The 139,632-nt window shown below is 46.1% G+C and overlaps 4 protein-coding genes and 1 long non-coding RNA gene across 13 annotated transcripts; 3 read left to right on the top strand and 2 right to left on the bottom strand.

Moving 5' to 3' along the window:
• Window positions 1-11,141: 11,141 nt before the first annotated feature.
• Window positions 11,142-19,741, bottom strand: LOC122945133. 6 transcript variants are annotated; one of them, XM_044304028.1, is made up of 5 exons: window positions 19,470-19,741; window positions 17,305-17,797; window positions 17,033-17,214; window positions 14,014-14,121; window positions 11,142-11,864 (listed from the first exon to the last, which is right to left on the bottom strand). In XM_044304028.1, the coding sequence occupies exons 2-5, from the start codon at window positions 17,753-17,755 to the stop codon at window positions 11,553-11,555; spliced, it is 1,053 nt and encodes a 350-aa protein (XP_044159963.1). In that variant the 5' UTR covers window positions 17,756-17,797; window positions 19,470-19,741; the 3' UTR covers window positions 11,142-11,552. The 6 variants fall into 6 exon arrangements, with proteins under 6 accessions (XP_044159963.1, XP_044159961.1, XP_044159960.1 ...); XM_044304026.1 differs by having other exon boundaries at window positions 19,508-19,741; XM_044304025.1 differs by having other exon boundaries at window positions 19,546-19,741.
• A 32-nt stretch (window positions 19,742-19,773) lies between these two features.
• On the top strand, window positions 19,774-31,556 carry RNPS1 (RNA binding protein with serine rich domain 1). Its single transcript, XM_044304031.1, has 7 exons — window positions 19,774-19,907; window positions 26,341-26,496; window positions 26,584-26,778; window positions 26,939-27,041; window positions 27,555-27,708; window positions 28,880-29,024; window positions 29,841-31,556. The coding sequence occupies exons 1-7, from the start codon at window positions 19,831-19,833 to the stop codon at window positions 29,938-29,940; spliced, it is 930 nt and encodes a 309-aa protein (XP_044159966.1). The 5' UTR covers window positions 19,774-19,830; the 3' UTR covers window positions 29,941-31,556.
• An 11,503-nt stretch (window positions 31,557-43,059) lies between these two features.
• On the top strand, window positions 43,060-58,835 carry LOC122944753. Its single transcript, XR_006391052.1, has 3 exons — window positions 43,060-43,207; window positions 47,391-47,528; window positions 58,402-58,835. It is a non-coding gene; the product is annotated as an uncharacterized LOC122944753 (long non-coding RNA).
• Window positions 46,800-135,194, bottom strand: IFT140 (intraflagellar transport 140). Of its 4 annotated transcripts, none has more exons than XM_044303341.1 (31): window positions 135,091-135,194; window positions 133,320-133,487; window positions 131,561-131,782; window positions 129,180-129,301; window positions 127,736-127,857; window positions 124,953-125,128; window positions 123,599-123,690; window positions 120,000-120,106; window positions 118,511-118,656; window positions 116,261-116,464; window positions 114,403-114,475; window positions 109,536-109,627; window positions 106,972-107,099; window positions 106,582-106,699; window positions 101,657-101,775; window positions 101,105-101,267; window positions 100,275-100,406; window positions 96,670-96,705; window positions 90,043-90,248; window positions 60,244-60,421; window positions 59,206-59,396; window positions 58,378-58,473; window positions 57,027-57,159; window positions 56,766-56,909; window positions 56,552-56,680; window positions 55,569-55,751; window positions 52,198-52,404; window positions 51,821-52,033; window positions 51,581-51,747; window positions 47,968-48,109; window positions 46,800-47,402 (listed from the first exon to the last, which is right to left on the bottom strand). In XM_044303341.1, the coding sequence occupies exons 2-31, from the start codon at window positions 133,464-133,466 to the stop codon at window positions 47,202-47,204; spliced, it is 4,389 nt and encodes a 1,462-aa protein (XP_044159276.1). In that variant the 5' UTR covers window positions 133,467-133,487; window positions 135,091-135,194; the 3' UTR covers window positions 46,800-47,201. The 4 variants fall into 4 exon arrangements, with proteins under 4 accessions (XP_044159276.1, XP_044159278.1, XP_044159279.1 ...); XM_044303343.1 differs by having other exon boundaries at window positions 90,043-90,245; XM_044303344.1 differs by lacking the exon at window positions 96,670-96,705.
• Window positions 68,569-83,261, top strand: TMEM204 (transmembrane protein 204). Its single transcript, XM_044303346.1, has 3 exons — window positions 68,569-69,766; window positions 76,859-77,014; window positions 82,424-83,261. The coding sequence occupies exons 1-3, from the start codon at window positions 69,505-69,507 to the stop codon at window positions 82,666-82,668; spliced, it is 663 nt and encodes a 220-aa protein (XP_044159281.1). The 5' UTR covers window positions 68,569-69,504; the 3' UTR covers window positions 82,669-83,261.
• Window positions 135,195-139,632: the final 4,438 nt, after the last annotated feature.

Below are 139,632 nucleotides of genomic sequence, written 5' to 3'. Positions count from 1 at the left end.
GGTTCTAACCAGCAACAGCCCCAACTGTGGCCGAACAACAATACTGGGTGGGGGGTGCTGTGTCCCCCAATGAAGAGCAAGAAAGAGATTTTACTGGTAAGTTATACAAAAATCTCCTTTTCTCGCCCATATTCATTGGGGGACACAGAGACCATGGGACGTCCGAGAGCAGTCCACAGGGAGGGAAAAACCACAGATCCATGGAGCAAACGCCCGTGCAGGCAACTAAGAACTGTCGCCTGCAAGACCACGCGGCCCACGCAGCGACCATCGATGCATAAGTATGCACCTGGTAACTTCTTACGAACATGTGTAAGGAGGACCGGAGCCACCTTACACAACTGTGCAGCCGAAGCACGATTCCTCCTAGCCCAAGAAGCGCCCACCGCTTTGGGGGAGTGAGCCGTGACACCTAAGGGTGGAACCTCGCTCCGAGCACGGTAAGCTGCAGCATTTGCAGACCGAATCCAACGTGCAATCACCCTTTGGAGGCCGCCAATCCCCAGCGAGGACCCTAATAATGAGTAGAGCACTGACAACGTCCATAATGTAACTCCCTTCCGTAGGGTGCGAAGGAAGGGACCGTGAAGGAAGGACAATTGCTTCATTGATATAAAAGTCAGAGACCCTCTTCGGGAGAAGAAGGGATGGGCCGGAGACCCACCTTAGCCTTGGAAGAACCAGGTAGGGGATCTTGCAAGAGAGCCTCCCCAACGTAGACACCCACCTGAGGGATGTGATAGCCACAAGAAAAAGCTACCCCTACGACAGGAGCCGGAGTAAGAACTCCTGAAAGGGCTCCAGGGGAGAGGACTGGAACACTGAGAAAACTATATTCAGATCCCAAGGCTGTAAGGACGGTACAGAGGAACCGTATGTGCCGCTCCTTGAAGGAAGATTCCCATGGGCACCAGAGGACGCTGGAAAGCTGCCCCAAGACAGAAGCGCCAACACCTGACCCATCAAGGAAACGAGGGCTAAACAAAAAGGTCCAACCCTGAAAGTAGAAAGGAGAGAAAAAAAACCAAAGTGAGGGGATGTCTCGGTTTTTAAAGAAGCCCCGGAAGTTCTGGAAGCATGCGCCATAATAGATCCTGGGTGATGCAGGCTTCCTGCATTGAAAAGGTCATGTAAGACCGAACCCCTTGAAAGAAGGACGTCTGAGTGGCAGTGACCAAGGGACGTCTTCAGGAAAACGAGGTCGGCATACCACGCGCGACGAGTCAGTTCGGAGCGACTAGGATATGTCTGAACATCCTCCATCTGGCTCTTCCATAGAACCTTGCTGAGAAGGAGGGGAAGAAACGGGGGGGGGGGGGGGGGGCGACTCCCGCCAAGGAGAATCAGGGCCTCCATGGCGCATGCTTCCAGAACTCTGGCTCTGGAGAGAAGGTAGGAAGCTTTTGTGTAGATACCGTTAGCACACCCGGACCAATAGAAGAGCCCCAGTAGGAGGAAGAATGTGGAGGGCGTCACAGCCCACCAGTTGGGACCGGATCGTGTCTGGAATGGAAAGCCACCAAACGAATACCCCGTGCAACGCAGGTGAGGGAAGGTAGCAACGTAGGAACTACCAAGGTATACGGGGTGACAATGAACCATGAGCCAGAGGAGGAAAAGACAGGAGAAGAATAAGCTAGGTCTAAGCCCATACCCTGTAAGAGACTGACGCTATACAGAAGTAGCCAAGGATCAGGTGGCCGTGCAAAAAACCCTGCCTGAGAAGGAAGCCAGGCAAGGGAAGTCACACTGCAATGCTAGCCCCATATCCCAGCAGAGGAGGGAACCCCCGTAGAAGCCACCGATCCGGTGCTAAAGAGTCCACCGCCTAGTGAAGGGCTGTGCAGTAAGAACCCAAGCATGTAGTGGAAACGTAATACCGCTACCACAGTGGTAGCCAGCCCTTCCCCCGGCAGCGCAAAACTGAGGGGGAGGCCCGATACTATCCGTAGAAGCCACGTGCCACACTGCGCCAGTTACGTGGAGCTAACCTTAAAAATTCTACCAGGAAGGGCGCTGAACAGGCGCAACTGGAGCAACGGAGGACCATGGAGATGGGGGGGGGGTCTGTAGGGCACACAAGTGATGCTAGGAACCCCCTGGGAAGACAGAGGATGTTATAATTCATGCGCGAAACCAGCACCAAAAGAAGGATGCAACGATGAATAGCCACAGTGTCCACTGGTGGCACCCAATAAACACTAGGGTAAGAGTGTCGAGAACCAACTGTAGCCACGTCCTCTTGGAAATAAGCGAAGGCACCTAGAGCCGTGGTGCCGCAGAAGATGTTTAGTTATTCCTTGCTAGTGGATCACTAGCGGAAGGGGGAAATGCGACAGAAGCACGGTGATGTGCAACACTCCGCCTATGGAAGGATAGCGCGACAGTCGGAACCGTATTCAATGGTAGTGTAATTAGCTACCTAAGGAAGGTGTAAGCATACAGCAAGTACTGGTCAGCGGTAGGGAGAACACCCCACCTATGAAGGGGGGCGAATGCCCACAGCGAGAACTAGCGCATATGGCGAGTCCTGTACCCCGCGGAGTGCAATAGTCACCTAAGTAAGGGGGGTAATGCATACAGCACATAATGTAACTAGTGATAATGTCCTTGCGCCGCCGATGGATCTGCATATGGCAGGTCCCGTACCCCAAGTCATTGTACTTAGTCCACCTATGGCAGGGGACAATGTATAAGGCAGGTACTGTATCCTGAAGTAGTGCAGTTACTCCACCAAAGGAAGGGGGTAATGCATACCACAGTACTGCTGGCCACCTAGACGCAATCTCTGGAAGATTGCTTCAGACTCATGTCAGGATCCAAATCAGAGATTCTCCCCCCTTCCTGGACGGACCCGCCCCAGTGAGGGAGGGTGTGTCTGAGCATGATTTAGGGAGGAAGAGTGGGGGAGCGGAAATATTCGAGGAGAAAAATATCCTGCTGCGGTTCGCTTGCGCATAGAGCTACCCTTCAGAATCTCGCCCCTGGCAGTTGTGGACTGCGCAGGCGGGGACTTATCAACCAAACCACCCGAGGGTGGAACGGAGACTCCCGGAGGTCTCTCCACCGGATTGCGAAGGCGGTGCCTTATCAACCAAAGAAACCGCAGAGGGTGGATGGGAGGTTCCAGCGGACCCCACTGGGTTGCGCAGGTGGATAATTATCAACCAACAACCAGGAGGGTGGATTGGGAATCCCAGAGGTTCTCCACTGTATGGCGCAGGTGGAGAATTTATCAACCAAACGGCCCTAGAGGATGGATTGGGATCCTGCAGTGGTCCTTCACTGGATTGCGCAGGTGGAGAATTTATCAACCAAACGGCCCCGGAGGACGGATTGGGATCCGGCAGTGGTCCTTCACTGGATTGCGCAGGTGGAGAATCATCAACCAAAACGGCCCCAGAGGACGGATTGGAAACTATGCAAGGTCCCCCTTACCCGAGATAGGACACGGCCCAGTGTGGGACCACACAGACCTGGTGGCCCTGTGGCTGAGGAGGGGGACCCGTATGGACGCACATGTCCTTTATTATTATTATTATTTTTTAAACTAGGAAGCCGGCCTCAATGATAAGAGGCAGGAAGGGGTTAAAACCTCCACTCATGCACAGTGTACTTAGGGGAAGGGCCATAGATAATCAGCGCCAGCCTAAGAATGGTGGGTGGCCATGAAGGGTTAAGGCAGTGGCTCAGCAGGCGACTGGGGGAGGGGGAGAAGGGCGGGAAGAATTCGAATGCTGCACCGGCTGGACTGACTGGGGGCGTTCACCCCGCTGGCCGGGCCGTTGATAGCGCGGGTCGGGCAGAGAAGGCGCGGGACGGAGCACCGATGCGGTGCACAGCCGATCGCGCTGCAGTTAACCCCTTCCGGAGCGGCGCGAAGGCGTCCGCTCCAAGGGGTGAAAATGTGTAGGGGAGCGGAGTCTCCTCCACACGTGTGACCATCTGCCCTGCTGGCCGCCATATTTTTTGAGCGGCCGGAGCACCGAAGCGGTGCCGAACGAACGCAGGACGGTTAACCCCCACCAGGAGCGACGCACCCAGCGTCCGCTCCCGAAGGGGTGGAGAATGGTAGATGCCGCCTTGTCGGGGGGCGGGACCTGCGCTTCGCTCTCTGCATGTTGATACGGAATATAGCACAGCACTAGGAAGTTGCACTTAGTCCACCTAATTCGTGCCAGTAATGCACACAGCACACTATTAACCCCCTATGTCCTCCACTCAATCAACCAAATGGCCTGTGCCGGAGGGGAATGCTTCAGGGGGTGCTGGAATGGCTGCAGGTGCTGGGCTATGCTGAAGCCCTGTCTGGTCGCAGACTATTGCCACCACGAGGGAGGGGGAGACCAACCCAGAGGGATAAATACTCACCTAGTCCCGTGTACTCACCTCTTCTCTTTCCTGCCGCCATCTTCATCCCTCCTCTGGTCCAGCAGGGTCACCCCTTCAGCTACTGGCACCGTAGTGGCAGGACGCTGGAAAAGGGGGGCTTGGATGGGTGACCCCTTGGCTGGCGGGATGCAGGGGAGCGAGGCTGCCCTGGTCCACCTTGTCTTCTGTGGGGGAGGCAGCACTGCGGGTGACCGGCACTGGCGCAACTCGACCCCGGGAGAACAGGGAGGCGAGGCGTCCACTGTTTTCCCATCTGAAAAAGAAGTAAGAAAAAAATAAACTAAAATAAAAAATCTTCAGGAGATCCCTGCAGAGCAGGAAGGTCTTGCCTCCTATTGACAATAGAAAAAAACTGAAGCTCTCTCTCCAGGCTGGAGGAGGTATAGCTCCGGGGGAGGAGCTGACGGCTGTTACTAGTGTCAGCGCCTCCTAGAGGACATGGCTATACCACGGTCTGTGTGTCCCCCAATGAATATGGGCGAGAATTTTCTAGACATTTTCTCCTCCGTTCACATCCAAAGCTAAAGTCTGCATTCTGCTGCTTTTCTATTTCCATATCACAGCGTATTGTGGGTCTGTTCATGTTTTTGGGCTACACCAGAGGTATACGTCCGGAGGTTCCCAGATGTATATACCACTGTATAGGTGTATGTCGGCCATGGGTTACTATTGTAGACAAGCATCTGCCCCAATCACACTTTTATGCCGTAAGCTGGGTGCATGGGGGGGGGGGGGGGGGGGATGATCGACATGTTTAATATGCATGATGGATGCATCCCAGATGTGCATGCCTGATGTGTGCAAAAAACAAATGTGAACTGAGCCTCAAAGGCTGTGACAACTCCCATCATACCGGAGCTGCTGCCCAGCACCCCCCAGGCAAACAACTTATCATGTAAGGTGTAAAGCCCTATTGCATCACTCTTCATTGGCTGAAAGGGCATGTGTGTATCCCCATAACGAGTATATAGAGAGGGACTGCCTGATTGTAAAAGATTAAAGGGTTATCAAACGCTTTGCAACTGATGACCTATCCTCTGGACAGGTCACTGGCATCTGATCAGTGGGGGTCCGACATTCAGGACCCCCGCCGATCAACAGTTTGAGAAGGTCCCAGTGCTCCTCTTGAGTGCTGCTAGGCCAGTGACGTCACATCCATCGGTGGTGTGTACTAAGCACTCCTCACCCCATTAACTTGAATGGGGCCGAGCTGCGCCTAGCCTATGATACCGATAGTCATGATGTCACTGCCCTAGTGTAAGCAGCGAGACGGCCAAGGAGCTTACAGGCGCTCCGGGGCCTTCTCAAACAGCTGATTGGGACCAGACACCTCCAACCATCACAGTTATCCAGAGGATAAGTCATCAGTTACAAAGAGTCAGATAACCCCTTTAAATACGGATGACCCATCCTCAGGCTAGGTCATCAAAATTCCATTAGTGAGAGTCCGACTCTCTGCACCCTTGCTGATCAGCTGTTTGAAGGGGGGAGCGTTGCTGCCTCTTCCTTGGCTCGTGGCGTTACGTCCATGGCAGTGTCTGATCTGTACTGATGATCTTTCTTGAGGATAGGCCATCAATTTTTAAGTCTTGGAATACCCCTTTAAGCATTTGCCGCGACTAGATCTTAAAGCCATATGTCCCGCTGCACAGCCTCTAGGTGGAGAGATACAGGAACTTTTCTTCAAGTCATCACCCCTTTCCTACTCAGGAGCTATAAGTGCCCTACTTAAGACCTCAAGAGTGAGAATATAAGTCCCCTAACCCGGGCAAGTGTTTACCAGCGTCTGGATCATGACGAGTTTGAGTCTCTTCAATTCTGGTGAATAGGGGAAGACACCTGGATGTAGACTCGTACATGGCATGTACATACTGTGGGTGCCGCAAAAAGTCCAAACGGATCCAGCGAGTAAAATCCATGATTCTTTATTTCTTCATTTAAAAGAATGTATAAACAAGTAATCTTCCTGCATAAAATCAACGCGTTTCAACCATAAGACGGGTCTTCTTCATGGATTCAGATACAGGCATGTAACTGCTTTTTAAGCAAAAAGGGGGGAATGAAATCAACTGAAAATATGAAGGAACGCCGCAGTGCAGGTGTAGGGTAAAATGTAGATAATATTAACTCTTGATGTCCACGCCTGTGGCTGAAGTCTGACTTGCACTAAAAAAAAAGAGTAAATAATATAATGACACGATGTACAATAATGCAGGAAACAATCATATATTAATAATGTAATAAATATCTGTATAATTCATCCCATAAGGCTGAGCTGTGTTTAATAAAAATCCAGAAAGCTTCTCTCTCCAATAATAATTTTTTTAAGCTGCCCCCTTGCTTGTATCATTTTACTTTTTCTATACCAATAAGGCCTCATGCACACGACCGTTGTTGTGTTCCGTTCCGCAAAATGGGGTTCCGTTGTTACGTTTGTCTTCCTTTATTTTTGGAGGATCACCAGACATGAAGGAAAGTAAAAAAAAATCTAAGACGGGTTTGCCATGCAAATGATAGGAAAAAAACGGACGCGGATGACAATCTTGTGTGCCTCTGTGTTTTTTAGCGGTCCCATTGACTTGAATGGGTCCGCAAACCGTTTTCCGCAAATATAATAGGACAGGTTATATTTTTTTGACAGACTGGACCCACGGATCACGGACGCGGATGCATCAGCCATTGAAAGTCACGAAAAACGGCACAACGGACACGGAATAAAACAACGGTCGTGTGCGTGAGGCCTTAAACTGAGGGACGCAACCTTATTATTGTGTCATTCCAAAAAGTGTTTAGATGCGCCAGAGATGTTATGATTTTTATTTTTGTTGGTGAAATCATTCAGACGCACCGTCAGTTTTCCGGTTGTACTGCTAAATCGCATAGTGTAGCTTTTCATTTTGTATTTTATTTCTTTTTTGGTTTGTGGGAATTCTTTGGTTGAGTGAACGTAAGAGCGGGTTTTGCAGGGATGATTCCCACAGGGATAAAATCCTAAGGCCTCATGCACACGACCGTTGTGTGCATCCGTGGCCGTTGTGCCGTTTTCCGTTTTTTTCGCAAACCCATTGACTTTCAATGGGCCCGTGGAAAAATCGGAAAATGCACCGTTTGGCAGTCGCATCCGTGATCCGTGTTTCCTGGCCGTGAAAAAAATAGGACCTGTCCTATTTTTTTCATGGCCAACGGTTCACGGACCCATTCAAGTCAATGGGTCAGTGAAAAATCACGGATGCACACAAGATTATCATCCGCGTCCGTGATCAGTGTCCGTTTTTCCCTATCATTTCAATGGCAAACTTGACTTAGATTTTTTTTTCATTTTTCATGTCCGTGGATCCTCCAAAAATCAAGGAAGACCCACGGACGAAAAAATGGTCACGGATCACGGACCTACGGACCCCGTTTTTGTGGACCTTAAAAAAAAAAACGGTCGTGTGCATGAGGCCTAAATTGGATAGCCGTGTGAGAGATTTGGAATAAATTGTTTTTAAATCGCTAGGGATGATTTTTTTTTGCCTATTGTTTGAGCTTTCCTGTAAGACCCTAAATCCTTCTGATAACATGTGGTGTCATTTTTCATCTTCATAAAGTATTGGTAAATATTTGTAAATTAAAGAGCGTACTTGATAAAAAAAAGAGGGGATTATATTGTAAAGTGTTGGTGTGAACTTGCTTTTATTTTTGTTCCTGTTTTCATTATGTTCTTTTGTTAGAAGCTCATGTCGGGTTACAACGGGCAGTGCCTTGTTTTAGCATCCAATCAGGGTAACCCCCGGCTGACAATCTATTGTGTATAGCTTTCTGTTCACATTGGTAGTTTTTTTTCTGTGCTGTAATTACGTTTGGCTCTGATTAATTTACCAGTGGGAATAGCTTTCAAAGTTTATTTTGGATGGAATGTACCTGCATGAAGAATTGACCTTGACTCTAAGGCCCCTTTCACACGGACGAGTATTCCACGCGGATGCGATGCGCGAGTTGAACGCATTGCACCCGCACTGAATCCGGACCTATTCATTTCTATGGGGCTGTTTACATGAGCGGTGATTTTCACGCATCACTTATGCGTTGTGTGAAAATCGCAGCATGCTCTATTTTGTGCGTTTTTCACGTAACGCAGGCCCCATAGAAATGAATGGGGTTGCGTGAAAATCGCAAGCATCCGCAAGCAAGTGCGGATGCGGTGCGATTTTCACGCACGGTTGCTAGGAGTCGATCGGGATGGAGACCCGATCATTATTATTTTCCCTTATACCATGGTTATAAGGGAAAATAATAGCATTCTGAATACAGAATGCATAGTACAATAGGGCTGGAGGGGTTAAAAAAAAAAATATAATAATTTAACTTACCTTAATCTACTTGCTCGCACAGCCCGGCATCTCTTCTGTCTGTCTTCTGTGCAGGAAAAGGACCTGTGGTGACATCACTCCGGTCATCACATGATCTTTTACCATGGTGATGGATCATGTGATGACCAGAGTGACGTCACCACAGGTCCTGTTCCTGCACACAGCAAAAAAGAAGACAAGAAGAGAAGCCGGGCTGCGCGATCAAGTGGATTAAGGTGAGTTTAATTTTCATTTTAACCCCTCCAGCGCTATTGTACTATGCATTCTGTATTCAGAATGCTATTATTTTCCCTTATAACCGTGTTATAAGGGAAAATAATACAATCTACAGAACACCGAATCCAAACCCGAACTTCTGTGAAGAAGTTTGGGTACCAAACATGCGTGATTTTTCTCACGCGAGTGCAAAAAGCATGACAATGTTTTGCACTCGCGCGGAAAATCGTGCATGTTCCCGCAACGCACCCGCACCTTTTCCTGCAACGCCCGTCTGAAAGAGGCCTAAGTATGACTAGAAAATCGCATGGGCAGGGGATAAAAGAAAGTTTTCAGAGCTTTTGCTGCATCTGCCTCCAGGAAGAAAATTAATCGCCAGAAACACACTGCTGGCTACTCTCAGGTACTGCTGGCTACTCTCAGGTACTGCTGGCTACTCTCAGGTACTGCTGGCGGCTTGCGATGGTTTTTGGAAGGGACAGGTTCCCTTTAACAAAAAAACACAATGAAAACAGGAACAAAAATAAAAGCAAGTTCACACCAACACTTACTTTACAATATAATCCCCTCTTTTTTATCAAGTACGCTCTTTAATTTACAAATATATACCAATACTTACCAAATGACACCACATATTAGGGTACATTCACAAGACTGTGTGTAATCCTTTCCGTTTTGCAGTCCGCAAATAACGTTACCGCGTGTCCGCATTTTGCAGACAAATGGCTTCTGTTTGTGTCCCGTATGTCTTCCGTTTTTTTACGGTCAGCAAAAAATGGAAGGAAAAAAAAGATTATTATTATTATTAAGGCCTTCAAAAATACGGAAACAAATCTGCAAAAAACAGATGACATTCCGTATGTCATCCGCAATTTGCAGATCCATTGACTTGAATGGGGCTGCGGATCGGTCTGTGCGGACAATAGTAGGACAAGCTTCATATTTTTGTGGACTAGAAATGCGGAAACACGGATGCGGACAACATACTGAACGTTGTCCGCACATTTTATTCACCCATAGAAATGAATGGATCCGCATCTATTCCGCAAGATGCGGATCGGATGCGGATAAAATAATATGGTCGTGTGAAATGTACCCTTATCAGAAGGATTTAGAGGGTCTTACAGGAAAGCTCAAAACAATGGGCCAAAAAATAAATAAATAAATAAAAATTGCACCTAGCGATTTAAAAACATATGAAACACACGGCTATCCAACTTAGGATTTTATCCCTGTGGGAATCATCCCTGCAAAACCTTCTCTTCCGTTCACTCAACCAAAGAATTCCCACACACCCAAAAAGACATAAAATACAAAATAAAAAGCTACACAAATTGCAACACAGAAGGCGTCACACATATGATCATGGGCACACTAGCTTACATAGGCAGTACAACCAGAAAACTGAAGGTGCGTTTTCTTGAGCATCTGAATGATGTCACCAACAAAAATAAAAATCGGAACATCTCTGGCGCATCTAAACACTTTTTGGAACAACATGAAATAGTAAGGTTTTAATTGGCATAGAAAAAGTAAAATGATACAAGCGAGGGGGCAGCTTCAAAAAATTATTATTGGAGAGAGAAGCTTTCTGGGTTTTTACCTTAAACACAGCTCAGCCTTATGGAATGAATTATCACAGATATTTTATTACATTATTAATATATGATTGTTTCCTGCATTATTGTACATCGTGTCATTATATTATTTACTCTTTTTCTTTTTATGCAAGTCAGACTTCAGCCACAGGCGTGGACATCAAGAGTTAATATTATCTACATTTTACCCTACACCTGCACTGCGGCGTTCCTTCATATTTTCAATTGATTTCATTCCCCCTTTTTGCTTAAAAAGCAGTTACATGCCTGTATCCGAATCCATGAAGAAGACCCGTCTTATGGTTGAAACGCGTTGATTTTATGCGGGAGGATTTCTTGTTTATACATTTTTCTTAAATAAAGAATCATGGATTTTACTCGCTGGATCCGTTTGGACTTTTTGCTGCATTGACGTTGGGTGTGAACACAGCCCGGATCCGAGCAGGTCAGAGCACCTTTACCACGTGAGAGCTGGACTTTGTTCTATCTACAACGTACCGCGGGTATCCTGCTCTAGTACTGCCGGTAGGATTACTGTATTTAAGGTTCTCCTTAGGTCCGACATTTAGCCACGAACATGAAAATATATATATTTTTTTTACTTTGATGCAAAAATTGCATGAAGATGCCCATTATAAAAGGCTGGGTTGCATTTTTAGAAGGTATATGGGTATGACATGGTTTGATAGATTCACCAAGAAGCCAGTACTGATGACCCTCCCCCGCTGAGTGTGACAAATGAGCTATCCCCAAAGGATATGAAGGGGCCTACAAGCATCATCCGCTCCCCTCCCCTCTGTATCCACTGGGGGTACCAGAGGGGAGCGAGACCATACAATGCCAAGGTGCGCGTAGTCTTCTCCAGTGTATCTCTATCTACTGACAATACCTATACAGAGGAATGTACGGCAAGACAGTCACAGCCTCAACTGAACATGGAGCCCTGAGGTCTGGAGATCTCCTGTCCTCTTCCACCATTTTTGCGGATGTTCCTTCACAAAAGCTCCATCTTGAAAGGTCCAAAATCGGGCAAGTGAGCCTCAGTCTCTTGGCCAGCACTGAAGGGCGCGCAGGTTTGAAAAAGTTTTGCCCCCAGCTGTTGGATCTGTGACAGCACCTCCTGGTGGTTGCACTGCCGCTGCCTCATCTGTTCTTGTTCCCACCGATTCTGCCTCTCCATGAGGGTCTGCATGACTTGCGTCAGTCTGTGCAGCTCCCCTCTTATCGAGTCCAATTGCTCCCCGCTTGCTTCCGGCCTCGTTGGAGGAAAGGAGGAAAGTGCCGTCTGTGTGCTCGCGTCTTTTATCTGGTGGGAAAAGACGGAGAGAAGCGTGAATATTTAGGCGAGTAACAGCCTGCAGAGGGCAGTATATATCAACACGCTCGACCAAGGTGGTATTATTATCCCTGCTAGGCCCCCAAGATGGCTGCATTAGACCATGAGGTAACGCAAAATGGCATAGCTGACCTTGATCAGGAGATCAAAACAACACTGCCAACCTTGTGGGCATCAGGGGTGGTACTTCTAAACCCACTAGACACCAATGGTGGTATAGGGATATGCTCACATCATATTAAAATCTGACCTGTATCTCAAAGACAGAAATCGGAGGCTGGATTTCCGCCGTGGATTTGCTGGAGATGTCCACCAGATCTGTATGAGGATGAGGACTACCTCTGCCTGTCATTCACTGGGGCTGATCATTAGCATTCATATCCGAAATAAGGGTCATGTCACTTACTTCTGTGGCAGATGTTGGTGAGCGTTCCTGTCAGGCTGCTCAGCCATGATGACAAATCACAGGCGGGATCAGTGGCGTGCCTAGGGTGTTTGGCACCTGGGGCGGGTCCTTTCTCTGGCACCCCTCCCAATACTTAGAAAAAATTGTAGCCCCCTCACAGTAGTATTGCCCTCTCTGTACAACCTTCACAGTAGTTTTGTACAGATGTGTGCCCGCTCACATTAGTTATGCCCTCTCTGTGCCCCTTTTTTGTAATGCCCTCTTTGTGCCCCCTTCACAGTAATAATGACCATTGTGCCCCCTTAATAGTAGTAATGCCCTCTGTGCCCCCTCTATAGTAGAAATACCCATTGTGCCCCTTCACAGAAATAATGCCCATTGTGCCCCCTTAATAGTAGTAATGCCCTCTGTGCCCCCTCCATAGTAGAAATCCCTATTGTGCCCCATTCACAGTAATAATGCCCACTGTGCCCCCTTCACAGTAATAGTGCCCTCTGTGCCCCCTTCATTGTAGTAATGCCCTCTAGCGCTGTGTCCCCTCCATAGTCAAAATGCCCATTGTGCCCCCTTCACATTAGTAATGCCCTCTGTGCCCCCTCCATAGTAGTAATGCCTTCTGTGCCCCTCCATAGTAATAAAGTCCTCTGTGCCCCCTCCATAGTAATAAAGTCCTCTGTGCCCCCTCTATAGTAATAAAGTCCTCTGTGCCCCCTCTGTATTAAAAAAAAACAAATTTAGTAATGCCCTCTGTGCCCCCTCCATAGTAGTAATGCCCTCTGTGCCCCCTCCATAGTAGTAATGCCCTCTGTGCCCCCTCCATAGTAATAAAGTCCTCTGTGCCCCCTCTGTATTAAAAAAAACAAATTTAGTAATGCCCTCTGTGCCCCCTCCATAGTAGTAATGCCCTCTGTGCCCCCTCCATAGTAGTAATGCCCTCTGTGCCCCCTCCATAGTAATAAAGTCCTCTGTGCCCCCTCTGTATTAAAAAAACAAATTTAGTAATGCCCTCTGTGCCCCCTCCATAGTAGTAATGCCCTCTGTGCCCCCTCCATAGTAATAAAGTCCTCTGTGCCCCCTCTGTATTAAAAAAAACAAATTTAGTAATGCCAAAACACAATAACTACTCACCTTGTCCCGTTCCTGAAGCTCACAGTCCTCTCTTTCCTACAGGCACAGATCGCTCTGCAGCACTGTGTGGGCGGAGCTTATGCAGATTTCCAGGCTGCAAGCTCCGCCCACACCGGCTAGCAGCGCGATCTGTGTCTGCAGGCTGAATGGTGGAGCGGGGAGAAGTCTTCCTGCTTTACTATTCTGTGCGCCGCCGCCGGAAGGAGGGGAGGAGCGCGGGGAGCTGAGCGGTGAGTGACAGGACCAAAGCTCCCAGCGCTCCAGCAATGAGCGCTTCCATCTGTATTGATGGAAGTGCTTATTGCTTCTGGCATCCCCCTGAGAGACGGCACCTGGGGCGGACTGCCCCCCCTTAGTACGCCATCGGTCGGGATCCCACCATTACTATCTATTGTAGGCAGCTCTGCAAGTGGTGGCAACCAGTCCTGTTCACATTCTAGCACAGGCTGCTGGGGACATTTCCCCCCCCCCCCCCCAGAGACCCCCTTTAACTAAGGCCTTCTCACTGCACCTCGGAGTCCCCAGGCATCACCCACCGGCTGCGATACCCTCAGTGTAGTGATGTTTACCTCTCGTTCCTCATACCTGAGCGCTTGCTTTGGCAGCTGGTCTTGCAGTCTGCTGCTGGCTTGTTGCGGGAAGTGGGTAGGCTCCTCCTGGATTCAAGGTCTGACCTCCATTTTGGAATATGACCTAAAACCAAACCAGGATGAAGCATATCAAAAAGGGGTCAAAACAGAGCCTGGAAACTATAGTCCGGTAAGTCGTGGGTAAACTGAAGATTTTTTTAGGAGATGCTATTCTAGAATATCTCGATGAAAATAAGCAAATAACGCCATATCAGCATGGCTTCGTGAGGGATCGGTCATGTCAGACTAATTCAATCAGTTTCTATGAGGAGGTAAGTTCTAGACTTGACAGCGGCGAATCAATGGATGTCGTATATATCTGGACTTCTCCAAAGCATCTGACACTGTACCGCAAGAAAGGTTAGTATATAAAATGAGAATGCTCGGACTGGGAGAAAATGTCTGTAAGTGGGTAAGTAACTGGCTGAGGGATAGAAAACAGAGGGTGGTTATTAACGGTACACACTCAGATTGGGTCACTGTCACTAGTGGGGTACCTCAGGGGTCAGTACTGGAGAGGTCACTGTCACTAGTGGGGTACCTCAGGGGTCAGTACTGGAGAGGTCACTGTCACTAGTGGGGTACCTCAGGGGTCAGTATTGGGCCCTATCATCTTCAATATATTTATTAATGATCTTGTAGAAGGCTTGCATAGTAAAGTGTAAATGTGTGCAGATGAAACCGTATACTGTATATATATACTACAGAGGACAGTATACTGTGTATATATATATATATATATATATATACTACAGAGGACAGTATACTGTATATATATACTACAGAGGACAGTATACTGTATATATATACTACAGAGGACAGTATACTGTGTATATATATATATATATATATATATACTACAGAGGACAGTATACTGTATATATATACTACAGAGGACAGTATACTGTATATATATATATATATATATATATATATATATACACACACACACTACAGAGGACAGTATACTGTATATATATACTACAGAGGACAGTATACTGTATATATATATATACTACAGAGGACAGTATACTGTATATATATATACACACTACAGAGGACAGTATACTGTATATATATATATATACTACAGAGGACAGTATACTGTATATATATATATATACACACACACACACTACAGAGGACAGTATACTGTATATATATATATATATATATATATATATACACACACACACACTACAGAGGACAGTATACTGTATATATATACTACAGAGGACAGTATACTGTATATATATATATATATATATATATATATACTACAGAGGACAGTATACTACTACAGAGGGATCTGGATAGATTAGAGGCTTGGGCAGAGAAGTGGCAGATGAGGTTTAACACTGACAAATGTAAGGTTATGCACATGGGAAGGAATAATGCAAGTCACCCGTACATACTAAATGGTAAAACACTGGGTAACACTGACAGGGAGAAGGACCTAGGAATTTTAATAAAACTAAGCTGCAAAAACCAGTGTCAGGCAGCTGCTGCCAAGGCCAATAAGATAATGGGTTGCATCAAAAGGGGCATAGATTCCCGTGATAAGAACATAGTCCTACCTCTCCTCCTCCTAATACACAGACATCAGGACACGGACCTCTCCTCCTCCTAATACACAGACATCAGGACACGGACCTCTGCTCCTCCTAATACACAGACATCAGGACACGGACCTCTGCTCCTCCTAATACACAGACATCAGGACACGGACCTCTCCTCCTCCTAATACACAGACATCAGGACACGGACCTCTGCTCCTCCTAATACACAGACATCAGGACACGGACCTCTCCTCCTCCTAATACACAGACATCAGGACGCGGACCTCTCCTCCTCCTAATACACAGACATCAGGACACGGACCTCTGCTCCTCCTAATACACAGACATCAGGACACGGACCTCTGCTCCTCCTAATACACAGACATCAGGACGCGGACCTCTCCCCCTCCTAATACACAGACATCAGGGCACGGACCTCTCCTCCTCCTAATACACAGACATCAGGACACGGACCTCTGCTCCTCCTAATACACAGACATCAGGACACGGACCTCTCCCCCCTCCTAATACACAGACATCAGGACATGGACCTCTCCTCCTCCTAATACACAGACATCAGGACGCGGACCTCTCCTCCTCCTAATAGGACCTAGGAATTTTAATAAAACTAAGCTGCAAAAACCAGTGTCAGGCAGCTGCTGCCAAGGCCAATAAGATAATGGGTTGCATCAAAAGGGGCATAGATTCCCGTGATAAGAACATAGTCCTACCACTTTACACATCACTAGTCAGACCACACATGGAGTACTGTGTACAGTTCTGGGCTCCTGTGAACAAGGCAGACATAGCAGAGCTGGAGAGGGTCCAGAGGAGGGCAACTAAAGTAATAACTGGAATGGGGGGGACTACAGTACCCAGAAAGATTATCAGCATTTAGGGTTATTCACTTTAGAAAAAAGACGACTGATGGGAGATCTAATAACCATGTATAAATATATCAGGGGTCAGTACAGAGATCACTCCCATCATCTACTTATCCCCAGGACTGTGACGAGGGGACATCCTCTGCGTCAGGAGGAAAGAAGGTTTGTACACAAACACAGAAGAGGATTCTTTACGGTAAGAGCAGTGAGACTATGGAGCTCTCTGCCTGAGGAGGTGGTGATGGGGAGTACAATAAAGGAATTCAGGAGGGGCCTGGATGTATTTCTGGAGCGTAATAATATTACAGGCTATAGCTACTAGAGAGGGGTCGTTGATCCAGGGAGTTATTCTGATTGCCTGATTGGAGTCGGGAAGGAATTTCCCCCTAAAATTAGAAAAATTGGCTTCTACCTCACAGGTTTGGTTTTGCCTTTGTCTGGATCAAGTTGCAGGGTAACAGGCTGAACTGGATGGACAGATGTCTTATTTCAGCCTTACAGACCTGGCTGTCATCAGGATCCTTCACGTTACCTTCTTCTGTAGGATGATGGCTTTGTCCACTAACTTCTTTGTAACGAGCAGTGCGGGGTTCCTGGGGGCGGGCAGCGGCGTCCTCGCTCTCCCGTTGACGTGATTATGAGATGCCTGATACGCAGGGCAGGGACGAGCGATGCTCAGGGTGGGGTGGTGCGTAGGGCGGACAGTATCGGATCCTTACAAATAAAAGTGTTGGTTAGTATATAAGGGTGTAATTCTTCCACACAGCCCCAAAATCGAGGGTCACACGACTTCAGAGTACTTACGTGTGTCCTGCACTCTCTGTCCTTCTGGGACAGCCTGAGGCACAGTTCTTGGAGCGTTGGTTGGTGGCTCCAGGGATGGATTTCCTTGAGAAAGGGACATCACACTCACAATTTTGATGTTATCTTTTTGACCATCCTGTGGTTTGACATCACTGGTGGTCTGCTGGGCATTAGGTACCTGCGAAACCCTCTCCTTTTTCTGGCCACCATTGTCCTGCAGAAGGCTCCAGAGCTGGGCCTGTTCCCAGGGTTGTCCTTTTGTAGGTAGGTTCTGGGTGGCACCAACAGACTTCTCAGGTTCAATGTTCTTACGTTTTAAGAAGAGGTAGATGGCTTGTGGTGTCACCTTTATGTTGTCCAGCTCAAGGACCTTTTTGATTTTCCGAAAACTGAGACCGGCTTTTCTCAACACCACAATCCTGTGTTTTGCCTGATCGTCCAGGCGACCCATAACTTCAGGTGTCTAGGATTCCACAAGATGTCTGGAAGAGTCCTGAAGACCAAAAAATACACCTATGATCAAAACAGTACGAAGAGCTCTCCGCCTCCTAATACACAGGCATCAGGACGCGGACCTCTCCTCCTCCTAATACACAGACATCAGGACACGGACCTCTCCTCCTCCTAATACACAGACATCAGGACACGGCCCTCTCCTCCTCCTAATACACAGACATCAGGACACGGACCTCTCCTCCTCCTAATACACAGACATCAGGACGCGGACCTCTCCTCCTCCTAATACACAGACATCAGGACACGGACCTCTCCTCCTCCTAATACACAGACATCAGGACACGGACCTCTGCTCCTCCTAATACACAGACATCAGGACACGGACCTCTGCTCCTCCTAATACACAGACATCAGGACACGGACCTCTCCTCCTCCTAATACACAGACATCAGGACACGGACCTCTCTCCTCCTAATACACAGACATCAGGACACGGACCTCTCCTCCTCCTAATACACAGACATCAGGACACGGACCTCTCCTCCTCCTAATACACAGACATCAGGACGCGGACCTCTCCTCCTCCTAATACACAGACATCAGGACACGGACCTCTGCTCCTCCTAATACACAGACATCAGGACACGGACCTCTGCTCCTCCTAATACACAGACATCAGGACGCGGACCTCTCCCCCTCCTAATACACAGACATCAGGACACGGACCTCTCCTCCTCCTAATACACAGACATCAGGACACGGACCTCTGCTCCTCCTAATACACAGACATCAGGACACGGACCTCTCCCCCCTCCTAATACACAGACATCAGGACATGGACCTCTCCTCCTCCTAATACACAGACATCAGGACGCGGACCTCTCCTCCTCCTAATACACAGACATCAGGACACGGACCTCTCCTCCTCCTAATACACAGACATCAGGACGCGGACCTCTCCTCCTCCCAATACACAGACATCAGGACACGGACCTCTCCTCCTCCTAATACACAGACATCAGGACACGGACCTCTCCTCCTCCTAATACACAGACATCAGGCACGGACCTCTCCTCCTCCTAATACACAGACATCAGGACACGGACCTCTCCTCCTCCTAATACACAGACATCAGGACACGGACCTCTCCTCCTCCTAATACACAGACATCAGGACACGGACCTCTCCTCCTCCTAATACACAGACATCAGGACACGGACCTCTCCTCCTCCTAATACACAGACATCAGGACACGGACCCTCTCCTCCTCCTAATACACAGACATCAGGGCACGGACCTCTCCTCCTCCTAATACACAGACATCAGGACACGGACCTCTCCTCCTCCTAATACACAGACATCAGGACACGGACCTCTCCTCCTCCCAATACACAGACATCAGGACACGGACCTCTCCTCCTCCTAATACACAGACATCAGGGCACGGACCTCTCCTCCTCCTAATACACAGACATCAGGACACGGACCTCTCCTCCTCCCAATACACAGACATCAGGACACGGACCTCTCCTCCTCCTAATACACAGACATCAGGGCACGGACCTCTCCTCCTCCTAATACACAGACATCAGGACACGGACCTCTCCTCCTCCTAATACACAGACATCAGGACACGGACCTCTCCTCCTCCTAATACACAGACATCAGGACACGGACCTCTCCTAATACACAGACATCAGGACACGGACCTCTCCTCCTCCTAATACACAGACATCAGGACACGGACCTCTCCTCCTCCCAATACACAGACATCAGGGCACGGACCTCTCCTCCTCCTAATACACAGACATCAGGGCTCTCTCCTCGGCTGCAGACATCTCACAGGCTTTGTTTGTTTACACAAGGAGAAAGATTCAGCGAAGGTTTCTGGGAGTGGGCGGAAACTTGAGGTGAACTTAACCCTTTAGTTACGAACGTTGTTAAACTCTTCCCTGGAAACAACTCCCGAGGCTGCCTTCCCCTTTAACGCCTCCCTCCCTGCAGCCACACCCACTTTTCCTAACAGCGTGACGTCATCTGTAGAGCGACCGGAGGTTTCTAGGCTGTAGGATGGCGGCGCCGCGTCATAACGAGCGCGACGGCTTGTCTGATCTCAGGAGGGAGAAGCAGAGAAAGTCCGGGAAAATGTAAGTGTCTCCTGCACAATCCGCCTCCATCCCGCGGCTCAGTGACCGCGGTCACCCCGGGGAGGGCGGATTTTCGGTCCGCGGACCGTAGACGTCTCTTATGTCTCCGTATTGACCCCGGATGATGGATTGTTTGTATGAATAGTTCCTGTGGCGGCGCTAGGCCTCAGCCTGCTGTATAGTAGCGGTTCCTGGTGGTAAGATGGCGGCTCCCAGTGTCCCCCTTCATCCCCTCCACCCTATAGGGGGATTTATGCTCCGTGTTTAATCCGTTTGTCTAGGGTTTCCCAACATTTTGACTCCAGTCTTTCGCCTGCACTGCTACATTGTGACAAAACCTCAGCTGTTTGCTACTGTGAGATCCTGAACAGCTTGAGCCCTTCCCGATCTTCTTCCATTCACTGACGGCAAGCAGAGACCATTAGAACTTAGAAACCTTCATTATAGGAGGATTTAAAGGGGAGGTGCAGACTGTTTGACTTGGAGCCTGTTCACATGTGGCGCACACCATGCAGATTTTCTTTCCGCATTTGCAGGCGTAAAATCCGTAGCGACAAAGTGGACAGGGTTTTAACAAATTGACCAATAGCGTGTAAGCCGCGCCAATTCTGCAGCAAATCCGTGACCGTTGTGACTTCCAGTGTAGGTCCTGTGTGCACATGGTCCGAGGAGGAGGCCTCAGGCTGCGGAAAGTCTGCAGCATTTTAACCATTTGTTGCCTATTCACTATGTATGCCCTGGTGGTCGGCCATTGGAAGGGGGGGTTTTAAGGATAGGTCATCGCCGGTATCTGTTCGGTGGGGGTCCGACTCCCGCCATCAGCTGCTTGCAGACACTGCAGCGTTCTTCCCATGGTGTCCTTGCAACTTAGCAAGCACAGCGCCTCCTACTGTATGGTGGCTGTGCTCGGTATCACACTCAGCCCCATTCACTTCAATGGTGCTGAGCAGAGCCTAGGTCATGTGACCAATGAACGTGACAGACCTAGGAAGAGATCGGAGCGCGGGGGTGCTGGGAGTCTTACCCCCCCCCCATCGGATATTGATGATCAAAATAATGGACACACAAGCAAGTTGAATGCGATAAACTCGCGTGTGTCAATGAGGGGTCCCGTTCTGACTTGAACACACAATACTGAGCGTCATTCACACCTCAGTGTTCGGTCAGTGATTGTGAGCAAAAACCAGGAGCGGAGCCTCCACAGACATAAGGTATATAGATCTGCACCTGGTTTTGGCTGGAAATCACTGTGTGAACAAGGCATTACACTGACTTATAAGGCTGTGTAACCCCGAGCTTCCTGGAATCTACTAAATTTGCACTGGCATAATGCTGTCGGTGTAATTTAATAGATTCCAGGACCCTCGCTGCACACAGCATTTGTGTCACACGACCGTATGTGTTTTGTGGTCCGCAAAAAATACGGATGACATCCATGTGCATTCCGCATTTTACGGAGCGGAACAGCTTGGCCGTAATAGAACCGTCCTATCCGTGTCCGTTATGCAGACAATAATAGGACATACATACGTAAAATTAAGTTTGCGTGCATGAGCCTTAATTCAGTAGATTTCAGAACGCTCAGGTCACGCAGCATTATGTCAACATAAGGCTACTTTCAGATCTGCCTTTTTTCCGGATCTGCAGGGGACGGGCAAAAACGCTACCGTCATGATAATCCAATCGGCTGCATCCGTTATGAACGGGTCTGGTCTAGCCATGACTTACAATGGTTTTAGTGCCGGATCCGTTTTCTTTTGTGCCCGAGAAAACGGATCTGGCACCATTGACTTACATTGCGCCTCCCATAACGCACTCAAAAATGACGCTTGCAGTGTTTTTCTGCCCGGCATAGGAAGGCAGCGAAGCCGGACGGGATGCGTTCTGGAGCGCTCTATTCCCTTCAGGTCAGTTTTGTCCCCATTGACAATAAATGGGGACAAGACTGAAGCGTTTTCCTCCGGTTATGGGATTCTATGACGGATCTCAATAGCGGAAAGGAAAAACACAGATGCGAAAGTAGCCTAGTTCAGTAGATTCCAGGACCCTCAGGGTTAGGCCTCATTCACGGACGTGTGCTGTACGCGTTCTCCACGGACAGCACACGTCCCCATTCAATTATTATGTGTGCGTTCAGACATCAGTGTTTTAGCACGGTCCGTGGGTCCGCTTTTTTTAGCACGGATGCATGCTCTATTTTGTCCGTCACGTCCATTATAGTCTATGGGTCCGTGAAAACCACAGATGTCGTCCGCGTTTCACGGATCATTAAGAAGAGATGCTTTGAAAATGTTTTGTTCAGTGTCAGTGAAACACAGATGCAACACGGACAGCAAAAAACGGATCCTTCACGGATGCATCACTGACCACCTGCTCACGGATTTGGACGCGGACGTGTGAATGGGGCTTTACACAGCTTTATAAATCAGTATAAGGGCTCATTCAGACGGCCGTATGTTTTGTTCCGCATTTTTTCTGCTGCGCGCGGCTGCCATTTCTTTATATTTTATCTACTTTGCAGGTAATCTAATATGCCGCGGATTTACCACACGCCAGTCCACGTGGACGTACCCTAAAGATGATTATTGGGGGTTAGTTTGCGGGGTATGGGTACCCATTTGTTACTGCCTAGAGCAGGGGTCGGCAACCTTCAGCCCTCTTGCTGTTGTAAAACTCTCAGCATGTACGTGTTTTGGGCCCGTTTTCTAAACCCCCATAGAAGTGAGTGGAACATGCTGGGAGTTGTAGTTTCACAACCTCTGGAGGTTGGTGGCCTATAGATGTATCACTGGGGGCTACTTTCTGTGCAGAGGTCCATTTATAGCAGGCATGATCAACCTGCGGCCCTCCAGCTGTTTTAAAATACAGCTCCCACAATGCCCTGCTGTAGGCTGTTCGGGCATGCTGGGAGTTGTAGTTTTGCAACAGCTGGAGGGCCGCAGGTTGAGCATGCCCGATTTTATAGCAATGCTGAGACTATTGCGGGAGATATGCAGGTGGAGAAATCTCTGTGCGGTGCCCAAGGGGGTCCGATCTCACTGCAGAGCCCGTTCATTCTGGAAATCAGCGGTGGTCCGGGATCAGAGGCTTCCGCCAGCGTGTCCATGACCTGGACTCCCCAGCTTGTGGTGAGGGATTTAGGATTGGGGTGTGATTTAACCAGAAGGATTTGCCTTTTAGGTGTCAGGGGCAGTTGGGTGCCCCCCGTTCTAGGTCTGTCGGGCTTTCTGTGGCGCCCCCCAACAATATGGGACACCCCCAGGAGGATTCTGGGTATCTTGATATTGCTCATGTTCCCCTGTTGTGTATTGGATGCAGACTTTTAGATGAGACATTGTATTTGGAGGGGGTAGGTGTCTCCCGTGCTGGGGTGGGTGGCCTGGCAGTGCTGGGACTTGCAGTACTTGTGTGCCCCGGGATTGCCTTGTCTGCTTCTGTATAGAATCGCACTGGAGTCTACAGAACTGTAAAGTATTATTAATATAGTACGTATATTGGTGGGATCGGCCCTCTGTCCTCGCCGTCTCCGAACACATGCATTCTCGGTTGAGTGTGCGTGTATGGGGGGGATCAGGGAGATACCTGTCGGCTGACGGGTATCACGTGTATGGCGGGCTGTCGCCAATCCTGAGCATACAGTGGGAGAAGTGATTTGCTTAGTCTTTTATAGGGACCCCCAGATCTTTTTTTTAGACCTGGTAAGGCCTTGTTCACACATCAGTTATTTGATCATTTCCAAATAACTGAAGTGTGAACTCAGCCTAAGGCTACATGCACACGACCGTATGTGTTTTTTGCGGTCCGCAAATTGCGGATCCGCAAAAAAAAAGCAGATGACGTTCCGTATGGCATCCGTTTTTTTTTTGGGCGGATACAGTGTAATAATGCCTATCCTTGTCCGCAAACTAGAAAAAAATAGGACATGCACTATTTTTTTTGCAGAGCAACAGAACGGACATACTGATGCGGACAGCACACGGTGTGCTTTCCGCATTTTTTGCGGACCCATTGAAATGAATGGGTCCGCATCATATCCGCAAATAAAACGGATCGGACGCGGAAACAAAATACGGTCGTGTGCATGAGGCCTAAGTTGCATCGTGATGGCCGTACTAAAGGATTCCAAGACTAGAGCCTGACCCGGCCATATGAATAAGATGGCTGACAGCGGCACAGTCCCCTCTGTCCCACTGTAGTACAGGTAATAAGTGTCTCCCAGAAATCTTTGTGACCCTTATTTTGTGTGATATCTCCCATTAAGTCATGTGAGTAAGGCTCCGTTCAGTGGTGGCACGGGTGCCAGAGGCGGCACTCAGAGCCCTCTCTGTGGGCACCTGCACCCTGGAAAAAGTCTATGGTGTACAGATATGCCTTAGGCCTCTTTCACACTTGTGTTGTCCGGATCCGGCGTGTACTCCATTTGCCGTAATTACACGCCGGATCCGGAAAAACGCAAGTGAACTGAAAGCATTTGAAGACGGATCCGTCTTAAAAATGCGTTCAGTGTTACTATGGCAGCCAGGACGCTATTAAAGTCCTGGTTGCCATAGTAGTAGTGGGGAGCGGGGGGGGGCAGTATACTTAGTCCGTGCGGCTCCCGGGGCGCTCCAGAATGACGTCAGAGCGCCCCATGCGCATAGATGACGTGATCCACACGCATGGATGATGTGATCGCATGGGGCGCTCTGATGTCACTCTGGAGCGCCCCGGGAGCCGCACGGACGGTAAGTATGCTGCTCCCCACTACACTTTACCATGGCAAACAGGACTTTAGCGTCCCGGCAGCCATGGTAACCATTCAGAAAAAGCTAAACGTCGGATCCGGTAATGCGCCGAAACGACATTTAGCTTAAGGCCGGATCCGGATTAATGCCTTTCAATGGGCATTAATTCCGGATCCGGCCTTGCGGCAAGTGTTCAGGATTTTTGGCCGGAGCAAAAAGCGCAGCATGCTACGGTATTTTCTCCGGCCAAAAAACTTTCCGGTCCTGAACTGAAGACATCCTGATGCATCCTGAACGGATTTCTCTCCATTCAGAATGCATTAGGATAAAACTGATCAGGATTCTTCCGGCATAGAGCCCCGACGACGGAACTCTATGCCGGAAGAAAAGAACGCAAGTGTGAAAGAGCCCTTAGACTGTTCCTGCCATTCATCAGCGCAGGCGCACTATGAACGGCACAGGCAGCGCACTGAATGTCGGCAGGCTATTGTAGCTAAGTGATAAAGTACATGGAAGATATACTATACTGGACTGTAGTATTCAGGGTGAATTGCCACTTTGCAACGAATAATTGGGTTTTGGGCTGCAGTTTGGGCACTTGGTCTCTAAAAGGTTCACCATCACTGGTCTAGTTGCTATGAGTATTCTGCCTACTACAGCCTTAAAGAGGTTCGCCCTTCGGATATGCCACCATTGTGTGATAGGTCTGGGACCCGCACCTATCTCTGGAATGGAGCCTGCAAAGTGAAGAAGAAAGGACTGCGCATGCGCGGTCTCACTCCATTAATTTCTGTGGGAGTGCAGGAAATAGCCGAGGCTGTTTTCTGGCATCCCATAGAAATGAATAGGAAGCGCACTGCACACGTGCAGCCTCCAGTCCATTCACTTCTATGGGAAATGAATAGGACGCGCGTGTGCGGTCCGCGCTCATTCACTTTGCAGGCTCCGTTCTAGAGATGGGTACGGGTCCCAGAGGTGGATCCCACACTGGTCAGACACTGGTGGCAAATCCTAGAGATATGCCCCCTATGTATGAGATGGGACAACCACTTAAATTTTTGGTTGTCAGGCAGCGGGTCCATAGTAACCAGCCTGTCTTGCATTAGTCCAGACCAAGTGGCTACTGTTCTGGTGACAGGAGCTCGGCTCAGGAGGAGTGTATCTGTATAGCGCCACCTGCTGTTTGTTCTTTCTCTTGTTTCTTTGTCCTGCTCACTGAGATGATCGAACGTGCTCAGTTTAATTCAACTGCCTCCTGAGCTGTGATTGGGAGAGCATGGACACGCCCCCCGGAGCTGTAATAGGTGGAGCATCGACACGCCCCCTTAGCTGCCGCAGAAAAGACACTCCCCTTGAGCTGTCAGCTTGATATAAATCTAGCAGAGCAATGAATGGGGAGATCTCTGGACCCATGTGAGGTACAGGGCTGGTTCTAGCTTTGTTAGAAAGAGATTGTCTTGTACTATATGATGTCTGATTTTTTTTTTTTACATCAATCCTGGGAGAACCCCTTTAAGGGTGGTTCGTTCTCAGCAGTGTCCTCCTGTCGTACTACTGATAACATGCAGTGATTAAAGTAACTCGCCTCAAACAGCTCCTCAGATTCTTCTGTGATTTCAGGAGGATTGAGTGTTAATTGTAGTCCGGTCCGAGTTTTGTTTCCCGGCGTTGCCCTTAGTATGTGACGTGTAATGGCATTTTCTTTGCAGGGCTCCCTCTCCTAGCAAGCGTAAAGAGCGCTCTGAGGACCGGGCCAAGGAGCGAACCAAGGAGAAGGCCCCCAACAAAGAGGCAGGAGAGAAAGATCGCGGGCGGGATAAGACCAGGAAGAGGCGCAGCGCCTCTAGTGGCAGCAGTAGCAGCAGGTAAGTCTAATGGCTGTGTGAGTGACGCACTGGTTGTTGCATGCCGCAGTCACTGACCGATGGGCGTTCTCCTCTCCTCCCCTGTAGTCGCTCGCGGTCGAGCTCATCATCCAGTTCTTCCTCGGGCTCCAGCTCTGGATCAAGCTCAGGATCAAGTTCTTCATCTGCTTCAAGCCGGTCAGGCAGCTCCAGCTCATCCCGAAGCTCCAGCTCCAGCAGTTCCTCCGGGTCCCCAAGTCCTTCCCGCCGTCGCCATGACAATCGAAGGCGCTCCCGCTCAAAGTAGGTATTTGTACGGGGTCCGCTCAGCTCAAACCACTTCTCTGCTCTTAGTTTTGAACCCCCCCCATCAAAGGAAGCTCCTTTGCCTCCATGACAGCACTGTACGCCCTGCTGTTAGTCGGACAACCTGCAAATGTGACTTTTTTTTTTCTGTTAACAGATCAAAACAGCCAAAACGTGATGAAAAAGAGAGGAAGAGGAGGAGTCCAAGTCCGAAGCCCACCAAAGTGCACATTGGGCGGCTGACGAGGAACGTGACTAAGGTTAGCTCGGGGTGTAGTGTCTCTCGCCCTCCGATCTGATATCTCTGCCCTAGGGCAAAAAATATATATATTTTTTTCTCTCGATTACATTGGCTCCAGGTGATACATGCTGTCCAGCAGGAAATTCTAAAACACCCTAAAGTACACTCCTTTCTCCTTTTTTGTAATTGCATCTTAAGACAGTCTCCTTGCTTTTTTTATTTTTTTGCTACCTTTTCGTGTCCTTTTTTAAATTGTGGCCCTTATGACTTTGTCTCATAGACTTCAGTGTAGCAAAAGGCAAGAAAAACGGCACACCAAAAAATGCCTGGTAAAAACCATGTGGCATTGGCCTCTGAGACCTGTCTACTAGTCATCTTTGTAGATTGTGAGCCGTGAATAGCTTCATGCTTATTGTACATGTTTTATGTCATGTATGTGAACCCCTTCTTAGATGTCCAGCACCATGGAATTAATAGGCAGGACAGCACACTAGTGGTTAAACGTCTACTCTTCTCTATGGTCTTCTCCTAGGACCACATACTGGAGATCTTTTCTACCTATGGGAAGATTAAGATGATTGACATGCCCGTAGACCGCCTGCACCCACATCTCAACAAGGGCTACGCCTACGTGGAGTTTGAGGCTTCCGATGAAGCTGACAAAGCCCTGAAACACATGGACGGAGGTAATGAGGGGAAATGAAAACGTCTGAATGTTTGAAAAAAGTCATGTCCTATATAAGTGTAGGTCAAGGGTATAGTATATCTCTGTGCCAGACCCTTAACGTAACCAAGAGCATATGCAGCTCCTGAGGCCGGTCAAATGCCTTGGACTGCGGCCTGCTTCATGGTTGCGCTATGATCAAAGAGTAGGACGGGGCCAGCAAGTCTCTGCACTCCAAACTACAATTCCCAGCATGCACACATCCTTGGCCGTTCTTGTAATTCACGTAGAGGGCGTTGTAGTTTCAGTTTTTTAGGACCTATCCTAAGGAGTGTGGATTGTTCGCCGTAGCCACATGTAGGGAAATGAAAACCGTGAAGAAGTTTTTAGAGTAGGTCCGCGGGGAATGTAAATTGCACTGCAAAGGGTGAAATCCACAGCATGAATTGACATGCTGCAGACTTAAAATCCACACAGCAGACTTCCACTTATTGTGTGAGGAGACTGCTTGGGGACACATCACTACCGAGGCGCACGTGACCCCATCCATGTGGAAGTCCAGCAGAACCAGAACAGGGGAGCAGGTAAGGCTACTTTCACACTTGTGGCAGAGGAATCCGGCAGGCAGTTCCGTCTCTGGAACTGGCTGCCGGATCCGGCAAAATGTTGATACGGACAAACGGATCCGTATCCAATTTTTTAAAATTTTCACATTTTTACCGGTCTGCGCATGCGCAGACCGGAAGGACAAATCCGGCATTCCGGTATTTTGAATGCCGAATCCAGCACTCATACATTCCTATGGGAAAAAAATGCTGCATGCGGCATACAGGCAAGTCTTCAGTTTTTTGGGCCAGAGATAAAACCGTAGCATGCTGCGGTTTTATCTTTTGCCTGATCAGTCAAAATGACTGAACTGTAGACATCCTGATGCATCCTGAACGGATTGCTCTCCATTCAGAATGCATGGGGATATACCTGATCAGTTCTTTTCCTGTATTGAGCCCCTGTGACGGAACCCAGCGCCGGAAAAGAAAAATGCAATTGTGAAAGTACCCTAAGTATGGATGTTATCACAAGTAGCTTGGGTTGGGGTGGGAATACATTTTTATTTTTTTATAAAATCCTGGACAACCCTTTAAATGTATATTTTATGCCAGGGATTGATGGAACATGTTTTGTGTCATTTCCAGGACAGATTGATGGCCAGGAGATCACCGCTTCAGCAGTGCTTACTCCTCGACCCTTGAGGGTGGTGCCTCGAAGGTTCAGCCCTCCCCGTCGGATGTTACCCCCTCCCCCTATGTGGCGTCGTTCTCCCCCACGCATGAGGAGGAGGTAGGACATATTTTGTTTTCTGCAAGCCATGGACACAATCAGGCCCAGCACTAGTCTTAACACCGTATCCCTTTCACATGTAGTACCTCTTTAATGAAAGTGCCCATTCTTTCACATAGCAGAAGTTATGAGGAGTTGACTGCAGATTTTTGCTGACGTCGTCAAACCTCCCTTTAAACACGTAATGGTTGTCTCTGGTATTGCAGTTTTAATGTAATTGTGGTGGAGGTGTAATACTCGGCACAGCCACTGGATGATGGTGGTGCCATTTCTGGGGGCATGTACGTCCCTTTACAGTCCCATGCTACCCCTTTAAAGGGATTCTGTCGCTAGCGGCGTCCCTGTGCAGATGTTTGCGTAGAGACATAGCTGTGGTTCTTCTGTTGACCCGATTTGGCTCCGTTTCCATGTTATGATACTCTTTTAATGTGCAGACGAGGAAGTCACCATTACTCTTATTGCATCCAAGCTCTGCTCATTTCTGTAGCTAGTCCCTCCGCCTCTGCCTGGCCCTGTCAATCAAAGCATCCAGGGAGGGGCTGGCCACAGAAGGGAATATAGCTTGGGTGCAACAAGAGCAATGGTGACGCCCTCGTTGCATCCAAGGCCTATTTTGCATACTAAGGAAAACTCGGGACAGAGCCTCGGGTGAACAAACGAAAAATGGAGTTTTAATCGAGTGAACCACAGCTATGCGTCTATGCAAACAGTTGGACAGGGAGGTCGCCCGTGACTTATTCACTTTAAGTATTGTCCACTTAAAAATAAAAACAATTAATATACTGTGTAGCTGGTAACGCTCTGTTCCCTCCACAGGTCCCGTTCTCCACGTCGACGCTCCCCTGTCCGCCGCCGCTCTCGGTCCCCTGCACGCCGTCGCCACCGCAGCCGTTCCAGCTCCAATTCATCACGGTGAAACTTCATCTTCCCTCTGTCTCGACACCCTTATCCAGCAGGCCACCCCCCCACACAAAGACCATTTTTATTGACAGTGCAGCCATAACAAGGACTGTTATACCGGACAACACGGCTGTAGCCTGACCCTCGAGGCAATCCAGTAACACATGGTGATGGAGGACTTGACGTTGCCGAAGTGTCACCATTTTGTAAAAATAACCAGAATCAAGTTTTTCAATGTTTTAGCGAGTTCAAATTTTTATTTTTCCCCACATTTGACCTCGCAATAGTTACCATACATAATTGCATTTCCAATAGTTGGAAAAATGCTCTTTTACTTATTATTTAAACTGAGATCTGCTCTCTAGACCGAGACCTGGGGTCGGCATCCTCTGGCTGTTGGAAAACAACAAATCCTAGCATCCTCTATATGTTTCTATAGGAATTCAAAGTCCAGATGAGCAAGTGTGCATGCTGGGAGTTGTAGTTTCACCACAGCTGGAGTGCTGGAGGTTGCTGATCCCTGCTCTAGACTGTCAGTAACTAACCCAAATGGTGTATCGCTCTGCACCCACAGTAACACTGCATTTATTAACGGGTGCTATTCTGTACTGGAAATGTGAGGGGTTACAACTCTAGCCAGGTAGTCTTCATGCTCCACAGCTCTTCCCATGGACATGGCTATTTGCATCTTTCTTGCCCGTGGTGGGAGCAGGAGCTTGCAGTAAAGCTGTTGTGAAACTACAATTCCCAGCATGCTCCATCCATTTCTATGGGAGTTCTGAAAAGAGCAGAGCAAGTATGCATGCTGGGAGTTTGTAGTTTCATGGCAGCTGGTGTGCCAGAGGTTGCTGTAAGGCATAATGGATCTATAAATGCAGCTGTATGTCTTTTAAAGGGATTTTCCCACATAGAACACTTATCCCGCTAGTCACACGAGAGAGGGTCTGATTCGGCAGGGTCCCACTGGAATGCATCATCATTTGCACGTCTCCCACTGTCGATCTGTTCAAACTCTGGGAGTGCTGTACTTGGCAATCGGTCCCATAGAGTTTGAATGGAGTGGCTGTGGGCATGCGTGACTGCTGCTCCATTCAGACGTGGGACCCCTCTGTTGTGGTGGTGGGGGGGGGGGGGGACCCACAGCTATCACTTTTTACCCTATTGTGTGGATGGAAGATAAGTGTTCTTCACTGGAAGACCTCGTTAACGAAGCAGCATTATGTTAATTGTGATAATTATATTTGCAAACTGCCTTTCAGTGTCCAGGGGTTATAATGGAACAGCTAAGGGTGATGGACGCCCAACCTCACCCGGCCGCCATGTTTCTTCTTTTCTTCGTCATTTATCACTTTATCAAAATGATTTTTAGACAAATGCAGAACTGCGATTTGCAGGGATCCCCTAATGTTCCCAGAGCCTTTAGGGTGCAATGTTCTGTTAAATATTCCCAGTTGCTTTGTGTGTCCCGACCTTCATATAGAAGAATATATTTGAAGACAGAACCTGTACAGTTGACCTTCTTTACATTTGATGTTGCATTCTTTATTTTGTAGTGTTTCAATTATTTTTTTTTAAATGTCTGTTCCATATCTGTAAACTGAAAACTGTGGATTAAACGGACAATTTATGGTGCAGAGGTTTCCTTCATTGTCATATTAATACTGTCCAATCAGGGTGGTGAATGGTGCCATCTGCTGGAGAGTGAGTGAACTGTAGGCGCCCATACGTGTGACTGCTGAGCCGTGACTTTGCTTCAAGTACAAGCGCAACACATAAAAACATGCGCTTCACCCATACTTGCAGTGAAACCACGGCAATTTACAGTAATCCATATTCTGTTAACTTGTACAGGCACCTTAATTTTATTTATTTTTTAATTAGAGAGGCAACAGGACCTCTTTAACCAATCTGTTTTAGTAAAGGTGTGATTTCCAGAAAAAAAGAAATCTGACATATGCAAATCTGTGCAAAGGGCCATTTCAATCCGTTAAGGTATGCTCAAACCATTCACATTTATTATAATTAATGGGGTGAGAACATATCCCTTATCCAGAGGATCGCTGGAGGTCCCCACCAATCACAAGAAGGGGCTGCTGGACTTCCCAGAGTGCGTGTAGCAGTGGTGGTCATCTATGAGTACTGTACGCTGCTTTTCTTCTGTAGTCCCATAGAGTTAAATGGAGCGGCAGTGTGCATGCGTGACCACTGCTCCGTCACCCTAATTCTTGTGATCGGTGGGGGTCCCAAGTTCTTATGGTGGCACAACCCTATTTTAAAGAATTTTCCATGACTTCAGTACTGATGAGCTATCCTCGGGATAGATCCCCACCAATCGGATACGGATGACCTAACACCTGGGATGCCCACCAATCAGCTGTTTTGAGAAGGCCACGGGGCTTAGAGTAGCACCACGTCCTTCTCGCAGCTTTCCCTAGGCCGTGTGACGTCACGTTCATCGGTCCCATGGCCTAGGCACAGCTCGCCCCCATTGAAGTGAATGAGGCTGAACTGCGATACCAAGCACAGCCACTATACAATGTCCAGGGCTGCGCTTGGTGAGCAGGGAGAAGGCGGTGAGCACTAATGCAGCTGATCGACGAGGGTATCAAGACCCCCCACGATCAGTATAAAAGCCTTTTATAACCCCTAGCACAAAACCGGAGCCAATGGTGAACTGATAAAAGGAAGTCCGGCTGTTATCCTTGGGTCGAGCCTAATAAAGTATGTGAATTAAAGGGAGATCTCTAAACCGGACCATAGGGATCACTAAACCGGACAGACCATTTTATTTTTTTTAAACAAAAAACCCAACAACTTAGTTTATGCTAAATAATTATCGTGACTATTCAAAAGTAAGGCCTTGGAGTTAGATGAGATCTTGCTGGAGGCACAAGATCAGGGCATTATCAGTCTGGAAATGATGGAGGGATTGATGGTGGAATTTCCCATTAAGCCAACACTATACCTACTCCAGAAGGTCCGCAAAAATCAGCCACATCGTGTCGGGGATAGGGGGCCTATGTGCTAATGTAAATTAACTAATTATTCACAGTAGTGTTTACGTACTAACTCAATGTGTATCTTTTTACTGCCTAAATAAGTACGCTAAAATTATATTTATTAAATTGAATATTAAAATTGTCTGCAACAAATTAGGCTTGGTAGGGTGAGAGGGGATATCTCAGACTAATGATGCTGATCCCTACAATCATCCCTACCACTAGAACTCCAAGATATAAGGAGTCAATAGTATGTGGCGTGTACCACTATCAGTTTGGGGCATCCATACATAGGTACCTGATTGAAACAGTGAGTAATGTGACAGGTCTCCTTGAAAAGAGACACTGCACACCACACAGTGTCAGGCAACACTACTAGGATAGTCCAATCCCCAGCCGATAATTAAACATAGGAACAAGCCACTAGGCTCCTCCAGTCAGCAAGTCAGTCTGTAGCTGTTTCAACAGAAATAGTTTGCTCGACGCGTTTCTCTTGTCCAACTTATTTGTTGGTTCATCAGGAGCAGGTAACTAAAACTACTGTTGTCACTCCCTCACACCGGGTGCATCACAGAGCCACAGGAAGTTTTAGAAAGTATCTGACTAAATATAAGCTGCATGCAGTTGATATCATGCATGTAACCCTGTTTTGAACACCAAGCTCACTGTCACCGTTTAGATATTATCCCCTTACACTGAGGATGACGGTTGACATAGAGCTCAGGAGCATTTTACATTTTCACATGAGGTAAGCTGGACGCCACTGATGACGTGCGTGCAGCAAAGAGCCTTCGGCAATGTGGCCGTACCCCGCGCGTAGCGCGGACTTGTTTAAATGGAGGAAAACACCTCCCATCCATGAGGCCACCTCACCAGATGCCCAATCCGGAGCAGGACACGTCATCCGACTGCGCATCATTACTCCCGTCGCAGCCGGATGACGCGCGTTCCATCCTGTCATCACTAAGGGACTTGGAAAATTATCGCTCCACCCACCCATAAACGTCATCCATAGGGGAGGGGGAGAGATCGATGACGGATGCCTTCTCCCTTTACTGCATCTATTGTGGTAAGAGGGAGGAAATATGTCAGATTTGTAATGATTGCTAGAATTTCACATATTTATAGGACATTACTAATAACGAGATGCATAGCCAGTAAAATGAACATTTCCAGTATTATAGTTATAAAAGGAGGATAATTATGGATAATTACATCCCTCCCATACTAGGTTACAATGAAGTGACAATAATAATGGAAAAGAAATATACAGGAATGAGCACCAGAAATATCCAAATTAGTATATCCAGTATCTATATAGGATATAATGGATCCCAAGGAAGCCAGTATTGTATTACTCCACAAATGTCATATCATAGAGAAAAATGATTTCATGGCATAATGGAGAGTGATAGCAACTAGAGGTTATTCAATAAAACAGGCAAAAGAAATCGCGTCATTTAGGCCATTAGGTTTCACAGTGTTGAGAGTGAATGTCCACTGTGCCTCTTTTTTAAGGAGCAGCGTGTCGATGTCACCTCCCCTGGGTGGTGGCCTAACATGTTCTATACCTTGGAATTTAAAACTAATCCAAATTGCCAGGGTGGCAAGTGGCCACATGTTGTGCCACCGGGGTATCTCCAGAATTTTTAATTTTTAGGAGATGCTCACCAACACGCCTCCTAAATTCGCGTTTCGTTTTGCCTGTATATTGAATACCACAGATACAAGTGGCCAAGTACACCACTCCAACTGTTCTACAATTAATGAAGGACTTGATAAAATATTTGTGTCCTGTAGTGGAGCTCTTAAATGTAGTACTTTTCAAGATAGCTCTGCAAGCAACGCAGTTACCACACTGATAGGTACCATTGGGTCTGTTGGTTCCCAGCCACGTGGTATCCCTGGGGGTGACAAAAGCACTGTGAACCCGTTTGTCCCTGATATTACCCCCTCGTCTGTATGTGATCATAGGGCTACTGCCTACCAAATGACCAACATCCGGATCAGCTTTAAGAATGTCCCAATTTTCAGTGAGTAACCTGCGTATCTCGCTGCTTGCTGTATCGAAAGTGCCAATAATTCGTATCTGTGTCTCTTCAGATGTTCTGTTCCTAGGATGCAAAAGTTCTTCTCTATTGCATGCTGCTGCATGTTGATATGCTTCCTTAAGGATAGGTTTCGGATAACCTTTATCTGCAAACCGTTCTTTAAGGTCATCAGCCGAGGCCTTAAAGTCAGACCACTGGGAGCAATAACGCCTCATCCTGAGATATTGCCCCTTTGGAATGCCTCTCTTGAGCGGGTAAGGGTGTCCACTCTCCCATCTCAAGAGGGCATTCGTGGCCGTCGGTTTACGGAACACCTTCGGCTGATGACCTTAAAGAACGGTTTGCAGATAAAGGTTATCCGAAACCTATCCTTAAGGAAGCATATCAACATGCAGCAGCATGCAATAGAGAAGAACTTTTGCATCCTAGAGACACAGATACGAATTATTGGCACTTTCGATACAGCAAGCAGCGAGATACGCAGGTTACTCACTGAAAATTGGGACATTCTTAAAGCTGATCCGGATGTTGGTCATTTGGTAGGCAGTAGCCCTATGATCACATACAGACGAGGGGGTAATATCAGGGACAAACGGGTTCACAGTGCTTTTGTCACCCCCAGGGATACCACGTGGCTGGGAACCAACAGACCCAATGGTACCTATCAGTGTGGTAACTGCGTTGCTTGCAGAGCTATCTTGAAAAGTACTACATTTAAGAGCTCCACTACAGGACACAAATATTTTATCAAGTCCTTCATTAATTGTAGAACAGTTGGAGTGGTGTACTTGGCCACTTGTATCTGTGGTATTCAATATACAGGCAAAACGAAACGCGAATTTAGGAGGCGTGTTGGTGAGCATCTCCTAAAAATTAAAAATTCTGGAGATACCCCGGTGGCACAACATGTGGCCACTTGCCACCCTGGCAATTTGGATTATTTTAAATTCCAAGGTATAGAACATGTTAGGCCACCACCCAGGGGAGGTGACATCGACACGCTGCTCCTTAAAAAAGAGGCACAGTGGACATTCACTCTCAACACTGTGAAACCTAATGGCCTAAATGACGCGATTTCTTTTGCCTGTTTTATTGAATAACCTCTAGTTGCTATCACTCTCCATTATGCCATGAAATCATTTTTCTCTATGATATGACATTTGTGGAGTAATACAATACTGGCTTCCTTGGGATCCATTATATCCTATATAGATACGGGATCTACTAATTTGGATATTTCTGGTGCTCATTCCTGTATATTTCTTTTCCATTATTATTGTCACTTCATTGTAACCTAGTATGGGAGGGATGTAATTATCCATAATTATCCTCCTTTTATAACTATAATACTGGAAATGTTCATTTTACTGGCTATGCATCTCGTTATTAGTAATGTCCTATAAATATGTGAAATTCTAGCAATCATTACAAATCTGACATATTTCCTCCCTCTTACCACAATAGATGCAGTAAAGGGAGAAGGCATCCGTCATCGATCTCTCCCCCTCCCCTATGGATGACGTTTATGGGTGGGTGGAGCGATAATTTTCCAAGTCCCTTAGTGATGACAGGATGGAACGCGCGTCATCCGGCTGCGACGGGAGTAATGATGCGCAGTCGGATGACGTGTCCTGCTCCGGATTGGGCATCTGGTGAGGTGGCCTCATGGATGGGAGGTGTTTTCCTCCATTTAAACAAGTCCGCGCTACGCGCGGGGTACGGCCACATTGCCGAAGGCTCTTTGCTGCACGCACGTCATCAGTGGCGTCCAGCTTACCTTATGTGAAAATGTAAAATGCTCCTGAGCTCTATGTCAACCGTCATCCTCAGTGTAAGGGGATAATATCTAAACGGTGACAGTGAGCTTGGTGTTCAAAACAGGGTTACATGCATGATATCAACTGCATGCAGCTTATATTTAGTCAGATACTTTCTAAAACTTCCTGTGGCTCTGTGATGCACCCGGTGTGAGGGGGTGACATACAGTGACAACAGTAGTTTTAGTAACCTGCTCCTGATGAACCAACAAATAAGTTGGACAAGAGAAACGCGTCAAGCAAACTATTTCTGTTGAAACAGCTACAGACTGACTTGCTGACTGGAGGAGCCTAGTGGCTTGTTCCTATGTTTAATTATCGGCTGGGGATTGGACTATCCTAGTAGTGTTGCCTGACACTGTGTGGTGTGCAGTGTCTCTTTTCAAGGAGACCTGTCACATTACTCACTGTTTCAATCAGGTACCTATGTATGGATGCCCCAAACTGATAGTGGTACACGCCACATACTATTGACTCCTTATATCTTGGAGTTCTAGTGGTAGGGATGATTGTAGGGATCAGCATCATTAGTCTGAGATATCCCCTCTCACCCTACCAAGCCTAATTTGTTGCAGACAATTTTAATATTCAATTTAATAAATATAATTTTAGCGTACTTATTTAGGCAGTAAAAAGATACACTATGTGCTAATGTAGGCAAATTTATTGATTTCTTTCTAAAAAAAAAAAATGTAGCGATCCTTCCATCATTTGTGAAGGACACCGCTGAGATGATTAAATGGCATTCATGTGGGGGAGGATGTGATGTCAGTATACACGTCTATATACCATGACCAGGGAGTGCGAGCATCTAGGTTCTTTTTTTCTATGTCCGACTATGACAATGATCTGGTCGAATTTATTTTGGCCCTGTTAGAATTTGTTAACTGATAATTATTTTCTTTTTAAGGACGGCCTCTTCCTACAGCTCCAGGGACCAGCAATGGGGGCGTCATGTGCCCCTCATATGCTAATTTGTTCCGGGGGCTGTGGGAGAGAGAGATTGTCCAGGCTCTGATGCCGCACTCCTATGGTCTAGGTATATAGACGATGTATTTTTCATGTGGCAGGACTCTGAGCCTGCATTAGAGAACTTCCTGGCTAGTTTGAATGTCAATGATCGTAATATCAAGTTGACCTGGAAATATAGCCAGACCAAGGTGGAATTTTTGGATATTATGATTATGAAAGGACCTGATGGAACCATATCCACCAATCTTTTTAGGAAAACTACGGCTATCAATTCCCTCCTCCACGCTTCATCTTCGCACCATCTGAAAACTATACAGGCGATACCAACGGGGCAATTTTTGAGAACACGTAGGATCTGCTCCAACTGATGAACACTTTGAACAACAGGTGTCCCTCCTGACACGACGATTCTTGGAGAGAGGTTACCAACCAAACACGATTCGGCAGGGTTATGAAAGAGCAAAAAAGACCACGAGACATTCCTTGTTGGTAAGCAAAGTTAGGCGAAAGGATGGTAGAGACTCGGGGTGAGATTCATTACTCCTTTTAATAACAAATGGCGATTTATCCATGAAGATCTTATGTAAACACTGGCCGGTTCTCCAAACTGATGGAGATCTGGCAGCTTGCTTGACCCCCTATCCCCAGATTACATGGAGGAGATCACGGAATTTACGTGACCTCCTTACCAGGAGCCACTATGTAGAACAGGTAACATTTTTGGCAGTAGAGGTCCTAGATGGGGATCATTTTCGTGTGGATCATGTGTTGCGTGTAAATATATGGTTTGTTGCAGTGCTTTCTGTGATTCTGCAGGGAGAAAAAACATCAAAATTGTCCGTAATATTACATGCAACACAGAGGCAGTGATATACCTGATCACGTGCCCGTGTAACCTTATTTATATTGGGATGACCACCAGGGCCCCTAAGGTCCGGGTGTTAAAACACCTAAGTAAGATCCGTGCAGCCTCTGAAGTACCTGAAAAAGATCTTGACGTATTGCAAGCAGGCCCCACGGCATTTCCGAAGGTATCATGCATCGGACCCACGGGGTTTGAAAGTTAGAGGTATAGATGAAATTAATTTGGGGTCCAGGGGCGGGAATATTAAACAAGCCCTGTTCCGTAGAGAAACCAGATGGGTAACGTAGCCCCGTATGGTCCTTAATGAGTCCAACAGCTTCTCCTCCTTCCTATAAGAATAGCGCAAATTTTAATTGCAGGGTATAGTATTTTTAAGTTGTATTATTTTTATTTTCTACTAGTAACTTTGTCTTTCCTCCTTTCTTTTGAGATTATTAGCCGACTTCCTTATGTAGGATAAGGTGGAAATGGATCTAAGTGGCCATGGGAAGACTATTTTTGAACAAATTAAGAAGATCTGGACTCGATAAGAACAAATATATATGTGTATATACTGTGTGTGTGTGTGTATATATATATATATATATATATATATATATATATATATATATTTTTTTTTTTTTGTCAGATAATTTTTATTACTTTTTTTTGAAAATCACAAAAATACAGAGAAGGAAAATAGTCTGCACAGTAACAGTCGATGACAATACCAAGGCATTACGATATCAGACAAAAAAATTACTATCACGAGTATACATGGATATACTATATTAATGATGCTTAGATGGGACCCTTTTTTTCTTTGGGGGATTGTAGTTTTACTCTCGGATATAGAATTATGCAGGGGAAGATCTATCGGTCATATACATATAAATGATGATTTTTGGGTTAACTATGACCTTTATAGGGGGGCGGGTCATGAGTGCCACAGTTGACTGCATGATATCTGGTTGAGTTTTGTCCTCAAAACTTTGTCCTCAAAGTTTTGTGATGGGACCGGCCATCACCTCAACTGTTCCAAGAGGGGTGGGACATGGCACTCGTGTTCCACCCCTGACACTATATGCACTTTATATTACTATGTACTGAGCCTACTTTTGGCACTGATACTTTATTATTGACACTATATGCACTGTGATCACTTGTCAGGGTTTATGAGACCCAATATATTATGAAATGTGTGATGCCTTCTAACTGGGATTACGCTATTAATCACATACTGAATGTATAATTGTCATCACTATTTTTCTTACTATTAATTTTTTTAATTTATTTAAATTTTTTATCTATAGGGTTTTTTATGTGACACCAATACTATTTTAAGCATAACCTAATCATGTCATATAAATGTAGAATTCCAATCATGTGTAGCATTCAAATTGATTATTAATCGATTCTTGAAATATTAGTGATGCCTTGATTGGATATAGCAATCATGATGATATGTGTATTGTCATCTTTAGATAATGTTTTGGATGGACAGACTATATAATATATGTGGTCACGGTTTATTCCTTTATATATTGATAAATATGATGATTCTGATATGTTCTGGCTAGTTGGTCATACTTAATAATGTAAAACATGTGCCTAATGGATTACTGTTATGGAGTTTGCAGCATTATCTATTATTGAGATCTATCCACAGCCGTTACATTAATAGGAGCCGACCGACCAATGGCCAAGTGTTTGCGGGTCACATGCGTTCCACTGGGTCGCGGCTCCATCTCGACGTGCTGCGCATGTGCAGTGAGTTGGCGTGGACGTGCTGAGAGATGGCACCGTACATCATAGGTTGGAGCACAGGTGTCCGCAATTCAGGTACCTTACCCACTAATGTTACTAGTATATATACCCTGCTATTTCATTCTTTCATACCTCCTGATGAAGCCGCTGAGGTGAAACGCGCGTCGAGGTCCTGCGCTTAGGGCTATTATATCCATCTGGGCTTGGTCATGTCTTCAGGTACGTCCCAGGACAAATGTGTCTATTGAGACATCATTATAGACACTGCCATATACAGCATCCATATTAGGCCTATGTTATTGATCAGGTCATATATATATATTATCATGTGCTGTGCTTAGATTAGGCTGTGGATATTTTGGTACCAGGCACCATATACATATGTTGCTTACGGCTACCAAGGACGTAGGCTGTGGGTCGCACTAACATCCATGAAATATTCTTTGATATAATTGTATTATATTATGCAATTTTCCATTGGGGGGTGTATTATAGATCACCTCCGTGGCATACATTGGATGCCTCTGAGACACCGCATGGACCTGGTACCCGGTAAGTGCTTATTAGCCTTGTGGGGATACATGGCAGTCTAGTGGAATATATGCCCTTTGCTTTTCTGTATACTTTTTCCATCTTGCCCTTTCTCTCTATATTTTATACATAATAAAGTGATATGAATTTGGATATATTATCTCCACTGGCTTTTTTGTTACTTTCACACCTGCGTTAGGTGCGGATCCGTCCTGACTTATACTTTTTTTTTTTTTTTTTACTGAATAATGCAAATGGATCCTTTCTAAACGGATACCAGCGTTTCCGTTTAGAATGGATCTGTTTGCATTATTCCTACCTTGTGCTTATCACCTGGTATGTATTGTGATTGTCCATATTGCCTCTTTGCTGGCTTGAATCATTCTTCCATCACATTATACACTGCTCGTTTCCAGATGTTATGACCACCCTACAATCCAGCAACAGTGGTCGTGCTTGCACACTATAGGAAAAAGCTTTGGCCTAGGCATGCTAATGTCTTTTCCTATAGTGTGCAAGCACGACCACTGCTGGATTGTAGGGTGGTTGTAACCCCTGAAAATGAGGACTGTATAATGTGATGGAAAAATGAATCCAGCCAGCAAAGGAGGCAATATGGACAATCAGAATACATTAGTAAGCGTCTTGTATTAACTTTTTCTACATGATAAATGCTATTTCCTGCAGTGAGTTAACCCCTTTAATACACTGAGTTATCGGTGCTATATGTTTCATCTTTCCCAATCCCACATGCATGCTCGGCTTATGTGCAATGAATGAGGGAAGGGAGATAATCCCCACAGCTCTCTATCTCCCTGAGAACTAAAGGGTTGGGCAGTCAGATTTCTTCTGCCGTCAGGAGAGATTCTGGAGGTCCCGCACCCATTAGCTAGGTGGCAGGTCTCGCTAAATCTGTGGTTTTGGCCAACATTTATCTAATAAATGGCCAGGTTTACTGAATGCTGCCTCTGTTATAACCACCTCTCCTGCACCACTAGGTGGCGCTCATTCATTATGTCTATGGAAGCTTCGTATAATTCCATACTGGACTCAAGGATTGAATATTCCACCCACTTACAAGAAATGGAAAGCAACAGGCATCTAATAAGTGTCTTGTTCTAGAATCTAGGCATAGTAGGGACTAAAGGGACACTCTAGGCAAAATAGACACAGGGGTGGGGGGATTTACCAAGCAAAATGTGCCAGAATTGTGGCTCAAAAAGGATTCACATCGTAGCATGAAATTTGGACGCTTTTCATGCCTTACTATACAATTCTGAATATGGTGTACGAAAGTAGGCACAGCCAAGTGGATCCCTAAAATATAACATAGGGGGTTGTCCCACTTAAGCAAATGGCATTTATCATGTAGAAAAAGTTAATATAAGGCACTTACTAATGTATTGTGATTGTCCATATTGTCTCCTTTGCTGGCTGGATTCATTTTTCCATCACATTATACCTCTCTCGTTTCTAGGGGGTTACGACCACGCCACAATCCATCAGCGGTGGTCGTGCTTGCACACTATAGAAAAAATAAATATGGTGGCCTCTCTGGTCAGCTTGGCCCCAGCCACCTAGTGTCTGTGCTGTGGCCGTAACCCCAACTAAGTGCCTTGTATTAACTTTCTCTACATGATAAATGCCATTTGCTGAAGTCAGACTACCCCCAGAGCTCCAAAACCCCTGCTTCCCAACGGGCATAGAGAAAAGTGAGAAATAAAATAAAAAAATGCTTACTGCTACCACCAGGGGGAGCTATTTGCATAGAAGAGTTATAAAGCTCTCATTGAATTCAATTCCTCCTTCGCTAAGCTCCCCCTAGTGGTGACTGTTCAATGCGATTTACTGTAGTAATTCAGTTCAATATAAGTCGCTCCCTCTCCAGATTCTAACATCTAAAAGCAAAGTTTTGTATTTCCCTCATGTGTCTGTAGCTTTTCCCTCTTTATGTTGTGTGCACGTTACTGTCAACTTTTGAAATGACACCAAGTTGTTCCCCCCCCCCACACACAGAAGCAGCGATGAGCGCGGCAGCCATGTTTGCTGTCGGTAGGAAACCAAACTTCCTTTTTCATGTTGTTTGACTGGATTCTATATCCTGAACAAAGAGTCCTGGGGAAGGAGAGAGGAACTGGCAGATGAAGAGTCACACAGAGGACGCACTATATTAAGCCGGGCTGATCCCATGCGCAAAAAAAAAAGAAAGCTAAAAATACCCGTTGGGATCATCTTCTCACGACTGCACACAGGGCGGCTCCTCCTGGCATACACGCTAATTGGGAGTCACCTTAACTGGAAGGTAAACTACTGGGGCTGACGGCACGCGGCGGCGTGATGAAGTATTGTGTTTAATCAGATGGATTTTCTCCGGTTGTCTCTGCAATCGCTGAGGTTCAGAGGCACAATCAGCGATGATATCCAACTCGCCACTCTCCAGCCGCTGCAAATACCGTCAACTGCAGGCTAAAGAGTTGTCGTTTTGCCACAGGAGACGCCACGGGTTGGCGATCTCTGATGTAGAGACTTTTTCAAGTGGATACGTGATCAGTGTCTCATTGGACGTGGTCCTGACTGAAGGGATGACAGTGCTAGGGCTGAGGACTTGTAAAGAGTTAAGGCTACTTTCAAATCTGTGCTCTTGCGGGATCCGTCAGGGAATCGGCAAAAAATGCATCCGGCCAATAATACAACCGCCTGCATCCGATCAGAACGGATCCGGTTGTATTATCTCCCCAATGAACAAGGCGGATCCGTCACTAAATCCATTGCAAGTCAATGGGCACTGGGTCTGTTTTGTTAGTGTCCGGCGCCATTGACTTACATTGCGTTTCATGCTGGATCCGTCTTGATCAGTATCCCATGACATAGTGCTTGCAGCGCTTTTTTGTGCATTCTGGTGCGCTCCGCTCCGTTCTGTCCCTATTGACAATGAATGGGGACAAAACTGAAGCGTTTTCTTCCGGCTTTGAGATCCTATGATGGATCTCAATATCGGAAAGGAAAACACAGATGTTAAAGTAGCCTAAGGCTTATTGCACACGAATGTGTGCGCTCCGTGGCCATATTGCGGACTGCAATACACGGGCACCGTTCCAGTGTGCATTCCGCATCACTGGATGCGGACCCATTCACTTCAATGGGTCGGCAAATCCGGAGATGCGGAACGGAAGCACGAACGGAACCACTACAGAGTGCTTCATCTGGGTTTCATCCCATACTTCCGTTCCGCAAAAAGATAGAACATGTCCTATCTTTTTGCGGAACGGCCGGATTGTGAACCCATTAAAGTGAATGGGTCCGCGATCTGCTGCCCAGCAGTGGGTGTTCGTGCATTGAGGCCCTGCAGCACGGCCACGGGGCGCACACGTTCTTGTGCAAGAGGCCTAACCCATTCTAGGGATAGTCAGGTATGAAGCTGAGGTGAACTTTCTGTGTAGTGCAGGGGTCAGCAAAATACCTCCCTCCAGCTGCTGTGAAACTACAACGCCCAGTATGCACACTTGCTTGGCTTGTTTCTATAACTCCCATAGAAGTAAAGAGAGGATTCTGGGAATTGTAGTTGCAGAACAGCTGGCGTGCCGGAGGTTGCTGACCCCTGATCTAGTGTGTTATTTTCCATGCAGAATGTCCACTCTAGCTGTTTTAGGCAGAGGCCAGTGCTGGAAACAACAGTTGGTTGGGGTGCTGGGTGTAGAACCCCCACCATTCAGCTATTGATGTCCTTTACTGAGGGTAGACGATAAATATAAGAACAGCACCAATGTCCCTCACCAGAACGTCTCACCGCTGGATCCGCATCCGACATATCCATAATCTTCAAAAATGCTAATCATCAGCATCTCCATCAGTGGTATCTTTATTTATTCAGTTCAGTACAGAAAATGCAACGTTTCGGATACAGTTGCCTAGTAATGCTTGAAAAAAAGCTAAGATATTGCCGAAACGTTGCATTCTCTGTACTGAACTGAATAAATAAAGATACCACTGATGGAGATGCTGACATCTTTAATAAGGGTAGGTGATCATCATTCTAGACCAGAGATCAGCAACCTCCTGGCACTCCAGCTATTCTGAAACTACATTTCCCAGAATGCTTCATTCGCTTCTATGGGAGGTACAAGAACAGCTGAGCAAGCGTGCATGCTGGGAGTTGTTTCACAGTGCGGAAGGTTGCTGATCCCTGATCTAGACCAGTGTGCCTCCAGCTGTTGCAAAACTACAACTCCCAGCATGCCCGCACAGCCGAAGGCTGTCCAGGCATGCTGGGAGTTGTAGTTTTGCAACAGCTGGAGGCCCACTGGTTGGGAAACACTGATCTAGACAATGGAAAACCATTTAAAGGGGCAGTCCATTTGAACATAAATGTGCAGCAGAGAAAGCTGGTATCCATTGGATCCAACATGGCATTGGTCAGGTGACCGCTTCCTGCATTTTGGCACAGGTGCTGAATGTGGTCCAGTGCAGATACCGGAGAGTCTGCTGCCTGTATCCGCGCATGCCCTGTATGTGCCCAGTTACCGTTTCAGAATTAGTCAAGGGCGCCTGGACACACAGTGGCTTTTGCCATGCAGCCAAGGCAGGTTTGGATAGAGGAAACACAGTTTTTTATTCAATGTGCTTCACTGAACTGCGGCAATTCACCGTAATAGCCGACACATGTACTGGAACCTTATTGACATTGTAATTCCACCCTCCACCCTGCGCCTTTGTCTACGCTAGTGCCCATGGGGTGCACATACACAGTTACGCTGCCTCAGTGAAAAGAATACAGAGCAACAGATAATAAAATCCTTTTATATACACTTATATAGAAACAGACAATAAAAAATAATTTAATCATGTAGAAAAAACACATTTCTTACTTTCTCCTTATGGTGAATATTATATAAAAAGTAAGACCTGGGCGTTGGGTTCAATCCCGGGGGGCATGCTAGCGTCTGTGACTATTGATATCGTAAAATTAATCTGACAGAGAAGAACGTTTTCAGATTTTGGCTACTGGGAAACCACTGATTATAGAGGTTTGTGTAAGGGCTCATGCACACGACCGTATGTATCTTGCGGTCCGCAAAAAATACGGACGACTTCCGTGTAAATTCCGCATTTTGCGGAACGGAACAGCTGACCCCTAATAGAACAGTACTATCCATGTCCGTAATGCGGACAATAATAGGACATGTTCTATTTTTTGGCGGAATGGAAATACGGACATACAGAAACGGAATGCACATGGAGTACCTTCAGTTTTTTTTGCGGACCCATTGAAATGAATGGTTCCGTATACGGCCCGTAAAACCCCCCCCAAAAAAACGGAATGGACACAGAAAGAAAATACGTTCGTGTGCATGAGCCCTAAAGCTGTGGCATAACTAGTTATGGAATGACGTTCCCTACCCTGCTCCCTATCGCCGGGTACGGTATTTACAGTTTGGTAACCATATTTTTATTACTCCAATGTATGTATTATAAAAAAATCTCCTACCATTCTGCGTATACAGCTCCGTTGCAGAGCTCTGTCTCTCCATGGTAACAGACTACAAAGTCTGTGTGTTCTAACCCTGCAGACATCTGTAACCCTGGGTTCACACCTGAGCGTTTTACAGCGCGTTCAAACGCGCTGTAAAACGCTTAAGACATGAAAACCAATGCTTCCCTATGGGAAGGGTTCACACCTGGGCGTTTTACAGCGCGTACGAACGCGCTGTAAAACGCCCGACGCTCAAACAAGTACTTGAGCTTCTTTGGGGCGTTTTGACGCGCGTTTGTGGCCATAGGACACTGCAGTCAATGACACAAACGCGCGTCAAACGCGCGTTTACTATTACAAAAAACGCGCATAAAAACGCGCGACAAAAACGCGCGTAAAACGCGCGTTTGAGGAACGCTTAGGTGTGAACCCAGGGTTACTCTCTTCCATCTACCCCCTCGTCTACTGTCTGCAGGTTAGCAAGAAGATAAAGGACTAACATACAATTGCAGGACCAGACTACGTGCACAGGTTGCTGGTAGGATGTTATGGAGACACACGGGTCCGCATAGGATCGGTATTCGCTAAAAAGTGCTTCATTAAAAAAAAAAAAAAAATTATTGTAGAAATAAAAAAATGATTGCAGAAGTACATACCCCTAACAGTATAACTGCATGCCACGACCCCAGTGCTTGATAGGACAATACACCATTAGTCATATTTCAGGCAGCACTACTGGGAGATTTGCTGCAAAGGCCGCCAAAGTTTTTAAGGATACATGTCAAATGTGCAATAAAAAAAAAAAAAAAGTGTGACCTGAAAAGGGTTAACCATCATAATCTATGTCGGGCGCTTCCTCCACCTCCTCACTGTCTTCTACGCTGTTGTGGCGCACGTGCTCAGTAGACTGGTGCGCGAGTGGGATGGAGAGGGCGCGATACACGGCCTCCACTGTGCTCTGCGACACGTAGTAGCTGAGATTGGCTGAAGGTGTCTTGGATCTCATTTCTTCTAGGCACCGGTACGCCTGGAGAGAATATTAAGGATCAGTGTTATTCTATCAGAGGGCAGCATGACGATGGACACTACAAGAAACACAGAGAACCTCCTGCCAAGGGTAATGTGCAGCAACATACCAGGTGATCAGCACAAGGTAGGAATGCTGGGGCCGGGCCTTAAAGGGGTCCTCTCACTTCAGCAAATGGCGTTCATCATGTAGAGAAAGTTAATACAAGGCACTTACTCATGTATTCTGATTGTCCATATTGCCTCCTTTGCTGGCTGGATTCATTTTTCCATCACATTATACACATCTAGTCTCCATGGTTACGACCAGCGCTGCAGAGCACCTATGCATGGTCCCGGCCTCCAGGGAGGCCAGTGCTTAATGTGCAGGGTGGTCATAACCCCTGGAAACGAGCAGTGTATAACGTGATGGAAAAATGAATCCAGCCAGCAAAGGAGGCAATATGGACAATCACAATACATTAGTAAGTGCCTTGTATTACCTTCATCTTACCTGATAGATGCCACTTGCTGAAGTGAGAGAACCCCTTTAAGGGACAGCGAAGAAACTCTGAACGCTGCTGTACCTTCTGAAAGTCTCCTTGCTGTGTGTAATGTTCTACCAGAAACCCGTACACATCGCCGATGCGGACGGCACTCTCCAAATCCGGCTCTTCCAGCAGCAGCTCGCACTGTCTGATGGCTTCTTGCTTGTCTGCGGAGTATGCTCTGTGACGGCGACAAATAACATGGTGTCAGAATGAACCCGCAGCGGCACAGAACAAGGGGGCTGTGTGGCACTGCAACTGGACTACAATACCGGTGATTCCATCACTATCTGATCGTTGGTGGTCTTACTCCTGGCACCCCTGCTAATCAGCTGACTGCTCCAGTGCCATGTTTTAAACTGCAAAGGGTGAAATCTGTGGCAGAAATCCACAGTAGAAACGGACACGTGGCAGATTTAGGGTGGCTGCACACGGTGTGGATGATGCAAAGTTTTTCTGTGTGGATTTTGTGCAGAAAAACATAGTGTAAGGCTACATGCACACGACCATATGTGTTTTGCGGTCCGCAACAAAAAAAAATGGATGACATCCGTATGCCATCGTTTTTTTTTTTTTTGCGGATCCATTGTAACAATGCCTAAAACGGGCAAGAATAGGACATGTTCTATTTTTTTTGGGCGGGGCCACGGAACGGACATACTGATGCGGACATCACACGGTGTGCTGTCTGCATTTTTTGCAAACCCATTGAAATGAATGGGTCCGCATCCTATCCGCAAAAACAATCGGAACGGATACGGATACATTGTTGCAACAGTGATGGCAACTAATTGTCTGTTTGTGTGAATTCCAATATCAACACATTTGCCGCACAAAGTTTCCAACCACGCAATTGTCATTTGTTTTTAGCAAGTTAACTTATCTGTTTTATTCTATTTTGGGGGAATTTATGATATTTTATTATATGTCGCTTTACTGCATGTATTAAAGTAGGTATTACTCTGAACAACTCTTTCTCCGTTTGGTGCCAGATGAAGAGTGCCCGTCTTTACACTAGTTAATACAAATATTGCACATTTTGTCATTATTGCTATATCGATTTTTATAAAATACCAAAACACATAATACATACTTTAGAAATTCCCTCCCAAACTTCCCTGCGGAGAGACGGCTACATCACGGTGCATGGCAGGTACAATGTGACACTATCTGCACAATTGATTGCATAGTCCAGAATGTCTGTCACAGGTCGGAGCCGTAACAGGAGTCCCCGAGGCTCATATCATTTGCCCTAGTACGGATAGTTGACCCCGTAAAACAGTCTCTTGCTAAAGCCCACAACCCTAATCCAGGGGCTTCAAACCATCCCCTGCCAAATACCCAGGTAAGTGTATGGCTATCTTCTTTTAAAATATATTCCTCCTTCACGTCTCAGAATATTGTTAAGTCGGTTTACGTGTTCCCGTTTAGTGGGTGGGTTCTGTTCTATCCAGTGTCTGGCTATCAATATTCTAGCTTGGAAGAGCATTCTTTGAATACTTAGAGACACTCTGCTATCACCTCCGACAAGTCTACGAGACTCTGGGATCTCTCGGCAACTTTATCCGAGTCGTCTGGGCAACTATCCGCAAAACTTCCTTCCAGTAGACCCTAACGCAGAACATTCCCAAAACATATGCATCAGGGAAGCCTCCTCCGCTCCACACCGGGGGCAGCATGAGTTCGTCCGAAGACCTTGTAAGAATACAGGGGTTTTATACACTATGTACTAGGTATAGCTGGGATAATCGCTGAGCCTCACTAAGTGTTAGGCTAGGAGTTAAAGCCAGGACAGCGTCCCATTGCTCCTGCGTTACACCAACGTCCCGTTCCCACTTATCTTTGATCGGTAAACAGCCCGATGAGGTAGATTTATCAAACAGATGACTATAGAGCATAGAAATGAATCCCTTAGGGTCCATTCACACGATCACAATTTCGTTCCGCATTTTGCGGAACGGAATTGCGGACCCATTCATTTCGGGTCCGAACTTCTGGGTCCACATTTCAGTTCCTGAAAAAAATAGAACATGTCCTATTCTTGTCCGCAAATGTGGACAAGAACAGACATATTCTATTAGTGCCGGCGATGTGCGGAATGCAAAATGCGGAACGCACATTGTCGCTGTGCGTGTTTTGCGGATCCACAAAACACGTTACGGACGTGTGAATGGAGCCTTAGAGCTGCCGCCACACATGACCTGTTGGACTATCGGAGGGGAGGCTGACATTTGCATGCCTTCCTTAAACTGCGCCTGTTGTGCATGTCTCAGCTGCAGGAATTGGTAGAGTACAGTATGAGGGAGACCAAACTGTAGTTGTAATTGTGCAAACGGTTTCATAACGCCTCCTGCCTGAATATGATGGAGAAAAAGAATACCCTTTTCTTCCCATGGGGAAAAACCTTCTAGACTAAATAGTTCAGGTAATCGCGGGTTGCGCCACAAAGGTGTATTGTCATATAATCCTTGGAGACCAATCAATTCCTTAAACCTAGACCAGATTTTCGCTCCCCGACGTCAGAAAGCTAGAGCGCCGTAATCTGGTGATACGCGAGCTAGCACATGCGCACTTCGTTCCCTGAGGCTGATGCCAGCACAGGGAAGGAACACTATGACAACACTGCGCATGTGCTAGCTCGCACATCGCGAGATTACGGCGCTCTAGCTTTCTGACGTCGGGGAGCAAGGAGGAGATTCTGAGGATGCGGGGCGGTGCTGGGCTCCTTCACGCTGGACTCATCTCGGGGACAGGACTTATTTCAGGTTAATTTGCATATGTATCAAATCGTTTTTTTTTACACAATCAAAGCACACAGAGCTATGGGGACTGGGTATTGTGGATGTGCTAGCGGCAATCTAGCAACCCATGTCCTCAGCTCTATACACAAAATCCCGGTGACGGGTTTCCTTTAAGTTGCCAAAGAAATGGTCCCCTGTGCTCCCTACCTCTCACAAGTTGCATCTGATGGGGGAGGGGTCTGACAGACTACGTGGTAGGTATTCTATAGAGGAAATATATGACGAAAACCTCCAGGGACCCAATAGGCAAGACTATTCTGGAAAGAGTTATAGGATGTTGAGAAACAAGAATATTTGCGTACGTCAGGATATCGGAGTCTCCACAGATCATGAAGATCCAACTCGCGCAATAGCCTTGCCAATGAGGTTTCCGGGGTACCTGCCGGATTGGGGCCCTGATGGAATTTATCTAGAGAAGGGTCTAAGTACTTATTAAAGTCTCCCAAAATGAGTATCGGCACCGGAGGGCCCCGAAACCAGCTGTCATTGCCTGCCTTATCACATCGCAGGAATATGGTGGCGGAATATACATAGCAATTAGAAAAAAATTGCACTTTATATAAAGAACAGTGCACGCAAACATATCTGCCGTCAGGATCAATTTCCGAAGAATAACATTCAAAGGGTAGAGCCCTATGAACTAGGACAGTGTTTCCCAATCAGTGTGCCTCCAGCTGTTGCAAAACTACAACTCCCATCATGCCCAGACAACATTTGGCTGTGCGGGGATGCTGGGAGTTGTAGTTTTGTAACAGCTGGAGGCACACTGGTTGGGAAACACTGAACCCTCACACGTGGCTGTATCTGGTAAACTATTTGCACTAGTTCATCTACATCTCCGGCAACATTACCTCCGAACCTGGAGGAACCTCTTGACCAGAGTAACCTTGTTCTGCATATCAGACAAGCGTCGTTCCTGCTCCTCTGGGCTTCGCATTTTGGCTTTGGACAAACACTTGTACGCCTCAGTCAGTGCCCCCATGGCCTTCTCATAATTCTGATATTCGTCAATCTCCACCTAAGACAGAAGATGAGGTCAAGAAAAGACCAGGAGCATCTGCCACTCACGGAGAACTGTACTGATCACTCACCTGAGCGCAAGCATCATAGAAACCAGCCAGAAGGTCAAGGGCTCTTCCCTTGGTATAGAAGTTAATGATGTTATTGACAATATGGGGATCTTGCCGCCAATCCAGAGACTGCAGATAATTGGCGGCCATTATGTAGATCTCTTTCTGTCGGGAGACTCCGGCAAAGAACACAATCTTCTCAGTGTCACCTGACTTCAATAAGGACCTCATGGCCTGGTAAAACGGAGAACATAAGATGTCACAATGGTATAGCGAGACCTACTGCTCCTTCATCTCTGTGCACTGAGGAATCCCCACATACCTTCTATACTATACTGGTATTGTGTCCCAGGTGCAGGAATTGGGATGGGGTGTGTATTTTCATCTAAATCTCTTACCTTCATCTTGTTCCCAGCCTGAGTGTATTTCTTGGTTGCAAGATGATAATTCCCTTGTCGCATGCAACAGTCAGCAATGCGTTCGAGAAGTTCCCGTCTTGCTTCCTCGCTAAGCTCCTTGGAGTTTTTGGATACGGTCATCTTTTCTGCCATATCCTCTGTGATAATGAGATTCTGCTCCAGGCACAGCTGCAGGGCATCGTAGTACTACAAGAGAGGAGATCCAACACACATGGAACCACAGGTGGCCTCATTTTATGATGGCTTTAAATTTCCTTCAGGTTTTCCGAATGTGTTTAAAACGTCCATGTCTCCAACGACTACTTAAAGGGGATGTCCTGGGTTCAGAGCTGAAACCCTGACATACCCATATTTTCACCCAGGCAGCCCCCCTGATGTTAGCATCGGAGCATCTCATGCTCCCCTGCCCTGCGCTAAATCGCGCAGGGCACAGGCTTTTTTGTTTACAATAACACGCTGCCGGGCGGTAACTTCCGCCCGGCAGTGTGTTCGGTGACGTCACCAGCTCTGATGGGCGTGCTTTAGCGCTGCCCTAGCTGTTTTACTGGCTAGGACAGAGCTAAAGCCTGCCCATCTGTGCCGGTAACGTCACCGGGCTTCCTGGCAGCCCCATGGAGACCTGGGTCGTCAGCGGAACTCCTGAAAATGCCTTTGCCCCCCGCGATTTAGCGCAGGGCAAAGGAGAGCATCGGAGCATGAACTGCTCCAAAGCTCAAGTCAGGGGGGCTGCCGGGGTGAAAATGGAGGGATGTCCGGGTTCAGCTTTGAACCCGGACAACCCCTTTAATTGAAGTAATCCCAAGTGGATCCTGTTCTGGAGGACTTGGCCACCAATTTATAAATGGGAAACTGTATGGTCACCTGTATCAACCCTTGGCTGCTTTTTGAAAATTAGTTGTCCAGATGGGAAAAGCCCTGTAAGGTCACAATAAATAAAGAGGTTGTCCTACGCAGTGTTGGACTGGCCATCCTGACCACCAGAGGATCCTCTGGGCCCAAGCTCTGACAAAAATAGGACTCCCAGTAAAACAGGGGCCTTAAAGGGTTTCTGTCACCTGAAAAATGGTATTAAGCTAGCTGATATTAGCGATGTGCAGGCAGCGCTGCTCTCTTCCCGCCAGCAGTGTAAATCTCACGCCGTTCAGTATTCGGCGCAGGCGCAGTGAGGGAAGTACGCTTGGTAGCTGCTGGCTTCCTCACTGCGCCTGTGCCGAATACTGAACAGCGTGAGATTTACACTGCAGACACGGCCGGCGGGAGGAGATCAGCGCTGCCTGGCCCTGTCAATCAAGAGAAGAAGGGCGTGAAAAGAGGGGGGCAATCCGAGCCTCTAGGAGCAGGTGCAACGCCTCCCCCCCCCTGCTCCGAGAGGCTAATTAGCATATTATAAAAGTTCATTTTTCTCAATAAAGGCTTTAGGCAGTGAGATGGCGCTAATATAGTTATGTTCAGATGACATTAGCACATCGCTCATGTCAGCCAGCTTAATACCCATTTTTCAGGTGACAGAAACCCTTTTAAGATTTCATATACTCAGAGGGTGTGCCCACAGAATCATTTTCTCTGGTGGGCCCAAGGGAGTTCAGTTCGATGCTGTTCCCACAAAAAATATTCTACCGTTTTCAAACCAGCACCTGGATCTGAATACTTTTGTAATTGCATGTAATTAAACATTTTGCACAGCCACTGAGTTTTTCAATAAAATGTGTCTGTATAGCGCCACCTGCCGTTTTTTATTTTTCTTATTTCTTTGTCCGGCTCACTGCGATGGTCGCACATGCTCAGTTTTATCCTCCAACTGCCTCCTGAGCTGTGATAGGACAGAGCATGGACACGCCCCCTTATCTGCTGCAGAATAGACACTCCCCTTGAGCTGTCAGCTTAATATAAATCTAGCAGAGCAATGAATGGGGAGATCTCTGGACCCATGTGAGGTACAGGGCTGGTTCTAGCTTTGTTAGAAAGAGACTGTCACGTCCTGTATGATGTCTGATTTTCATTTTTTACATTGACCCTTTAAAAGGGTTTTCCAGGCCTTTACTATTGATGGTCTATACTCAGGATAGGCCATCAATATCTGACTGGAGGGGGGTCAGACTCCTGCACCTCTACTAATCAGCTGTTTGGAAGTAGCTCCAAAAGTACAAAGCTCTATCCATTGTCTAGTAGACAGAACCGTGTAGTTCAGGAGCCAAAGCTACCCTGAATCAGCTGATCATGAAGGTGCAGGGTGTCGGACCCCCACCGATCAGATATTGATGGTCTATCTTGAGGATAGTCCATCAACAGTAAAACCCTGAACAACCCCTTTAAGGGTTGAATCAGACACCATTTTTTGTGGCAGTTTTTGAGCCAAAGCCAGAAATGGATCCAGCAGGAAGCAGAAGCAGAAGTCCTTCCTTTATATTTTCCATTTCCTCCCAACTTAAAGAGGGTTTTCCCACAAAACGTTTATGGGATATGAATTGATGTGTCTTTGGCACTGATCCCACCACTGAGGGGGCCTGGTCCCCATTCCTGCTAGAAAGACTGTTTATATATGCAAGGTTTTAATTTTATTTTTTGGAGGGAGGACAACTCGATTAATAATAATTTCAAAGGGCATGTTCCTTATATAGCAATTATTTGAGTGTAATGTTCATAACTTGCTACTCCTATGTCTATAACATAAAGGGGCTGTGTCATCTCAAGCAATGGTGGCATATCTCTAGGATATGCCATCAATGTCTGATAGCTGCGGGTCCCACCTCGGCAATCCCACAGAAATGAATCAAGGGTGGCTGGGCATGCGTTGTCTTCTCTCGTTCTCCTTGTGGGCTCCGTTCTAGAGATCGGTGTGGTTCCCGGAGGTGGGACCTGCACTTACCAGACATTGGTGGCATATCCTAGTGACATAACATCAATGTCTGAGATGAGACAACCCCTTTAAGAAAGTATCTTAGTCTGGGTTTCCACGTGAAGGTTTTTTGAAGTCAAAGCAATCAACGGGTCATTAACGGAACATATAAAAAGGTCGTTGCCTCTTTTTGAATCCACTCCTGGCTTTACGTGGAAAAGTTAAGGGTAGAGACATACCTAAATAGTAGACATGGGCATGATATGGATGAAAAAAAAACATACTTTGGCCTGTAAAACCATGTAAAAGTCATCAATTAGAAAATGGTGCTTAATCGGGGCTAAACCCACGTGTCCGAGAAGTTTCTAGTCAAACCAAGCTCGCACCTTGGCTGGATGAGCTATCTGCGTATCTGCTCTTACATTGGAAGCACAGAGCCAGTGATCAATGGTTGAGCACACTGATCTGCAGTCACGTCATCAGGCAATGTGTTCACCATATAGAAATCATTTACCTTTTTAGCTGCCAGTAGTAATTCCACAGCCTTCTCAAACTGGTTGTGCTGGATGAAGAAATCAGAGCAGCGTGCAAGGAGGGCTGGGTCAGACTTCTCATCTAGGTCCTCAGCTATTAGCTGAAGAGCTCCAAACTGTTCAGTAGCAAACGCCAACTCCAATGCCTTGGACAGATGACCTGACTGAAATCGAGGGAAAACAGAAAAAAAGTTGTTAGAACTTAAAGGGGTTCTGCAGTTTTTTGTTTTTACTGATGATCTATCCTCTCTCGACACCGGGGACCCCCGCCGATCAGCTGTTTGAGAAGGCAGTGGTGCTAGCAGTAGCTCCGCGGCCTTTTCACTGTTTCCCGCAGTGGATAAACCCCATTCAAGTGAACAAGGCTTAGCCATGCCCAGGCCAGTGATACTAGTTGTGACATCACTGGGCCTGCGGAAAACTGCGAGAAGGCAGTGGTGCTACTGCCAGCGCCACTGCCTTCTCAAACAGCTGATCGGCGGGGGTCCTGGGTGTTGGACTCCTGCCGATCAAAGGATAGATCATCAGTAAAAAAAAAACTGCAGAACCCCTTTAAAATTAGGCAAAACTGGGTTTATTTTTGCAACTACCGCTTCCCTTCACACCGCCTTCAAGGTAAGTGAATATTGTCACCAATAGAGGGAGTGTAGTCCTAGTAAACAAAAATTATAAATCTGTCATTTGTAAGCTCCTAAGCTCCCCCTGGTGGCTGTGTTTATCAGAAAAAAATGGAGCTCAGACCTGTATGGAAATGTATACTAAAATTAACTGGCAGAGGATTTTGAACCTATTAAGATGAAAAAATAAATGAAAGGTACATTAATAAATTATACAATTACATTGTTCTAGTAATTGTATAATTACAATTTTCTGGTAAGTAATTTTCCCAGCAGTGTATTGACGGCATTGCAAAAATGTAATAGAACGAAAAGCTATTCCTAGTAGTAAGCAGTCTCAGTTTTACCTTGTGGTACAGCATGACAGCTCTGTCCATTTGCTCTGCCTTCTCTTCATAATACCGAGCTGCATCCATCATATCCTCTGGGGTGCTCAGCAATGCCAGGTTCATGAGTTGGTCATCCAGGTTATTTTCCTGTATGCGGAATTAAGTATTAAGGTCAGAAATGATACTGAGGTTCACTGGATGATCTGGTAATACCTGGAATGGATGCGACTACCTTGCACAGCCTGATGGCGTTATTATAAGCCTGGGCTCTGGTATAGAAATGCACTGCCTGTTTGAGATCCCCTTGGCTTTCGTACTGTCGTGCCAGGTGGTAGGAAGCCGCTAAGTTACCAGTCTCATTGGCGATTTCTGCAGCCTAGAAAGAAAGGAGCCTTTATTTCCCATGAGAGTAGGTGAAGATAGTCTGTATATAAAAAGCAATGTAATGTGAAAGGGTATATTATATACACTTCTACTGTAGTCTCTCTCATACCTTCTGAATGTTACGCAGGTAGCAATGCACTCGCACCAGAGACAGGTAGTCTTGTGCCAGCTCATAATATTTGAGAGCAGTATCCAGGTCCGACTGGCTCTCCAGGTACTGAGCCCACCATTTCCAGAGAATTCTGTATGTGGACAACCAGAAAAAGAAACTGTATAAGTAAAGTATCATCGTAATCTTGTCTCCTGTTTACTGCTACCCGGTGCCAATGCCTGGGAGAATCCAAGCAGGAACAGCAGAAATAGATGGTCAGGTATACAACAGTACATGAAACCCCGGGACAAGCTAATGCAAATTCTGAAGGAGATTAAAGGCTAAGTACACCTTTGGGGGTAATTTCTTTTATTATTGCTCTGTACTCATTTTGAGACAAAAAAAAAGTAAAAAAAAAATTGTGAACCTCTTTCTCTGTACAGCCTTGAGTTTCTCTAGAAGCAGGATCTGAATTTTCTCACTGTTCCGTCAGCCAGCAAAGCTGATGGCTCCTTATCTCTGATCTTATAAACACTCCTTATAGCTTAATTCTTATCTTACTGATAAGAATGTGGCTTAAAGGGGTTGTTGAACCCGGATATAACCTCTTCTTTACTCATTTACTATGTGTGAGTGAAGCCTTGGAGCATTTCCTTGCATCGCACAGGGCAAAGTCTTCTTGTTTACTACCGGTGACGTACCAGGCTTCACGTCACTATGCTAGGCAAAGGCAACGGGGAGCATCAGAGCAAGGAAATGCTCCGGTGCTCCACTCATACATAGTAAATGAGTAAAGAAGAGGTTATATTCGGGTTCAGCTCTCAACCCGGACAACCCTTTTAAATAAGTGTTCATGACCTTTTAGTAATTTATTAGATGACTGGCACAAAATCAAAGTAAAAAGTACAATTCACACAGCTAGAAAAACTGCAGAGACTGGCGGCTTTATTGGGTCTCCTGACCGGACATAGGAGCTGTCAATTAGGAGCAGTGGCGAGTGATTGGGGAGCATTCAGTCCTGGCTACTGTTAGGAGAACACCTTCTGGGAACTTGCAATCCTGGCACCAAAAGGATCATCATCATGCACATAGGTTTGTGTACCCAGCTCTCCCCATTGCCTTCATTGATCTGTCACGGAGGACTATCTGCAAGTGTCAATGACAGACCAAGAAAGCCCAACCAGAAAAATGCATCACCTCCAAACTAACAAATGTACCTGACCAAATTCCAAAACTGTATGTATAGTATTGTGGAATAATCCAGGGACCCTTTCCTGAATGAGATGTCCCTCTATAGAGTGCATCTACACCCCAAAACGTGTCCAGTTCATGCATTTTAGAACGTCCTCCACACAGTTCATTATCTTACTTGTCTTTCTTGTTATTGATGTAGGTCTCTAAGTTCTGTGGGTTTTCCAGTAGCATCCTTGGAACCTCAAAACGGTGGGTGTCTGACTTCTCATAACTAAGGAATACAGAAAGAATAGCTCAACGACCTGTTCTTCGGATCTACACTTCGACCTTATGAATGTTGTCAGCATCTAATAAAGTCTTCCCCTGAGTTTCAGTAAAGGGGTGCTCATCTAGAAAAACTCTAGGGGGGGGGGGTCATTTACCAAGATCAGCGTTTTATGGCGGTCTTAGATTCCCCCCTACACTGCCGTAAGATTTGGCTAATTTATGACAAGATGCATGCTTCATCGTAAATTAAGCGCATCTACGGAAATCCATGCCCCTGGCGTAAAAACTACTCCAGCTCCTGGATGGAGTTGTTTTTCGCCAATATTTACACCTGTTTCCAGGCGAAAATGTTAGCAAATATGCTGGGACTGACCCACCACCACTCCAGCTGACGAACATGGCATGTGTTTTTTCTTTTTACAAATAAACTAGTCGCTAGATAAATGACCCCTAGGTCTCTTGTATGGGTATATAAAGTATATCAGTGTGGTGGCCTTCTCACTGAGATCTCTGTTTTTGCCTCTCATGAAGCTTAGTACTGCTCAGGCTTTGTCTATATATCGCTGAAACCTCAGTACATGGATGGCCAACCTGCGGCTCTCCAGCTGTTGTAAAACTACAATTCCCACCATGCTCTGCTGTAGGTAGTCTTTGCATGCCGGGAGTTGTAGTTTTAGAACAGCAGGAGAGCCGCAGGTTGGCCATCCCTGCCCCAGTACATCATATGGCTACTTACTAGCTGAGTGATACACTGCGGTCTCCCATAGCTTCCAAGTGCTTTGCATAGTGATAATAGGTGGTTCTCAGGTGGACTCGGTCATGGTTCTCCGCAGTCTCGATAGCTTTCTGCCACTGACCCCAAGCCTGGTACAGTTTATTCAGCAGATCGTAACGGTTGCAGGTTTTGTATAGATGCTCTGCGTCGTCCTGCAAAGGAGAAGAGATACTGTACATGGAGAGCACAACCAGCCATTCATCCATGATCTAAGAGTAACCAATACAGCAATACAGACGACGTGGTCAACAGGGGCAGTGGGTGGAATAGGCTTCAGAAATCACCATAGAACCTTATATACTTTCCAGTAGGCCAAGATTCCTTCTGTACCAAAATGTTCTGCACATGTTCTGGTACAAGCCTGATTTGTCTTTACCAAGCATTAAAGGGATTACCCCATGAATCATTTCATACCACAAGACCTAATGTGATTAAAAAAAAAAAAATTATATATATAACTTCTGTTTATTTTTTTGCTTCTAGGCTTTCCTCTGGGTGATACTGGGGAAAAACTCTGAGAAAAATCAGTCTCCCTCCCCCTCTGGCAGCCCTTTCTTTACTTCTCCTGCAAAAGCGTCTTCTCAGCTACACTGCCATGCTACTGCAGAGTAGTGTTGAGCAAACTTGTGTTTTAAGTTCGGCGTCTAAAGTTCGGGTTATCGAAGAATCGCGTTATGGATTCCGCTACCACGGACCATAACGGAATAAAAAATCCATAATGCGATTCTTCGATAACCCAAACTTTAGACGCCGAACTTAAAACACAAGTTCGCTCAACACGACTGCCGAGTCTTCCTTACTGACATTTTTATTGGCTCTGCAGTGGACGGCAGATCACCATGTAGAGACCTTGATGTGGTGACAGTGACTGAGCATGCGTGTCCACCAGCACTCAGCTCATCTGGTGGACGTGCACATCGCCATAACACCCAAGTGGGGCCACACTGTGTGTGTAAATGTCATAACTGTCCATGGAATATGATAACCCCTTCAACCCACCATCATTCCAAGCTGTATCGCCAACATGGCCACTCTGGCTTCTATCTCCGGCTCTTGCTCTGCCTCCCGTAGCGCTTTGGCACCCCTGGCGTGGCCCATTTTTCCCAGGCATACTTTGGCGACATCCAGTCTTCTTGTCTTGACGCACATGCGTGCCATGTTTTCCCAGACGGTTTCACTAGACAAAAATAGGTATATAGTTCAGTGATCATTAGCAGACGGAAAAATGGAGGAGCCTGACAACCAAAATGGCTGCCACTAGAACGTCCTCCGGGGGTTGTCAGGCTCCTGAGTGGTTAATCGGTGTAGATGAGCCACATCCTTCCCCACCGTACACTATTTGTGCACCATATTGGTTGTCCTGTGGGTTTTCCCAGAAATGTCCAGTATCTCCATGGAAAGGGGGGAAATGATGGTGTCACCCCGATTCTTGGCATGGCGTTCTAAGTGTTCATGACATGGAGGAGAAAACACGAAAACACGTACACACAATCCCTTCCCATCAGTAAACTCCTTGCTATTCCCACTATGCTGTAGTAGGAGGATTTCCTGTCACTAAACCAAGAGGAGGGTGCCCCGGCCTGCGAGATACCATGGACATGAATGACAGGAGGAGGCGTGCGGGATCGCAGCGAGGTCAGAACACACAGCATCTGTGATAAACTCAGAAAAATGGGGGGAAAAAAAGTATTTTTTTTCTGGCATGATTAAAAATGATAAAATAAATGGCTGCCGTCTTTCAGGAACAGCGCCACTTCTGTCCATAGGCTGTCTGTAGTACTGCAGCTCGGTTATTTCCACTGTAATGAGGCTGAACTGCCATACTACACATACCTCGTGGAGAAGAATGGCAGCAGCCGTGTTTCTCTAGTCCCATCCGACCACTAGCTAGCGGGTGTCTGTAAAAATGGCACCACATGCAGCATTATTTTCCTGTCAAAATAATCAACGCCTTGGTGGACCCATATAAGCCCCATTTTTAGGCCCCCTGCACATGAATGGATCTGGGTTTTTCTGATCCGCAAATTGCGGATCCACAAAATATGGATGCAGTCAGAGTTGACTTTAATATGTCAGCGGTCTGCATTTTGCGGACAACTATAGGACACGTTCCATCTTTTTGCAGAATGGACATACGGATGGGGAAGGCACATGCGATTTCTGCATCCGTATGTCCCTTCCGCAAAATGCGACCACAGACTTATTGAAACATTGGGTCCACAAATAAAATATGGATGGCACACAGACCGCACCTGTATTTCGCAGATCCATGATTTGCAGACCGCAAAATGGATACGGTTGTGCGCATGAGGCCCAATTGCATCTGGCACAGCATGGTGGCTTCAGTGATAAGGAGAGAAGGGGGGCACCTGTGGCAAAACCTTTCTCCAGGCTTGTGATTGAAAGGAGGCCATTAAAGGGGTTGTACAGAGACTGACACTTTTGAGGGTCCAAATCGCTGGGACCACCATCGATCCTGGAAACGGGGATCTTGTTTCCAAAGGAATGGTGGTCGAGCATGCACACTACTGCTCCATAAGATCTGTACGAGACCACCATCGATCCCAGGAACGGGGATCCTGTTTTCAAAGGGACGGTGGTCGAGCATGCACACTACTGCTCCATTCAATCTGTATAGGACCACCACTGATCCTGGGAGCATGAATCCGGTTTTCAAAGGAACGGTGGTCGAGCATGCACACTACTGCTACATTCAATCTGTATAAGCCCACCACTGATCCTGGGAGCAGGGATCCGGTTTCCAAAGGAATGGTGGTCGAGCACGCAGACTACTGCTACATTCAATCTGTATGGGACCACCACTGATCCTGGGAACGGTGATCCAGTTTCTAAAGGAACAGTGGTCGAGGATGCACACTACCGTTATATTCAATCTGTATGGGACCACCATCGATCCTGGGAAAGGGGGGATCCGGTTTCCAAAGGAACAGTGGTTGAGCATGCACACTACCGTTCCATTCAATCTGTATGGGACCACCATAGATCCCAGGAACGGGGATCCTGTTTCCAAAGGAACGGTGGTCGAGCGTGCACATTACTGCTCCATTCAATCTGTATGGGACCACCATCGATCCCGGGAACGGTGATCCAGTTTCCAAAGGAACAGTGGTTGAGCATGCAGACTACTGCTCCATTCAATCTGTATGGGCCCACCACTGATCATGGAAGCAGGGATCCGGTTTCCAAAGGGACGGTGGTCGAGCATGCACACTACTGCTACATTCAATCTGTATGGGACCACCATCGATCCCGGGAACGGTGATCCAGTTTCCAAAGGAACAGTGGTTGAGCATGCAGACTACTGCTCCATTCAATCTGTATGGGACCACCACTGATCCTGGGAGCAGGGATCCGGTTTCCAAAGGAACGGTGGTCGAGCATGCACACTACTGCTAATTCAATCTGTATGAGACCACCACTGATCCTGGGAGCATGGATCCGGTTTCCAAAGGAACGGTGGTCGAGCATGCAGACTACTGCTACATTCAATCTGTATAAGCCCACCACTGATCCTGGGAGCATGGATCCGGTTTCCAAAGGAACGGTGGTCGAGCATGCAGACTACTGCTACATTCAATCTGTATGGGACCACCATCGATCCCGGGAACGGGCATTCGTTTTCCAAAGGAACGGTGGTCGAGGATGCACACTACTGATCTATTCAATCTAGAAGAGACCGCCAGAGATTGGTTGAGTACAGCGATTGGCTATTCTGGAGATCCTACAGAGATTAACGTGTGCATGCTCGATCAGCAACTCACATGATCTCAGTGGTCGGAGGGATAACTTGATAAAAATGGAGCACCCTTTTTAAATGCAGCATTTATAACTAGAAATCTGGGGGCTGCATTCGAGCAGCACGTCTTCTTCTCGGGACTTGCCAATCGCTGCTGCCTTATGCTTTCTAGACTAGAAGACGTGCAGATCTTTAACTCTGTGTGGCCCAGAGAGAGGATAAGGTGTGTACCCCGCTCTTCCTCTGGACACTCATCACATCAGTAGCTCATGATAACATTTTCCTGCTCTCCGAGTGACGCAGCTTAAAAGGTGGGGCCCATCCCTGTTGGTGAGGGGTACGTGACTGCTGGAGGTTTAAAAGTACACTCCTTAATTAGAGAGGATCCTTCTGCTTTCCTGACATGTCTATTTCAGTAAACACTTGCAGCGTTCATGAAGATCTGGAAAATCTTTTCCTAGAATTGTGCTGTTCCTCTTGTTATTCCTTCTGGAAATGTATCAATAAATAGAAAACTAGGCGTTACTAGTTGGGGGCGTGTTCCCACACACTATCCGACACTGTCCAATCAGTGCTGAGAGTGCCAGACTGTGTAGAGACACCCCCCCCCCACTGACAAGGGGAATGGTAACACCCAGTTGTTAAATTTACTCAAAAAATCCACGTGGCCATGCTGGAAATGATAGAACCTGTCCTATTGTCGTCCAAACAAGAATAGGCATTTCTACAATGGGGAGGGGGGAGCCGAGAAAAAAGTGCGGGATGCACTCGGACCTTATCCGTATTTTGCGGATAAGCAAAATGGATACAGTTGCGTGAATGTAGCCTTAGTCCATGGGGAATTTTGAAACATGGCACACGCTTTTTTTTTTTTTTTTTTAGTTCTGTTTTTTAGTTGTGATGTGTTTTTTTTATTTTATTTTTTTAACCATGCTTTGGCTATGGCATTTTTTTTTCAGGTATTTTCCCCGTACAGCTAAAAAAAATAGCGCCCAGCTCCAATGCCCCGTCTAGTGCACAGATCCCGCTCCAACCACAAGGTAATCTAATAGAAAGAAAAAGGATCCGGCGTCTGATAACAGCCGCTTGGCTGCGCCTTATTTCTTCACACTAAAAATGTCATCACCTCGATCTTTACGCGTTTCCAAAGTATAACACGTTCTTAGCCATAGCGTCAAGTGGGATTCACCCCGTAAACTTCTCAACAAGAATAAAAACAGCTGAAAAAACACACGTGTGAACAAAAAATAAAAAAACACCAAATCAATTTCTGTGTGAAGAAAAAAAAATAACGTAACATGAAAAGAAAGTATGTGCTCTTACCAGTGTATTTTTAACGGCAAAAAATAAAAATAAAAAATTTGCATGTGAAGGAAGCTTACACCCAAATTTTGTACTGATGTTTTTTGGGGGCAGTAAAAACACCAGAGCAAGTGCATCTGCTTTAGGCTACATGCACACGACCGTATGTGATTTGTAGTCCGCAAATTGCGGATCTGCAAAAGAAAACTGATGACGTTCCGTATGGCATCCGTTTGTTTGCGGATCAATTGTAATAATGCTTATCCTTGTCCACAAACTAGAAAAAAATAGGACATGCACTATTTTTTTAGCAGAGCAATGGAACGGACATACTGATGGTGTGCTGTCCGTGTTTTTTGCGGACCCATTGAAATGAATGGGTCTGCATCCTATCCGCAAAAAAAAAACCAAAAACGGAACGGAACGGAAACAAACAACGTTCGTGTGCATGTAGTCTTATATGGCAATCTGCATATTTATGACCCCCCAAACAGTAGCCCAGATTTACTAATGTGACTGCGCCAAAAATTTACCCCCCCCCCCCCCAACATGCTCAACAAGGGGTGAGGCTTTCTGGAAACGGGCAGGACAATACTGGTGGTAAAAATCTAAAAAGTAAGCTGACCAATAGCTGGTACAGAGCCATAGGGGAAAACCAATCAGATTCCACCTTTCATTTTACAGAGCTCCTTTAGAAAATAAAAAGGTGGAATCTGACTGGTTGCTTTGGGCAACTGAGGCTACTTTCACACTGGCGTTTTGGCTTTCCGTTTGTGAGATCCGTTCAGGGCTCTCACACGCGGTCCAAAACAGATCAGTTTTGCCCTAATGCATTCTGAATGGAAAAGGATCCGCTCAGAATGCATCAGTTTACCTCCGTTCAGTCACCATTCCGCTCTGGAGGCGGACACCAAAACGCTGGCCGACGCGTTTTTCTGTCCGCCATGTGGTTCGGAGCAAGACGGATCCGTCCTGACACACAATGTAAGTCAATGGGGACGGATCCGTTTTCTCTGACACAATAGAAAACAGATCCGTCCCCCATTGACTTTCAATGGTGTTCAAGACGTATCCGTCACGGATATAGAAGACACAATACCACTGGATCCGTTCATGACGGATGCATGCGGTTGTATTATTGTAACGGAAGCGCTTTTGCAGATCCGTGACGGATGTGAAAGTAGCCTAAGCCGGTTTTCCTTTGCACCAGGGGTCAGAGAAAAGGGTCTCTCCCTGCACCAGAATTATCATCCAGCCTGAGCCCCGAGATTAATCTGGTGCCGGTCTAGTACGCCATCTATAGGCTTAGTGTGTTCTTCATGCCATTTTTCCCTATAGAGAGCCAAAAAGACAAAAAAAAAACAAAAAACACACTGCCTACTGAACAGAAACACCGGGATCACTGTGTGTCCTGCATTTCATATATGGAGTCATTGGTTTTACCCCCCCAAAAAAAAAAAAAAATGCAAAAAAAACACCACTAAAAACAAAAAAGGCCAGAAAAATGCAAGCAATGTCCTACAAGTGAACCCACCCTCAGTCCCTATTCCAGCGTTTACGGAGCACCTATCACCTCTAACTACATTTATCAATTCCATTACGGTAATTCACCGAAAGCCTGGTTTAAATAAATTATTCAAGTGTTGGAATAGGAAATTCAAAACACAGACGTTCGCAACGGAGTCGCCCTGAATGCTGTGCACAGAAAAACTATAAAAATTACAAAAAAAATACTCTGACACAGAGGATGTTTTCTTCTTTTCCCGTATCCCCACTCTATCTGTCCTTGGATTAAACTCTTATGGAAATAATGACTTCTCATTAGCGCCCTCTTTTGGCTTTGTTCCTAACTGCTAAAAACATCTCAAACCTCTCTCTATTGCATCTTCTTCTAGGTTTGACCTAGAAAGCGAGATTCTTCCAAAACGTTTTTTTGCCAGGTTTTTCTTTAGCCAAAACCAGCAGCTACGGCGGGTGGACCCCCAGGCTGAGGACACAGATAGCCATAAAGGTCTGTCTTCAGATAACCCCTTTTACGATAAATGAGGACACCATCTAAACTTTTACCCTAAATGGCACAAACCGCCAACCAAAGTAACAAAGCCGATTCACCAATGAGTATAGACCAATTTTATGGCATAAATGAATTGAATTATATGGTGCAAACAAATCTGTGCTGGCATCAGAACTGCAATGAATGGAGATTGGGTCCGATCTACCAGTGTTTTAAAGGGCATCTGTCAGCAGATTTGTCCCTATGACACCGGCTGACCTGTTACATGTGCACTTGGCAGCTGAAGGCATCTGTGTTGGTCCCATGTTCATATGTGCCCGCATTACTGAGAAAAAAAGAGGTTTTATTATGCAAATGAGCCTCTAAGGAGCAACGGGGGCGTTGCCGTTACACCTGGAGGCTCAGCTCTCTCTGCAACTGCCGCTCCCTCTGCACTTTGATTGACAGGGCCAGGTGTGATGACGTTTACACTGCCTGGTCCTGTCAATAAAGTGCAGAGAGAGCTGAGCCTGTAGGTGTAACGGCAACGCCCCCGTTGCTCCTACGGGCTCGTTTGCACATGTGGACATGGAACCAACACAGATGCCTTCAGCTACCAAGTGCACATGTAACAGGTCAGCCAGTGTCCTAGGTACAAATCTGCTGACATAAGACTCACTAGGGCATAGATGGATCATGATGCAGTGATTTGCTCTGAGAGTACACCGGCATAAAGGTCCTCCAAATTATCAAGAGTGGCACATTGGGGGAGATTTATCAAAACTGGTGTAAAGGAAAACTGGTTTAGTTGCGCTTAGCACCCAATCAGATTCCACCTCTGAGCTCTGAGAAATGAAAGGTGGAATCCGATTGGTTGCTAAAGTTTTCCTTTACACCACTTTTGATAAATCTCCCCCATTGCTTCGTAAATTTGTTGCATTTTTAAACCAAGAAACGCTGCTCCGCTCTTCGTACGTCAACCCCCGCTTAGAGTTATTTTGCAATTTTTTTAAAAACGTTAAAGTGGAAAATCTGGTGTGAGACTAACATACCTACACCCACTTTCCCAAAGCGTTGGGGGTGGTGTAAATGGAAAAAAGTCACAAATTTTGGTGCAAAATGAGACCAATATTTGTGAGTTTTCTCCACCAGTTTGATACATTCCCCCCTCCCCATGTGTTCAGCCAGTAGTAATAAATCTGCCCTATTATGTGTACAGCACTAAATCAAGTAGGGTATATACCGGGTAAATTAGTTCAGTATATTTACATGATTTTTTTTGCCATTTCTTGCATTTTTCGCTTGCTAGGCAACAGGTATTCCTCCCAACCCAACCGTACAGATATATATGTGCATACTCAGCTCGGCCAAGCATGCCTGTGTCCTCAATGTGGAGAGGGGAATAAGCTCGCGCTAGACACCCCTCGTGGCAGTTCTTCTCCCAGAACAAAGGATCGGGCATGCTGAAATTCAACATCACTTATTGGTGGAGATTCAGGCGGTTGCACCAAAATCGGTAGCTTTGTTTGACTTTGCTCTTAAAGGGGTTGTCATATTACAAAAACCTACCCCTATCGACAGGACGAAGGATAAGTGTTTGATCTGCAGGGGTCAAATACTGTCGATCTAGTGAACGGAGGCCATGTTTCCCTGTGTGAATGGAGCGGCAGAACACGGAACATGTTCACACAGAGGTTTTCGACTGCTGAATTTGGAAACCAAAACCCCCAGGCAGCTGCACAAAGGTTCCTTCCCATTGTTTTCAATGGGAGCTTGCGCTGCCACTCATACCGACATGTCTTTTATTGGTGTGGTGCAGCCTCCCATTGAAAACAATGGAAGGTGGTTTCTGCCCGGTTACCTGGTGGTTTGTGGTGCAGAATCAGCGCCAAATAAATCTGATAAAAAAAAGTCACCTTAGATTTTCACCTTTCTTCTTCATCTTAAAAAAAAATTCTTTTTAGCTATGACTAGCTCCCACATGGATAATCACTCAGCTTTCCAAATTCCTGAATGGTAAATCTGCCTAGTTTTGCATTCTATTGCTGAACTTTCCTAGAAAGAGAAAAACAGATGAGGAAGGTTCCAGAAACTAGACTTTTACTGGTGGATGTTTTTTACATTATTCAAAGGGGAAATTCCTTAAATCCCGAGGTCAGTTTCGATTACGAATGAATTACCCCGAGGGAGGCGGTCACCGTACCAATCTCTTTAGACGGATGAATCGGACATTTGACAGTAATGCGTTCCTTATGACGAGGAAGGGGGGGGGACCGAGGCCCTTCTACCCTTCCAGCTGTGCTTCTTATAGGAGGATGAAGAATTAATACACCGAGTTGGAAGAGGGACGGGGTGAAATTGTGCTTTGGACGGAGAAATCTGCCTTCCAGGAAATGCATCCTGCTTTGAGGTTCTTTGCAGAATATCTATCTACACCCAAAGCTTGACCAAAACTCTGCAACGAGGAGGGGTGATGCCGAGAGGAAAGAGGGGGGTGGGAAACCCAGTGACAAAAAAAACAACCATTTCCTATGCTCCGAGAGAGACAGTTAGGAAACAAATTAACAAAATCCCATGCCAAAAATATATATATCCGTAAAACAAAAACTTCCTATCAGCTGCTGCCTCCCCATCCCCTGCCTCTGTGACTTGCATCGCTTGCCCACACGCTCTGAGCTCTCGCTGAGCCTCCATCAGCTGCCAGGAGAAGCTCCGCTGTCTGCTCCTCAAATCCACCTTCTCCCTTGAAATCGATGATGGTTTTTCTATTCCCCTGGACTATGGAGACTGTTGCTCCTTTGCTTCTTAAGTGACTTCTACTTGACGCCCACTTTAGTTGTGAGGGGGCCACATCTGGAACACATCTGTCTTCTTTGGAGCGTGGGAAGAACAGAGCCTGATCTCCACCATTCGTTGGGGGCTTCTTTGCTTGGTGGGGTACAGACGGGAATGCTGTTGCATCTCCGAGTGCAGGAGGTGGGGGTTGCCTTGCAGGAGTGCGGATAGAGAGGAGACACAGAAATTTTCTTGGGATTTTTGACTTCACGTCTCCCTTTCATGGGACTTCCAAGCCAGCCGGTCTGGCTGAGCCATTTCTGGGAGGCTTCCACCTCTCAAAATGAGCGGAGATGTCCTCTAGCTGCTCCTGACCCAGTGCGGCGCAGCAGGGATCGTCCCGTCTAAGTGGAGGTCTGGTGGCTAACGGGCGATGGGCATGCAAAAACTAGTGGTTGTAGCTGTGGCAGTAGCGTTAGTATCGCTCATTCTCAACAATGCAGCTGCCTTCACCCCAAACTGGGTCTACCAGACGATGGAGGAAGGACGCAAGCGCAGCGTTGGTCTCTGGAAGATGTGTCTGGCTGGAAGGGGATTAAGCACCAGGCCTGGACAAGGAGAAGAAAGGGTTTGCCAATCCATTGGCTGGGGGTCGGAGCCATCTGGCTTACAAGAATCCCGGAACACGGTCAAGTGTAAGTATGAGTGTCAATACTTTATCTGCATCTCACGTTCCACCACTGACCATGGGTCCTACTGGTCATTGTGCTTATGCTAAAGCCATGGACTTCAGACCAATACTAATTGGAAAGCACAAGAACATAAGTACAGGCTCCATAGCAATGTACTAGTATAGAAAATGCAAACTCCGAAACGGAAAACTTTTCTGCACAGCCCCTGATATGGTGACATCTACTAAGAGAAGGTGAAGGGATTGGAGAAGCTGTAGAAAGTAGGACCCTTCAATGTCTAGCATCTGGTGGCAGTTTTCTATGTTTGCAGTCAGTTTTCCCTTCAGCAACTGGGCCTCATGGGCTATGTCTACAAGTAATGTTTGAGCATAGGTAAAAGAGTACATCCCTCAAGAAGCTGGAGGCTGTGGTTTTGTGGTCCACCATTTAGACGTAGATATTCTGATGAAGTACAGTAGTGTATTATTCAAGGGAATATTCTTCAGGTCAAGGTAACATTTTATTCTACATGTTCCAAGATGGAACATTCCTGGACGGTTGTAAAATTGGAGCGTGTTGAGAACAATACTTGATGAGGTGCCTACAGGTTCATACGACATCTAGAGAAGTTTTGTTCCCCCACTGTGTGAGGATTTGGTCAGCAGGAGTATATACATTTTCAGGTGGTGATAGGTCCATAGACATTAGTGAAATTATTACCCTGTACCTACCGAGTCACTTTTAGTAACGACCACTATTTATCTGCCGCTTCAGTCCCCAGGAATATCTAAAGGGCGATAAGTGGATCACACTTCTTCTTTCCCAGGACTCCAGTGTTTAAGTCTCCAGCGGCACCAGCATAAGGGAAGGGTTACACAGAAATCAAGGTGCTGTCCGTGTAATGCATATGTGCGAGAGACACTCATCGTAGATCTCCACTCTGGTTTAAAGAGGAGAGTTCTGAGAGGCGCACCCCCATCTATTAACTCACAATTCCCTAGTAGTTTATTAGGAAATGAGTTTTCTAAACCAGGAATCCGTTTTAGAAAGGCATCCGTCAGCAGTTTTCTACCTATGACACTGGCTGACCTGTTACATGTGCACTTGGCAGCTGAAGGCATCTGTGTTGGTCTCATGTTCATATTTGCCCGCATTGCTGAGAAAAATGATGTTTTAATATATACAAATGAGCCTCTAGGAGCAACGAGGGCAGTTACACCTAGAGGCTCAGATCTCTCTGCAACCGTTCCGCTCTCTGGCCTTTGATTGACAGGACCAGGTGTGATGATGTTTTTACTGCCGGGTCCTATCAAAGTGCAGAGGGCGCAGCATTTGCAGAGAGAGCAGAGCCTCTAGGTGTAATGGCAACGCCCCCGTTGCTCCTAGAGGCTCATTTGCATATATTAAAACATCATTTTTCTCAGCAATGTGGGCACATATGAACATGGGACCAACACAGATGTCATCAGCTGCCATGCGCACATGTAACAGGTCAGCCGGTTTTATAGGTACAAAACTGCTGACAGATATGCAGCTCTAAACTATACATGTCAGACAGACAGCTCTTTCTCTCCCATCCCTCTGTACACATTAACACTCAATATGGCTGAGCATGCATGTGTGGTGAATGGTAGAAGGGAGAAAGATGCTGCCAGACACCTGGTGGCTTACTCCCCCAGAACAAAAGGGTGTTAAAATCCAACATGCCCGATCCTCCTCTCCCCTCAGGAGGCTGCCCATACCCATTAGATGTTTAGCTGAACCCGCAAACAGTGTCTCCCACTGTGGAGGACCACTGCAATTCATAGAGACCTACTGATATGAACGGGTGCCATACAACGCTTCACTTTGTGTAGGAAAAGTGGGCACTGGCTTGCTGGTTTCTCTAACCCTTAGAACAGGACATGCAGATTAGAAAACCCCTTTAATATTATGGGATGTTCAGGATACTCATCTCTACGCCACAGTGGAAAACAGTTACTCTCGCGCAGGAAGACCTGTCCCGACCTGCATTACATAGACAACCCATTGATTTGACCAGGCACTGTGCAATGCTTAATTTCCCCCTGTGGTGGCGCTACAGAGAGATTGAACCTTTCTACAAGGTTTTCCCACCGATGACAGCTGATCCCTGATGGTCCCAGCAGAAGAACACTCTGTTACCAACTCCTGGTCAAAGGGACTCTCCTAACAACTACTGGTTGTCCAAAGCGGAGAACCCCTGATCATCAGAGGAGCAACTCAGTGACGTGAATTATTATTGGCCTAAGTGACTGAGCTACAGGAGGAATAATAGCCGAATAGCTTTTTATGTACTAGTTAGGCCTCATGCACACGGCCGTTGTTCTGGTCCGCATCCGAGCCGCAGTCTTTGTGGCTCGTGTGCGGACCCATTCACTTCAATGGGGCCGCAAAAGATGCGGACAGCACTCCGCGTGCTGTCAGCATCCGTTGCTCCGTTACTTAGCCCCGCAAAAAAAATATAACATGTGATATTCTTGTCCGTTTTGCGGACAAGAATAGGCATTTCTACAATGGGCCACTTGTTCCGGTTCGGAAATTACGGAAGGCAAACAAACAGCTTCCGTGTTTTGCGGATCCGCAATTTGCGGACTCTAAAAAAACGGAACGGTCGTGTGCATAAGTCCTTACAGAGTCACCCAGGCTTCTCAGAAATGCATCTATCTATCAGTCCTGTCCCCTATTCCTCTACGTAACATGCTTTAGAATATTAACCTCTTCCGTCAGGGCAGTAATGCGATGCTGTTCTCGCCGGCGTGGAAGGGGTTACACAGAAAATGCACAGCATGCATTAGGTCACTAGTAATAAAACATTCATCATTCACTTTCCTTCCCCCATCTGCTGCTCCCCCAAAGGTCAAATACCACATGTAGAAAGCCGTGTGCTAGACAGTGTGCAGCTTTGTAAAGTGCATGTCACAGGATAGTGTGCAGCAGCCGCCAGCGCACACCGCCAATTCTAACAATGGACTGTGGTTTATAACCAGTCTGCTCGCTGGGATTATTAAATCTGTACGTGCGGACTACGTTAACTCTCTATAATCCCGTGAATAACTAATTCCGGCGTCCAAAGGATATACAGGAGTGTGCTAAGACCGTGGTGTATATAGAAGAGAAGGGACCAATTTTGCCACCCAGGACAGCGTCTACCCCTTTGCTTGCTAAGGGCTCATGCACACGACCGTATGCCCTCCGAGACATACGGTCCGTGAGCGGGCCATGTGTCCCGGAGCTGCATACATAATATCATATGAGTGCGGGACAATAGACCCGCGGGGCGGCCCGATGCGCACAGCATCATAGTAACCTATGATGCTGTGCGCTCCCGTGCGCACGATGTATGCCGCTCCGGGACATATGGTCCGCTCACGGACTGTATGTCCAGGAGGGCATACGGTCGTTTGCAAGGGCCCTAAAAATGCAGTTTCTCTGGACAGTCTTGCACAGATTTCCAATAACCTGGGTTGGGCCCTCTCTCTCTCTCCGGGGGCCACATAGCAGCCATGTGCTCTGCCTCTATGGTACAATACACTGTGGTGTTATCACCTGAATAACTTAGCAGCCCGAGGACTGAGCCTCTCTGCATAATACAGGCTGCTGAGAGTCCATAATGGGATGCATACTGTAGTAAAGCCTGTAGTCTGCTGACAGGGCTAACCTACAACAGCAGTATGTATTCTGCCTGCGGAGCAGTGGCGGACTGGGAACTTAAAGTGGCCCTGGAATAAATTCTAAAAGTTTTGTAGTTGGATCTAAATTGATGGAAGACAGAGCCAGCAATACCATACTGTGGCACATTATACCACCCAACAGAGCCAAATACCACAGTCCATCACAAAATACTGCCAGCAGAACAAAATACAGCCCCAAAAACTTCCACTGGTCAGCCCAGCTGTGAGGAGGGCCCAGGCGGCCCCTCTGGGCATCGGCCCACCGGGAAATTTCCCTGTATGGTCTATGGCAATGTTCCTCAACTCCAGTCCTCAGGGTCCACCTACCTACCGGTCATGTTTTTAGGATTTCCTTAGTATTGAGCAGGTGATATAATTAGTGTGCACTCTGGTGAACTACTCTGCAATACTACATAAGGGTCCATTCACATGTCCGTAGTGTATTGCGGATCCGCAATACACCCGGCCGGCAGCCCCATAGAAATGCCTATTCTTGTCCGCAATTGCGGACAAAAATAGAACATGTTCTATTTTTTTCGGGAGCCGCAGACCGGAAGATCGGGGCTGCGCTCCGGAAATGCGGATGCGGCCAGCACACTGTGTGCTGTCCGCATCTCCTCCGGCCCCATAGAGAATGAATGGGCCCGGATTCGTTCTGCAACGTTGCGGAACGGATCAGGACCCATTCTACGGACGTGTAAATGGACCCTTAGACTGAGAAAACAGCCCCCAGCAAACTGGATCTGCACCTTCCATTAAAAAACTGATTTAGATAATTATTTTAATAGTCCGGGACTCCTAGAACCAATGTGATAACAGTTGATTGGCAGGGGGATTTATTACCCACCTCAGAGGCAGTTCGCACCTAGGAACCTACTTTATTAAAAGGGGTTAGTCAAAGAAAATGTACAGCTTGCGTCTGTAGCAGAATAAGGAATGCAGCTCTGGAGTATAATACAGTCTAGAATCAGTACAGTTTAATGTAATGTATGTAGACATTGACTCCACCAGCAGAATAGTGAGTGCAGCTCTGGAGTATAATACAGGATGTAACTCAGGATGAGTACAGGATAAGTAATGTATGTAGACAGTGACTCCACCAGCAGATCAGCGAGTTCAGCTCTGGAGTATAATACAGGATGTAACTCAGGATCAGTACAGGATAAATAATGTAATCTGTGTACACAGTGACTCCACCAGCAGAATAGTGAGTGCAGCTCTGGAGTATAATACAGGATGTAACTCAGGATCAGTACAGGATAAGTAATGTATGTACACAGTGACTCCACCACCAGAATAGTGAGTGCAGCTCTGGAGTATAATACAGGATGTAACTCAGGATCAGTACAGGATAAGTAATGTATGGACAGCGACTCCACCAGCAGAATAGGGAGTGCAGCTCTGGAGTATAATACATTATGTAACTCAGGATCAGTACAGGATAAGTAATGTATGTACACAGCTAGTCCACCAGCAGAATAGCGAGTGCAGCTCTGGAGTATAATACAAGATGTAACTCAGGATCAGTACAGGATAAGTAATGTAATGTATGTACACAGTGACTGCACCAGCAGAATAGTGAGTGCAGCTCTGGAGTATAATACAGGATGTAACTCTGGATCAGTGCAGGATAAGTAATGTAATGTATGTAATCAGCGAGTCCACCAGCAGAATAGTGAGTGCAGCTCTGGAGTATAATCCAGGCTCTAGCTCACAATCAGTACAAGATAAGTAATGTTGGACAGGATATCCAGAACCACATTTGCAGGATACAGAACAGCATGTGCAATTCACTCCAAGACTATGTAGTGTAAAGTTTGGAGATCCTTATCAAGAGGCTTTTAATAGTAGTAGTTACCACAGCAGAATGCGAAAACAGCAGCAGTGAGGAGACATTACAATCCCTATTGTGCCACTCATCAGTATCCACCATGCCGTGGCTCCACCTGTGTGGACATTCCTCAACATTGATCAGGCACCATAAGGAAAATTCTGCTTTTAAAACAAAAATTCTGATTATTCCTCAGAAAATATATTCTCTATAAACTGTTGGTCCACATTGCAAAACCTTTGCAGAAATGATTTAAGTACATACGGTTTTCTTCTCTAATTACCGGAGAGCACAGATGGAGCTTAGGTCTGTCAGGTCACGTCTGACGTTGTATATGTCATGGCAATCTAAGGAATTTGAACATATGCACAAAAACAACAAAGCAAGGTATCTAGAGAGTATACAGCCAGGTAAATTAAGGAATTCTGGAAATCAGCAGCGTCCACTAGAGGGAGCCGACTGCCTACACATGTGTGCCCTGTCACACCAGGCACAGTGTCTTGTAGGGCTCGCTCAGCAGCATGCAATTAAACTTAGCGAACCGTAGCTTTATTGTGGAGAAAAAGTCCTTTCAATTTGTATGCAAATGAGCAGTTAAGTGCACTGAGGGCGGACACAAGCCGATCTGTGCACTCTGTGCTCCTCCTGCGCTCCCTTATCAACCCCTCCTACTCCTTCTTAATTGATAGGACCAGGCGACTGACCTGGCCCTGTCAATCAAGGAGGAGAGGGAGTGGCTAGCAGAGGAAGCAGGAGGAGCACAGAGTGGATTGGGCATTTGCATATTAATTTAAAGTACTTTATATATAATTTAAAGGGGTTGTGTCATCTCAGACATTGGTGGCATATCGCTAGTATAGCCACCAATGTCAGACAGGAACAGGTACCAGAGGTGAGACTCGCACCTATCTGCAGAATGGGTCCCCCAAAGGGAAGGAGAGCGCACTGCGCATGTGCAGCATCCTCCCCATTCACTTCTATGGGAGTTCCAAAAAAAACAAGCGCTCACTCTCGGCTCTTTTCAGAAGTCCTATAGACTACTTCTCCATTCACTGCACATGGGACTGCTGGAAATAGATGAGCCGGCACTTGGCTATTTTCAGAACTCCCATAGCGGTGAATGGGGGGTGGCTGCGCTTGAGCAGTGCGCTCACCTTCATCATATCCTACACTATGAATTACAATGTTATAATATATGTTTATACTTGTTGGAGCTCTGATTTTCCAATACATAACTTCATATCCTCTATATAGCCAGTGTATAGTGAAATATTTCTGGCTGTTTACAGCTACCACTAGAGGGAGCAGTCTGCATACTTACTCATCTGGTGGCATATCGCTAGGATATACCACCTCTGGGACCCGCTCCCATCTCCAGAACGGACCCCCCTGGGCTTAGAATATCCCTTTAAATATTAAAACGGTTACACCTTTCCATTTATAGTAGGAGCTACTGATACTATTTTAGTCTTTCTCTCCATGAAAAGCTTCTTTGTAGATTTTTTTTTTTTTTCGGGGTCTAAATTAAGAAAATTGTGTAAACATAAAATGGGTGTAGTGACATGCCGTTTCCTGTTCTGTCTCCCTTTCCAGTGCAGTTTGACATGATGAGGGCATGCAATCTGATTGCTACGGTTGCCCTGACCGCCGGGCAGCTCATTTTTCTCATGGGTCTAGTGGAGCTGCCCATTAACACCCAGGAGTCTCAGTGGTGGGAAGAAGCCATAGCTGCCGTCTTTCAGCTTGCAAGTAAGTATGGCTTAAAAAATAAAATAAAGTGTACGTTGATGGAAATGTGCAGAGGAAATCGGACATATGTAGATTACTGGTTAGATTTTTAATCATTACGAAGCAATTCCAAGTAAGCGGGACTATTTGCAAAAGAAGCCAGGGACTGCACTAAGAAAGGTTCCTAAGGCCGGAGCTGAACGCCAGCGGTTTGAGAAGTTGATCTCAGGAGATACCATTTCTCCTTGAGGAGATCCCAACTAGTGTAGAATCTCTCTGGGAAAAAGTATGCAAATTAGCTCTCCTCCGAGAGTAAGAAAATGGTCTTTCTAGTTCCCTATAAAGAGCATCTGTCAGCAGTTTTGTGCCTACGAGACTGGCTGACCTGTTGCATGTGTGCTTGCAAGCTGATGACATCTGTGTTGGTCCCATGTTCATATGTGCCCGCATTGCTGAGAAAAATTATGTTAATATAATATAGGCAAATGAGCCTCTAGGAGCAACGGGGGCGTTGCCTTTACACCTAGAGGCTCTGCTCTCTCTGCACCTGCCGCGTCCTCTGCACTTTAATTGACAGGGTCAGGCAGTGTCAATATGATCACACCTGGCCCTGTCATTCAGAGCAGAGAGGGAACAGCAGTTGCAGAGACAGCAGAGCCTCTAGGTGTAATGGTAACGCCCCCGTTGCTCCTAGAGACTCATTTGCATATATCAAAAAGTCATTTTTCTCAGTAATGCAGGCACATATGAACATGAGACCAACACGGATGCCTTCAGCTGCCAAGTGCACATGTAACAGGTCAATGTCCAACCTGTTTAAGATCCTCTGAACATGACTAGTGTTATCAGCCAAACCAGAGACATCCGTCAGGAAGCGTTCATTCACACTGGAATAAGTGAATGGTAAATGTTATGCAAGTCCAATTCGGTGAAAGCTGCAGGACATGATCAGAGGATAGCACAGTACCCACCTGAGTGTGGAATAAATGAAGATTTCAAAAACTTGGTTGCATCTGGGAGATTTGGAACCAATGCCTACCAGGACATTGGATTAAGACGCATCATTTTGGACCAGATGGTTTCGGATTAGTGCGTTTGCCTCCTTCCCCTACATGGTGACCGACTTCAATGGAGTATTCTGGTTGTGAGACGTTATCCCCTATCCCCGGCCGAGTAGTACTCGCCTATTTCCCAGTAACCCATCGATCTAATAGTTTCAGGATTAAGGATGACTTTTCACAACTGGAATATCCCTTCAATTTTGTCTGTACCTGAAAAGAGGTCTTCATTATTGATGCAGGAGGCCTAGATAACCGATTTGGTAATTACAGCCCGGGTATAGCTGTCCAGAACTCTGCTGCAACTGGAAACACAGACCCACATCACCAAATGGTAATGGATTTCTACCCAGATATATACCATAATCTCAACTAAGGGTCTGGGGAGGAACAAGAATGGTCTGAATGAGGGTCTTCTTGGTTCAGGAGTGCTGCTGTGCAAGGAAAAGTTTTAAAGGGGATAACTATTAGATCTGTGGAGATCCTACTGCTAGGACCACCACAGTCACGAGAATAGGGGCCCCATTACCCCTGCAGCCGCCCCCCGTGCCGGTTGGGCACGCATGCGGCCACTCTTTGCTTGGCTATCTCCGGAATTTCCAAAGAAATGAATGGAGTGGAAAAGCGCATGTGTGACTGGCCGGTCCGTTCATTTCAGGGGAGCTGTAGAGGGTACAGGGCCCCCGTACTTGTGATCGGCGGAGGTCCCAGCGGCAGGATCCCCACAGATCTAATAGTTATCTCCTATCTTAATCTAACCAGAATAAACTTTAAGGGGATGCAGATCTACACGAGCGCCGCATCACCTTCATTCTCAGGGTTGGTAGGTGTCATAAGTGGTTGGCAGATCCTAGTGACAGGCTATCACTTTATAAGATGGGAATACCCCCTTTAAATTGTGTGATCTTTGAATGAGATGTTCAACAATCCCATACAGATGTAATATTAATGTGACTACATATTTTTGCCTTCGGCTATATGCACATGACCATATCCGTTTTGGAAGGTCTTCAAACTGTGGATCCGCAAAATACAGAGACCTTTCCTCTGCAACCTGCATTTTTCTCGGTCCCATAGAAATGACTATTCCTGTCCGCAACATGGACAAGAATAGGACATGTTCTATAACTTGTGGGACGGACGTACGGATGCGGTCAGCACATGGATGACATCCACATGCCGTCCGTTTTTTTTTTTTTGTCTGTGTGTGATCCGCAAAATATGTGGATCAGACACAGACCTAAAATATGGTTCTGTGCATGAGGCCTTCTACTGTATCCTCAAAATGACCTCATCCCGGTCATTTGTGACTCAAGTGGAAGGCGGAAGGGTAGGATTTATTTGGCCAAGGACATACGTTTGTTTTTCTTGCTGTTGGGGGTTATACTCCTATCTGGGCAAAGGGGTTTCTAACTTTTTTTTACATTAGCAGAAAAGAAAACAAGAACATGATGTTCCACTAAAATGCCATGACATAAAAGCCATGAACACCTGCAGCGCGATCACAGGCCTAGCAGTTTATACAATGAAGCATTTTCCATTATCTCACTATGGCATGCTACGGGACTACCCCTTTATGCTGCTTCCTCGACAATTTTTCTCTTCCAAAGTCCCCCCCCCCCCCCCTTTCAATTTTTCATGTCCCAAGCTTTCAAGGCCCGGTTTGCATAACAGGTAGTAACAGGCATTTCCTCCTCCTGTGAGGGGACATCCTGGCGCCCTTCAGTCTCTGTCCCTTCGCCCAGTGTTCAGAGCAGACTGCTGCACAAAAAGGAAGCGAGGGGCAGCCTAAATATAGCGGCGGGGAGCGTGCATGCCGCTGTGTGCCATGAGAGACAAAATAACAACACGCTCAGCTTCCTTCCCATTCAAAACAGGCAGAACGACAGAAATTTGCTGACCCGTATTACTACCGGTGGGCATTCATACAGTACCGCTGCCACTGTTCACACTACCAGAGGATGGTCCGCAGGGACCTCCACCAATCACGAGAACGGGGGTTTCCGTGTTCCCTGCTTGAATGGAAGATGAGCTGATAGAGAGGTCATGGTAGACTTTTTGTATGATCCCTAAACAAGGGACCTGCAAATTCTCCAAATCTTACAATCTAGTCTAGGGACAATGAATAAGAAGACATGCCTCGTGGTGGTATTTGAGTCTTCCTCCTCCGACCCCAAATGGCAGAAGACTCCTTTTATTAGCAAAACCCTGGGTGTTCCCCTTACAACCCTAAAAATACAAATGGGCCAATAGGATTCTGCCACTCAGATCTATAGGTCTTCACAACATCATACCGTCTGGACGCAATAAAGATACTATAGTGCGGTAAAACCAAAGCAGAGGGATTCCTTTTCCTAGATACCTGGCGTCTCCTCTGTAGCCATCTTTTATACCAAATATTGCAATCCAGGTCTATCCAAGATTTCATTATGTTTAATTACTCCTACTATATCAGAGTATAGTGCTTGGCTATCTTTGTCAGTCCCATATAGTGGTCATACAGCATGCCCGATGTGCTGCTCCTTTAAAATGGGGGACATGGGACCCTTGTTCTCGTGATTAGTGGGGTCACAAATTCAGGATCTCGGAGATAGAGAAGCTTTGAGTCTGAGAAAAAGGGAGGCTTATATTTTTTTTAAAAAGCCTTCCCATGGACTAAAATAATAAAATCAATATTCTCCTTACCAGTCCCCGTCCGATGCTTAATGGTCTTCTGCTGGTCTCAGTCACTGGAGAAGGCGGGTTACCCCTGAGGCCAGTGACTGGATGCATCTACATTTCCTATATCAAGAGGGTATGGGAAGCAGAGACCGGTGGAGGATCATGAAGCTTCAAGAGATCGGTATTGACAGACTACCCATTTAATGAAGACATTTGGACAGTCCTCTTTTTGTTGGAAGGATGTCCTGACAATAAACTGACCACAAGCTATTCCACTGATAGGACCCCCAACTGTAATCTGTGGGAGAATTCGGCAACAAGTGTTTAAAGAGGACCTTTCACCTGGAAAAACATTGTGAACTAAGTATCCTGCCATATAGAGCGGCGCCCAGGGATCTCACTGCACTTACTATTATCCCTGGGCGCCGCTCCGTTCTCCCGTTATGTCCTCCGGTATCTTTGCTCACTTAGTTATAGTAGGCGGAGACTTAGGGGACTTGGTTATAGTAGGCAGAGACTGACCTTGCTCTCCTGGGCGTCTCCTCCTCCTAGGCTGTAGCGCTGGCCAATCGCAGCGCAGAGCTCACAGCCTGGGAGGTTTTTTCTCCCAGGCTGTGAGCTCTGCGATGGGCCAGCGCTACAGCCTAGGAGGAGGAGACGCCCAGCAGAACAAGAGTAGACTCCGCCTACTATAACCAAGTCCCCGAACATACCGCAGCGCCTCCACTGGTGAAATAAAGCATTACACTATGTCCACGGAGATCAGTGTGTGTAATTTTTGCCATGACGAGAGACGCTTCCTGTAGCCAGACTGACAAATGAAGGTCCTGAATGGGTACCCTCCAAAATTAAATCTAAATTCTCCAACGAGTTACCTGAAAACTGAGCTGACTTTTAAGTTAAAACATTTACTAAATTATTTACAAGGGGAAAAACCACCTAAAAGACATCTTCTGTTGTATCAGCGACATCAATGGTTTCCATGAAGCTCAAGAATGTGTATCACAGGGTTGGGCAACCTCCGGCACTCCAGGTGTTGTGAAAACTATAACTCCCAGCATGCACACTTGCTCGGCTGTTCTTGGAACTTACACAGAAGTTAATGGCGCATGCTGGAAGTTGTAGTTTCACAACATATGAAGAGCCAGAGGTTGCTGATCCCTGGTGTATCAGAAAGTCAAGCTTTAATAAATGCTGCAGATCAGGGGAGCACTGGAAAGTTAAAGTGGCCCTGGAAAAAACCTAAAAGAGGCTCCATGCTGTAGGCGGGTCTAAATTGACAGAAGGCGGGGCAACGCAGGTAGGCGTGGCCTGCAATACAGTAGCGCAGCACAAATTACCGCCCAGCAGAACCAGATACCACAGTGCAGCACAAAATACTGCCGCCCTGGCTGCGATAGTCAACTGTATCGCAGTCCTTAGGACGGCAATATGTCTGATTTCAGGCAGTTACCTGAGCTTTTCAGCCAAGTGCTCGATGCGCCTAGCATTAGATCATTATGTATCATTATGTAGCTGGTGGCAATGGGGAGGGCTTGGGTGCCCACCAGGAAATATCCCTGTAGGGTCTATGGCCAGACCGCCCCTGCTGCAGACCATTGGCGGGAGCCGGGCCTTAGATTTAGAAGAGTTGTATTTAAGTGGTTTTACCTTTGAGCTACGTTCTCCTTATGATGGACACACTAACAAAGCTTTACCCATTCTCTTTCAGGTTTTGTCCTAGTCATAGGTTTGGTGACTTTCTACCGAATTGGACCCCACACAACTCTATCCTGGTCCTGCTACCTAGATATTGGTGCGTGCCTACTGGCAACTTTGGCAGCTGCTATTCTGATTTGGAACATCCTCCACCGGCGGGAGGACTGCATGGCTCCCCGAGTCATTGTCATCAGCCGTACACTAACTGACCGCTTCCGCAGGGGCCTGGACAACGATTACGTTGAATCTCCCTGCTGATGAAAGCCCAAAGTAAAGAACACCCCGTGGATACTCCTGTGATGCATACGGATCAACGTCTCTCTCAGCCAGCAAGACATACCATCCATAAGTATTATACGCATACCTACGTATCACCCCATTTATCTACATACAGAGGGCCTATTCTACTACTTCAGACTTCCTAAGGACGGAGCTCTCACAATGTGTTATGGATACACTATGGAGAACCTACGGCTGTGCGTCACCATGCACATGGTCACTGTTGCTGCCAGTAAGTGGCCACAGCTTTGATCTACCTAGTGGCGGACCTTTTCACGAGGCTATAAAGCGTCAGGATCCGTCCGAGTCACAAAGATAAAAATATTAACAAGACAAATTATCTGGGGATCCTCCAGTTATGAGCCCTGCGGGGAATGAGCAAACTACACCAAAGGTCATTTTCCTAATTCTGCATTCGAGGATCTGCATAGGAGAAGATATTAGAATATAAAGTGACCCACTGTATATCCTATTAATGTATGAGAGTAACCTATAGCAGTATATTTTAATGTTATTTATCACCATTTCCATTATAAGTAAAAAAATAAAGAAAAAAGAAAAAAAGAAAAAAAATCTGCTTTGACGGTTTCTTTTGTGCAATCGTATATAATCCGTTCAACCACCAACATAGTCTGTCTTAAAAATGCACAACAGATATTTCTGGTAGATAAAAAAAAAAAAAACATAAGAAAAAAATATAAATAATGAAGCAAATTCCATTCATTGGAATCACTGTGCCGATAAAGGGGATCTCTGATCGCGGTGATGATCAGCCGACTTCAAGACCTCCAGCCAAACAGCTCATTTAGACGAGGGAAGCTGCGGCCATCCTGACATCCCCCCTGCCGCGTAGAAATGTAGTGTCACATGGCGGCCATTAAGATAAATGGCTGTCCATGTAATACATGGATGATCCGAGTCCAGTTAGCGGCTCTCCGCTTTGGCTCATAGAGAACAGTCCTAATAGTTTGTCCTAGATTAAAGGGGTATTCTGTGATGACACAGCTGCTCTAAAAGGGGTATTCCTATCTTATAAAGGGATGGTAAATTGCTAATACTACGATCCTGAACCCCATCGATATTGGGGATTGTCTCACTTCAGCAAATAGCATTTATCATGTAAAGAAAGTTAATACAAGACACTAATGTATTGTTATTGTCCATATTGCCTCCTTGATTCATTTTTCCATCACATTATACACCGCTCGTTTCCAGGGGTTATGAGCTAATCCAGCAGCAGTGGTCGTGCTTGCACACTTTAGGAAAAAGCGCCGGCCTCTCTGGTAGCCGGGATCGAAGAGGTTCACATAGGACAGTGCTTTTTCCTATAGTGTGCAAGCACGACCACCGTTGCTGGATTTCAGGGTGGTCGTAACCCCTGGAAACGAACCGTGTATAATGTGATGGAAAAAGGAATCAAGCCAGCAAAGGAAGCAATAAGGACAATCACAATACATTAGCAAGTGCCTTGTATTAATTTTCTTTACATGATAAATGCCATTTGCTGAAGTGAGAGAACCCCTTTAAGTATGAAGCGGTCACTGCTTTAGTTTAGCGCTGCATCCCTTCTAACTCTTCTCTGCATAGTGATGCTCTTGGCCCTTCAGTTCCACATGGAAACGCAGGCTGGCCCCATTCACTTGAATTGGGGGCAGCACTGAGGTTCCCCGAGCAGTGGGAGGCCGGGAGCGTGGCTGTTTAGGGAAAGTAGTGTAGAGGATGCAGTGTCGATTCAGCGCTGCAGCCACTTTATTCTCAAGTTTGTGGGGGTGTCAGAGGTCGGATCCAGTGGTGTAGCTAAAAGGGGTGCAGAGGAAGCAGTCGCTACCGGGTCCTGGAGCCTGAGGGGGCCCAAAGACCCTTGTGCCACATAAGTGGACACCAGTATTACAGAAAGTGCACCTCTGGCTGGAGGGAAGGGGTTAGGTCAAGAATTTGGCATGTGGGGGTGTCGTTTAAATTTTTTCCTCAGGCAGCACAAAGGCAATGTGCTTCCCGGCCCCTGGCCACAAAGCACTGAGGGAAAGGGGGCCCAAGCTGAACTCTTGCATCTTGGAGTCGGGAAGGAATTTTTTTCCCCTTAAGTGGGGAAAATTGGCTTCTACCTCACAGTTTTTTGTTTTTTTTGCCTTCCTCTGGATCAACTTGCAGGATGACAGGCCGAACTGGATGGACAAATGTCTTTTTGCGGTTACTATGACCCATGAGTCTTTAGCTACGCCCCTGGTCAGATCCTTACCAATCATAAAGTGATGACATATCCTTGTGATATGTCAATATATAAGATGGGAATATCCCAGTTTAAACAAATATATTAAAGGGAACCTGTCACCTGCAAAACGCATATTAAACCGACCACAGTACCTTACAGTATCCCGCAGTGTGTTGCTAATCATGTTTTTCTTTCCTCTTTGTGTTTCTTCATACTCGTTAAAAACGTTGTTTTAATGTCGGTTGGCGCTGTCTCCGAGTCAGGCTTGAAGTCAAGGGGGCAGCGGCCTCCTTGTTTTAAGTAAAGCTAAGCCCGCCCCTTACCCCTCCTCTCTACAATTAGATGGACATGCTGCCGTGAAGCCGGGATGGCGCCCTTCTAGCGCATGCACAGTACGCTGCCTGTTACAGCGTGATCCTCACTCACCCGCCTGCATTTTGCTGACTGCGGATGCGCCGGACAGTTCGATCGCACGCGCGCCAGGCCGTCACGCTGTAACAGGCAGCGTACCGCGCATGCGCTAGAAGAGCGTGATCACGGCAGCATGTCCATCTAATTGTAGAGAGGAGGGGTAAGGGGCGGGCTTAGCTTTACTTGAAGCAAGGAGGCCGCTGCCCCCTTGACTTCAAGCCTGACTCGGAGACAGCGCCAACCGACGTTAAAACAATGTTTTTAACAAGTATGAAGAAACACAAAGAGGAAAGAAAAACATGATTAGCAACACACTGCGGGATACTGTAAGGTACTGTGGTCGGTTTAATATGCGTTTTGCAGGTGACAGGTTCCCTTTAAAGTCAATGAAATGGGAAATTTTGGATATGGCACAAACCGAGGTCACACCAAACTGGCCACAATGAAAATCAGCAGGGAAGATATTAGGAAAGAAGGAAAAAGGGCACCGACCATATGCACTTTTATGCTGCTTAGGCCTCATGCACATGACCGTTGTTATGGTCCGTATCCGAGCCGCAGTCTTTGCGGCTCGGGTGCGGACCCTTTCACTTCAATGGGGCCGCAAAAGATGCGGACAGCACTCCGTGTGCTGTCCGCATCCGTTGCTCCGCCCCAAAAAATAAATAACATGTCCTATTCTTGTCTGTTTTGCAGACAAGAATAGGCATTTCTACAATGGGCCGCCTGTTCCGTTCCGCAAATTGCCGAAGGCACACGGACGGCTTCCGTGTTTTGCGGATCCTCAATTTGCGGTCGTGTGCATGAGGCCTTACTCCAACATTTCTGTACAGCCTCGTTATCACCTTTCCTTCTCCTGCCTCCTTACTACAACCTTCTCCAGATCCTCAATACAAGCCAAAGCTGCTTCCTTTTCATCTCATCATTTACTGAGCACTTCCTAAGTGGTGTGAAAATGTCTCCATTAAAGAAACAACTCGCACCCTAGTGTGGACTTCCTTGTGGATTCACAGCCCGAATGAACTTCCTCTGTCAAGTGAGAGAAGCGTCAGTCTCCTAAGCAATCACTGTCCTCCCTGAAGAGGGTTCAAGGCAATTTCCCTTAGAAGGGAATCTGTCACTTGGATTTACCGCCATAAACCAGCACTACACGAGTAGCATTGCTTACACAGACATCCACTTTTTATTCTCATACTATTCCCCCCCCCCATCCCGGTTCCCCTCACTGGATGACACTGCTGGACTCATGATCTTGCACGTACATTATGGCGAGGACTCCTGGGAGATAGCTCGTGAGTCCTTTCAATGTAATCCAGCGACATTGCAGGTAACAGGGGAGTATGAGAATAAGGCCCCTTTCACACGGGCGAGATTTCCGCGCGGATGCGCGAGTTGAATGCATTGCACCCGCACTGAATCCGGACCCATTCATTTCTATGGGGCTCTGCACATGAGGGGTGATTTTCACACATCACTTGTGCGTTGCGTGAAAATCGCAGCATACTCCTCTTTGTGCATTTTACACGTAACGCAGGCCCCATAGAAATGAATGGGGTTGCGTGAAAATCACAAGCATCCGCAAGCAAGTCCGGCTGCAGTGCGATTTTCACACACGGTTGCTAGGTGACGATCGGGATGGGGACCCGATCATTATTATTTTCCCTTATAACATGGTTATAAGGGAAAATGATAACATTCTGAATACAGAATGCATAGTACAATAGAGCTGGAGGGGTTAAAAAAAATAAAAAATAAAAAAAATAAAAATATTTTACTCACCTTAATCCACTTGTTCGCGCCAGAAGAACAGGACCTTTGATGACGTCACTACATTCATCACATGATTCATCACCATAGTGATGGATCATGTGACGGACCATGTGATGAGTGTAGTGACATCATCAAAGGTCCTATTCCTCACAGAACAAGACAGAAGAGATGCCGGCTGCGCAAGCAAGTGGATTAAGGGGAGTTAAATTTTTATTTTATTTTTTTAACCCCCCCAGCCCTATTGCACTATGCATTCTGTATTCAGAATACTATTATTTTCCCTTATAACCATGTTATAAGGGGAAATCATACAATCTACACTACAACTAACCCAAACCTGAACTTCTGTGAAGAAGTTCGGGTCTGGGTACCACAGTCAGTTTTTTATCACGCGCGTGCAAAACACATTGCACCCGCGCGATAAAAACTGATCATCGGAACGCAATCGCAGTCAAAACTGACTGCAATTGCGTTCCTACTTGCGCAGGTTTGCCGCAATGCACCGGGACGCATCCAGACCTAATCCGGACACGCTCGTCTGCAAGGGGCCTAAGAAGTACCCATCGGAGGTCAGTGTAAGCAGTACCACTCATGAAGTACTGCGGGTCATAGTTGTAAATCGCGGTGACAGATTCTTTTTAAATGTAATGGTGAAATGCTTACCCAAGAGACAACCATTTGAATATATCCTTTGGATGTAAATTTAAACTGCTCAGCCACCTAAAAAGAAATATTAAAGAGGTCCCCGAGTTCCTAAATCCTATTTTCAAATACCCTACGATGCATTCGGAAAGTCTTCAGACCCTTTCATTTTTTGTTATATTGCGGCCACGTGTTAAAAGAAAAAAATAAGTTTTCCCCCCCATGTTTCTGCACCCAATCCCCCATTATTAAAAAGTGAGAACAGGATATTAGAAATCTTTGCCAATTTATTAAAAAGGATTTTTTTTTATCTTGCATTGACATAAGTATCCAGACCCTTTACTCAGGACTTAGTTAAAGGGGTTATCCCACTTAGCGTTTCTATACTTACCTGCTGCCACCGCGCGTTCGCTTCCTGGATTCTGGCTGGGGGCGGGCTTCATCTTGATTGAAGTCTTCTCCCGGCCGTGCCGCGCGCTGGAATGAATGCGCACGCCGCCGCGCATGCGCAATGGTGACTTATTCCTACAGAGCCGGCGTGCGCGTTCGCAGCTCTGTACTATTCTGGCCGGGAAGAAGTCACTGTCGCGCATGCGCGGCAGCGTGCGCGTTCAGAACAGCGAGCGGACCGGCCGGGAGAAAAGGAGTCGTCTTCTGGGCAAGCGCGACCTTCCGGCTTTTCAAGAAGAACAGTGGTCGTAACCAGGGGAGACCGAGTCACAACAATCAGGTAAGTGGGTATGAATTTTATCCTAATCGGTGGGGATTTGTTAATAAAGTATATTTACAAAAATGATCACTGTCAAATCATTAACAGATTTAACAGTGATCATTATGATGGGATAACCCCTTTAAAGCCCCTTTGGCAGCGATTACAGCCTCCAGTCTTCTTGAGATGATGCCACAAGGTTTGCAACTGGATTTGAGAATTTTCTATTATCTGCCATTCTTCTCTGGAGATCCTCTCAAGCTCTGTCAGGTTGGATGGGGACCGCCGGTGGACAGCCATTTTCAGGTCTCTCCAGAGATGTTCAATTGGGTCAAAGTCAGGGCTCTGGCTGGGCCACTCATGGACATTCACAGAGTTGTCCCTCAGCCGCTCCCGTGTTGTCTTGGCCGTGTGCTCAGGGTCGTTGTCTTGTTGGCTCAGTCTGAGGTCAAGAGCTCAGGATCAGGTTTTCATTAAGAATATATGTCTGTACTTTGCTCCATTCAGCTTTCCCTCAATCCTGACCAGTCTCCCTGTCCTCCCAAGCATTATGCTGCCACCACCATGCTTCATTATAGGGTAGATATTGCGGAGGTGATGAGAATTGCTTGGCTTCCCCCAGGCATGACGCTTAGAATTGAGGCCAAAAATGTCTAATTTTTTATTTTAATATTTTTTTTTATTTTAGCGCAAGGCCGCAACATAACAAAATGTGAAAAAGGTGAAAGGGTCTGAAGACTTTCTAAATGCACTGTAATTGTGGTACTCTGAGTTGATCGAGGGGGTTTCTGATTGAGACATCAGTTGGACACAGAAGGCAGCATCTACGAAGAGTGTCTCCCTCTCTGGAGGACCCATCGTGCCCATGTATAACACGGCCTGCCTATCACTTTCAATGGGCCAATCTAACGCTTACTTTCTCCCGTGATGACATTGCAGGGAAGTTGAACACTTGCTGACACATTCCCCTGCAGATCACAGCTGATTGCTGGGGATCCCAGTAGAGGGACAAACTGGGATCATCTTATTTGTGGACGACGCTTCTAAGAAATGAGATTTTAAAAACGGCGGACAACCTTTTTTTTTAAAAAGAGTTATCCTATAAAAGATACTGATGACATACCACTAGGATATTCCATTGATTTCCAATCGATGGAGGTCTGACCACCGGTATTTTTGGGAAAGCAACATTTTATGTAGTCTCCTGTCAGCTCTGCTCCCCGTTTTCTGGAAGCTGCATGGTTGGTCCATGACTGTAATGGGCCAAGCATGTGGCCTAGGCAAAAAAAAAAGCTTGGTGGAGCTATCAGACATGGCCGCTAGTCCCACTGCAACTTAATTTTACTGATGGGTGTGGGCCACAGTGGTAAAACCTCCTTGAACAGAAATTGATAGCCTTTTCTGGCAATATCAGGAGTGTATCGTAAAAGGAGGGGAATTATACAGGAAATATTCTACATCTTTTTTTTTTTAATCTACTCTTTTGGCTTGTAAATGGCGTGAAAATAGCACGTTTGAAAACCATTTCCTATTGATCAGTGGGCATCATGAGTGCGAGAAACACCCATGTATACGGTACATGTAGGCATAAATTTACTGCTAGTCTTACCTCTTTATGAGCTTGATGGACTTGAAGGCTTCATCCATGTCTCCTACAGTGAGGTAGAAGCTGAAGTTCAGCAAGGCATCTCGTGTTGCCTTCTCACAGTCCTCCAGTCCAATGAAATCTCGCAGGGGCTTCTTGGCCACCATATTGGGGATCTGTGGTGTGCCCACTTCTGGACTTTCAGCTTTGTCTTCATCTTCCCCAGGCTGCTAATGCACAAAGCCGTTAAGAACGACAAAGCTTGATATTGCGCATCTGGTCAGAAATGGCATTTTACAGTTTTCCTAAAGGGGTATTCCCAGCTTAGATATTTATGGCATAATCCACCGCGATTTTGCAATCCTTGTGTATCTCTAGAATAGGGGTCTTAAGCATTTTTACTCATCCGTTTTCCTGACTTGCACAGAATTAAATGGAGAAGATCACCACCTCTCAGTTTTTTCCCCGCCTGGACATGGTGGCTGGAGTCCGTCTCACCAGACGGGACGGGGTCTTGGGACCCCCCCGTTCTGGAGGCAGGTGAAGGTCCCAAAAACATCACACACTTATGGATATGCCATAAATATGTAAGATGACACTAAATGTCTCATTTTTCTCTCGTTTTATTGGAGTATAAAGGTGCAATAATGAATTACATGACATATTTCACATGACAATAAATTCAGCAAATGAGAATGCGAAATCAACACTCATAATGACATAAAACAAAAAGGAAAACAATCCGTGGTACATCGTTCTTGATAATTTTCCCCTGATCGCAGCAGGGTTTCTGACAAATGTTAGAACAATTCCTGAACAACATTACACGTGGCACCCCAGGGACCCTTTCTCAAGCGGCCATTGGTTACAAAAGTATTCCATATCTCCTATCAAAACCTACATATATATATATATATATATATAAATATGGGACCTCATCGAGTATTTAACGTACTAGTGGACGCACACCACTCCCCCCCATACTTTCTGAAATTTCTGAGGGCACCCCCTATGTATGTAAATTACTTTTTCCAGAGGTAGGATCTGGTTGACTACCTGTTTCCAGTGGTTTAAATTAGGCATCCTATCAGCCATCCATCTAAGGGCTATCGCCTTCCAGCAAGGAATAAAGTTTCTTCCAGGAATATCCTGTGATGATGAGACCACTGCTCCTCGTCTACAATTCCCAGCAAACACATCTTGGGACAAAGAGGGACGTTTCCTGGCACAAAATCTGACAGTAATGATGTCACATCTCGCCAGAATCTTTGTATATGTCTACATTCCCACAACATGTGCCAAAAGTTGGCATTGGTCTGGTGACATCTGAGGCAGTTGCTGTTCTCCATTCTACCCATTCTGAATAACCTGCTAGGGGTAAGGTAGCTCCTATGGAGGATATGCAGCTGTATCATCTTGTTATTAACCGAGGGAGAAACTCTTGTAGGAGCTGCGAGGGCCTCAGCTTATTCTGTTTTGGAGAGGGATGGGATGCAATCCCTCCGTTTGTCTTCTACGGTCAGAGGGGACAAGCTCATTTTCGTGTTTATGAGATATGTATAGATAGCTGATATGAGGCCTCTAGGGCCCTGTGTGGACAGCACTCCAATTAGTGGATAATTGGAGATCTTTCTGGAGCCCCTACCAAACTGTGCAGAGATGGGCATGTCTAATCTGGAGGTATCTGAAGAACATATGCCTCGGAACCCCAAATTTGTCTTTGAGTTGAGAAAAGGACCTCACAGATCCTTCCTCATATAAATCACCTAGGGTCTGTACCCCATTTTCCTTCCATAATGCAGCGCCATCATGTCGACTCAAATGCCGAAACAGGGTTCTCCCACAGGGGTATTGCGTCCGACAGGTCATTATAGGACTTAGGCCCCTTTCACACGGGCGAGGTTTCCGTGCGGGTGCGATGCGTGCGGTGAACGTATTGCACCCGCACTGAATCCTGACCCATTCATTTCTATAGGGCTGTGCACATAAGCGGTGATTTTCACGCATCACTTGTGCGTTGAGTGAAAATCGCAGCATGCTCTATATTGTGCGATTTTCACGCGACGCAGGCCCCATAGAAGTGAATGGGGTGCGTTAAAATCGCATAGCATCCGCAAGCAAGTGCGGATGCGGTGCGATTTTCACGCACGGTTGCTAGGAAACGATCGGGATGGAGACCCGATCATTATTATTTTCCCTTATAACATGGTTATAAGGGAAAATAATAGCATTCTGAATACAGAATGCATAGTATAACAGCGCTGGAGGGGTTAAAAAAAATAAAAAATAATTTAACTCACCTAAGTCCACTTGATCGCGAAGCCCGGCATCTCCTTAGTTGAGCAGGACCTGTGGTGAGCATTAAATACAGGTAAAGGACCTTTGATGACGTCAGATCACATGCTCCATCACCACGGTGATGGACCATGTGATTGGAGCATGTGATCTGACGTCACCACAGGTTATTTAGCCCAAGCACACAGCTAGCAGACTGGGAACGAACTACGCGAACAAGAGGATAAGGTGAGTTAACTTTTTTATTTTTTTTTAACCCCTCCAGCACTATTATACTATGCATTCTGTATTCAGAATGCTATTATTTTCCCTTATAACCATGTTATAAGGGAAAATAATACAATCTTCAGAACATCAATCCCAAGCCCGAACTTCTGTGAAGAAGTTCGGGTTTGGGTACCAAACATGCTCGATTTTTCTCACGCGAGTGCAAAACGCATTACAATGTTTTGCACTCGCGCAGAAAAATCGCGCATTTTCCCGCAACGCACCCGCCTTTTATCCGGGCAAAAAAACTGACGCCCGTGTGAAAGAGGCCTTAAGCTTAGCTGCTTCCCGTACCTGGTGGGCCAATCTATGTAATAGAAGGGTTCTTCCATGGAACAGACTAATATCTTCCAGTACTGGCCATAGGAAAAGGATCTGCAAAAAATATTGCAGATAAAATTCTGCATTGGGGAGAGACTGCGAGGAAACCCAGGTCGTAAGGTAGCGTAACTGAACCGCTAGGAAATACAGGAACAGGTCCGGGAGTGCCGCTCCCCCTGCAGCTTGGGCCTCTGCAAAGTACGGAGCGCCAATTTCCTTCTAGCCACACCCCAAATGAAGGTTGACATCATGGAGTGAAGGCGGTCAAAGAACAGTCTCGGGACGGTCATGCTAGCATGCTCCAGTACATACAGAGCCTTGGGCAGAAGGACCATCTTTATAAGGTTCAGACGCCCCATCAACGAGATGGGAAGGGATTGCCAAATTTCTTAGCAAATATAGAGGTTAAAGGCTCCGTATTCAAAGTACATGCTAAGGGGGGGGTCTCTGGTTATTATGATTCCTAGGTATTTAAACCAGTCTACCACTGGGAGATTGCAATATGTTGTAGGCCATCCTTCAGGTTTAAGGGGCATCAGAGCCGACTTAGACCAATTAATATGCAATCCGGAAAATCGGCCGAAGGTTTCAATTAGCTCAATTGCTCTGGGCAATGAATGATCCGCCCTATCCATAAAAAGGATCAGGTCGTCGGCATATAATCCGACCCGGTCCACCCTACCACCCAGGGAGATTCCACTGTAAACCCCATCTTGTCTCATTCTAAGTGCTAAATGCTCTATTGCTACTGCAAACAGGAGGGGCGACAGAGGGCACCCTTGCCTTGTTCCTCTGCCAAGGTTAAACTGACCTGAGTGTGAACCCTTCACCAGTACGTTAGCTTTCGGGTGCTTATATAACATATGTACCCACTGGGCAAATACTGTCCCAAAGCCAAAACAGTTTAGTGCTTCCAGTAGATACGGCCATTCTACTGAATCAAAGGCTTTGGCCGTGTCTAAGGATGCCACAACCCACGGCTTGTCCAAAGCTTTACCTATCTGCGTGATAACTTGCGCTCTCCTGATGTTAGTAGAGGTAGACCTCCCCGGTATGAATCCGGACTGATCCGGGTGTACAATAGATGCTATTACCCTATTCAATCTATTGGCAATTATTTTCGTAAGTACCTTATAATCTAGGTTTAACAAGGAGATGGGCCTGTACGACCCACATTCTAAAGGGTCCTTGTCTGGTTTCAGGATGACCACTATGGTGGCATCATAAAATGAGTCTGGCAATCTCTGTTGTGTCTTTGCCGATTGCAACATCTTTTTCATTTTAGGGGCCAGAATGTCACCATATCTATTGTACACCTCGATAGGGATGCCATCAGGGCCGGGTGCCTTTCCAGTTGTGAGTCCCCGCATAGCCTCTTGTATCTCCTCTAATGTAAAATCTCCCTCCAACATTTCCCTATCCTCGTCACACAATTGGGGATGTGTCACCTCCAGCAAATACGTTTTAAGCTCTTGGGAAGAATCATGTATCACTGAACTATATAATTCCTGATAGAATTCCTGGAACCTAGCAAGGATGCCCGGTGACGTTTCTATTATCCCTCCATCCATCCCTCTAATACGTATAACTGGAGGCTCTGAGGAGTTGTTCCGAGCAATGTAAGCCAATGGCTTACCCGCCTGACCTCCCTGCTCAAAAGATTGCTGTTTGAGGAAGAATAGCTTACGATCGCTCTTCTCTTGCAAATGCTTCCCTTAAGGAGCCATTCTAGCCTATTAGATTCAGTGGGGTTCCCAGTAAAGGCATTCTCAGCCACCCTGCAGGATTCCCGAAGCTCTACTTCCCTTCGGTGAGTCTCTCTTTTAATAAATGCTACGGATGATTTAATGCATCCCCTCAAGTAAGCTTTGAATGTTTCCCAGATTAGTAACTCATCTGTTATATCCCCATGTACCTCAAAAAACATGCGGCGTTGATCCGGGATTCGATCATTAGATCCCATGAGGGTGAGCCAGAAGGGGTGTATACGCATCTTGTTCCCTCTCACCAGGCCGTCCGTCAATAAAAACCTCGCCAACAGCGGAGCGTGGTCAGAGGGGCCCCTGCGGACAGTACTCAATACTCTCTAACTCAGTAAGGGTCAGCGTTCCCCATGATGTAATCTATCCTGGACAAAGCACCTCTTCTAAATGTCTCTTTTTAAAAGGGTTATCCCATCTTAGACAATGAGGGCATATCGCTAGGATATGCCCCCATTGTCTGATAGGTGCAGGTCCCACTGCTGGGACCCGCACCTACAAGGAGAACCGAGCGGAGAAAGTGCGCAGCCGCCCTCCATTCATTTCTATGGAGCCGCCGAAAATAGCCGAGCGCTGGCTTGGCTATTTCCGTCGGCCCCATAGAAAGGAATAGGAGCGGTGGCCGGGCATGCGCGGAGCGCTCCCATTCACTTCAATGGGAGAGGCGGGGATCTGTGTCTGGTGGTGGACGGACCCTGGGAAACCCGGGGTCCTCCAGCCACAACTCTCCCCGGCTCCGTTCTCGTTGTAGGTGCGGGTCCCAGAGGTGGGACCCGCACCTATCAGACAATGGGGGCATATCCTAGCGATATGCCCCCATTGTCTAAGATGGGATAACCCCTTTAAGGGCAACTAAACCTAACGGTGTCAGTTTACAATTGTGTAAATCCACTGAAGCCAATGAAATGAAGTTGGCCTCTTCCTAGCCTAACAGCTGATAACAGTGAACAACAGACTTTATCCAAAGACAGCTTTATAAGAAGTATATACCATGTAGGCCATTTACTCATGCTGAGCTGCCAGACAGCAGCATTTTTCCCTGAACAGTTCTTTCTATCCGTTGCCTTTGTTCTTGCTTGTTCCGTCCTTGCAGGCCATTGTAATCAGCGACAAAGGGCATCCTGTAACAGCTGTGCTGCACTGGCATGGGCAATGTAGGTCTCTATACAATATCCTGTAGAGCGGCGTGTCTCCATCTAGCTATCGGAAGCCAATTCCTGCTCGCTTGTGTTCAAACACCTTCCATAGTGTACGCTTGATGCAAACATACACACTGTACTTGGCCAAAAGTGCATGTGTTTTCAGTGGGTGGAGGGGAATGATCCGATATCAGACACCCCTGGTGGCAGTTTCCTGCTTTCCCATGACATCTGCTGTCAGGGTACAGTTGGGACCCCCCACCATACATATTCCGATGTCCCGCCGAAATCTGCAGGTTCAGACAACACGTGTCTAATGCATATGGGCAAATTGGGGCACAGCTTTAAACCCAATCAAGGGGCAATGGAAATTATATAGAGATGAGCGAATTGGTTCCTAAGAATCAATTTGTCTCTTAAGCAGATTTCTGCACGGGTGATGGGGTGTCCCTGAAGCAGAGGACGCTGCCCCAGCCACAAACGCAGAGTCTCAGCTTCCGCTACCGGAGCGGCTGTGCAGGCATAAGATTGTCAGGGCCGGCCAAGATGTCAAGCCCCGTCAATCAAGTGGCAGGAGGGGCATCCTCAGCGTCAGCGTCACCCTGTTGCAGGAGCAGAACTCTGCTCAATGAGACAAATCGATTCCTTCCTCATCTCTAAAATGACATGCTTCCATGGTTTACCTGTAGTGAGGTAGAAGATTAGGAATGGAGTATTGACTTATTCTAATCTCTAGTATAATTTAGCTATCGGAAAATTCCACACAAACACACAAGCACAAAAACTTAAAAGTAAAAGCATTGTATGTGTAGTAGGAGCCAAATAAAAAACATATAAAAGCTATTTCATGGGGACACTTGCATACTTACAACCGGCTGATACACACAGCCTCTCCGGAATAACAACTGAAGGCAAATGGCAAAATAAAAAAAAATTAAGAAGAATGGAATTAAATATAACACTTGAAGAAAAGTAAATGCAGAGGAACGTATATATGAGAACAGCAGAGAAGCAAACATAGACACACTGTAGACATGACAAAAATGAAGGCATGAAGAAAAAATAAGGAAGTAAAAGAATGCAGGTCCTTCTGATTTTTCCTAGAATTACGTGAATTGCTGTCACCCAGTCTCACTTGGACGGCATATAAATAGCAATTTCTCGCTCGTATCATTGGGGGACACAGAAGACCATGGGTGTAGCTGCTGCCACTAGGAGGCGACACTAAGCAAAAAAAAGTGTTAGCTCCTCCTCTCAGCTATACCCCTCCTGCAGACACTGAGCTTAGTGTCCGTAGGAGGCAGACATTTTCTTCCTGGCACAGTATTTTTCCTATCTCTGGTTCCCGTCTGCAGCTTCCGATTAGGTTTGCCAGTTCAGACAACCTTCCATGGAGTATCCGATGGCTTCTCTCCTCTCTTGTTCTGGAATTTAAGGTCCTCCTCTACATGCCTCTGCTTACCACATTGGCATTTTCCTGGGGGAACATTCTTATGAAGAACCCCCTTGGCCGTAGGTCTGAAGGGGACGTTTTTGATCCCGGAGGACACTCTTTCCCTGTCAGGTTACTGCCCAATGTTTTATCAGTTTTGGGTCTGTTCCACTGCCTTGTTGACTTTGGGTTTCTTCACTCCCTCAAGAATTTTTTCTTGTGGGCCATTCTCATGCTTGACTTTCAGGTTCTCTAGCCCTGACTTGTTCTTCATGGTCCCGCTGGAGTGTTCTTCTCTTCTGGCAGTCCGGTATGATGTGTGGGGCCTCTGCCTTCAGACATCCCTTACTTCTTCCCCCATGGGGGGCAAGTTTTGTCACCTCTGCAGTTCTTTGGCCCTTGATATCCAGATGCCATTTTCCGTTGTCTTCTTCCAATCAGTATTCCACTGATCAGTGTTTTTGTTTTTTTTTCCCTGGGGTTTTGATCCATGGGCATCACTCCTTAGCAGTCCTCTGGATCCAGGCTTCGTATTTCTCTCCTGTATCTTCCGCAATTGCTCCGTTACTTCTGGTGACTGACTTGTCTTCATTCTTGTCCATCTTGTGGATATTCTGTGTGCTCGCTGCTTCTTACTGAAGTCTCCTAAGCAGTGACTTACATTCCCTGGGCTGTTCTTTCTTCTGCCCAGCCGGGGAGTCTGCATATTCAGCCGCTCTCTGGCTGGCCTTCCAGGGAATGGGTCTTCCTGTCCCTTTTTTAGGGTTCCTGGTGTGTCTTTCCCCACATTTCTGTGCGGGGCCTTATGACCGGCCTTGGATTTGTTCTGTTCTTGTTCCCTCCCCATGATACTGCTCTTTAACATCCCATGGTCTTCTGTGTCCCCCAATGGTACGAGCGAGAAAAATAGGATTTTGTGCTTACCTGTAAAATCCTTTTCTTGCCTGAGTTCATTGGGAGACACAGCTCCCACCCTGTATATACATTGCTGGTTCTCCTAGATGGGTCTTTCTGGTTCTTATGATGACCCATCTCCGGTTTTCTACCATTTTCATTGTTTTCTGTTGGCTTCTCCTGGCTGTTCCTACTACTTTAGTACAAACTGATTAGCTCAGTGTCTGCAGGAGGGGTATAGCTGAGAGGAGGAGCTAACATTTTTTTTGCTTATAGTGTCGCCTCCTAGTGGCAGCAGCTATACCCATGGTCTTCTGTGACCCCCAATGAACTCAGAGAGAAAAGGATTTTACAGGTAAGCACATAAAATCCTATTTTTTCTGTGCCCCCTCTGCCCAGAAGACATAGATTCTGGGTATAGGTGTTGCTGGCAGTGGCACCAATGCAGCAACAGTGGGACAATCCACCATTGTTCTTGCAGTAAAGGGCACAATGCCAGAGCCACCTTGATAGCTGTGTGCAAACAAATACCCATTAAGAATTCAATGGTGACTTGCATTCACTATTTGGGGCCCATGTTGCGGCCATAATACATTTAAGGAAGAAATGCATAAAGGCTGTATTACACAGCCCGATGTGGCAGACGATTGTCAGGAGGGAAACGTTCCCTCCTGGTAATCGCCTGCTCGCTGGCGGAGCAGACCACTATTACATGCAGTGATCTCCTACGCAGCATGGGGAGGAGCGATCACCATGCCAATGCTCGACCCCATGCTGTATTGTGGGTTGCCGGTGGCAGATCGTTATTAGACACCGCTATCTGTCTCCTGTAAATGATAATTTTTTAACATGTCAAAAGATTTGGATTGCCCGGTGATCAAGAGTTTCCTCGTTCATCGGGCAATCAGCGGCAGTATTACACTGCCAGATGATCACTAACAAGCTAGTTAGCGATTATCTGTGGAAAAATTGGGCAGTGTGCTACAGGTTTAAGGGAACCATTACATTATCAGCAAGGCAGGATGAGTTGTATCTGTGAAGTGTACACTATCAGGCGAGATATCAGAGCCCACCTATAGCCAGATGAGACATTCAATTTGGGAATAGCATCCATATTTTATTACTTGACCAAAGATCATTTCATAGGGGTAGCCTGACATATCACTAGAACCTCAGGGAGGCCCACCTTTCCTAAGAATGAAGTGGATATAGCACTGATTCAGCTCTGCAGGTCCTTTACTAGAGGTGGCCCTTGGCCACCCACTGTACTGGGAATTACAGCACGACCCCATTCAAGTGAAGGGGGCTTGCTTTAGTTCCTAGCACAGCATAGCCCAGAATCCAGATAAAACTTAGGGCTCATGCACACAGCCGTGTTTAGTGGTCCGCAAATTGCGGATCCGCAAAACATGGATACCGGACGAGTGCATGCAGTCATTTTTTTACTCCTGCAGAAATGTCCTACCCCTGTCCGCAAAACAGACAAGAATAGGACATGTTCTATATTTTTTATTTTTTTTGCTGGGCCTCGGAATGGACTTGCGCATGCAGACAGAACACGGTGTGCTATCCGCATCATTGAGATGAATGGGTCCGCATCCGAGCTGGAAAATAAGCGGATCGGATGTGGACTGAAACTACGGCCGCGTACATAAGCCCTTAGAAGGAGACACTCAACCACATCATTGCTGTGACCTCTTCATTCTTGAGATTAGAGTCCAGATCGTCAGCGAATATAAAGTGAAGGCGCTCTATGTTATGGATGCCCTTAGTAGCAGAATGCATGTGAAAAAGTTAAAACAAAAATATTTTAGCCGCAACTCATTGGAAGTGTTCTAGGATCAGTCTTCGGGGTTTTGTGTGAAGAACTGCTGTATGGCAGCACGTCGCCATCTAGCTACACATGCAAATGAGATTGAAGCCAGCAAAGCCATGTCCCATAATGAGAAATTATATGGCACTCTTTGCACATGTATGTGTTTTTCTCTCTCCAGGAAGGAAGTACAAGAAAAATCCACTTACATGTCCTAACATGTCCTTACATGCTCCATCACTATGCCCGAAATGCATACATTGGAGGTAAGCACTGGTATCTATTCCCTGGATAGAAGTGATCACCATTTTTCTGCATAATAACAGTTCACTCACCTTTCTTGTGAAATAATAATGTGGGACCTCAATACCGAGAAGGGACTGGAAAGAGATAGGTCGTGGAAAGCTTTCCTGAAGTAGTAGGCCATGCTCCTGGGTGCTGAAAAATGACATAACTAGCACGTCCTCCTGTAAGTAAAGGAATCAGAGTGGTCAATTAATGATCCAGTTCACTGGAATGTGTAAAAGGGGTTGTCCAAGTGTTTAATACTAAGGCCCGATCCTCAGAACAGGTCATCAGTATTTGATTGGTGGGGGTCCGATTCTGTTTGAAGAGGCCGCGGTGCTCCAGTAAATGCCGCGGTCTCCTTGCAGCTTAACGAGCACAGAGCCATCCATAGGATAGCAGCTGTACTTGGTATTGCAGCTCGACCCCATTCATTGGAGTGGGATTGAGCTGCGCCTAGGTCATGTGACCCTCGCCGATCAGATATTTATGACCTATAAAAAGTATTGAACACTCAGACAAACCCCTTAATTTGATGAGACAAATTGTTAACTAATGAGATAAAATGTTAACCAATATTAAATATGTAAATAGAAAAAGGATCATAAGAAGCGATGAATAAATGAATGGATACATTTAGAAATAATCAGAGAATAATACACGCCAATACGCGCAGGAAGGGAGACGGCATGTGCACACTGCGCGAGCCATCTCCCCATACAGCTGATCGGTGGGGGTGTCGGGTGTCAGACCCCCGCCGATCTGATATTGATGACCCATCCTGAGGATAGGTCATTAATATAGGAGAGCCCGGAGAACCCCAGTTAAGCTTTCTACCTTTCTAGTTATTTTTTTTTCCCCCCAGAACTCAGATCATTACCTTTCCATGAGGAACCTCCACAAGCTGGTTGCGATTTGGTGATGGGTGCACTGAATTTGGGACAGCCAGCATTGCCTCACATACTAGTAAGCGTGGCTCACTTTGATCCCAGAAATGACTGATCGGGATGCGGTCAAGGAGTTTTATGTTCTCCGGAAGGTTCCTGTTGGTAGGAAATAGATGAGAAAATCGCCTCAGATAAGAATACCCCAGGATCTTGTAATGCGTGCAATGTCATACGCCAATATTATTATTAGACTTTAAATTTAGAGATTACGTTGACCTGTACCCCAGTACTACATGGACACACATGTTGCCAACCAATCTACTCTCTACCAAGAGGGAGAAACCTCAAGCAGCTCGGATTATCTCTGTACATGAAGCCTCTTCACAGCACGGCCACAGAGTTTTTCCGATCCTGTTAAATGTCACCACACTCGGGGATCTTGACATTTCTGTAGCGCCAGTAATGAATTTTTACCCCTCCAGCAATCTTCGCTCAGGGAAAATCTGAAGTTGGCCACAACACATATCCCACCCAGAATTTCTTACGTGTCGATATTGGATGGAGAATCCTGTTGATCAGCCTGGCCATTCCAGAAGTCAAAGAACGACATGGTATCCAGGTCAACATCGTAGAAGTACATTTTGGAGTCTAGGTGACCGTCAGCCTGCAGAAGAAAAAAAAAATTTAAGGGTGAAATGAGATGGGTTTAAAGGGGTTGCTTCTATTAGCGCACATGGACATCATGAAGGAGTCCTTTGCTTGGACCACTTCTCTATGAGCCAGAACAAAGTGCTTCTTTGTAGGAGCAGCTACCTTTCCGATGAACTGGGGTCATCCTTTGATTACACAGTTCTCCATCCATGGATGTTCATCTGAATAGTCACCATGTAATACTACATTTCTCCTGCAGTGGCCACTGTTTGCCAGTTCGGAAAGCGGGACCCTAGGGCGATCGATCTGATCAGCTAATCAATCCGGGGGCTGCATTTTTACATTAATGCTGTGCTTAAATAAAGTACAGACGCTAGGGCTAGGTCATTAGTGGGATTATATGGGGAACCCATATAAGCACCATGTGCCCTCAAATTAGAGACATTTTTCTAACTTATTAAAATTATGAGATTATTTACTGAAGGCGAGCAGTTAGAAAGACTTGTACAACGCATTTTAAGATCTCACTGATGCTGCAAAGACGTCTTGGGCTACATCCTATAGGATAGTTCTGGACTGGTCGCATTACGTATATTTAGTGCCACCTAGTGGCCACTAAAAATGTTACTAACGAAAAAATATCTACAAAAAAGCTTCTAACTATATGTATATACACACACACACCTCAGTTTGAGCCTGCTTTAGCAGATTATTCTGAACTTATCCTCAGAATTGTTACAATGGATCCGCAAAAAAATAAAAATAAAAAGGCATACGGATGTCACCCATTTTTTTGGGGTGGATCCTCAATTTGCGGGCCGCAAAACACATACGGTCGTGTGCATGTAGCCTTAGCCAAAAATGTCCGCTATTTGTGGGTCTCACCTATGGGACCCACTTCTGTACCAAGAAAGAGTCCCATCACATACTGCAGGAATGCAAAGGAGCATTGTTCTCTCCATACACTGTTAAGGGACATCACTTTTTTTTTTTTATACGATCCTGTAAGTGAATACTTAATGTTGTTTATTTAAATTTTTTTCTTTAATTGAAAAGGGGGGGGGGGGAAAGGGGGAGACTCTCTGGATATCATTTTTTGAAATGACTCTATGTATTCCAGTTCCTGTGTCTAAGGGCCCATTCACATGACCGTATGAATGAGCCTGCATCCCTTCCGCAATTTTTCAGAACGGATGCGGACCCATTCCGCACTCGTACTTCTGTTCCGTGTCCCCGCAAAAAAGATAGAACGTGTCCTATTCTTATCCGCAATTGTGACTAGAGCACCCCACCTCTCCTTTGCTATCCCAGTAGTGTGGATGGTCATGGCTTCTCATATACTAATCAATGCACTGCAGTATTTTATTTTATCCAGGCCTAGGAGGAGGAGAACAGAGCAGTCATCCTGGGAGTCCTTCCAATCACCCATCTATTATTCTAGTGGTGATTAACCTGCAGATAATCCATTCCCTACTATCATCTCTCTGTGTTGACTGCTACAGAAGGGCAATAGTTTGTACTTCATTTTCAATGAAATAGGGCTGTAGAATTTTTAAAAAAAATAAAAAATTATAAGCATAAAATAACCTACTTTTTATAAATATTGGCTCAGATTTACTAATGTGTCTGTGCCAAAAATCTGTCTAAAAAGTAGTGCAAATTGGCGCATCTAGGGTTTTTACTCTCCCCCCCCCCCCCAACATGTTCGACAAGGGGGTGGAGATTAGCAGAAAGGGCGGGGCTTCACATAAAAGGGGTGGGCCTAAGATGCTAAATTGTGTGCCAAAATTGTGCCAAAATTATGGCATAAAAATCTGTCTCAAAGTATGCCAACCAATAGTTCGTATAGAACTATTTACCATCCAGCCTAAGCCCCCAGCAGGGCCTGTCTAAGAGCACGCCATCTACAGAACTGGTAAATCTGGGTCACTGAGCGTTTTTTATTATTTTTTTTTATTTTAAATATCCCTTTCTGATGGAAGTGTCCCTGGTAAGGGGGATGCTGGAAGTCTCTGATTACCGTCTTCTTCCCCTTTTCAGGACACATACATACTAGGGTGGGCCGAGTATGTATGGTTATATGGGGGGGAAGGGGGTCAAGAGGAATGGCTGCCGACCACAAGTGCCCTCTTTTGGTGACAGTTATACTAACTCCTTAGATTTCAATGGTAAGCTCTACATGGAAATATGATAAGACTGCTTCAAAGACGATTATTCTGCGAGAACATTCCGGTGATGGCTCATTTCTTAGACAAAAACCATAAAATAATAGGCAAAAACATCTAGGCACGTGAGGACAAATAGTCAGGGAATCCTTCCACGTACACAAAGCATTTAACATGAATGTTCCTGTCCATTCAGTAGACCGATTTACGTAAGAGGTTTAAAACTGGGAGAGCTTAAATACCTGGCCGTCTGGTGAACACAAAGTAAAGGCTAAAATTATTATATTAGGGGAAAAAATAAAGCTGTGTAGGGAAAATTTCAGAAATTGCTCTCGAGAGGTTTGCTTGGCGAAGGATATTTTTATAAAATATATAAAAATGTATATATATTTTCTTGCACTTACTGTATATTACATAAAGAAAAATGTAAAATTTTTTGCATCGCCATTTTCTGACAGCCATAACTTTTTTATATTTCTGTCCACAGAGCTGTACAAGGGCTTGTCTTTTACAGGACGAACTTTAGTTTTTATTGGTACCCTTTTTGCAGTATGTACGACTTTTTGATCACCGTTGTTCAAATTTTTATTTTTATATTTTTTTGGAGGGGGGGGGGGTCACTAACAAATGGTGAATGAACTGTTATTCTTATTTTTTCCCCCCTGTTATGAAGTTCACCGCACAGGAATTTATTTTTTATATTTTAATAGTTCAGACATTTTTGGACACGGCGATACCTGATGTTTTTTTATTTTTATTGTTAATATATTTTTATATGTAAAATTGGAAAAGGGGGGGATGATTTAAACTTTTAATATTTTAATGTGTTTTTTTTTTGTTCTACTTTTTATTTCATAACTATTAGCCCCCCCTTAGGGGGCTAGAACCTGGGATCTTTGATTCCTTGTCCTATTTACCCTATAAGAGATCTATTAGGGCGAGTAGGATTTTTACACTGTCCCTGCTACCCTGTGCTTCGTGCACACAGCGGCAGGGAGCTTACCATGGCAGGCCTGAAAGGCTTCAGCAATTTCACAACGGGGACTCCAATCAGAAGGCAGAGGTAGCTGACTCCTCTTTCTTACCCGACAGGTGCCGTGATCTGCATTGATTGCGGCACCTGAGGAGTTAAACGACAGGGTTCCCCATCATGTATGATATAGACTGTCTCTGCTGCATACAGAACGGGTTCACTGCAGCAGCCCTCTCCATACATTCCCTCAACCACTGTGACGTACGAGTATGTCATGGTGGTTGAAGGAGTTAATATGCAATCATGTGATCGAATATCCAATAGACTGCAATGATTTAACATTGCAACCTATTGGAGATTCAGTCTGTTCCTATGAAGCCCTGTTAGGAATCTTGCTGTGGCAGAAGGCCCGAGGCTGCCATAGCAAGCAAACGAATCCTTTGATCTCGGCGCAGGGAACCATTCTGTCCCCCTGAGTGTAGCGCTCTTGGAAGAAGACAGCTCAGATGCCGTGTTTGCAACTGACCATGGCATCTGAGGGGTTAAATGTCTGTGATTGCCGTTATTACCAATCACATTCTCTGCCTCCAGGTTTTTTGCTGTGTAAAACAACAGGCGTCGGGTGCCATCTTTAAAGTCCTTTAGGAGTTATTAATCCTGCTAGAAGTTTATGAATAAGTTGGGGGGGGGGGGGGGGTGTCCCTGAACAGTTTGACAGTGGCAGCACTGATTGGATAGTGTCAGATTGTGTAGGTGCCTCAAGTGGTAACACCCAGTTGACAATTCATTCATAAACTTCTTGTGGGGATAACATAGGAATGGCACAATGTAGAGTCATAAGAAAAAGGCTCCACAAATGTTTTTAATGTGGAATACAATTAACGTATTTTTTGCAGCTATAAGACGCACCTTTCCTCCCAATGTGCGGGAAAAATGGCAGTACATCTTATAGGAAGAATACTAGTGAGCATTTCCATTATGGCTTTCATAATGGAAATGCTCACTAGGCCTCAGTAGGTCTGATCTGAGGTCTAATTAACATTGGGGTCTGATCTGAGGTCTGATTGGGGGTCTAAACTGAGGCCTAATTAAGATTGGAGGTCTGATTAACACTAAAGGTCTGATTGGCGGTCTGATTTACACTGGGGATCTGATCTGAGGTCTGAGCTGAGGCGTAATTAACACTGGGGGTTTGATCTGAGGTCTGATTAACACCGATAGTCTGATTGGGGGTCTAAACTGAGGCCTTATTAAGATTGGAGGTCTGATTAACACTAAAGGTCTGATTGGCGGTCTGATTTACACTGGGGATCTGATGTCTGAGCTGAGGCGTAATTAACACTGGGGGTTTGATCTGAGGTCTGATTAACACCGATAGTCTGATTGGGGGTCTAAACTGAGGCCTTATTAAGATTGGAGGTCTGATTAACACTAAAGGTCTGATTGGGGGTCTGATCTGAGGTCTGAGCTGAGGTGTAATTAACACTGGGGGTCTGATATGAGATCTGATGAAATTGAGATCTGATGAAAAATATTGTTTGTCTTATTTTAAAACCTAGGTGCGTCTTATAGGGTGAAAAATACGGTATGTATGAAGGAAAAAACTGCTTAATTTTGGACAATGCTTCTAAAAGGTAGATTTCAAGATTGATAATACAGGCGATGACCAAATCAACCTTACCCTGTTGGCGAGGATGCTGACTTTACTGCCATTGGCATTGCACCTGATAGACACAATGCTGCCCAGTCCTGGCACTAGCTCAGAGAGGTTCTTACAATTGCTGTGGGCTTTGGCCTCCCTTTAGATAAACATAAAAAAATGTCAGTACAATCATAGAGCGGCAATATGAGAAGGAGGACGTGATGAAGAGAACATTTTCCTAGAGTAATTCTGATGTCTATGGCAGAGTTATTTATATGCACATTCACGTGCGCCAGCTCTGCCCTCTGTTTCCCATTCTACTAGATAAGTGTATTTGGATCTGTTGTGTTGGCAGCAATGACAGATCATTGATATCTGGACGGTTAGGAGAAGATTAAGTAGTGTATTCATCCAAAGCAATTACTGTACCTCCTAGAAAGGTCAAAAAGCTTGAAGTGGGCGGCATCAGTGGCCACCACTAAGAAAGTACCGCATATGTCCAGCATGCATGGGTTTCCTTCTGCCACAGAGAATGGAAGCAACTGCTTGACCGTCCCCTGGAAAATAAGAAAGACAGAAAAACATCAGTAGGGATGACAAGGACTGGAGATTACTGGGCAAGCAATTGCAACGGTGCATAAAGGAGAGCGAAGCTACAAGCAAGCACAGGCAACCACAACAATAGCAGAACAGTTTTAAAGGGGTCATGGCAGGATTGATGTAAAATTTTTATTCAGATATCATAATACACGACGATCTCTTTCTAGGAACCAGCGCTGTACCTCACATGGATCCAGAGATCTCCCCATTCATTGCTGCAACTGTTCTGTTAGATTCTCTCTAGGCTGGAAGCTCAGGGGGCATGTCCTTTCTGCTGCAGCTTGTTCTCAACATCACAACTCAGAGAGTGTGTCTTTTCCACTGCAGCTCTTTCCCTGTAACTGCCACAGCTTCTAACAGAAGATATGGCTGGTTACAGTTGAAGATTTAAACTAAACGCGTGCGACCACTTCAGTGAGGTGGACGCAGAGATAGGGAAAAGAACAAACAGCAGGAGGCACTGTACAGATACAATTTGTGGAACAGCTCAGTTGCTATACTTAAAGAGTAACTAAACCTTTATATGAAGTTTTGATATGTTGTCCCTAATGCCCAAATAAAACTTTTTCTAATATAATCAATTTTGTTTTTTTCTATGGTCTCATGCACACGACCATTGTGTGTTTTGCGGTCCGCAAAACACTGATGGAGTCCGTGTGCGTTCCGCCAATTGCGGAACGGCACGGACAGCCATTGATATAACTGCCTATTCTTGTCCGCAAAACGGACAAGAATAGGACAGGTTATATTCTATTTGCGGACCAAGGAACGGAGTGCTGTCCACATCTTTTTCGGCCCCATTGAAGTGAATGGGTCCACATCCAAGCCGCAAAAACTGCGGCTCGGATGCGGACCAAAACAACGGTCGTGTGCAAGAGGCCTTAGTTTTTTATGTCCCTAAAGCGCACCATTCCCTGTGCGCTTAAAACTCAGTTCTCTGACTGTTCAGCGGTGTACGGAGTACGGAGTGTGAAATTTATGAATGCGGCCGCAGAGAACGGAGAATTGGCAGAAGCACACATTGCTGTTCCTGCGCGGGCAGGAGTAGCAATATGCGCTCCTGCCCATTCATACATTTCACACTCCGGTCTGTCCATCTAACTATTTGCCAAAATGCCGGATTACGCAACTGGACTGTCTCAGCTATGGCTTCTGAATTAGAATTCATTAATATATTCTGTTATATCTATTATTCACTATAGTGCACATTGCTGCCGTCTCGTGGCCATTGTTAGATTTGGTTTATGAAGTTATCTATGGTTGTAATTCATTATGTCATTCATCCTGTAACTCCTAATCTATAAAGTCATATCCTGTGTCCTGTAGTCATTTCCTGTTTGTCAGACATGCATCACAGAGCTGGAGAGAGGATTTTTCTTTAAACCTCTATCATTATTTCGCAATTCATAAATTACCTAAAGGCATATCTATTATATCTCCTTCATTGGAATTCTACATTCAACTGATGTCGCTAGGGGAATGATTATAGTAAGTTCACCATCTTCTACGACTTGTAAAGAGATTGCCACTCACACTCATCAGAAACATCTCTGACGGACATTGGTCACAGAATAGCTGTGTGTAAAATTACAGTGTTCTGACATTGGAACAGAATATTGTAATTGCCCTATCCAGCATATGCTGACACCAGTGCCGCCCCACGGATCCCTTGAATTACAATACCGCTGCATGTAGCAACATTTTATTCAGGAAAAGGCCACTACTGATGACGGAAACCTAGAGGACCCAATTATAGTGAATTGAATCTGTCGGCTGCTAGCGGTGTCCGATATATGCAAGATACAGTGATTGTGCTATTCTGTTTCTATGCCAGAACAGAATACCGGAATTTCAAATGCCAATATGAACATAACCAGTTTTAGCCTTTTAAGGCTATCTCACCGTCTGCAGGAGAGGGGCACAGCTGGTAGGAGGAGCTAGCACTTTTTGGCTTAGTGCGACACCAGCTATACCCCAAAGTTTAGATAGAAGCATGCATATAATACTCTTAAACACAATAAAAAAAATTGGTGGTTGCTCTGGTTAAAAGATAATGATCTAAAAGGGGGACCCCTCTGTTAACTCACAATTCCCTATTAGGGTATTGGAAAATGGGTTTTCTAAACAGAGAAAATTCAGGCTAAATAATTCTATATGGATCAATGACACATGAAAAAAAGAGGACATTAATGATGCCTGGAATCTCGGACAAACACTGATTTCAAGAGTGGAAAAAACTTTTAGGGCTGAAACCCCTTTGGCACTATGGGATACAGATCTGAAGATCATAATGACAGGATTCACCTTTAAGAATTCTGCAGATGAAAGGACGTTTGAGTTACATAACCATGCAAACATATCCGAGTTGCTTCAGACTGAGCACCTGTACGTACCTGCAATGTACGAATTTGGACTCTGCCAGGCTCCACAGTGTAGATGTTCTCTTCATGAATTGCCAACACAAGAGAATCGCTGGCGAAGGAACCTGAACATGAAATTACATTTTATGTTTGTTTTAAAATTGTTTTTATTGTTTTCCAACACGAAATAAAGCAACAACATAAAGGTCATCACTATCTCAAATCCCTGAAATTATACACACACCCTGAGCATACATCCTAAACAAATAATCGTATAGTTGCACATATCAAATAATCACAAGCACATTGTTTTCCAAATGACATCCTCTAAGAAAAACATCTCTGTTCATCATAATCTATCAGGTACATGCATATCCACTATACATTTTAATGCACTGACCTTAATTTTTTTAAATATAAACCAAAAAGAAACAAAGACAAGGACAATGGGAAAAAAACAAAGGGAGGGGGGGGGAAATAGCTTTGTAAAAACACGGAATTCCATCAAGGCAGGCGCGAAGTGCAATGTCTAGTGCTAACTCCCACCAGGAGTAATCAGTGTGAGTGTTTACAACCGAAGGAGACCCGTTCAGAGGAAACCAGCTCAGAAGGAGGAGTCCCACCATCGCAAAAATATTCCTCTCGCAAAAAAAAAAAAACTCAAATCCCAGAAAAATTCCTAAATGTTTTCCATGGATTCCAGATATTTTCGAACTGCATAGGGGTGCGAGCATCCCAGTGCGCGATTTGTTCTAGACGGTATAATTGATCGCATTTGAGGATCCAATTTTGAATAGTTGGCGGGTTTGGTTGTTTCCATGCTATTGCCAATATAAGTCTAGCTGCTGCTAATAATGTGTTACATAACAGGCGTCTATTTTTGGGGCACTTGATTTCACCCAGAACACCTAAAAGGCAAATTTTCGGAGATATAGGCACTTCCAGGCTACAAATGTCAGATATAAGTTTGCAGATCTCTTGCCAGTAAGAGGTTATCTTGTCACACTCCCACCAGATATGTGTATGTGTGCCTATCTCTAGGCTACACCTCCAGCACACAGGGCTACATTCCGGAAACATACGATGAAGTCTTTGAGGTGTGTAATACCATCTTGTTAGAACTTTATAGCTGTTCTCTTGCAGCTTGACGCACATGGACACCCTAAGAAACGCTCTGAGTGCATGTTTTACTTCTAAGGGGGATAACTTGAATCTTCAGCTCTGCTGACCATTGCTGAATAAATATAGGGGTTTCTGACCCTTGAATTGAAAGTAGTAACACATATAGTTGTGAGATTTTCCCTTTTGGTTCCTTTATTTGTAAAGCTAATTTTTCAAATGGCGTGTGTGTTGTCACTATCGGAAGTGATGTTAAGTGCTTTTTAATCTGTTGGAGTAAATAGGCCAGATGAAAAGTGGAAAGGTTAGTCAGCGCCGGAAGAGAACGCAAATCTTCGTATGTAAGAACATCCTCATCTATACCTAGGTTTAAAATAGGTGTTGTAATAGATTTTGCCCTTGCTTGTATTAGTGTCAGATAATTTGGGGTTAATACTGAAAGCCATTTAGATTCTGACCATGTTTTTAATGAGTATATAGTTATGGAGCTAGCTGTCCTCAATGTCTTTCTGGCCACTGTACCTTCCATAAACAACAAAGAGCGCAAAGGGATTTTAGCCATGCTGGACTCAATTGAAAGATCTAAGCGATTAGAATAACTTCTCAACCATTCCAAGCAGCGCAAGCACATCACTGCTTTGTGGTATAGATATACATCTGGTACCCCCATTCCTCCCTTAGCTGTCCGTTGCTTGACCTGTTTAAAAGGTATCCTAGCCTTTTTTGCACCCCATAAAAACTTTAGAAGGATGCTTTGGATTTTCTTAAAGAAGGCCCTGGGAATTGGAATAGGTAACGCCTGAATGTAATACAAAACCGTTGGCATTAGAATAGCTTTAATCAGAGTTCTACGACCAAACCACGAGACAAATGGGATATCCCAGGAACTTACGAGATCTTCTATACGTTTCGGAGTGTGGAAGTTCTCGTGATATAACCGGGAAAAGCTAGTGGTCAAATTAATTCCCAAAAAAGTGATATGGTCCGTAGTCCAATGAAAGGTCGCAGTGGACTTTAACCTCTCCATAGTCGCCACCGGTAAAGACACATTCAAGATCGTAGATTTAGATAAATTTACTAAGAAATTTGACAATTCAAAGAAGTCATGGAGTAACGACTCAATCTCTTTAAAGGCCGTATCAGGATTTGTAATAAACAGTAACACATCATCCGCAAAAGCTGCAGTCTGATGGTTCTCTGCACCAATCTTAACACCTTTAATTGCGGTATTGATCCGAAAAGCCTGCATGAGGGTTTCTATCACCAACACAAAGAGCAATGGGGAGAGAGGGCAGCCTTGTCTCGTCCCATTTGATATACTGAATGACGGAGACAGTGTGCCATTCACCAGAACACGCGCGGTAGGCTTTTGATACATTGATGAAATTACATTTTATGAAAAGCTAAAAAGGTGTGGTGTTTGGATAGCTGGACTACAGAACGATGGTGTACCTAACATAGGGACAGACCAAGTGTCCGCCATGAGGCACTTGGAATCAGGTCCCAGTCCTGGTTGGATCTCATGCTTTTTGTGTTTGGGCGGCGATGAGCAACACAGGACTCTACAGAGACCGTTCACAGCGATATCCATCAGTTTATCTGCCTCTCGGTCACCAGCTCTTCTCCCTCCTCTCCTGATCAATCATCAAAGGACTTTCATTTAGGTCATAAATCAAGTTAGAAGATCATTCAGGAAAGGAGAGAGGGGCTGGAGACAGAGCCCTCAGATCTCACTGTAATCTGCAGCTTGCTATATACTGTGGAACATACAAGCTGCAGAAGTCAAATGGTGCAATTTATTTTTTATTTTTATAAAAACCATATTTCAAAGAATGTTTTTTTGGCCAAAAGTACATGCATATAAATTAAACAAAAGCCCCAAAAGAGTCCATAGCTTTAAAAAAGTGTAAAACTAGCCGCAAACCTAAGCTGTCAGCCAAGCATCGGTGAATGATAACTGATACAATGAGAACTTTAATAAAGTATCTGGGAATAAGGGGAAAACTGTAGTGGGTTTCTAGCATTTGACATTACTTCTCCTAATACAACACTCTTTAAATTCAATTATTTTCATTGTCCAATTGTGGGCGAGATGTATCAGGTTCCACTTCATGTTTTCAGCCCATCCTAGCAATACGACATCATTCATCATTTTCCCTGCTTCCTACGGGAAGTTAGCCCTGTTACAGATCATTGCTTGGCGGAATTACAATATATGCCAAGACTGCTGTAATGATTTATAAGATGCATTAACCATCTGACAGGCATATACAGTCGACTCCACAACACCGCCGAAAATTTGCTTAGCAAAACTATTAACTAAAGTAAAGCAACAGAAGCGAGCGAAAGATTTTGATCATCAACAAGAGTGCCCTATAGCTTGTCCATGGGGACATCAGAATCTATGACATCTCTGAAGGTCTTGTACCTTGGTTTACTTCACCTTCAATCTGCTGTCATAGCTCTGTATAGAAACAGCATGGTGCCATCCTAATCGAGAAAACAGGGATACATGCCGTGCCAGCCACCCTTTATCTACACTCCTGGCAGGAGCAGATTGGGAACTTAAAGTGGCTCTGGAAAAAGGACCTAAAAGTGGGCCCGAGTTGTAGACGGGTCCAAATTGACAGAAGGCGGGGCAACACAAGTAGATAGAGACAACAGAAGTAGGCGGGGCCAGCAATACCATAGTCCAGCACAAAATACCGCCCCAGCAGAACCAAATACCGCAGGGCAGCATTCACGAGGGTTACCTGATGCTCCTACATTAATTAATGCTGAGAGCAGTAGATCGTTATGTACCTGGCCAGCGGCTGTGAGAAAGCTTTGGGCGGCCTCCTGGGCATTGGCCGACCGGGAAATATCCCTGTAGGGACTATGGCCACTCCACTCCTGACTCCTGGGTAAGACTGGGTTCACATATGCGCTATGAACTTTGGCAGCTGAACTCTGGCAGCCTTTTCCGGTGCAGGAACAGACTGCGGGAGTTGACTGTATACAGCATAGCCGGATACCACCATGCACCGCCAGAGCCCCATTCATTGTAATAGGATCAGGCGGCTTTCCGACATATATGCCATCTATTGGCTGGACAAAAATGCTGCGTGTAGTATTTTTTTTTGTCCGTCCGAAAGCCAGCATATATGCCAGATACAGTCAATTCCAACAGTCTGTTCCTCCACCAGAACAGACTGCCAGAGTTCACAGCGCTTAAAGAGGATCTTTTATCGGTCCAAACATTGTGAACCAAGTATCATGATCTGTACAGCGGCGCCCAAGGATCTCACTGCGCTTACTATTATCCCTGGGCGCCGCTCCGTTCTCCCTGCTATGTCCTCCGGTATGTTCGGTCACTTGGATATAGTAGGAGGAGACTGCCCTTGTTCTCCTGGGCGTCTCCTTCTCTCCTAGGCTGTAGCGCTGGCCAATCACAGCGCAGAGCTCACAGCCTGTGAGAAAAAGAAAACCTCTGAGGCTGTGAGCCCTGGGCTGCGATTGGGCAGCGCTACAGCCTAGGAGAGAATGAGACGCCCAGGAGAACAAGGACAGTCTCCTCCTACTATAACCAAGTTCCCTAAGTCCCCTCCTACTATAACCAAGTGACCGAAGATACCGGAGGGCAGAGCAGGAGAACAAAGCGGCACCCTGGGATAATAGTAAGTGCAGTGAGATCCCTGGGCGCCGCTGTACAGATCATGACACTTAGTTCACAATGTTTGGACCGATGAAAGGTCCTCTTTAATCAGTGTGCAGTAGCCTGGTGCTCAAAACAACCACATACCTGAATTTTTAAGAGTGGGTCCACTAAGTTCATAGACTGTCACCAATTTGCCATTCCATACTGCAACAGAATCCTGAAATTATAACCAAAAATTTAACCATTTGTTAAAAATATTCTGCAGTTCCATTTGTCCATGCAGTGTCAAATGCAGGGAGCTCTATCTAACCTATGGCTCTCCAGCTGTTGTGAAACTACAACTACCAGCATCCTCTGACTGTGGCTTGTAGAGCATGTTGGGAATTGTCATTTTGTAAAAGCTTTAGAATCATAGGTTGGAAACCATAAGTCTAATGCCAATAAGCAACTGCATATTTAGCTCTGCCCATAACGAGCGCTGATCCACAAAATGCAAGTCAATCAGCGCTTGTTATTGCTTTCAATTTCACTGTTCAATGATCGTAAAACAGGGGGTGAAGCAGGAGTGCTGCCTGAGATTTTAGAGACTACATAAAAAACATACGACCAGCCAGCCAACAAGCATTTGCTGATTGTGAACGAACATGTGAAAGGCCCTTAAAGTTCATCTGTCAGCAGATTTATACCTATGACACTGGCTGACCTGTTAGGCTACTTTCACACTAGCGTTTTTTGTGGATCCGTCATGGATCTGCTAAAAATGCTTCTGTTGCAATAATACAACCACATGCATCAGTCATGAACATATCCGGTTGTATTATGTCTTCTATAGCCATGATGGATCCGTCATGAACTCCATTGAAAGTCAATGGGGGACGGATCAGTTTTCTATTGTGCCAGATTGCGTCATAGAAAACGGATCCGTCCCCAGTGACTTACATTGTGTGTCAGAACGGATCCGTTTGGCTTAGTTTCGTCAGACGGACACCAAAACGCTGCCTCCAAAGCGGAATGGAGATGGAACTGAGGCAAAAACTGATGCATTCTGAGCGGATCCTTATCCATTCAGAATGCATTAGGGCAAACCTGATCCGTTTTGGACCGCTTCTGAGAGCTCATGACGGATCTCACAAACGGAAAGCCAAAAGGCTACTGTGAAAGTAGACTTACAAGTGCGTTTGGCAGTTCATATGTGCCCGCATTGCTGAGAAAAATAAAGTTTTAATATATGCAAGGAGAGGAGGCAGCAGTTGCAGAGAGAGCAGAGCCTCTAGGTGTAATGACAACACCCCCGTTGCTCCTAGAAGCTCATTTGCATATATCAAAACATGATATTTCTCAGCAATGCGGGCACATATAAACATGGGACCAACACAGATGCCTCCAGCTGCCAAGCGCACATGCAACAGGTCAGCCAGGTACAAATCTGCTGACAGATGCCCTTTAATAGCTCAATGTAAATGCACAATATATACTAAAAAATACTGTAATCATTTGCTAAAGGGGATGTGCCAAGATGTGCAACTATAGGGGATAAGTGTCTGATTGATGATGATCCGACCTCAGCAACGCCCTTTTATGACGAGAACGGGGTTCCTGTGTCACCCCATATAAACGGAGTGATGCTGCTTCATTCATCGCCAGGGGACTGGTGAAGAGAAGCCAAGTGCAGCGCTTGGCCGCCTCTGGCAGATGAAGGCAGCGCGCATGCTTGATTGCATGGTGGCGATACAGGGTCCCCAGTTCTTGGGCTGCTGCAGTCGGACTCCTGCTGATCAGACATTTACCCATAGGGGAGAAGTTGAAATCTTGGCATAAACACTATAACCGTGAATTGCTTAGGACTATGCTATTGAACTGCTTGGCTAGTGTGATCAAATCTGCTTGAAACGTCACTTTGTACCTACAGCAGCTGCATTGATGTAAGCCTTTGTGCCATGTAAGCTTCAGCAAGCATACAGTACAGCCAGAGTATCAGTCATATCCTGCACAGTCTGCTCACCTTAGTGACAAAGACCCCTTTTATGTACATGTCCGTCTTCAAGCTGTGGCGGGCTCCGGTACTGAAGTAGGTCAGGCTGAGCTGAGATGGCGCCACCTGAATTGCAGCAACTTGCTGATGGAAATGAGAGGACATGACATGCTCGCTGAGGACCAGCACCGAGCTGAGGTTGTTCACTGCTAATAGATTCTTGGATGACCCCCACTAAATCAAGATAGAGAGATAAAAAAAAAAGGGAAAACAGATAAAACTGGCATCAGGCTCAATAGGCCGAAGAAAGCTCAAAGACTACAATTACTTTAAAGGGGTATTCCCTTTTTTTTTTTTTATATAGTAGGAAATCATACAATTTTCTAATATACATGTATTCACATTTCTTATATTAGGCAGTTGACCGATACACACAGTAGAATGGTATAGAGTTTAGACCATGTATCAGTCCTATGTAATGTATCCATGGCCTAGCTGAAACATGGCATTAGTCTCTTCACATCACACAATCCCTGACATTCGGTAAGCTGCAGTATTACAGGACATACATGTGCTGGGTCAGCACACAGAACACATCCATGTGATAACGGGACTAGTGGTGGAATAATGATTTTTGTTATCGCGGTAACTACAGTACTGTGTGCGTTTACATGCTGCCTGTCTCTAGGTGATTTGTAAATTGGCTGCCTATCTCGAGGTGATGTTGTCATCATGTTGTTGATAAATTTTTGTGTAAAATAGATCTCCTACATAGATAATGACAGGCATGATTTTGAGGTGTTTCTGTAGACAGTAATACTGTATACACATGTTCTGCTCCTCAATAAACCATTATTCCCCTGTTAGATGCCTGGGCGGTTAACTGAAAAAGCTGGGTCCCATGACTGATGCCGCGTTTAGGCGTATAAATGCACTGAATAGAACAAAATGGTCCGTACCTCTTTGTTTTCTTTAGAGAGAGGCTACTGCATGGATATATTACAGGTCTGAGAGCAAAATGTTTAATAGATGGATACTGTAAAATTGTTCAACTTCCTATTCTCTAATGAAATGTAAAAGTAAGCATTAAAACCAGAATACCTCTTTTACCACTTCTGGAACGTCCTATTTTGGGCCCTATGAACAAACTTCTTTTTTTTATTTCTTTTCATTATTGTATTCCAAGGGCCATAACTTTTTTATTTTTCTGTCGATGTAGCATGTTTTTTTTTTTTCTTGTAATTTTATTTTTAACTTTGTATTATTTCTCTTTACAATATTCCAACTGATCATTGGTCATTGATTCACTGGCAGGCAAATTATTAGACCCGTGGCACCCATGACAGCTCACTGGCTGATGAGATCACAGAGGGGGCCCCCCCTATTGACCATGGCCTGGACAGGTGTTGGCGTCGATCCCAGCTGTTGCAGCAGACAGGCAGCTGTATGTGACACTCAGTATAATTTTGACCTACAATTACCTAATTGTGTGTGTAAGGGCCTACACTAGGATGCATAAAACAATAGTCCAGAGCTCCCTTTAAATTCTCTGCTGGTTGCTAATGCTGAAAACATGACAAAAACTTTACTGACCGGTGGTCTCCTATGTTTTTCTTACATGAGATTACTGTATAGGGCCTGTTGTAAGGACTACACTTCGAAGAATGAAAGTCACCACAGCAAGCTTTGTGCAGAATTTGAGTTATTAAAGCATGCTATGAGATTCCAGTTTGAAGAATTATGAACGCAGCTCTGGAGTATGATACAGACTGTAACCCAGTGCAAGATCATCAACATAATGTATTTACAAAAATTAGTCAACTTTTCAAGTAGATTTATTTAATATAAAAAACTGTACAAGATTGCTGAAAGGTGAACAAATTCTTTGCAATTCATAGCAATTTCTTTCATGATTGCATTTTACTCATTTTGGACTAAAATTATTTTTTCATTCGTTCTTTCACAAAGGGTTAACTGTCTATCTAATAACCCTTATCTCTAAATTACTAAAAGGTCATAATTATTTAAGCCACATTCTTATTAGTAAGAGAAAACGGTCAGAGATCAGCGATAAGAAGCTGCTGAGCTGTCTGATGGAAAACAGTAAAAAATACAGAGCCTGCTGCTAGAGAATCTCAAGGCTGTGCAGAGGAAGGGGCTCAACATTTTTTTTATTAAAGGCCAACTGAAAAATGATTTTTAGCTCAAAATGAGTACAATGCAATAATAATAAAAAAAAATTGCCCCCGAAAGTGTACATAGCCTTCAAGTTACACTCACTTTGATCTGTGCGATGTCACCATCCAATTCTGTTGGGGTGTTAAGCTTCCAGCCATCTTTTCCTTCTGTTCTTAAAGACTTTCGCCCATCAATGACTTTGCTCCACATAGCCACCTTGCCCTTACTAGTTCCAGCTGCCAGAATTCCTGCAATGCATTAAGAAATACAAGTTTTTATTGATTCCGTAGTAAAAGGGGCTGCTGTGCAGAAGGGCATAGCCACCGACACAATTGATGGTCGTCATAGTGCTGGTGGCTATGCACTGCTGCACGCACCATATCGGAGGCACGCGGCTCACTTAGCGTATTGAGACATAGCGTTTCCTCTCCACGCTGCTCCTGATGAATTGCTGGCAAGGTCCAGCACAGAAACGCGTCGAGTGATAGGAGACAGTAGAAACGTATGTAGCCATGTAATAGATTGAGGGGGAACAATTGGGTAACAGGCAGGTTAGCAAGCTGGATGGCCACTGATTCAAGTGAGCGATACGCACGGAGATGGATGCTTATAAAATATAGGGCATCAAGTGGCGCTAGTGTGAACAGGGAGCTATAGATGTGCCTGCATGCGCAATCCTCTTCTACCATTTGAATGCCTAATGATGAGCCACACTGCCGCTAATTCAAGTGAGCAAGGTGGATGAATGAATGTGTCCACTGGTCTCAGGGCAGCGAGTTGTGCAGGTGTTGGCAGTCAAGCAGATTGAGGGGCTTCTATGCGCTAGTTATCCCTACCCTCTGTACGTAGTGTTTTATTATATTCAGTGGGCAGATAGCCCTTCAACTCTTTATATGTAAATAAAGTTTTTTGTTTTAATTTTTTAGCGCTATCCTCCTTTAAGTAAAATTAATGATTCCAAAAAAACTTGTAAAAAATCAAATGTTATGATTTATTGATTATAATTGTCCATTGAAGTAGCTGCGCTTGGTGTCGCACTGGCTGAGCTGCTCCTAGGCCACGTGACACATGAACAGCGGTTAAAGGGGTTGTCCGGGTTCAGAGCTGAACCTGAACATGACCCCTTCTTCCCTCATTCAACATGAATGAGTGGAGCATTTCATTCTGTTTTGTTCACAGTTTTGCACTACTAGGCGGAAGCTTCCGCCTAGCAGTGATCCCAGTGACATCACCGGCACTAATAGGAGGTCTATAGCACTGCCCTAGGCTGTTTTACAGCCATTAGCGACATCAACGGGCTCACTGCTAGGCGGAAGCCTCCGCCTTACATACCGGTGAAAAGCCAGGTACGTCACCGGAGGTACAGAAAAAGCCCTTGCCTTGCGCTATACAGTGCAGGGAAAGGGCGAGTATGAAATGCTCCGATGGTCCACTCATTCATGCTAAATGAGAAGACGGGGTTATGTCAGAGCTGAACCCGGACAATCCCTTTAAAAACGCATCGGTAAACAAGTGCGGCATATTACTGCATCAGCATATCACGCCAAAATGACGTGTAACAAGGTCTTACAAGACAGACAGGCTGCACTACCTTTTGCCGGACAGTAAGAAATACAGTTTATGGTTTCTTCAGCTTCAAATCCCAACTGTTCATCCAGGAACAGCACATAATTGTCATCTCGCTCAAGATCCCAGAATCTGAAGAAAAAAAATAAAAAATTCACATGACTTATTGTTCCTGCCAAATTATTGTCCACAGGATTGATTAAGCCAAAAGGAGAGGCTTAAAAGCATGCATTATTGGCACGGTTTTCGATGCAGTTGGGGTTTTTACACGCCACCTACTTATCATGTTTCACTTGTAAAATTGGTAACTACATAAAAAAACTTGATGAACGTGAGCAATTCAATGTCCGGAGAGTGTTCTCTTTTTTCACTCCCTAAAAAGTGGTCCACATACTATTGATTATACTCCTTTTGAGAGACTAATGTCCTTCTCTCTATATAAGCAGGGTTTACTATCCCGGATTTACTCGGCTCTTACTGCACCTCCGGAGGATTCTAAGTTCCGCTACATGTTGGAATGGGAGGCAGATCTGTCGGAGGAATTCAGTGTATCCAGGTGGCACCAGCGTTCCCAGACGCTCTCTAAAGGGTCGTGGCAGACTACCCTGGCAGAGACCTCTATTAAAATTCTCCACCGGACATATTTGGTTCCTGCCAAATTGCACTACTTCTACCCAGAGGTCCCCTCTACTTGTTTCCGGGGTTGTGGGGAGGAGGGCACGATGTTCCACACGTGGTGGACGTGTCCCATGGTGTCCAGACTATGGGGTCGCATTCGTGATCTGCTCTCATCCTTGTTGGGGCGCACCCTCCCCCTTACACCCCCGGTGTTTTTGCTTGGAGACAAGCCATCTAAACTACCGAATGCTAGGTTCAAGTTAACCCAGTTCATCTTGCTTGCTGCAAGGATACATATTGCCTCTCAGTGGCGTACCTCTAATCTGAGCTACCAAACGGTGATTGATAGGGTTAACAGGATCTACCAATACGAACGGATGTCAGCTATCCGCTCCGATACATTTCCCTTATTTGAGAATGTCTGGGAACCTTGGTCATCTTCTCCTCACTCGGCCAACCTTTTCGCTCTATTCTGAGCTTTGATAGGTTACGGTATATTACATAAGCAATTATGGGATGGAAGTAAATATGGGCCTTCTTCTTGTTGATCGCCATCCGAGACTTAACTTATGCAATTTTGAACTGCATGACTGCTACCCCTGACCTCTTGACATTTTCTTTATTTTTTTTTTTTTTTCTTTGTCTTTCTGTTTTTTGTATTATTTGTTTGCACCTACTTGACTGGACGCTGCGTCCTTTATTTTATGCACAAGTACTGTGTGCCTTATTATTGTGAAAAACTTTAATAAACATCATTGAAACATAAAAACCTTGATGAACTACACCTCAACCGTTACGTGGTAATATAACCCAAGGATGATTTTAAACAGCGTGACCAAAAGAAGATATTTGTCGAGATCTGCACAAATCACCGCAAAAGCAAGCAGGAAATTATTTTTTTTAAAGAGTAACTAAACTTTTATAATAATTTTTTATATGTTGTCCCTAATCCCCTAAATAAAATTTTTCTAATATACTTTATTATTATTATTATTTTTTTTTACAATATTTTTATATCCCTAAAGTGCACCATTCAGTGTGCGCTTAAAACTCTGTTCTCCCTACACCGCTGACAGCTCAGCGGTGTACGGAGTACTCATTTAATGAAAGGGGCCGTAGCACCGCAGGGAGTACGGACAGGAGCGCTCATTGCTGCTCCTGCCCATGCTCCTTGGACAATTACTAACTCTTGGCATAGTACCTGGGACCCCTGTACCCATGTACTATCCCAGGATTAGCTGAGCGGAGCGGACTCCTGCCTGGGCCTGCTCCGCCTTAGCTAAGAGAACTGTCATGCACCCCCTTTTTACTTCTCTACTCACAACCTTTCACTAGTTTCCATTGTAGATTGAACACTTTTTGTGGACCGCAGCCGCTCCTCACCTATTTGTCTACCACCTTTCTGCACCGAGGACGACTACAATTCTCCACCATCAGTATTCTCTTCCCTTCCCTTCCTATCCAAACCCGGACCCCTTTCCTCTGGTTCCTACGGGGACCCTTCCTTCCCCCGAACCTAAACTCCTTTCTGTATTTCTGTATTTTTGAATTTATCGCAATAAAAGCATTGACAATGGTATATTTAAAGAGGATTTGTCACAGGAATGTAACTTGCTCGAAACTTATGAATGAATTGCCAGCAGTTTGCAGTAAAGGTTCAGCTGGATGTTACCAGCCGGTGGGGAGGGGTGTCAATGGACAGTCTTACACTATCTAATCCGTACTGCGAACGTAAGTCTGTGCAGGGACAACCCACCCCCCACCAACTGGTAACACCCAGTCGGACTATTGAAGACTACTGGCAATTAGTTCATAAACCTCTAGTCAGAATAGTAGGGTTGTTTCGATACCAAAATTTTGATTCTGTTTCGATACCATAAAAAAGTATTGCGATACTCGATACCATTCGACACCACGCAAAAACACACACAAAAAAAGCGAAAAAGCGCGTGCAATCCGCATTTATGGAACGTCCGGCCCATAATAGAACAGTCCGATCCTATTTTTTATTTTTTTTCTGTTACGGCGTTCACCGCATAGGACATTTTTTTAAATATTTTAATAGTTTGGACTTTTCAGACGTGGCGATATGTTTATTTATTGCTTATATATTTTATATGTAAAATTGACAAAGGGTGTGATTTTTACTTAATATTTTGATGTTTTTATTACCTTTTTTTACTTTTTATTTAATAACTATTTTCCCCCTTAGGGGCCAGAACCTGGGATCTTTTAATCACTTGTCCTATCAGGGTGAATAGGATCTCACACTCTCCCTGCTGCCCTCTGCATAATACGTCCTGGTTGCCATGGTAACCGATCAGAGCCCCAGGATTACACTGCTGGGGCTCCGATCGGAACTGCCGCTGCCACCAATGAGGAGGAGGGGAGGAGACCCTGTGGCCACTGCCACCAATGATTTTAATACTGGGGAGGGGGTTGGGGGCACACTGTGCCACCAATGATTTTAATATTTAATTCATGAGGCGGGTGCGGCACCTGAGGGGTTAACTGACGCTAATCGCAGCTCCCCGCCAGCAGCCGCCTCCGGGATTTGTGATAAACATTTCCCTTCATTAGTGGCGCAGTGCGCCCGCCGCTCTGTCCGCATTGGTGGCAGCGGCACAGGGGGGAGGGAGAGACTGCTTCCTTCTCCCCTGTGGTGCTGAGGAGAACACGGAGTGCGCTGAGAGCAGGGCGCTCCTTGTTCTCAGATACTAGACTGCGCCATAGCGAAGCCTAGTATCAAAAAAAGGCAAAGTCTGGTATCGAGGCGATACGAGGCAAAAGTATCGATTGGGTATCGAAAATTTTATACCCGAAAAAAGCCTAAATAGTACAACATTGACTATAAAGAAAAGATGTTCCAGACTTGTTATTTCATGGGGAATGCATGTAAAACAGACATGTCAGGCGAGGGAACGGTTATCTGCGGTCTACAGCTCCTACCTGGCGCTGTCAGACTTCCTTCAAACATGAATATTAATAAGAACAAGCATAAAGTACCTGATGACACTTTCTCCTGTCGCCGTAATCAGTAAGCAGTTACTGATGCAGATAATGTCAGCTGTTTTACCAGTCCTCCCAGTCAGCTTCACCTGTTCGACAAAATCAATGTAGTCATTGAGTTAACCCAACAAGCAGACGGCATCTGTCATCTCCACTTACTCCTTGCATTGTTCACCCCCTTTCACTCCCAAGGGTATGGGCAGCTTTACAAACACACTGTACAATTCTGAACGTTCCTTCAGCCACCCCTTCCCCAATGAAACACAGGGGGAAATTTATCAAGTCTGCTACGCCGTGGCGTAAAAATGGCGCAAGTGATGCCCGCGTGCCACATACGGAGAATATTTTTGGGACATCTGGTCAAATATTGCGACATTTGGTGAGCCTCGTCACTTTTAGAAGTGGAGTGAAAAGTAGGTCAGAATTTCAGATTAGAACACCTTTAAAGGGGTATTCCTATTTTAGACATTGGGGGCATATTGCTAGGATATGTCCCCAGTGTCTGATAGGTGCGGGCCCCACCTCTGGAACCCGCACCTATACTTCGAACTGAGCCAGCACCGCGCATGCGTTGGCTGCTTTCCATTCTTTCCTATGGGAGTGCTGAAAACAGCCAAGTGCTGGCTCGGCTATTTCCGTAAGTCCCATGGAAGTGAATGGAGCGGTGGCAGCGCATGCGCAGAGGTGATACCCGCACTTCTAAAAATAGACGAGTGCTCTCCCATAGGAATGAATAGAGGGTGGCAGCGCATGCGCAGGTACCCGCACCTTTGGAGGCATATCTTAACGATACGCCCCCAATGTCCAAGATGGGAATAACCCTTTAAGTATCATTTATGATGTGCAACCTTTTAAAAAGTTGCAAAAAAAGAGACACCTCCACGCCAGGTGTACTTTCCCAGACATAAGCGTACACCACATTGCACGCGGGCCCAATATATTATTACTGTACACTATTCCATAAATTGGACAAAGACAGATTTAAAACTGACACCAAAACCACCACAAATTATAAATTCCCCCCACCGTGTTGAAGTAGCAGAGCAAGCACATTTACCGCCATCATAAGAGGGAAATAGGAGGCTGCCGGCCACCTGTAGCACCGGGAACGGGCATGTTAAAATCCAACGGTCAGACTGCACAGCATCACAAAGCTAGTTACCGCAGTCTGCAGAGAGGATTGTAAATGCTGCGCAATGTAAAATGACTATAGTAAAAGCAGGTGAAACAGAGATGTTCAAGTCAGACGTCAAAGAGCAGGACTCTATCCGGAAGAATATCACCGATGAATACTGGGAAACTGAAAACGGCCAGAGGTAAGAGAGATGATACATCTTCACGTACTCCCTACCTTAGATAACTCTTCAGCGTCTCCTTCTGGACCCAGAAAGAATTGCGAGAGCAGGAAATTCTCAGTCACCACCACTAGGACGGATTTCTTCTCCAAGAAGAGCAGCCTCCGTGCAGGACTGTCCATTGCTATTATCTGGCTGGTCTTTGCCTGTTCGTTCACCCAGTGTATAGATCCTAACACCAATATATATAAAAAAAAATTAAATAAAAAATTATAATAATATATAAAGTTCTATACATACACAGTACTGTGCAAAAGTCTTAGGCTATTTTCACACTAGCGGCAGGACGGATCCGACAGGCTGTTCACCCTGTTGGATCCGTCCTGCCACTATTTCGCCGTGCCGCCGCTCCGTCCCCATCGACTATAATGGGGACGGGGGCTGAGCTCTGGCGCAGCACGGCAGTGCATGGCGAAAGGCCGCCGGACTAAAAGTACTGCATGTCCGACTTTTTAGTCCGGCGGCCTCCCAAGGCAAACTGCCGTGCTGCGCCGGAGCTCAGCCCCCGTCCCCATTATAGTCAATGGGGATGGAGCGGCGGTCCGGCGAAATAGCGGCAGGACGGATCCGACAGGGTGAACAGCCTGTCGGATCCGTCCTGCCGCTAGTGTGAAAGTACCCTTAGGCAGGTGTGGAATAAATGCTGCCAAATAAGGGCTCTTTTACAACAGTGTTCTTTATTTCCATTGTTCGGCTCCATTATAGAAGGAGACATAACGGACGTGGCGGATTTGTAAATTTGTAGTGGCCACGCCCCCTTTTGCAAGACGTGGCGAAGGTGGCATAGAACCACTTCTTGTGACAATATTTTGTCAGAAGTGGCGTCTAAAAGTCACAAACACAACGTTTGCAACTTTTGTACGGCAGAAATCAGGCGCAGGGAGTACTTCGGTATACCATAGAAACATCTGACAAAAAGACCCCAAAACACTGAAGCAGCAAACTTTTCTGAAAAACAAAATTTGTGTCAGTCTCGTTGGCCACAACTGTACAGTCAATGTCACTGAGAACTATCTTTGGCATAAAGAAGAACAAGGGTTCCTGGAAGTGAGGATGTGGCCCCCCAGCCAAACCCTGATCTCATCAAGGAGTCTGTATGGGATTACATGAAGAGACAGATGGATCTGAGCAAGCCTGTGATTAGTTCTCCAAGATATCTGGAACAACCTCCCTGCCAAGAGCCTGTCACAGCAATGGACTTTTGTTCATTCACTTTGAATTTTGCTAATTGATAGAAAATAAACTATTATCCCCTGGATAAGGTATAACTAACTGGTAGATTGGTTGGGTGCGACTGCTGGGGCACGAACGGATTAGGAGAACTGGGTTCTTTGTCCTCCTCGTATGAATGGGGTGGCAGTCGAGCATGAGTGCTGCCGCCCTATTGATCTCTAGGGGTCTGCCCGTTTGAATGGCGCCGCGGTGCCCATGCCAGGCTGGGACATAGGATACCGGTTCTCTTAAATAGTCTGGGTCACAGCAGTCAGAACCCGACCGATATAACAGCAATCCATTAAACAGTAGACACGGGATAACTAGTTGTAATCGGAGAATCCCTTTAACTGTAGCACGAGTCTGTCTATACACATTAGATGAAACGTTGGCAAATGGCGCTAATCGGCACGATCCTCTCACAATCAAATGTGTATAGAGACATCCAGACAAGGACATGTTGTTATTCAACATGTCCAATCATTTGACATAAGGCTCATTGCACTTTGCGCCTGTTGGCAGTATAGGTCGGGCCCCTGATGACAAGCTCCGTATACTGTAAACAAAAAAAGAAGCAAAAGAAGAGGATTATGGGACGGTCATGGGAGTGTTTTGCGTAATAAGTTGCATACATATTACAATCTGTGTAGTACAGGATAAACAAGATATGCAACTTATTACACAAAACATGCCCATGACCGCCCCCCACCCCCTACTCTTTGCAGCACGCCAAAAAGTGCTTTTAAATTGATACCTGTGTATGTTATGTGTTATTGTCCTGATGAAGACTCCTGAATTGCTAGCAGCGCCGAGATATTGGTTCCGTAACCCTCTTCTTTTGCTTCAAATATCTACAAACGATCCTGATACTCGGTGATTGAGCCCGGAAGGAACCAGGGCAGCAGCACAGCATAAAAAAACTGTGAAGCCTTCATAGCTGCTGGGACTTGTTCACACCATTATCTGGTAAGTGAATTTAGATTTGGTTATAATTGCCCACTGACTCGGGCGATACCGCACATGAGGAGCTGTATGTTTTCTTTTTTTCTACATCTAAGGTACAAAGTATACCGCATGGTACAAAGTATACCGCAAGGTACAAAGTATACCGCAAGGTACAAAGTATACCGCATGGTACAAAGTATACCGCATGGTACAAAGTATACCGCAAGGTACAAAGTATACCGCATGGTACAAAGTATACCGCATGGTATAGAAACGTGCAGTCTGCTGTGCTTTGTTAAAGGTATGTCGATGCAATACCACCCCGACAGAAGGAGGCCTCAGGTTAATGGAGCTCCATTGATAGGTTTGACATACACACTGGGTGCTCTTCCTGGTGTACATGACAAATGTGAGGCTCGAATGCAATGTGCACAGAGCCTAACCCATATATGTTCCTGTTCTATTTGAAGTTCTTATTGTTACATCGGAATCTCTTCTTCCTATATTACACATGAAGTAGAACACGTTATATTGAGAAAACGGACTTGGTAATGTTCAAAGCTGGCCTTACAGTCAAGAACTCAGCACCCAGAGGTGTATACTCCACTATACCGCCACGTACCATCTGCTGTGCTGACGAAGAAGGAGAACTCCTGTTGGGTGGCTGCCTTCATTTTCCAATTAAACATATCCAACGCCTTTTCATCCCCGCTCACTGCAGCTTTAGCCAGCTTTGCCATATCCCTGACAAAAAGTGCAATAACAATCACGTCATAGCGTCAATGCATAAAACCGACTTTAAAAAGGGTTTTCCGAGATTTTTATACTGATGATCTAATCTCAGGATAGGTCATCGGTATCTGATCTGTGGTGTCCAGCACCCGGAACCCCTGCCGATCAGCCGTTTGAGAAGACACCCGCGGCCTTCTCTCGGCTTACCCAGCACAGCGCTGTACATTGTATAGCGGTTGTGCTTGGTATTGCAGCTCAGCCCCATTCACTTCTATGGGGCTGAGCTGCTCCTAGGCCATGTGACCGATGAACGTGTCGTCACTGGCCTAGGAGAAGCTGAGAGAAGGCCGCGGCGCTCACTGGAGTGCCGGTGCTTTCTCAAATAGCTGATCGGCAGGGGTCTCGAGCCCCCACTATCCTGAGGATAGGTCATCAGTATAAATATCCTGGAAAACCCCTTTAAGACTGACAGTTTTGATCACCGCAACCAATCAGATCAGACCTGTTCTGGGACAAAAGAAAGCTAGAATCTAATTGGTTGCTATAGACAATACTGACGCACTATGGAGCTCCAAAAAGCAGGAGATGGCATTTTAAAAGGTACACGCAGCAGATATCCATGGAGTCAAATCCGTGGTGAAAGTAAACAGCATAAATTGCCATAAATCAACGAGTTCAGTTCAGCTGTTCTTGGAACGATCATTGAAGTGAATGAAGAGAGCCTCGCATGTGTGGCCCCCTCTCCATACACTGCAGCCTGCAAATGAGACAGCCTTCTCGAGATCCGTGCAGCTATCCGACTTTTATGGCATATCCTATGGATGCATAAAAGTCTGGGAGGGGAAAATACCTTTAAAAAGGACTTGTCACATCCTCACAGAAGTCCAGCTGCATCATCCTTGACTCCTGCATGGTTTTACATTTTTCTCCTAGGGTGCCTGGTTTGTGTCATTATGGTTACGGTCATTTCAGCGCCTGATCGCAGCGAGCCGTCACGCGGGTAACCCCCAGTGCTCAGTGTCAATGGCTGAAGTGACGTTCCATTGACACTGAGCACCAGACAGCCCGTCCGACGATGCACTGCTATTGGGCACTAAAGCCAGCAGAACGACAGAGCCTAGAAGTAAAGACAGAAGGGGATCACCCTCCTTGCAGTTTGCAGTTAAAAAAAATAATAATTTAACAAGTTCTGCTGCATGTTCATTTTTTCGGTGTGGAATTCCAAAGCACGTCATAAAAAATGGTGTAAGGGACAGGTGCCCACATGTTTCCGCTGCCAAAACCGTGCTATTCTCTCCCACTGGTTTTCCTGTGAGAATATGATTAGTACTTACTCTTCAGGAGCCGCTGGTTTGAAAAGGCAGTGAGTTAAAGGCTTGCGGTACTCCAGCTTCAGTAATGGCGCTCCCTGAACGCGGCCTCGCTGGTCCAGTCTCCACATAACGAGTGAGCCATTCTATAAAAAAAAAAAAAAAGAATAAAATTAATTCGGTGCGGATCGGATGCAGACCCAGTCATCTCAATCAGGCTGCAAAAAGATGCGGACAACACACCCATGTACTACCCGCCTCCGATTCTTATCCATTTTGCAGACAAGGATAGGCATTGTTACAGAAGTTAAAATAAATAAAAAAAATGGTGGCTTACAGTCGACAGGGATCCACGTTTTATGGACTGCAAAACATGGCCATAGGCATGAGCCCTCAGGATACATTCACACGACTGTATGTATTTTACTGTACTCAAAACGCAGATCCGCAAAACATCGTCCGTGTTGCATCCGTTTTTTTGCGGACCCACAATGCCTATTCTTGTCTCCAAAACGGACAAGAATAGGACATGTTCTATCTTTTTTGGGCGGGACTATGGAACGGACATATGGACGTGGACAGCATGCGGTGTGCTGTCCACGTTTTTTGCGGCCCCATTGAAATGAATTGGTCTGCTTCTGATATGCCAAAAACTAAATACGGTCATGTGAATGGGGCCTTAGCAAAATGAAAACATACATCATTTTCCAGTATACTTTTGATATCAAACCCTTATGGTTTCAAGATCACTGCTTGCATCCATTTAATAGGAATCTTGTTTACTTCTACTGGATAAAAACCAATGGCGATGACGTGATAAATCACTCGTTACGGCTCCGATAACTGTACTATAAGGGAATGTCCATGCATGAAGTAATTTGCAGCGGCACAAGTATTGTAGATCAGAACCTGTGCATTGCATTTCTGTGTTCATTACGTGACCAGGACAGATTTGTATCCACTAGAAGTAAATTTTTTTTTTATCATGCAGTGAATAGGGGATTACAGGTAGTAGTTAAAGGGGTTTTCCGAGATTATTTTTTTTACTGATGATCTATCCTCCGGATAGATCATCAGTATCTGATCTGTGGAGTCCAACACCCAGGACCACCAATCAGCTGTTAGAGAAGGCCTCGGCGCTCCAGTGGATGCCACGGCCTTCTCTCAGCTTTTCCACATCGATCACGTGGCCTAGGAGCAGCAATACCAAGCACAGCGGCTATACAAAGTGCTCACAGTAGCCCTGCTGCCTTCTCAAACAGCTGATCGGCGGGGGTCTCAGGTGTCAGACCCCCACTGATAAGAAAAAAAATAAAAAATATTCTGGAAAACCATTTTAAACTTCAAACCCCAACACGCAAGTTGATGATTATTCGCCATATGGTTAACCGCCCTGGTCCACTGTTAAAGGGAACCTGTCATCAACTTTATGCGGCCCATACTAACGGCAGCATAAAGTAGAGACAGGCGAGTGGATTTCAGCGGTCTGTCATTTATAAAGTGGTTGCCGAGAACCAACATCACCATCATTGCGGACTGGGGAGTCACGGCCACCTGAGAAGAGTCATGGTTAGGCTCCATTCACACGTCCGCAAACGGGTCCGCATCCGTTCCGCAATTTTGCGGAACGGGTGCGGACCTATTCATTTTCTATGGGGACGGAATGGATGCGGACAGCACACAGTGTGCTGTCCACATCCGCATTTGCAGAAGCGCGGCTCCGATGTTCGGGTCCGCAGCTCCTCAAAAGATAGAACATGTCCTAGTCTTGTCCGCGGCTGCGGACAAGAATAGGCATTTTTTATAGGGGTGCCGGGCGGGTGTGTTGCGGATCCGCAACACACCACGGACATGTGAATGGACCCTTATTCATGAATTCCTGCTCTCCCTGCTGATGACTGACCGGCTTCTACCTAGTTTTCTCCCTTTCCCTCTAGGAGAGAACTGCCAATCATCAGCAGATGGGCGTGAGAGCAGGAGATTAGGAATAACCAGGACTCTTCTCAGGTAGATGTGACTCTTTACAAGGCCTGTGCTGCAGTGATTATGATGCTGGTTCTCAGCAACCACTTACATTTAGCTCATGAGATCAGCATTTCTGTCACTATTTTATGCTTCCCTCAGTGAGATCAGCATAAAGTTGATGACAGGTTCCCTTTAAGAGGTCGTAACCTTTTAATAAAAAGATTCATTTGTGGAACACAATCTGCAGTTCCATTTAAATCACCAGAATTTGCAAGGGAGCCCCGTACACGTTGCTGCTCACCTGAGATACCAACACACAGGTCGGCTGCGAATAGCCTGCGCCAACTACAGCAAGTCCAGGGGCAGCAGTGCAACCAGCGATAACCCGCTTGCGGTTACCACGGCTCAGGCGCAGTGCGTACATTAACCCTTATACTCACAAGGTCTCCTGAAATGAGACAGCTGTTGTTACTGCTCCACTCCAGCAACGTGATCTCCGTGCTGTGCGTCGACGCTACGGCGTGATGCTCTTTGTCTGGCTCATTTACAATTAAGACTTCTCCCAGTGCCCACCCCACGGCAAGTAACTTTTTAGTCGGATGCCAGCTCAGAAGGGTCGGCTGGTAGGACCTTTCAACGTGTGAACCACTCACATGGTCGCCCTGTAACAGAAGAAGCAATGACAAAAAAATGATAGAAACCCGAGCCACTATAATCAGAGCCATTAGTGCCTGTTCACATCACGCTCTGACATAAAGCCCTGATGGACGTCTGCAGTGTATCCCACTGTATGGGCGTACATTGGCATACGTCGCCCATAGGGTCACATTATGAAAAAATGTAACCAGATATATGGAGTATATGCTTTTTTTTACTGTATACCTCTCTATGTAATACTGCATCGTGTGACTGGAGCCCTATAGAAACCAAATAGGGTTCAAACCAGAAGTGAGATGCGCCACAATTATTAAGAGGCACGCCACGCCAGAACTGAAATCTACTCCAGCCAGGGGTGCCCATGGGTCCTACCTGTGGCACTTCCCCTCCGGCTTTGCCCACTTTTTTTTTTAAAGAGGTAAAAAGTTGCAAATTTTCGAGTGAAAACCAAGACTTGCTTCAAAATGTCCGACTTTTCGACATCAGAAAACTGGAGTAGAAGCTTAAAGGGGTTGGCCCATCATAGACAATGGGGGCATATCGCTAGGATATGCCCCCATTGTCCAAGAATGGAGTGGGGAAAGGTGGTGGAGGTTGCACTGCGCAAGTGCAGCCGCCCTCCATTCATTTCTAGGGGGCCGCCTAAAAGGTCGGACCCATAGAAATGAATGGAAGCGATAGCTGCGCCAGCGCGGTGGGCTCCCATTCACTTGTATGGGGAGAGCGCTTGGCGGTGGCTGGAACCTGGGGTCCTCCAGCCACCACTCTCGGCGTAGGTGCGGGTGCCAGGAGGTGGGACCCGCACCTATCAGACAATGGGGGCATATCCTAGCGATATGCTCCCGTTGCCTACGATAGGCCAACCCATTTAAAGGGGTATTCTGGTTATTTAAAGTTATCAGCTATCTGATCAAGAGAACCTGGGTCCTGTACCCAGCGGAGCCCCCAAAATGAATGGAGTGGCTGGTTAGGCATGCATGTGGCCTCTCCGTTTATTTCTAGGGGAGTTCTGGCGATATCTGCGTATATCCAAAACTGCCATAGAAAAATGGAGCGGCCGTGAGCATGCCTAACATGACGCTCCATGGGATACAAGGCCCCCGTTCTTGTGGTCAGTGGCAGTCCTAGAAGTAGGACCCCCCCATCCATCTAATAGGTATTCTCTATCCTGTGGCTGGGGGATAACTTTATATAAGTCCAATACCCAGGGGCGGACTGGGAACTTAAAGTGGCGCCAGAAAAAATACTAAAAGTGGCCCCGTTTTGTAGTTGGGTCCAAATTGATGGAAGGCAGAGCCAGCAGTACCATATTGTGGCACATTATACCACCTAACCGAGCCAAATACCACAGTCCATCACAAAATACATCCCCAAAAACTTTCAGTGGCCGGCTGCGAGATGGGCCCAGGCGGCCCCCTGAGCATCAGCCCACCGGGAAATTTCCCTGTAAGGTCTATGGCCAGTCCGCCCCTGCCGATACCCCTATGACTCCCTGTGTCTAGTGTCTCATGTTGACTTACTGTGTGACCTGGAAGCACCTACCAGTTCACCAAAGATGTCCACACAACCCCCAGAAGATGGGCTGACCGAACCCACAGCCAGCAAAGGGTGAAGACTATGCCAGGAGATGATGGACGGCGACGCTGCAGGATCTGGAGCTTCAATACGATGGTCGAAATACACAGCCATGGTTATCCGCGCCTCCGAGACCTGTGCGATACGTAAAAGCAGAAAACTGGTGATAACATATCTGCAGAACCATAGCCTGTTCTGGCCTTCAGCTTAGTAGGCGAGTGCTAGGTCACACAACCACGTAAAGGAGTTATCCGCGGTCTTTGCAGCGCGGACGCACGGATCGTACGCCCACGTAAACACTCAGAAGCTCTTCCGTGACCTTCGGGGTCATGTCCTATCTTTTGCTGTATCTTGCGGATCTGTTCAAGTCAATGGGTCCGCACTGCGATACAAAGTTTATACAGCCAGTGCCTGTGTTTGGCGGATCTGCAACACGGGCACAGAGGCCAAACGGTCGTGTGAATGGGGCCTTAGGCCTCGTTCACATTTTCGTGTCCGTTTAACGTCTGTGGATAAATCCATTTCATCCGTAAATATGTCTGTGAACGATCCTTCCAGAGCATCAGTGGTCCGTGAAAAAAACCAAATGGATGCCACCCGTGTTGTGCAAGTGATTTCAGGGGGCAGGCGCAGGTCTCCGTGATTTTTAATTTTTTTTTCACCGACCCACAAACAGTGAAAAACTACTGATGTGTGAACAAACGCATTAAAATCGATGGGTACGTGTGCTGTCTGTGGAAAATGCGGATAGCAAATGTCCGTGAAAAAAAGAAATTTGAACGCCTTAGTTCTCTTTCACATATCAGTGAATCACGGACGAGCGCTGTGCCGCTCACACATCCATTGACTTTAATGTCTGTATTCACACATCATCTCCATGGACCGTGGTGACACCTCAGACGCACGCCCTATTTTTGTCCACTATTACGGATCCCCTCACGCACCTTATAGTCTATGGGTCTGTGAAAACCACGGACACAACATGGAAGCCATCAGTGTTTTTTCACTGACATTCTGAGCCTAGCAGTGGAATACGGATGACACACGGACCATCTTGTCACTGATGTCATCACGGACACGGGCGTGTGAATGATGCCTTAGGGTGGTGGATACTCCAAGGGTTATACACAGCGTTGTACAGTACCAGCAAAGTAGAGAACCATTGGGGGGGGCCCATTATAGAGGTTGGATAACCGCTTTAAAACCTCTCTTCCACCTGCTCAGATTGACCTGCGGTGAGGTTTTGGAATCCGTCGCTCGTCAATATACGCTGCCGATTTCCACCAAAGATTTCACCCCTTGCAGTCATTTTGCGGATCCGCAACAGACTTTTCCGCCATGTTTTCTGCCCTGTGTGGAGATCCCCTGAAGGTTCACAATCGCACGTTTGGTCACCCAATGCCAATGGGCATGCCCCTGGCGCTTCAGTCATGCTGAATGGGCAGCTAAATGGGCGTTTACCCTGGTTTTGCCCACATCGCGAGCGCATCTCGAACGCAATGTGTGAACGCAGCCGTATACCTAATAGATCCTGAGCATTATCACTTATAATGGGACTGACCCCCCAAACTGCACTATAATAAGTGCAGACAAGCCGGTAGGTAATGAACTGGAATATACACTACGGGTAAATTCTGAGGGAACGCACTCAGGGTGATATCCCGTATACTACCAACGCCCGGGCCTCTTACATGTAGCAACCATTTCCCCTCCCGCCATTACACGTTACATTTCTTACCGTCCGGCCTCCTCCTTGCTTTCCTCCGTTTTCCCGTTAGGCTTCAACTCCAGAACCAGGCCCCTTCGCTTTCCCGTTACCCTGACAACGGGGCAGCGAGCCACGTGCTCAGAACTGTCCAATCCTTGCGACGTATTACTAGAGCTCCGCCCAGTGTTCTAAAGGCTTGCTTGCTCCGAACTAGCCTCCGGTCGGGTTGGCAGGGAGCTGTTTACACAGTCACGTGATGTTTTTTTTTTTTTTCCTCCCCACCACAGCGCCCAGTTTACCCACCATGACCAGTAAAGCTGCCAGGGCGCTTCGGGTTGGCAAAGCCTCTGCCTTTTAACCTCTTCGTGACCAGTATTTTTTTTATTTAATGAAGGGTTCTTTCACACATAGGTTTTTCGTAGCGTTTTTCTGCACCCATGCGTTATTTGTGTGGTGTTCTTTTTGGCACCTGCGTTTTTTTGGTGCCTTTTTGTGATAAAAGCACCAGCTCCAGGCAGGGGACACAGGTGTTTTTGTTCATTAGCTCTGGTCGTTTTTTTTCCAGGTGCCTTCTTTATATAAAAAATGCCATAAAGAAAATGCCACCCAAAAAAAAATTGGGGGGCATTTTTTTTTTTTTTTTTTTCAGGTAATAGAGGAAACGCCTGAGACATATGTATGGGTGTAAGAGCGCACTGTTCACACAATGGATTTTGAAAAGTCGCCTACAAAATTGAGCGCGTTTTATTTAGTGGTTTTCGTGAGACGAATAGTGCGGATTCACATGACCGTATGTATTTAGCAGTCCGTGTACGGAACGCAAAAAACGTTTGTGCGCAAGAGGTGCGGCGTGGATCCGGCCGCAGCACGACACAAATATGCCGAGAGGCGGACGGACAAATACCGCTGCACGGTACAGCCTTCCGGAACGAGTAAACGCCAGTGTGAAGGTAGCCTTAGCCCTCCTGCACACGGGCGCGGGGGAATGCACGTAGGATCCGCACAAATTTCCGCGTGGATTTATGTGCGTGTCGAAAGCATATCCGTGCCAAAATCTGCCACGTCTAACAGCGTTTTTCGGGGCGGATTTGATGCGGTTTTGCCGCAGATCTCGTCCTTCATTGGAAAAGGGTGAAATTCGCAGCTAAAACCGCAAACAGAATTGACAAGCTGCGGATTTGGAAATCTGCAACACAGGTCAATTTCCGCATGGAAAAAAAATCCACAAGGTGTATATGAGACTTGTGTAAACTCGTGCACTTTGCTGGTGCTGTGATACGCTGCGGGTTTTTTCTGCACGTACTCTGCAATGTGTGCAGGTGGCCTTAGGGTGCTTTCACACGTCGGTTTTAGCGGTGGTTTTCTGCACTTTTGCAGGATTTTTTGTTTTTGGTAGTAAAACGTCCTTTCCACATGTTCGCTGAAGTTTTTGTTCATTAGGAGGCATCTTTTGCGGGCCCCATTGAAGTGAATGGGTCCGCACCCGAGCTGCAAAAAACGCGGCTCAGAGGCGGAACCAAACCACTGTCGTGTGCATGTAGGCTAAGGGCTCTTTCACACCTGCGTTCTTTTCTTCCGGCATAGAGTTCCGTCGTCTGGGCTCTATGCCGGAAGAATCCTGATCAGTTTTATCCTAATGCATTCTGAATGGAGTGAAATCCGTTCAGGATGCATCAGGATGTCTTCAGTTCCGGACCGGAACGTTTTTTGGCCGGAGAAAATACCGCAGCATGCTGCGCTTTTTGCTCCGGCCAAAAATCCTGAACACTTGCCGCAAGGCCGGATCCGGAATTAATGCCCATTGAAAGGCATTAATCCGGATCCGGCCTTAAGCTAAACCTCGTTTCGGCGCATTGCCGGATCCGACGTTTAGCTTTTTCTGAATGGTTACCATGGCTGCCGGGACGCTAAAGTCCTGGCAGCCATGGTAAAGTGTAGTGGGGAGCAGGGGAGCAGTATACTTACCGTCCGTGCGGCTCCCGGGGCGCTCCAGAGTGACGTCATTCTGGAGCGCCCCGGGAGCCGCACGGACTGTAAGTATACCGCTCCGCCGCTCCCCACTACTACTATGGCAACCAGGACTTTAATAGCGTCCTGGCTGCCATAGTAACACTGAACGCATTTTGAAGACGGATCCGTCTTCAAATGCTTTCAGTTCACTTGCGTTTTTCCGGATCCGGCAAATGGAGTACACGCCGGATCCGGACAACGCAAGTGTGAAAGAGGCCTTAGGCGCACAGAAAAGACTAAGGCTGCTTTCACACTTGCGGCAGTGTGATCCGGCGGGCAGTTCCTTCGTCGGAACTGCCCGCCGGATCTGCTGATTTTGATGTGACTGAAAGCATTTGTGATCCGTCTTGTATTTTTGTTTCACATTTTTACCGCATGCGCAGGCCAGAAGGACGGTTCTGGCATTCCAGTATTTTGAATGCCGGATACATTCCTATGGGGAAAATTGCCGGATTCAGGCATGTCTTCAGTCTTTTTTGCTGAAGATAAAACCGTAGCATGCTACGGTTTTCTCTTTTGCCTGATCAGTCAAAAATAATAAACTGAAGACATCCTGATGCATCCTGAACGGATTACTCTCCATTCAGAATGCATGGGGATATGCCTGATCAGTTCTTTTACGGTATTGAGCGGTCACATGACCTAGGCGCGGCTCAGTCCCGTTCCAGCAAATGAATCTGAGCTGCGATACCAAGCACTGCCACTATACAATGGACGGCGCTGCGAGGAGTTCGGGCGTTCACCAGAGCAACAAACCGCCAATCAGAGTCAGGCCCCCCCCCCATATCTTCCTGAGGATAGGTCACCAATATTCTTCTAATGGAAAACCCCTTTAACCCCTTCCTGCCCATGGGAGTTACATTGGCGATCATTATGCTGTGATCTCCAGCTGCCGTTTATCTGGCCTGCCCTGTTGCCATGCCGCCACACCCTATGACATTTTAGTGACCGCTGTAACAACCAATGGCTGTAACTAATAGCACATCAGAGAGTGAATATAGGCAGGCCCAGTGGGGCTGTATCACGACAATCACCAGCAGGATCCTTATAAAACTGCTGGAACTTGTAGTGCCCCAAGAGACCCCCTACTAGGCAGTATATGACAAAACCGTTCCGGCACGCCCACCGCGTCAATCAAATCCCCCCGCGCCAATAGCATGAAGCGTTACAGGTAGGGCAGGCTACTATTTTACATATTTAAAAGGCCTTATCCTATTAGTTAAAACGGGCCAGCCAATCGAAAAGCTCTTCCTCTCGCCACTGACATCATTCAACTCTGCCTTCTATGCCCATGACTCCCAGCGCCGCTCGGCGTTGCGGGTTGCGATTGGTTAGGCGGCTCCAAGCCCCTCCTTTCCAGGAGTAGGAGACCAATGGGAGCGTTTGTTTGGGTTGCGAGGGGCGTGTCGTGTTTTGGCAGGCTGGCTTGGCGCGGGTTGTTGTCAGATGCGGACGCGAGCTTGGGAGAGGAAGGTCGGCACCGGGACCCAAAGGAGCTGTGGGTCAGGTCCCGTGGATGGCATTGCCTTCCCTGGCAGCTGCTTGCCTTCTGGGATAGCTTGGGATTTATTCGCTGCTATTGTCGCATCCAGGTTCCAGGGCCTGGGCTTGTTTTTGGTTGTGGAGGAGACAGCAAGCCGGATCAGGCCCTTCCATCCTTCTTCATGTATCAGGTAAGTTTAACCTTTTAGTCCTCAGTCTGGTCGGGGATCATGGGGTGGCTGGGTTACTACAACGCCCAGCAGACACTTGTTTATGACTCTGCAAAGCCTTCATGTCGCCCTTGTGATCTTCCTATTGGTCTGCTAGTCTTTGTGCAATACATGTATAGCATGCTGGGAGTCGTAGTACTTGGCTGCAGTCCACATGCATTGATGAATGAAAGCCCCCTCCATGCTGGGAGTTGTAGTACTGTCTGCAGCCCCCTGCCTTAAGGAATGGATCCTCCGTGCTTGGAGTTGTAGTACTTGGCTGCAGCCTACTGCTTTAATGAATGGATCCCACATGCTGGGTGTTGTAGTGCATGGCTGCAGCTCACTGCCTTAATGTATGGATCCCCCATGCTGGGAGTTGTAGTACTTGGCAGCAGCCATTGAATGAAGCTCTAACCCCACTATTGATACAGCTGTGCTGGTGCCAAGTGTGAACAGCAGCCCTGAGGGTCACCTGTCAGGATGTTTCTGGTTGCATGTGACAGTCACTGTGACAGCAGATACCTTGTTATTGTGATCCCAACTATCACCCCCATCAGGCACTAAATGCAGTTTGGATCACTCTACATTCTGGGTTTGGAAACAGGTTTGGGGGGCTGATAACAGAGAGCAGCTGTTGCCCCCTATATTTGCATGTTTTATATATGTAATATACTATGTATCTGCTGCCCACATGGTCACCTGGCAGGTTGGCATCTTCATGGCATGGTTGTCCAATGGCCTGGCAGTGCAGTGACGTCATCAAACGGTCTTGATACAATGTGTCAACTCATCATAACAATGTATCTCCTTCCATCCAGGTCAGGGCATAATATCTGTAGCAAACCTTGCATCAGTGAGGAGGAGAGGG

The sequence above is a fragment of the Bufo gargarizans genome, chromosome 8 (assembly GCF_014858855.1).
Source record: "Bufo gargarizans isolate SCDJY-AF-19 chromosome 8, ASM1485885v1, whole genome shotgun sequence".
NCBI classification, from domain to species: domain Eukaryota; kingdom Metazoa; phylum Chordata; class Amphibia; order Anura; family Bufonidae; genus Bufo; species Bufo gargarizans.
This window is presented reverse-complemented; position numbering and strand designations above follow the sequence as displayed.

Bases quoted from the DNA above. Each gene is read 5' to 3' on its own strand.
- LOC122945133 (XM_044304028.1), bottom strand. From the start codon at position 17,755: ATGGGTCGCCTGGACGATCAGGCAAAACACAGGATTGTGGTGTTGAGA. The intron at 14,122-17,032 runs GTAACGTGAAGG...GTTTGGTTTTAG, and splicing joins CCATCATCCTACAGAAGAAG to GTCATATTCCAAAATGGAGG. The intron at 11,865-14,013 runs GTATGAGGAACG...TTTTCCCACCAG, and splicing joins CTGCCAAAGCAAGCGCTCAG to ATAAAAGACGCGAGCACACA.
- TMEM204 (XM_044303346.1), top strand. From the start codon at position 69,505: ATGGGCATGCAAAAACTAGTGGTTGTAGCTGTGGCAGTAGCGTTAGTA. The intron at 69,767-76,858 runs GTAAGTATGAGT...CTCCCTTTCCAG, and splicing joins ATCCCGGAACACGGTCAAGT to TGCAGTTTGACATGATGAGG. The intron at 77,015-82,423 runs GTAAGTATGGCT...ATTCTCTTTCAG, and splicing joins TGCCGTCTTTCAGCTTGCAA to GTTTTGTCCTAGTCATAGGT.
- RNPS1 (XM_044304031.1), top strand. From the start codon at position 19,831: ATGGCGGCGCCGCGTCATAACGAGCGCGACGGCTTGTCTGATCTCAGG. The intron at 27,709-28,879 runs GTAATGAGGGGA...TGTCATTTCCAG, and splicing joins CCTGAAACACATGGACGGAG to GACAGATTGATGGCCAGGAG. The intron at 29,025-29,840 runs GTAGGACATATT...TTCCCTCCACAG, and splicing joins CCCCCACGCATGAGGAGGAG to GTCCCGTTCTCCACGTCGAC.
- IFT140 (XM_044303341.1), bottom strand. From the start codon at position 133,466: ATGGCTGTGTATTTCGACCATCGTATTGAAGCTCCAGATCCTGCAGCG. The intron at 109,628-114,402 runs GTATGTGGTTGT...TTTCATGTTCAG, and splicing joins ACCCACTCTTAAAAATTCAG to GTTCCTTCGCCAGCGATTCT. The intron at 52,034-52,197 runs GTAAGAGATTTA...CCGTTTTACCAG, and splicing joins AGGCTGGGAACAAGATGAAG to GCCATGAGGTCCTTATTGAA.